At 41.7% G+C, this 104,021-nt stretch overlaps 2 protein-coding genes, 1 long non-coding RNA gene and 1 other non-coding gene across 13 annotated transcripts; 1 reads left to right on the forward strand and 3 right to left on the reverse strand.

Annotated features, from left to right (window-relative positions):
- Positions 1-11,986: 11,986 nt before the first annotated feature.
- Positions 11,987-12,092, reverse strand: LOC123577643. Its single transcript, XR_006701985.1, has one exon. It is a non-coding gene; the product is annotated as a U6 spliceosomal RNA (small nuclear RNA).
- Positions 12,093-24,008: 11,916 nt separating this feature from the next.
- On the reverse strand, positions 24,009-65,135 carry ALDH18A1 (aldehyde dehydrogenase 18 family member A1). Of its 6 annotated transcripts, none has more exons than XM_045438344.1 (18): positions 64,901-65,135; positions 62,589-62,704; positions 53,660-53,874; positions 50,027-50,176; positions 49,834-49,938; positions 46,046-46,204; positions 45,542-45,632; positions 41,669-41,793; positions 40,118-40,262; positions 39,424-39,497; positions 38,178-38,271; positions 35,541-35,761; positions 33,015-33,152; positions 30,954-31,149; positions 30,727-30,848; positions 28,525-28,711; positions 27,404-27,499; positions 24,009-24,995 (listed from the first exon to the last, which is right to left on the reverse strand). In XM_045438344.1, exons 2-18 carry the CDS (start codon positions 62,674-62,676, stop codon positions 24,814-24,816), a joined length of 2,388 nt encoding a protein of 795 aa, XP_045294300.1. In that variant the 5' UTR covers positions 62,677-62,704; positions 64,901-65,135; the 3' UTR covers positions 24,009-24,813. The 6 variants fall into 6 exon arrangements, with proteins under 6 accessions (XP_045294300.1, XP_045294301.1, XP_045294302.1 ...); XM_045438345.1 differs by having other exon boundaries at positions 46,052-46,204; positions 53,660-53,880; positions 64,901-65,128; XM_045438346.1 differs by having other exon boundaries at positions 46,052-46,204; positions 64,901-65,123.
- LOC123576865 lies at positions 41,643-49,250 on the forward strand. Its single transcript, XR_006701615.1, has 3 exons — positions 41,643-41,810; positions 43,369-43,380; positions 49,241-49,250. It is a non-coding gene; the product is annotated as an uncharacterized LOC123576865 (long non-coding RNA).
- A 3,029-nt stretch (positions 65,136-68,164) lies between the features above and the next one.
- On the reverse strand, positions 68,165-94,198 carry TCTN3 (tectonic family member 3). 5 transcript variants are annotated; one of them, XM_045438349.1, is made up of 14 exons: positions 93,851-94,197; positions 93,564-93,687; positions 93,110-93,228; positions 91,782-91,909; positions 91,437-91,545; positions 90,917-91,032; positions 90,417-90,452; positions 89,769-89,843; positions 88,015-88,140; positions 86,752-86,859; positions 86,248-86,342; positions 85,374-85,527; positions 81,683-81,820; positions 68,165-69,069 (listed from the first exon to the last, which is right to left on the reverse strand). In XM_045438349.1, the coding sequence occupies exons 1-14, from the start codon at positions 94,098-94,100 to the stop codon at positions 68,833-68,835; spliced, it is 1,815 nt and encodes a 604-aa protein (XP_045294305.1). In that variant the 5' UTR covers positions 94,101-94,197; the 3' UTR covers positions 68,165-68,832. The 5 variants fall into 5 exon arrangements, 4 of the variants coding, with proteins under 4 accessions (XP_045294305.1, XP_045294304.1, XP_045294306.1 ...); XM_045438348.1 differs by having other exon boundaries at positions 89,769-89,849; XM_045438351.1 differs by having other exon boundaries at positions 69,035-69,151; positions 89,769-89,849.
- Between the last annotated feature and the right edge of the window lie 9,823 nt (positions 94,199-104,021).

Here is a 104,021-nt window from a genome sequence, read left to right on the forward strand (position 1 = left end):
GAGAAAGAACACTACAGACCTGGTAAAAAATCTGCTGCTTCTCTCCTGGGATTCCTGACACTATGGCCGCATCACACATGCTGAGGTGAGTTTTCAGAAGTCGATTATTTAAAGCCTCCAATTGGACTCCTGTTTCACCTCTGGTTTGAATAGTGTTCTTTCCCCTCCTGGCTAGAAAAGGGTGTGCTGCAGCCAGATGGTAAACTGTGAACAGAAATAAACTCTTCACATGTAGCAAGTATATTTATATCCAATCCTATAATATCACTGCAGGCATAATTATAGCCAATCCTATAATTGCGTTGCGGGTATCAGCACCAAAAACCAACCAAATGTGCTGCGGAGGCCAGGAAGACAGGGCTATTCGGAGGGGGTTTGCTAGATCAGCTGCTGCCCCATGAGATGAATGGATAAAAACAGGGCAGGGCTGTTTACAGATCACCAGGGGCTCTGCCAACAGAGGTGGGAGGGAGGTAATAGCTCCATGGGACACACAGCTCACATTTCTCTCAGTAATACAGTATGTTTTTAGTCTTATTTCTTACAACACACACACACACACACACACACACACACACACACACACACACACAATGCTTATTCACTGTATAAGGTTTAGGAAAGTGACAAATTATCCATAATCTCACAATCCCAAAGTAGCGGTGTTAATTCTTTTAGATTTGTCATTGCAGCATTTTATTTTTGTATGCATGTGTTTTGTGTTATACTATAAATAATGTTTTATATCTTGTATTTCTCACTTAAATCATGAGTACTTTCCTGTAGCATTAAGGTATATTCCAAAGCATTATTTTAAAACTTCTTATTGTGACATATTCATATGATGGAATAGTATACAGCTATTAAAATGGGTAAACTTGACCTTCATATATAAACAAATAATTCTTAATACAAGATTAATAAGGTTATTTTCAGATTCAGATATACAGTTCAATTTTTGAGAAGTAAAAGATCAACAACAATATTAATGTTGATAATAATGTTTATCAACATGTTAAAGTTGATAAACAGGTAAGAAGTATAGAAAAATAAATGGAAGGAATTTTCTCAGGACAGGGAGGATAGAGGTTGAAATTAGGACAGATATAAAGAGGCTTTGTTTCTATAATTTGTCATTTCTTTGAAAAATGATCTAAAAACAAACATGGCAAAATCTTAAGACATTAAGTCTATGTGGTGATTGAATGTGCTCATTATCATCTCTGTATTTTTCTGCATGTGTAGAATAGGGTTTTTTAAATTAACAGACTTTATTTTTTTTCTAAAAATTTTTTAATGTTTTTATTTATTTTTGAGACAGAGAGAGACAGAGCATGACCAGGGGAGGGGCAGAGAGAGAGGGAGACACAGAATCGGAAGCAGGCTCCAGGCTCTGAGCTGTCAGCACAGAGCCCAACGCGGGGCCCGAACTCATGGACTGTGAGATCATGACCTGAGCTGAAGTCGGACGCCCAACCGACTGAGCCACCCAGGCGCCCCAGACTTTATTTTTTTTAATGCTTATTTATTTTGAGAGAGAGAGAGTGCACGCACACACATGAGTGAGGGAGGGGCAGAGAGACAGGGAGAGAGAGAATCCCAAGAAGTCTCTGTGCTGTCAGTGTAGAGCCTGACATGGGGTTTCGATCCCACGAACCGTGAGATCATGACCTGAGCCAGAATCAAGAGTCAGACAGTTAACTGGCTGAGCCACCCAGGAGCCCCAACAGACTTTATTTTTTAGAGTAGTTTTAGGTTCACAGAGAAATGGAGCAGAAAGGATGGGGAGTTCTTCTGTACAATCTCACCTTTCTCCCAACAAGCACACAGTCTCCCCCATTAGGAACATCTTGCCTGAGTGTGGTGCTTTTGTTACAGCTGAACCGGTATTGGTATGTTATTATTAACTAAAATCCATAGTTTACATAAGGGTCCATTCTTTGTGTTGTATATTTCACAGGTTTTAACAAATGTATAATGACACTTATCCATCTTACGATAGCATACAGAATAGTTTCACTGCCCTAAAAATCCTGTGCTCCACCCATTCATTCCTCACTCTTCTCTCCCTCCACCCAAGGCCCTGACAACCACTGATCTTTTCCCCATAATTTTGCCTTTTCCAGAATGCCATATAGTTGGAATCAGTATGTATGGCCTTTGCAGATAGGGTTCTGAATAAACTATTTTTATTTATTTTTTTAACACTTATTCATTTTTTTTTAAATTTTTTTTCCCAACGTTTATTTATTTTTGGGACAGAGAGAGACAGAGCATGAACAGGGGAGGGGCAGAGAGAGAGGGAGACACAGAATCGGAAACAGGCTCCAGGCTCTGAGCCATCAGCCCAGAGCCTGACGCAGGGCTCGAACTCACGGACCGCGAGATCATGACCTGGCTGAAGTCGGACGCTTAACCGACTGCGCCACCCAGGCGCCCCAACACTTATTCATTTTTGAGACACAGAGTGAGACAGAGCACAAGCAGGGGAGGGGCAGAGAAACAGGGAGACATAGAATCTGAAGCAGGCTCCAGGCTCTGAGCTGTCAGCACAGAGCCTGACGCGGAGTTCTAACTCACAAATTGTGAGATCATGACCTGAGCCGATGTTGGACACTTAACCGACTGAGCAACCCAGGTGCCCCTGAATGAATTATTTTTAAATCAAACATTTAAAGCCAACCACAGTAAAGAAAACAAAAACCACCAGGAATTTCACTATTTTGAAGTAATCACCATTAGCCAGGAACACCATGTATCTCCTTTTCATGTAAATGGTTGCATAGTATCCAATCGATACATTATGAAACCCATGTAATTCAGAATTCTTTTTAAGCTTTCAGGAATGTTTCCTGGCATGGAATATTTTATCAGTGAGCTAACCAATCCTTTACTGTTTTCATTTGTGGCAAGAAGTGTTTCTGGCCTTGGAGAGCCCCTCAAACTAGAAAAGGTCCTTGAAGTCTCTCCAGAGAATTAGGAATAGTCAGCCTTCTAGATATGTGTCACCTGGCAACGTGCTTGGCATTAACTGTGAGTTCCCTGCCGTCAAGGACCATGTTTACCAATGTTCCTCAACTCACTGCAAACTCAGATTCTAGCACAAAGCAAGACTTGGTGAACACGGGTTGAATGGATCTGAAGTGTCCCTAATTAAATTATTTTGGCTTCATCTTTAAGGAAATTCCTAAACCACCGAGAGAGCAAACTTCTTCAAGAGCTTGCATTGTTCTCTAGGAACCTAAGAATGGGATCAGGGAGCCCTGCTCTGTGGAGCAGAGCTAGACAGGTGCCATGAGGAACTGGGTCGCTGGGGTTGGGTGGGAACAGAGGGTAGTGGGTGCGTCTTCTGCAAGGCTCTGGCAGGTGTGGGTGAGAACCAGCCCTGCTGCTCTGGGGCTCAACACCACTGGGAGGGATTGTGGTTCTGTATAGGCAGAGGAAGCACTCAGGCTCCAACTTCTCTTCAGTTGGTTCCATCATACCAGTGGAGAACTTGGGGCATGGCATGGGACTTCTAGTTCCTATCTCATCTCAGCCACTTTTGGATTAGTTGGTTCTGCACAAGTGGCTAAGTTGTGATGGCTTCAGCCCCCAAAGAGGCTACAAGAGCACCGCCTGGAAGAGCTGTTAGATGAGGTTATACATGCAAAGGACTAACCAAACCGCCTGGCACTTAGCAAGAGCTCAGTTAATCAGCAGAATGACAACAGCTTAGCATCTGTTCTTTAAAAAAGCAAGGTTATCAGTCAGCAAGAGCATGAGAGAGCCAAGCCAGAAGGCCAGCAAACACTTTCCTCCTAGACAAAGGCCCAGCACACTTCACAAGGCCAAGTATGGTCTGGATTCAAGCGGTAGGGACCACCGAAGCAGAACGTGGAAACACTCTATTAGATGACTCAAAAGGAATTTGGGGTGCTTTGATGATTTCTGCAAGCTACATGCCAGTCTGTGTGTGTTCCCTGTGTTTTTATGTCTACTCTCAGGTGTACCTGTCCTCAGCTGCTATCTTTTGATGCTAAATCTCGCCATCGTGGATGTATTTTCAAGTGGATACATGGCTTTTGGAGTCACCTAATTCTACTTCCCATTCAATAAGTGGATTTCTATCCATAATATTCCTACATATCTCTAGGAGACACTCTGGATTCCCTCCTTTCTCTCAGTCATTTCCAAGCAAACCTTGTCAATTCCATCTTCAAAACTGATCTTAGATCCCTCCTCTTCCTGCTATTGCCATTGCCACGCTTCTAGACCAAGCTTCCTCCAGCCCTTGCCTAGACTACTAGCCCCAACTGGCCTCCTTACACCCACACTTCCATCTCTTCTCCCTCAGGAACCAGGATACTTCTTATTTATTTTTATTAATTTTTAAATTTTATTTATTTTTATTTTGAGACAGAGAGAGAGCACGAGCTGGAGAGGGGCAGAGAGAGAGGCAGAGAGAGAGGGAGGAGAGAGAATCCCAAGCAGGCTCTGCACTGTCAGCACGGAGCCCAATGCAGGGCTTGAACTCACGGAGTACGAGATCATGAGCTAAGCTGACATCAAGAGTCAGTTGCTTAACCAACTGAGCCCCCAGGAGCCCCCAGGATACTTTTTAAAAGTGTAAATCTGATCATGAGTCTCTCCCTACTCGAAGTTGAGTTCCCAGAAGCACTCCCTGAGACAAGGATTCACGAGCAAGTATTTTCATTAAGAAGTGCTCCAGGAGGAACCAGTAAGGGAGTGGGGGGAAGCTGAACAGGGAAGCACAAGACACCAAGCAAAAAAGAAGCCTGGAAGCCTGCATTGCACCCAGAACTTTGTTTCTGCTGAAGACAAGGGCCGGGCTTTCACACTCCTATTCTGCTAGCTGAGTCTGGAGCCAAGGAGGGTTAGGAGCTCTCTGTGTATGTGGGCCAAGAGCTCCAGCGACCCAAGGGTTACCTTTGGAACTAAGTTGCAAGAACTGGTCCTTTTAGCAAAAGTGCATAGAAGCTGGGAGACAGGAACACAGAAAGCATGACAGGGACCCTTGGCAGAACACTGACTGGGTCCACTCCAGTTCCTTCCTTTAGTTCCTATCTCAGGTCCTCCTCGTTCATTTCCTTCGTAACACACACCCTGCTTTGTAAGTAGTTTATATAATTATTGGTCTCTCTCTACTTATTTATTGTCTGTTCTCCCCACTAAAGTGAAATCCCTGGAGTGTAGTGTGTATGTTTGTCTTGTTGCCCTTTGTGCTCCAGTCTCTGGAAAAGAGATGGCACATTGTGGATCCTCCACAAGAATTTGTACGAGTGGACGAATGAACAACGGGAACTTGGTTTGGACATCTGCAGGAATGGGGAGCTTCTACAGGATAAAGTGGCTATAGAAAACCTCAACGGAAAGCCTGTTCCAAGACTGAACTCTACTCTGCTTCCCTGTCACAGCAACCGGTCTCCTCCCTGGAACAACTCAAGAGATCATTGCCTCTGCCATGTCAGTCCCTTAAATATCCAATGACCCACCTTTCTCACTTTCTCACTTCTAGACTAATCAACCCAGCTCCTCCAAAGTTTCCTCGTATAACATGGGTTTTACAGGGTTGGCATCCATAATTTTACTAGTCTGAGAAAATTCTCTTTACATATCTACACAACGCATAGCCATCTGTCCCCTACCACACTGAATACACCCAATCTTGGAAGGCAAATTGGGTCAAGCCAGATAAGAATTTGGAGGAGTGAAACTGAAGATTACCCAGCCAGGGCTCCAGAATCAGCAGACTCAGGTTTGAATCCCAGATCCACTTATTGTTAAAAGACTGCTCTTGAGCAAAATACTTAATTTCTCTAAACCAGTTTCTTCATCCATACAATGGGAAGAATAAAAGCACCTACATAAGAGTGGGAGCAAGGATTAAATTAATACAACAACAGATGTTAACCACTTAGCAGAGCACCTGGCACGTGTTTCAGGCCTGCAAGCTTCCCCAGACTTTACCTCTGATCCAAGAGCTCTCCTTTTTCCCAATTAAATCCTCCTGCTAACCCAGCTCCATCTCAGACACCTCTGTGCTCCTTCAGTCATGATGAGGCTTGCAGGTCCTGCATTCAGATGTTTTTCCGGCTATTTTCTCCTCCTCGCTCTCCACTTCTGGATTCTACTTCTCCTACTCCTTGCTGCTCACCCATATCTACCACATAGCCATTGTCCCTTTCCTTCTTATTTGTCCTTCTTGCTCCCTTAATTCTTTCTTGCTTTTTGTATTTCCCCCCCATGTTTATGTCATGGAAACCTAACCAGAAAGTCATTGTTTTTCCCCTCCTCCTCTTTCTTCTCTTTTCCATTTTCTATTCTGCCTCCTACCTGGGTTCCAGAGAGCCAAGAGGAAATGATCAACCTGGTGACAATAAAATCAGTACATGCCACTTCTCTCACCACATAGTTATTTTAAACTACAGGCCATTTTCTATCTGCTTCGGCACAGACTGAGTGGTAAAAACCAAGGTTGAATGAGGAGCCAGCAGCAACGAGGGCAGAAGAAAAACAGGAAGCCCTCTTTCCCCCTCACTTAGGCATATGCTTCTCATTCTTTTGTTTGCCCTCTGCATTGGTACACTACAGTGATAGTTGTCTGTCTTGTTTTTTACTTTAATGGAAATGCCTTTAATGTTTTGCCATTAATTATGATCCCCACCTCCCCATAGGCTTTGGACTAAATAGCCTTTAGCTAATGGGGAGAGTTCTCTTCTATGTCTAATTTGCTAAGCTTACGTGATATGTCATTGTGGTTACGAGGCTTGAGTTTCTAGGTTGGAAGTGGAGCACTGAAAACCAGGGAAGCAGGGTGATAAGTAGGTTGGCTTGGGAGGTATCCCAGGCATATCAGAAGAAAGAATTGAGGCCGAGTGGGCAGGCTGGGGGACGACGCAGCATCCTGTCCTGAGGGACTGTCATGGTACTGCGAGTGCTCCTCACACTTGCTCTCAAACTAACTGTGATACTGCGATTCAAAGACTCTACCGGACCCTTGAGAGTAGCAATGACAGAACTTGGCTCCAGTTATAGTTCTCATTTCTTCTTTTATTAACTTAAATAAGCAATTCTGGATTTTCAAGAAGCCTTTGGAGCTTCTTGAATTGGAACAGATAACTGAAACTTCATCCCTTTCCACGTGAAAGCTTTTCGGAGGTGGATCTGATTCTGGTTTTCCATTCCAATCAGTTGCGGTGAAAGCCGCTTTTTGTTCTTGCTGTGGGCAGATCAAGCCTCTTTGTTCCCCGTGATGGAAATTCAGGAAGGAAACCAAATAATTCCCAACAGAGACAAGAGCTGACCACAGTACCATCCAAAAGGGCTTTTAAAGATTTCAATCTTGCATGTGAGAACATTGGCAACCAAGGTTGGTTGCTCACTCTACATTGTCAGCTTGACAGAGATGTGGTCCCGCCATTTTGAACAGGAAAATCTTATTTGACAGCGAAGACGTTGCAATCGAAACATTGCTGAGGTGCACTTTAACACGGAAAAGCTTCAGTGAAAGTGTTTGTGACAAACATCCAAAATAAAGTACTAAACATTCATAGATATTTCTCAATAAACCAACCTTAACATTCTGAGGAATCAATGTAAGGAAGGGATGTTCTAAGCCAAATCACACAGTGTGGTATTTACCAATAGTTATTCTCTTCCTATTATATGGTGGCTTTGTGATTTTTTTTGCTTTGTTTTTGCCATGATGGATGGAAAATTTGCCAGTCTGCTCCTGGATCACCAAGAGTTGACTGTGGTTGACTTCTTTAATTAGTTCCACTCTTAACTGAAGAGGGGTGAGGAAAGTCAGTGCTTAGCAACCTGTCATAAAGGGAAAATTTAAACCAACTGGTAATGTGTCCGACAGTTTTAGAATAGTCGCAGAGGGTGACAAGTAAATAAAATCTATGAGGAAAAGTTGAAGGAACTGGCATACCTCAGCCTTAAAAAGAGAAGGTGACAGGCTAATACAGTGACTGTTTCTACTCTAGTAAACTAGATCATTGACACACTCCCAAAACACCTTCTGTGCTCAGCTGACAAGCTGCACCTTCTGTGCAGTGGAAAAAGCAACAGACTTAGCTTAGAAGAACGAGGCTTCAGTCCCACTTCCGCTGAAAGGTGACCTTGGCAGTTTCCTTGTCTACCTCAGTTTCCACCTCTGTCAAATTAAAAAGTTGGACCACTTTGGGGTTCCCAGCCATGCCTTCCTTTAATGCTCTCCAAAAGAAAAATGCTTGAACATTTCTAATCATTCCAAAGAAACAGTACTTTTAAATTATTACATAATAAATGCATTTATTTAGTGATCAGAATCATTCAAACATGAATCTCACTAGGAAAAAGAATAATAAAAGAGGTGATGGTGGTAAGAGTTTGGGAACCAGGCTGTAAGATACTCTAGTGGAGGGACCACACCTGCTTCATCTTAGAGACCTTAGCAGACAGCCCAGCACCCCCTAAAGTGATCATTAAGTTTCAATCATATGCAAGTACAGAGAGACGCACAGTAAACTACTGTGTACCCATCACCCAACTCCAAGAATCTTTCCTCATGGCCAAACTGGCTTTTCTGTGATCCTATCCAAGTGACTCCTTCCTCTTTTTTTTTTTTTTTTTTTTTTTTTTTTTTGAGAGAGAGACAGAGAGAGACAGAGAAAGGGAGGTGGGAGGTGAGAGATAGAGGGTGAGAGAATCCTAAGCAGGCTCCATGCTCAGGCAGAGCCCACGGTGGGGCTCAATCTCATGACTGTGAGATCATGACCTGAGATGAAATCAAGAGTTGCTTAACCAACTGAGCCAACCAGGCACCCACCCCTGCAAGTGATTTCTAAACCTCCTCACAGATTTTTTTGATGTAAGTTCCAGACATCATATAATTTCACCCACAAACATTTCAATGTGTCACTCAAAAGGTAAGTATGTTGTAAACACAGTATCATCATACCTAAAACAAATAGCATCGATGTCAATTCTGTGTTCAAATTTCCCTGATTGTGTCCTAAAAATTTTTTTTAATGTTTATTTATTTTTGAGAGAGCACAGCAGGGGAGGGGAAGACAGAGAGGGACAGAGGATGAAGTGGGCTCTGTACTGACAGCAGCAAGCCCGATGTGGGGCTCGAACTCACAAACTGTGAGATCACGACCTGAACCGAAGTCAGACGCCGAAGTCAGACGCTTAACAGACTGAGCCACCCGGGCACCCCCTACAAAAAATTTTTTGTAAAGATTTAAGCTCTAAAGATTGCAATGGGATGAAATGTATATTAACTTCTATTTAACCTAGAATCATACATATTCCTTGTGATTTACTTGTTGAAGGAACCAGGTCTCTTGTCCTAGAATTTCCCAAAGTCTGGATATTGCTGGTTGCCTCTCCATAGTATCATTTAACGTTTATCTTGTATTTCCTACAAACTGGTAGTTAGATCAAAAGACTTAATCTGGTTCAGGTTCTCCTTCTCCTCCTTCTCCTCCTCCTCTCCCTTCTCTTCCTCCTTCTTTTTTCTCTTCTTCTCTAGAATGCTTTTTGCATTTACACCAGGAAGGCATATAATGTCCTGTTATCTTTCTTTTTCTGATGTTAGCAGGCATTGATGATCACTGCATCGATAGATCCATTATTTCATTAAGATTGCAAAATGTTGGGGTGCCGGGTGGCTCAGTCAGTTAAGCATCCAACATTGGCTCAGGTCATGATCTCATGGTTCATGAGTTCAAGCCCCACATTGGGCTCTGTGCTGACAGCTCAGAGTCTGGAGCCTGCTTCCAATTCTGTGTCTCCCTCTCTCTCTGCTCCTCCCCAACTAGTTCTCTCTCTCTCTCACTCTCAAATATAAAAAAAAAAAAATTAAAAAACAAAAAAAGAGTTGCAAAATATTAATATGCTAACTTCATGTCTTAGCTTCATTTCTTCATTTACTTCTAAAAAGAAAAACTTTTTATCTGGCATATTTCTATACAGAAAAACTTCCCAATATCAACTATTTCATTATCCTGGCACACAGCTAGAAAAAGAACAGCAAAATAAATGCTATTTCTTTCTTTATTTACTAGTTTCAAAATAATAGGCTGCATGCCCTAGCATCCTTCAAAAGATGACAAAAGAGAGTTTGTTTTTTAAGCACTACTATGAAGTCATGGGTTTAAATATATTTAAGGAGTTTGAGTTTGATGGTTATGATTGTTATGGATTATCCCATCACTGGCCAGTGGCATGGTGGGAGCCTCCAATCTGCTCCTGAGTCCCGTGGACCAACTGTGGTAATTTGGTAGATTCATAGTTTCTGTAGACTCAATTTTGGAGATAATCTCCAAGGTCCTCCTTAGTTAGCATTAGCCTCAGACCAGGAAAATAGGAGCCCTTGCCCTTGGCCACACATATTGTATACATTGAAACAAAAAGTATATTTTCTTCTTTTCAGGTCTCATAGGAAAGTTTTCTAAAAGGTAGGTAACAAATTGAATCAGGAAGGGAGGGGACATGTGTGGGCCCAACTGGTCCCCTCAGGGCAGAGGATGAGGGCTGAGGCTGCCAATGAGTGGGAGGGATGGGAGACAAAAGTCACAGCTTCTGCCCTGGGAAATCAAGGAAAGAGTGCCTACTTCAGTTTAAGTTGGAGCCCCAAGTCAACCTAAATGGGTTTCGAGACAGAACTTATTCCTCTCTAACTACCCTCCTGCCCTTCCCCCTTCCCCACTCTCTCCTGGGTTGGGTTGCTGTAGACTTGGGAGGCACTTAGAACTGCCTGGAACTCTTGAATTGAATTGGAAAAGTAAGGTGTGCAGGAGGATAATCTGCCTGCCCTAACTTTTGGGGAGCTTGACTGAGTCAGTCTATATCCTGGGATTGGATGCATCCAGCCACCACCCAGGGGCCTGGGACCAGCTCCTGCCCTGCTCTGGCATGTCTGTGGTACCTACAGCTCAGAGGGCATGAACAACCCAGGGAGAACCTTATTACTTTAGTTTCCACATCTCAAAGCAGTGGGCTGGGGGAGAGAGAAAAGCTTGATTGGAGCCCAGGACATGAGTGGGCATAGCTTAATTTATAGCTTTTAAACATTTAGACATTTGGGCACATGGGACTGTTTGCATTTTTGCAAATGTTAGGGCAGCATTGGTCCTTCTGGCTGGACATTCCAAGTCAGTGTTTGGATGCCCTGAGAAAGGACCTCTAGAGTCTCCTGTCCAGTCTAGTCCCTTGCCCCATTCTTCCTCTTCCTTTCTGAGACATCCTGAAAAAAGACTGTCTTTGGCATTATTGAATTATGAGCATGTTTAGAATTTGGCCTGGGGCTGCTGCTTTTCATTTAAGGTTGGTGGAAACCTGCAGTTTTGGAAGGGCATGGTGGCAGCACAAGGCACATTTTGGGCTCACCATAGTTTTGTCTTGTTTCAGAAGGGTCCTGATAACCAAGTGTGACCTCCCTCAATTGTCACATCTGTGTGACTCTGCCCCTAGGCCATAGCTGATTACTCTTGGTGCAGACACCTCACCCAAACTCTCTCATCTGAGAAATCCTGAAGGAGAGATGCAGAGACATACATTTCTGAAGCAGTCACATCAATGGCATGAAGTGCATGGATGCTAGCTGCTGAGGTGTCTGGAGTTGTCCTAATTCCTTCCTTGCCTAGATCTTCTTTGTTAATCTCTTCCTTTAATTGAGTGACACACTCAACAGTCTTTGAAAAGATTATTTTTTTGCTTATTAGTTTGCGCTAACCCAAGTTAGTTCCTATTGCCTGCGAGTGCATGCGTGCGCGCGCGCGTACACACACACACACACACACACACACACACACACACACACACAGAATCCTTAATTAAAACCATTGTTAGAAGGAGCACTGGGCAAGGAGCCAAAGCACCTGGATTCATTCCTTTACCTCTGACACTCCCATCCCTATCATCACATCTCTATCTATCTATCTATCTATCTATCTATCTATCTATCTATCTACCTCTCTATCTATCTGTTTAAAATATGGAACGCTCACGAGTTTGGGTGTCATTCTTGCACAGGGGCCATGCTAGTCTTCTCTGTATTGTTCCAATTTTAGTGTAAGTGCTGCCACAGTGAACACTATCATCACATCTTTAAATGTCAGACTTATTATCCTCCCCTATAACCAGAGCTGAAACTCTAAGTGAAATAGAAATAATAATGATAAAAAGTTCTTTTAGGAACTGTGCTAGGTGCTTTACTTAAATTATTTTATGAACCGAATCCTCAAAAACAATATTGGCTCAAAGTAGCTTAAACATAAGGAAATGAGTTATTTTATTTGTAATGAGCAGTTCCTAGCAAGGGCAGCTTGAAGCTTGGTTAACTTAGAGGCTCACGATGTTATCAGGGACCCAGGTTCTTTCCACCTTTTTGCTCATTTGGCCCTGGTCTCCAGGGTAGTACCCCTCATGACTGCAGAATAGCTGTTGAATTTCCAGGAGCCACGTGAAACAAGACAAAGTTTAGCAGAGGGATAGTGTCTTCCTTGCATCTCTTTTTTAAGTACAAGAAAAGCTTTCCAAGAAGCTTCCCCTGGATCATCCCTCTCATCTCAATGGCCAGAACTGCACCATACACACATACCTAATCCAATCATTGACACGAGTAAGATCACTGCAATGGGCTTAGATGAAGCACAATTCAACCCAAGTTGAGAGGGAAAGAAGTGAAACACTCTGAGAAAAAAAAAATGAGGCCTCTCCCAGCAGAGAAGGGAAGAAACTGCTAGTTAACCAGCAGTGCTTGCTACAAACTTTGTGAGATGCACAGGGGAGATAAAGTGACTTGCACAAGGTCAGACAACCAGTTAATGGCAGATGTGGGATTTGAACCTAGAGCTGTCTCTAAAACCTGCTCTCTTAACCTATGCTGTGGGAGGCAGTTGTTCTCGCCAGATTCTTTTGCCTTTGAGGAACTTAAGTCACTAAAGCTATCCTGGCTGCTTCTGGAGAAGAACTGGTGTGGGGACTACCAGTCAGTCAGATACAAGAGACTTAGCAACAGAGCAAACTTACCCAGCTACGCGGACACCTCATTCAACCCCTTCTCTCATGGCTTGCTCAATTCTCTTTAGCCACGGTGGGGAGCAAACATAAAACAATGCCAACTAGCAAACAGCAGGCTTCAGTCTCAGATTTCTGGCTTTCTGAGTATCATAAGTGAACAAATATCCCTTTCCATGTCCTTCCATTTTTCCTCTTATGCTGGTATTGCCTCCTTCAGGGAATTCTTCCTGAACTTCAATCATTTGGTTCTGGTAGGGACTTTCAATGACAGTGCCAAGAAGTGACATCAAAATACAGCAAAACCTTGGTTTGTGAGCATAATTAGTTCTGGAAACATGCTTGTAATCCAAAGCACTTGTATATCAAAGCGAATTTTAAGAACCATTGGCTCAGTTATGATCACGTGACATTTGGCATACCATACTACTCATATTGCAAGACATCGCTCATTTATCAAGTTAAAATTTATCAGAAATGTTTGCTTGTCTTGCGGAATACTCACAGAACAAGTTACTCGAAACCCAAGGTTTTACTGTAGTTGACGACGGGAAAGTACAGACGCCAACCAATCAGAAGGGACATTTGCATCAGTGGTGTAGCAGGTCCTGGAGGCCCCTGGCTGGATCAGCCCTAAACTCTGGAGTTGCTGGATCATGAGGAAGTCCAGGCTGTCCAGGGAGGGGCACATGGCCATGGAGGGGGAGGATAGGAAACTCAAGAGGCTTAGGCCAGTAGGTATTAATTAACAGGTATGGAAATATTTCTTTTAATCAGTTCTTAATTTCAGATACTGCATTTATCAGTTATAGGGGCGCCTGGGTGGCGCAGTCGGTTGGGCGTCCGACTTCAGCCAGGTCACGATCTTGCGGTCCGTGAGTTTGAGCCCCGCATGGGGCTCTGGGCTGATGGCTCAGAGCCTGGAGCCTGCTTCCGATTCTGTGTCTCCCTCTCTCTCTGCCCCTCCCCCGTTCATGCTCTGTCTCTCTCTGTCCCAAAAATAAATAAAAGTTGAAAAAAAAAATTTAAAAAAAAAAATAAATAAATAAACATCAAAAAAAAATTTTTTTAATTTAGCAAATATCTTGAAGGGGACACCCATCTTATGTTTGATGCAGCCCTCCTCCTTCTAATAGGACTTTGTTTCCTATGTACTGAAAGTCTGGGAAATTTCCCTGTGCTATTAGATACTTCTAGTGCAGTGTCTCCCACTCCATCTCAGAATTCAGCAAATGTCCCCCGTGGGGAAAACTAAGCATGTGTTTAGAGCTACTCTAGATTCCACTATTAGGCTCCTCCAGATCACACCGTCCAACAAAAGCTCTACTGACTTCTTTGTCCCAGTAAAAACCTTATGCCTGGGTCAACCTCTATCCTTGGCCTGTGCCCAGTTTTGGCAATTTCCCCAAGGGAAGAAAGTGGTCAGAGATTATCAATTCATTCAGAAAAGGCTCTTTTCTCTCCAGAATTTTAGCTCATCAGTCCTTGTTGCTACCAAAACTCTCTAATATCTTTTAAAATAGTATTTCTGTAACTTATCCAGCTTTTTTTCTAGTTGTTTCAGCAGGAACATTGAATTGTTGCTACCTACTGCATTCTATCCAGAAAAATAAGTCCTATTAAATCATTTCAAAATTTAGCCATGGCATGGTCATAACGGCATATGTGGCTGAATTAGCCCAGATCATGCCATGGCCCCTCTTCTGCATCTCTACTACAGCAAGGACAGGTGACCCAAGTAGACCAACTAAAGTTCTGCACTGGAAGGGGGAGCCAGAACATTTTTATTTTTGCAGTAGGTGGGAGGTGTGGGACTAAGGCATGAGAATAAGTCTGGAATATTCCACTGGCTCAGTCTTTCATGCTCATGGAAGAAGCCAGTCTCCAGTAGGAGGAAATGAAGTCTTCACGCAGAAAGGAGAAGCATAGGAGCGCCCAGACGATGTTGGAGTCCCTGGTTACCTGAGCCACAAATTTCTTTTTCGCCTGAGCTAGTTCCAGTCTCTTGAGAGGCTGGGCCAGCTTTATGTTTTTGCCCTTGGCTTTATGAGACACCCTAGGTCAATCCTTTTCTTCTTAAGCAAGGTAAATGTGGATTATGTTACCTGTAACTCAGTCTTAGCTAAGACTGCTCCTTTAATGATGGGCGGGTGTAGAAGGGCCGAGTGAAAGGGGTCTCCCTCACTGCACAGAAGGAAGAAATGGAGGATGGGTGGTGATAGTGCTGAGACCTCAGTTTGAAATCATGAATCCTTACCCCAAGGACAGATGGTGCTTCTGGACTCTGGACACCCAGCCCACTGTGGGAGGAACATCAGACTTGCCCAAGTTATCTGAGTCTGTCTGCCAAAGCCACGCTGTTTTATGCTAACCAAACTGGGAAGCTGTTTCCCACTCTCAACAATATTCAACAATGGGAAGGAATGGAAACAGGAAGATTCCTGTGTTTGCACATTTTACCTACTCCTAGGGCTCCTGACTTGCAGATGAGCCTGAAGTTTACACCAGAGGGTAAACAAGATAGCTATTTGGACATCACACACCACTTTGCCAGTTTCCGTTCTCTTGAATTATTTACCATCTAATTGTCTGCATTGAAACAGAATCTGGAAACACAGAGTCAGAGATGTAGCCTTATTTGTGAGTCAGAGAAGGAAAACTAGAGTCCAGAGAAGTACCTGGAGCAGGAAAACTTCATGGCTTATTGAAGTTCTCTTGCTTTGGGAGGGCTGTGAGTACAAAAAGGTAGGGGAACCAGAGCATTAGCTGATAGAACCACAGGCTGGAATTGTCCTAGAACTAACTGGTTCGGTCTCTCCTGTGGGGCCACAATCCCTGAGCACCAGTCTGGACGTACCCTCTGAGCCTTGATTTCTTGTCTGCAAAAGACAGACTGCAAAGGGGGGTGGGATGGAAAAATAAGCCTCTCTTATTTGTTTGTTTGTTTATTTGTAATATTTATTTATTATTTCTGAGAGACACAGAAAGAGAGAGAGAGAGAGAAACAGAGCATGAGCAGGGGAAGGGCAGAGAGAGAGGAAAACACAGAATTGGAAGCAGGCTCCAGGCTCTGAGCTGTCAGCACAGAGCCTGATGCGGGGCTCGAACCCACAAACCACAAGATCATGACCTGAGCCAAAGTTGGACGCTTAACTGACTGAGCCACCCAAGTGCACCCCTCTTTAGATTTAAAAGATGTTATAAAAAACTTTATTTTCACCATTGTACCAATTATTTCCCATAGGAATAGATACTAGTAGCTGTGAAAAAAAAGAGAAAAATATTCTAAAAATAATTCAAGCAGTAACACAGAAATTTAGAAAAGCTTAGAAAAGTATAATAATAAAACTCATTAGTAGTCTCATTGCTTGATAAGAATCAATCACTCATTATATTTTGATTTATTTTCTTCCAGTCTTTTTTTCTAACCAAATATCTATAATATAATTGGAAAATATTAATTATATTATTTAAATATTATTTAAAAATCTTTTAATTTTAGAAAGAGAGGGGAGAGGGGCAGAGGGAAAGAGAATCTCAAGCAGGCTCCACATTCAGTGTAGAGCTGGTTGCAGGGCTCGATCCCATGACCCTGGGATCACGACTGGAGCCAAAATCAAGAGTTGGATGCTCAACTGATTGAGCCACCCAGGCGCCCTAATATAATTATACTATTTAAAAAATTTATACTGTTATATTGCCTAGTTTTTTCTATTCAACATTTTGTAGTGAACCTCCCCCCCCCCCCAGGTCAATAAATATTCTTTAAACACAAGATTTTTAATGGCTAATTGTTTCAAATAGTTGGTTGTAAAGAGATCTATGATTAAAATATTATTAGCTAGGATTCAATGGATTCAGTTTGACTTCACATAAAATCTAATTGGGGTACTGTGAAGGATACTGATAATAATACGGAGTCACAGACTGGATACAGAGGATCAGGAGCAGAGGTGGAAATGACTCTTCACTACCAGGGCAATTGCCCTGGTGAGAGAGAGAACGTGATGGATGGATGGTCAAGGCAAGGGGTGGATGTGAGCAGCCAGGTGAGTGGGGAGCAGATCCTAGAAAACCCGTGACCCTAATCATTGGATTTAGTAATAACTGCTATTGTGCTATTTCATATGCTATTATGGGCTAAAATCTAGAGTCCAAGTGCCACCTTTATATTCGTATTTCCTTCCAGTCTTTTTTCTAAGCATAATTTTTTTTTACATAGGTGTAACCTATACTGTGAACATTTTTATTAGTTGCTGTTTTTTTTTATTTATACATATGCAGTCTTCTAGTTTGACTTGTATAAGCTTAGGATAGGGGAAAAGATACTGTATATCAATAGAAAAAGACAATTTATCCATTTACTAGTTAGGGTCTTAGTTACACCAGTTTCCACTCAAATCAACATGATTTTGAAATTTGCAAAGGAAACGGTCCACAATTTTTGGGAGGAGAGAGACGTACACATTGTGGAGAAGGCTGATAGTTCCTTTTCTCATAGGCAAGTATGTGGAGGGAAAAGGGGTAAGTAAAGGCATGTCAGGGAAAGTCAGAGAAGCATCCACACCTGCTCATTATATCAAATGTCTAGAGACTCTCTAAATAATTCAGGTGCAGCCAGCTCCCTCCAGGGGCAGGTGCTGCGGAGAGTTTCCAGACAAGCATCTCCTCTTGCAAAACTGGAGCAGACCTAGGATCTGATTACTTGAAAAGGGGTCTAGTTAGTAGCCATGGCAACCCCCTTCTTCAGCCTTACTACTTACCTTGGGTTAAGGTACAAGAAACTACTACTGCTACAGCCCGCTGTGATGGGGAAGAGCTCTGAAGCCCAGCTGCCTGGATTCTAATCTAGGTTCTACTACTTCCTCACTGTGTGACCCTGGGCAATTTACTCAACCTCTCTTATCCTCGGTTTCTGTACTTGTAAACTAGGGATAACAATTCCTTCATTCACATTGTGTGACATCGTATGCAAGGCTCCTACTATAGTGCTGATACGCAATAGCTATCTCCTTAGCGGGTCCCCAACCACATTTCCTAGGAAGAGATGTATGGACTTTAAATAAAAGAGGAGTATCCAGAATTAAGAGAAAGATATTCCTTAGAACAAAATAAATATAACAGCTAACAGTTATTGAAGGTTTACCATAGGTTGGACACTGTGCTGTTTTACATATAATCTCACAAAACCCATTTATGGGGAAGCATTATCAACGTTCCAAGAAGTCAAGACACTTACCCCAGGTCAAACAGCTAGAAGGTGGTAGAATCAAGGCCCAAACCCTGTTCTGTCTCTTACCTGAAAAACAGCCTGCATTCTTACCTTTTAGGTAAATTGGTTTCTGGAAGTTATTTTACTGTGCCAGCACTTATCTCCAGGTGAATCATTTGAGGATGGCAGTGGGGTATAGGGGAGACCTCCTTAGGTCCATGGGGCCAGACTGCCCTCTAGTGTTAGAGGGATCTTAGGGCTAGACAGAAAAAGGAGTGAATTGCTTTTCTTCTGAGATGGCAGTGCACAGTCCTCCCTTCCAGCCTGCAGTGGGTCTGTCTAGTTAAGTGCCTTCCTATTAGCCAAAGAGTTCTCCTAGGAACGGGAGTCAAATAGGTTATAAACACTGGGAGTTAAGGAGAAGAGCTATCTTGGGGTAGGGCAGCAATTCCCTAGACAGCTTAAGCTTTGAACCATTGGACAGAAGGAGTGTCTCCTATTCTCAGCACATGGCACATAATAGGTGCTCAGTGAGTATTCAGTGATGTTTTAAACATCATTCTCACTAAAGAGGGAGTTCTACCAGCAAGAGCAGTTATAAAGTTGTTCCTTGACTTTTGGCAGAAGCACTAGCAGAAAAGACACTGTAACATGTAACCCACCTTCCACTCCAATAATTGGACTCCAAGAGCATGTTCACATTCATGACTAGATGAGAATGATGGCACTCCTCAGTTGTTTAGAAGTGAGTTGGGGTCAGCAAAGATGTATGATCATTTTAGGCTGCCACTCTCATACCAAGACCCTAATGGTCCAAGGGTCTCAGAGAGCACCCTCCCTCCCTTCCATAACTCTGCCAAAGTAGTCTGTTTCACTGGGTGGTCAGGGAGCACCTATAGGCATTGGTCCCAGCTGGGCTACTGGGGAATACAAAGACAGATACACCAGGAAGGGCCCTATTGCTAATTTTGTGGATAATGTTGATGGAGCCTCTTCCCTGAGCTGTGTGTTCAATCCATTGCCGGAATCTCTCCTGACAGGTAGGTGTTAGTCCTCTACTTGTTCCAAATAAGGAAACTGAAGGCCATTTTGGTAAAAGTAACTCTGCTAAGTTCACACAATTTAAAGGTGACAATACAGGTCAGTAGGACTCCCAAAGGCAAGTTCTTTCCAATATGTCACTGGACTACTTCTGTGGAATAACTGGACTCCTGTTACTGTTGCCTTTCTCTAAAATTTGAGAACCTCCAAGAGAATTACCCCCATGGAGCCATCAGTTTACAAACAGATGGCTTTTTTAATACTTTGGTGGTCTAGCTCTCTCTAGTCTAATCTCCTGCAGATCCTCAGTCTGTACTCTCTGCCTGGGGCAAGTCTTAACTCCCTTGCTACTCTCCAGGAGTGCCCAGGAATTTCGTCCTTTCTCCATCTCCTACAGGGCAATTAGGCTTTTCCACATCCTACCACAAAACGTGATTTACAAAACTCATCAATGAGCTCAAGGAAACAAAGGAGGCTTCTAGAAAAATCCACTCCTTAGAGGGGGTTTAAGGTAATTGTGACAAACAGTGCTAGTAGCTTACCCAATGGTTACCATTTTCTCTTCCTTGTGAAGAGGATCCTGATTTTTGTTCAGGTAGGAGTGTGCTCAACTGTAAAGCTGTATTTCCCAACCTCCCCTACAGCTAGAGTTGCCCACATGGCTGCATGAAACAGTTCCTCCATATCAGCCATGTTGTTTAGGTGAATGGATCCCCCTTCCAGTTCCCTGAATCAGGATAATTTTCCTCCCCTACCTAATTTCCCTTCTTCCTTATCAATAGACTCTTACTTCTTGGTGCTACAATACAGCCAGGTAAAAAAGTCACTTCCCAGCTCCCTTGTAGAAGTGAGGAGGGGTGTCACGAACCAGTTCTGGACAAGCAATTGGATGGGTCTTCCTGGAAAGTCACTTAGATGAGGCAGCTGGCACATACTCCTTTGCCTGAGGTTCCTCCTCCTTCCTGCTATCTGGAACACAGTACCGAGTGTAGGGATACCACTATCATATGCAAGAGGGCCTTGCCCTAGGATGGAAGAGCAGAAAGCAAAAGGAGCCCGAGTGCCTGATGACATCACGGAGCCTTCACCTCAGACTCAGCCCTGGGATGCCTACCTCCAGACTTCTTACATGAGACAAAGAATGAACTATCAAGTTCAAGTCCCAGTTGTTTGGATTTCCTGTGACAATGCAACTCAATTCCTACATTTACTACAGTGATGGATTCAGGCCAGTTTAATAAGAGTGGAGCTTAGGACTTTTGTTGGATTGTAGTTTTATTTGATGCCCCCTCCCACCTCCCAATCCCCCAACCCACAACACAGCCAGCTTGCTGCTGGCAGATGTCTGGAACTGTGGTTCTCAAAGTGTGGTTCTTGGATTGGTGGTGGCAGCAGGAGCTGGAAATTTATTAGACATGCAAATTCTCAGCCCTTACCCCCGACCTACTGAATCAGTGATCTAATAACACTGCAGGTGATTCTGAGATTCTCAAGTGTGAGAACCACTGACTTATAGAGATCTATAGAGAAACAGAGCCAAACCCTGATCAAATCCTATCTGAACTACGTGTCGACTTCCTCAGTCATATAACCCAATAAATACACTTTCTTTTGTTAAACTAGTTTGAACTGAGGTACTTGTACCTGAAAACACTCCCACAGTTGCTGCCTCATGGGCACTATCCACACAGGGCCCAAAATACTACCCAGAAATGTCTGTTCCAGGTGCATTGGAGAGACAGAACTGAGTAGTAATCCTATCAACAACTGCCCCGAGTCAAAAAAGAGACCTGATTGAAGTCTTAGGCAAGACTGCCAGAGGATTCATCTGAATATGCAAAATCTTCGTGTTTGCTTGGAGATCTGGGAATGGATTTCTAGTTCAGAAGCACACACGCTGCACGTATTCTACTTTGTACTGCAGCACTCACGTGTTAAGTGTCTAGAGACCCATGGTCCCTTGCTTTGCTCTCACCCCCTGCATAGAGCAGGCCTGCTCCTCTCGGACAAACAAGGACCACCTCTTCTTTCAGGCAGGGCATGACATTCACCTTCTCTTTCCCAGACCCCAAATCAGGTCTCTGTTGCTCACACTGTTCTCAGTAGCATCTGCCCATGTGCTCTACATACTGAAAGGTTTGATCTCAGGCTCAGTGCTGTTCCTCCTTACTCACGTGGAGGGCAAGCTGGGCTTCTAGTGACCAGATAAAGCGGGGATGGGAAAGTCTGGCTTCTGAAAACTGCTTCATGAGTAACATGAGAAAATTCTGGTTTCTTGTGGAGTACAGAGCCAAGCCCATAGCTGGGCACCCCAAAAAAATCACAAGTGATCAACTCGCGCCTATTGAGCGCTTGCTAAGTGTCCATGCTGTGCCAAACTTACGCTACCACCTATGACATAGGAGGTGTTATAGTCCCAGAAAACCGAGGCTCCCAGAACCGAAGTAGCTTGTCCAAAGTCACTTGTTTAATAAGTGGCAAAGCAGGGATTTGAACACAGGTATATATATATTCTTAAAGTGTTTATTTACTTTTGAGAGGGGGCGGGCAGAGAGAGGGAGAGAACCCCAAGCAGGCTCTGAGCTGTCAGCACAGAGCCCAACATGGGGCTCGATCCCACGAACCTGCGAGATCATGACTTGAGCCAAAAATCAAGAGTTGGATGCTTAACTGACTGAGCCACCCGGGCGCCCCTGAACACAGGGATATTTATCCAGAGTCTTCTAAGATAAAGGGATAGAACTCAAACTCAAACTCAACCCAATTCAAACTAGCTTGAGCAAAAGAAAAGGAAATCATTGAGTCCAGTGGTGGATTTCAGGCACTGATGAAACCAGGTGGGCAAAGTCTCTATTTATCCCCTGGTTCCCTTTCCTGTGTTGGATACTTTCCTCTACATGGAAGGATGAGGACAATTTGTTTTTCCTAATAAGTGCAGTAAAAATTTAGTTCTACTAGCATGCCATTTGGCCAAGTTTAAATCATCATATGCCCAGTCCCGAAGCAATCAGTATAAGCAGGGAAACAGAGTACTCTGACTTATCAGAACCATGTGACTGCCACTAAAAATAGTGAGGTTGGGGGGGGGGGGAGGGGCAGATCAGCATTAACCTCCCCTGAATCACAGAGACTGAGTGGGATTACTGCAAAATGCAGGAGATGATTCCACAAAATAAGGGATACACAGCAGACAAATAACACTTACTATAATCTAGTCCTTGGCTGCCCACCTATCTCTCCATCTACTTTTCTAAATGCCACATAATCTATGTATATACTGTATCACTGACATACTTTTGGCTGTAACAGAAACCCTAAACTCAAGTAAACTTGGCTTGAAGAACATTTGTTATCCCAGAGGGCTTTTTTTCCCCATTGGTGGGGGAGGTGGGAGCTTCAGAACTGGTTGTTTCAACAGCCTGTTTGTTGTCAGGAGTTGGTAGCCAGGAAAAGGGAAGGCCCACAGGAGGGATTTCAGAATAAAAGCCAAACAAGTAAGTACTGAAGACTGCCTAGATAGGGGTACTTGCGAGGCTCTGGCTGCCTCCCAATCCTCCTTTGGCGATCTCTTCACTTTGGGTTGAAAATGGGAGAATGCAGTCTGCTCATGGCTTCTGTAGAAAAAGACCAAGCCTGAGGTTGCTCCACAGGGGAAATGGCCTTGTTGGATGACTGGGCTTTACCAGTGTTTTCCAGCCCAAACCCCATTCCCATGCCCTGCCCTAAGAAGGGCAGCTCCCCTCGGGATTGTACCCATCTCAGCAGTCTGGGACAGAACACCTTTCTGTACACCGCACGAACTTCTGCCCCACGTCAGCGTATTCGCTGCTCCAGACTTGTGTTCCATCCCTAGCTCTGGACTTCTGCCTGCACCAGTCCCCTGCCTGAATGCCCTGCCCACTCCTTACTCCTGTGATTCATCTTGCGCATGGCCCAGATCCAGGCCTGCCTCCTCAGTGGAGTCTTCCCCAAGGGCCCTGGCCTTCTTGGGTCACTTTCTATTTTTGACTCCAGGGGTATTTGTTGTCTGGATGGGAGCTGATTGTGGTATTTGCCATACAGTTAAGCAGGACTTTGTTTATTGCCTTTTCAGGCAAGCTATGCCAGAATTCCCCATTCAGAGGGCAGGGCAGGCAGGGTGGCTTGCCAGACCATCTAAGGGTCTGGATGTGAAGTAGAGTTTGGAACGAGTCTGGGAACATGTTCCACACGACACTGTAATTCCTGTGCTCCTAAGACATCCTCAGAGGATAAGAAGCATAGAAGTGAGTGCGTATTTCTTTGGGAGGACCCCCACGAGACAAGAAAGCTTTCAACTGCAGACCGTCAGGCACCAGGGACCCTAATAAAACAGGAGCTAGATGGAGGGAGGGAGGGTCATCCAAAGTGAACTAAGGATGTCAGCTGGGGCTGTGGCCAAGTGGATGCTGTGTGGACCTTGGCACAATGGCAGCACATCTGTAGCTGCTCTTCACATCGTAGCCGCTCTTCAGTCCTTCCCGTTTTCAGTCCTTACGCTCCTGGGCTCCATCTCCTGTTTTCCTTCCCCCTCTCTCAGTCTGGGTCCGTCCTGAGATCTGCCTGTACCGCCTCCATTGACACATGTAGCAGATGGACTCTCCCCAACCAACTTCCAGAGAAGAGCCAGTGCATAACAGCGGGGTGTGAGGACCACGGGGAGGGCAGAGGAAGAAGAGGGCAACGGCAAGTAAGGACGAGAATGTTAACCATGCACACAGGCTTTTCATAAGAACTTTATTTCTCAAAAAGGGGGAGGAATCCAAAGTATTAAAATAACCCTTTAATTTTTGTTTTGGAGGGAAAGGGCAGGAGACAAAGTAATTCATATAAAAATTTCAAGCATGATTGCTATAGGTACTTCTTCCTGGGACTCGCAGCTCCAGGTTCCAACTGCATTCTGGGTAACGCCGGGTCCTCTGGGTCCGGACAGGGGTGAGCATCTGGAATGCTTCCGTAGATTTACTCCACAATAAATACAAAAAGTCAATCTTCCTGGTAGAAATGATTCAGTCCATTTTTGCAACTGTTTCTGATGAGAATGCCAAAAAGGAGAGCTGCCCCTCTTCTAAATTCCAAATCTTTCCTTTCTGAAACTGACTGTAAGCGTGAAGAAATGAAATGTGGAAAGACATATGAGGTGTGATGGGCTCTAGCGCCAACCAAACGCCAGGGGAGACATTACCTCATTGAGGCGATAAAAAGGTAAAAGTGGCCATGATTTTCCATTGCCTTTTATGGGGGGAAGCTGCACCTTTCTGCTTCTATCCTTGCAGGGAACTGGACTGTGAGAAGCAAAGTCCCCGTCCACGGTGGTTATCTTCTAACGTAGAGAAGGGTGAATTGGAATACGCGCGTTAGCCAAGGGCGGTGTTGTCACACTGAGCCCAAAAGCTTCGTGGTACACTTTCCCAGAGGCAGACCCTTCTAGGAAGTGGGAGATGGCACCTGGCTCATCCAGGACACGACGAGATGCTGAAGACCATCTTAACTGTGAAGACCTCTTGAATCCTTCCCAGCTCTTCTCAGTTGGTGTTTCTCTGAGGCACAGGGAGGTTCTCGTGAAGATATTTCAAACTTCCGTGCTCAGAGAAATCGGAGACCACATGGTCCTGCCCCCGCAGTAGCCACTTTGTAGTGAGCAGTCCCTCCAATCCTACTGGTCCCCGTGCGTGGATCCGTGACGTACTGATGCCCACTTCAGCTCCTGAGAAAAAGCACGGATGAGGCTGCGGCTTCCCCAGCCTCCGCTTCCTGTCCGTCCACCAGACCCACAGCTCTCTCTTCTCCCGACCTGGCACCCTCTCACCCTGCCCACTCCATCCTCCCCAGACCCACCTGAGTTCCATGGTCCCTGTCAATGTGCTCTCTGGTTACTATGAATCACAATGGAGTCCCCTCCTAAGGAAACACACTGTGTGGGCCTCTTTCGTGCACTTTTATCCCAAATGCATTTTGACAAGACTAGGAGTGCTGGCTCTGATATCTGCTTAGGGTCTGGACTATGTATCACAATTTGACATTTGGGCATTTTTTGAGGTATACAACAATGTCCAGTATAAAGATGAAGAACATTTCCCCCAAACTTTAAGTTCCAGAATGTAAGGGACATGTTCTCAGTATCCCCCAGAATTCTTAGCACATGTACTCATTTGACAGTTACTGAATACACAAGAGGTGACTGCTCATTTTCCTTCTCTCTTGCTCTAGGCCTAGACTTCGGGCATTAAGGGTCTTCCTGAGTCTAGGTGGGCGTTCTGCATGGTACACAGTGGAGGCAGGGTTCCCTTGTGTGTCACAACTTTACTGAGCAAGTACTATGTACAAGGCACCGTGCTGGGCCTGGGGGAGGCAGTGGTGAATAAATGACGTGAGGTGGTGTTTTCATGGAGCTTATACTTTTGTGGGTAAGGCAGCCAAAGAACGGTTCAGCAAATGATTTCATGTGGTGATGGGAGTGCAGGGAAGGGTGCTGTGACAGACCGTGTGGGCAGGGTGGCCTTCACACAGGTGGAGTGGTTAGGGAGAGCCTCCAAAAGCTGAACAGTGACAAGGAGATGGGCAGGGGAGGGGCAGGTGGAGAGGTGGTGCAGGCAGAGACCAGCAGGGGCAGAGACACCTGAGTGGGGATGTGCTTGGGGGTGGTAGCTGGCATGGACCATGTGACCACTGGATTCAAATTCTGCTTTAATAGCGTAGAGACCTCATGACGTCGGGCATGTTGCCAGTCTCTCGTGCTTCAATTCACTTGGAAAATGAGGAAAATAATAGAATCTGTTATGTAGAACTAAGTGAGACAATGCATGTGATATACTTAGCACAGTGCAAGGAATATGTAAATGCTCAATAAACATCACCTGTCACTGTTATCAACGCGCTTCATAAGAATTTAACTCAACCAGTGTTTAAGTGTTTGCTCTACGTAGGTGATGGAAAGACAATGGACTTTTGCTCTCCGCTATCGTGGGCTTTCAGTTGAAACCTGGGCACCTCAGTCCTTGAAAGTATGCTGCTATTTCTTCTTCCAATAACAGGGAATACAAAAATCAGTGCAACTGATATAATTAAATCAAAAGCCCAACATAACAGAAACAGGCAACTAACGATAAAGGGTCTAATGATTAAGAATAACTGAGTAAAATTCTCTTTAACTACCTTCTGTAATTCAATGAGAAGTACTTCTCTAGGCAGATCATCTATTTAAGAGTTCAGAAAGATTAAAATGTTTTATTTTCAGTGTTGAAATAATGCTCAGATGTGTCATAAATGCCTTACTGGAGCTCTGTATAATGGCACCCCTGAAAACCAGACACTGAAAAATCCTTATACTGGGGAATAGAGATTTTCTTTCTTTTTATTAAAAAAAAATTTTTTTTAAGATTTTAATTTTAAGTAATCTCTATACCAATGTGGGGCTTGAACTGCCAACCCGGGAATCAAGAGTCGCATGCTCCACTGACTAAGCCAGCCAGGTGCCCCTGGAGGTTTTATTTCTAAACAGAAGGGGAGAGGGTGTCTTTCTGAAGCTTTTTATTTCAGAGGTCTGTTTTAGAAGTCACCCTTGCACCTCTGGGCTCACCTGTTTATTTCCAATGCCCAGCATACGTATTAACCCTTTTTATGTCCTGTCCTCATGGGGAACTCCTCACTCTCAGGCAACCTGGCTACGTCTCTTTGAAGCAGTCTGCCACAGCAGTGCTCTTGAGAGACCTTGGCATGTACACCTGTCACAACCTGTGCATGTGGACATGCTGTGGTCTGCCATACAGTAGTGGGAGCAACCCAGGCTTTGGACTTGTACAAGTTTGGGTCTAAAAGACAGCTGGGTGACTTTGGGCAAGTTACTTCACTTCTCTGAATCTCAAAGAACTATGAAAAAGAAAAGACAAGTACCTACCTTCTTAGCATGCAAAATGTTTACAGACAGGACTTCTCCTGGCTCATTGTTGTTACTATTCTTTCTCATCAACCTCCCTCCCACAATTCTGTCCCTATCATCTTGATCAAGCATGTGACTGTAAAGCAGAGGTGTCTCCTCCACCCTCACTATGCTCTTTGTACCACATAGTGATTCACAAAGGGTCTCCTTTCTCTTATGACCAGAATCTTTCTTACCCAGTCCAAAGCGGTAGCCATCAGAGAAGCGAGTGCTGGCATTCCAGAACACACAGGCACTATCTACGTGCTGGAGGAAGAACTCTGCTGTTTTCTCTGCAGCATAAAGAGAAGAAACCGAGTTAAGGTGACCAACCCATGGAGAACATCCCTCCTTCCAGTCATGCACTGGTGACTGATTGGGGCTGGGCCCAGGCCCCTGAAGAGCTTCTCCACACATTAAACACGCAGACTTGTAAAAAGTCTAAAGAGGAAGAAGGTTAACCAGCTTCATCAGTCCCTGTTATGGAAAGAGTAGCTGCCTGGGAAAGACTGGGTTGGAGTCCAGATCTCCCCCTGTAGACATACCCTTGATGCTGCAATGGCCTGACTATATTATTTATAGGCTCCAGTGTGAGAATGCCTAAGTCTGAATTCCAATTCCACACTCAATAGCTGGGTGACCTTGGGCAGGTTTCTGAAGCTCTCTGTGCCAGAGCAAAATGCAGACTGGCAATATTACCTAGCTCATAGGGTTGTATAGAGAATAAAATGACTTGGCATCCACAAAGCACTCATCCCAGAGCCTAGCACACGTAAGTGCTCAGTAAACGTCAGCTATTCAAACTGGTAGTGTTGTGATTCCCCAATAAACCGTCTGTAGATCCTCGGAGGAGGCCATTTACCACTGGCTGCCTTTACTGCTGGGCCTCCAGTGCCTGACACCTACGTGTATCTCTCAGTACTTATCTGTGGAGTGAATGAGTGTGGTGAGCTGCTTCTGCCCTTAACCTCCCGAGCGTAGGTTTCCTCAGCTGTAAATGGGTTTATTCCCATAACCCGGAAAGACTGCTGTAGAAGTTCAAAGGTAATACCTGTGACACAGAGGGAGTCATCTTCAGAGTGGAGCTAACCATCTCTTCCCCACCTCCTCCCCTGGGGCTGCTGTGACAATATAATGTGGCAGATGTGAGAGCACGCAGCAGACCCGTGAATCCAACCAACGCCAGGTATTATCATTAGTGTATTCAGACTATGCTTTCCTGCAGCCAGAAGGGCTGAGAGGTGCTGGACCCCACGGAGACCAAAGCAGAAAAAGCAGGTGCTGCACACTTGAAGCACGTGCGCACACGCACACTGACCATTCTCCGTGACGATGACATCTGTGTGCGAGCTGCCATACTTGTGGATGTGGTCGATGGCCTCCTGGACGCTGTCCACCACTTCAATGCACAATTCCAGGTCCCCATACTCAGTTCGGAGGGACTTAACTTCGGAGGGGCTGAAGGTCAGATAGGAGGCGAACTTGGGGCCCGCATGAATTTTCACCTGGAACAGAGGAAGTCGAGGGGTAACAATATAAACCCAAGAGCAGTCAGTCAGTTCACTCTTCTTTGTCTAGAATCAAACAGCCAGATGAGCCTGCAGGGGAAGAGCCCGTGGCTGCCGTGGCCTGGACAACTAAACCAGCCTTCGACTTCCTTTTAGGAGCTGCCCACCACCCTCCAGGATGCTCTGCTTTCGAAAATGCTGACTGGCCACTTGCCAGCAATGGGCCTTCAGTAAAACTGGAGCAGGGATTTAAGCAGGAAGCCTTTGAATGTTAAGAATGTGCAAGGCATTTAACAGGCTACTGACATAAGCCTTGACTGCTGGCATCTTACTAAAATGAACACTTGGCTATAAAAATCCCATTCCCTGCATACGGGACACGTAGTCTTGGACTCACATGGAAAGGAGGAGATGGCCTGTATATATTTCTACTCCCTTCTCTCTGGATAAGTCCTAAGTGTGCTTCAGAGGAAAAGAGCACTTGGTAACCAACCGCCTCAAACCATGGTTACCTGTCAGATTTCCAACTTTGTCAGTCAGGCCCCAGCTCTAGGCTCAGCTCAGCACCATCCTGCTCCTGGCTGGAGGAATTTAAGAACTGGAGGCTGGTCACTGAAGGCCCCAGTCATAAGTCTGATCCCACTTAGGCTTCACTCTCTGAGACCTCCCATGGCTTGGTTCTTTGGGACCAAGCTTTTGCCTTTGCTCAAGTTACAACAAGCAGAGCATGTCCTGTTCTTGTTGCTCCTGAGGCCCTTCTACCTGCAACCCCACTTTCTCTGGGCCTAGGGTCCAACCACCTTCTTCGTGGACAGGAAACCCATCCCTGAGCCCTCACTCTGGGCAAGTCACCCTGCTGGTTTACCTCCCGCAACACAAAGATGAGGTACACACATTGACTGATGTTGATCTGAGGAATTTCAAGGCAATCTTGACCTTGAATGACTAAGAATATCATAGGTTTGTGTCTGAATCAGGACTGGAGGGGTTTATTCCTGGCTAAAGGAGAGTTTCCTCCTGTCTAGTCCAGCCCAGTCCAGTGTGGTATTTGGCATACATAGGTGCCAGTAATGTCAAGTAAGGCTCCAAACATGAGTGATCACGTGATCTGACCCCATTTTAATTTGTGGTGTATTTTCATTTTCAAAACAATCCTTTCAGGTTCTCACAGGGAGCATGTCCATTTACAAGCTGACTAGAGCCTTCTCTTCCAGCTAAAGGATGAAAGGGAAGTGATACACACTCAGGGTCAAAGCAACCAAGGCCAGCAGCCACTTTATCCAGATACTGTGTTTATTTACATAATTCTGAAAGGGTGCCATGGCATCAGATATTAAAGCTTACAATGTGTTCTGCCAGAAAGCTTAAGACTATCCATTTTTGCCTGGAGAGCATCTTTTTTTTTTTTTTTTTTGTGCAATTAGGAATTTAAGATGGAACATACACTTGTGTGAAACTTACTGGCACTGGTTTTTATAACCTCAATGGAATGGTAATAAAATATTCCAGAGAGAACATCATACAAATTGTGGACTCCCAAATACCACTGTATTAAGTACATTAATATTGGTTAATTGAAGGCCCTAGTGGCAAGGTGGACACATATAAATTTCTGGTTTGAAAACTTTTCTGTGCGATCTTTTCAAACCAAATCCAACAGAAGCGTGTTCAGAAACATAAACTTTAAACTATGCCGCCTGAATAAATGGTTCCAGAAACAGTCCTTTTAGTGGGCTGCCACGTGATCTGTCTTATCTTTGACCTCTCTTAGCACTTACCACGTTCCACTTTGTAATACAGCTATGTGAGCATGGGTTTCTTCTGTGCTAGACTGTGAGAAGGCAGGGATAGGTTTTACTCCTCTCTGTGTACTTAGCATAGAACTCTGTACACAGCAGATGCTCAAAAGTATTGCTTCTTAAATTGCCTTAAATGGTAAAGCAGCTACCCACAGGCTTCTAAATCTCAAAATGGAAGACAGGAAGGGACACAGGAGTCCTGTGGACTTGTACCTGTTCCACTCTCAGCATGTCAATGATCTGGTCAAATAATGGTGTTCTCAGCAGATCTCGGTGAATTAACAGAGTCTCCAAAGCATTACAGGCAGCTGGATATTCACATTTAGAGTCTCGGACTGAAAGAAGGAAGACAAATAATTGTTTCTATTAACATGCTCCCAAGTCACAGAGGATCTGCTAAATATTCTGCCTGCACACAGCAGAGGCCCCATCTAGCTCACCCAGTCTAGTGGCTTTATCGACGCTGGCCTCTGAATCCACATACATGTGGCAGATCCCCTCACTGTGTCCCATCACCGGGATCCCCTTAGCAGCTTTCTGGATATCTCTGACCAGCTGGGAAGAGCCACGTGGAATAATCAGATCTATCATTTTATCTAGGCGACAAAGATCTTCCACTTCTTCTCTGGTATTCACCTGAAGAGGTAGAGAATAAAAACAGAAAAATGACATCTGACCTCATGAAATACAAAGTAGCAGCACCCCTTTTACGGATAAAAGTCTGTACCTCGGGAGAAGTAAATCAGGTGCTGTGAAAACTTATTCCAAAAATAAGAGTCCTGATCATCTACCAAATACTTAACCAAACACTACACATTAGGTGCTGTGCTCTGCATTACAAAACAGGAGGACATGTCCCAGTTGTCTAAGAGCTCAGAGTCTAGCAGGAAAGATACGACTAGGACACAACGCACTGCAACTCAGGGCAGATAATTTTCAAAATGGTACCAAGGTACCAAGTGCTACCTCTGGAAGTCAGAGGAGCTACAGATTATGGCTGGCCAGGAGGATCAAAACGGAGGTGCTGCCCTGTGGCTTCTCCAACCACAGCCTTCAGGGCTGGCTGGGTCTTGCTAAGGAGTCCTGGTTCTCCACGGGTGCCGCTGACAAGCTCTCCCCTGGGGTGAAGCCCTGGTTTCAGGACACTGAGATGATGATGGCCTTTTCTCTTCCTCTTGATTTTTAATTCACCCATATGGTCATGTTATTTACAGGAGAAACACAAATACATACGTATGAGAATGTTTGTAAAATTTTTTTCTGCATAACCCCAAACTGGAAACAACCCAAAAGTTAGCCAACAAAAGAAAGGATAACTGCAGTATACACACATACATGGAATACCACATGGTGATAAAGAGAGAAAACTACTGCTGGATGTAACAATATGGATGGTTCTCACAGACACAAAGATACACAAAAGAAACATAACACAGAAGAGTGTATTTTGTATGATTCCATTTATAATGAAGTTCAAGAATACGCAAAAGAATGTGAAAGAAGTAAATAAGGGGCTACTTGGTGGTGGTGGGGCATACTGATCAGGAAGGGCACAAGGGAGCCTTCTGGGGTGCTAGAAGTGTTCCACAGTTGGATATGGCTGGTGGCTATGTATGTGTGTACGCGGATATTTGGATAAAGTCACAGAGTTTTTCAGGTAAGATTTGTACACTTTACTGTATGGATGTTATACATCAATAAGAAGAGGGGTGGGGGTGGGAGGAAACCCATCTGATTAAGGTAGGATGTGGTAGAGCTGGGATCTGAATCCCTAAAATCTGTGCCCTTTCCACCCCCTGTGGTGACATAAAACAAAAAAAAAAAAAACAAAAAAACCCAATTCCTGTTATGGGGCACGTAATGCAGTGGGTTTATAGACACTGCCCCAGCAACCAGCAGAATCCTGGAATGTCAGAGTAAGTAGGCCTTGATGGAGAAAGAGAAGGATCTTGATGGAGAAAGAGAAGGATGGAGAAAGAGAAGGCTAATTCCAGGTTCAAATGTAAACTTTACAACAGACTGCGTGATTTTAGGTGAGTTACTTTCACCACTGAGCCTGTTTTTCCCCCTCATTCTGATGGCACATTCCTGTTATGGTTTATGTGAAGACTAAACGAGACAACGGATGGGAATTGCCTTGCCCACAGCAAGTTTTCAGTAAGCTATACCTACTACTGTCTAGTTCAAAAACTCCACCTGATGACTGAGGAGAGTGAGACAGTGGTTAAAATAATGAGCATAACAATAATGATAATAGCATGACTTCATTCTTACATGCTGCACGATGGTTTATGACAACCTTTCATAAAATCTGTCTCATCTGACTTGCCCTAAATCACTAAGCCACTGAAGACCCATGTGGACCAGGAAGCCCCTGTTCCGGTCAAGCTTGCCTATAAAAATGGCTTCGCCTTACATGACCTAAGTAAGCTTTGCTTCAAACACCCAAACGCCAAACGCAACCCCTCTGGGTCTGATGTGGCTCATTCCCAGGGACCTACCAGCTGTATGGCCTCCTTGACTCCATGGATTGAGAGGGCCTCTTGGGCCAAAAGATGAAGAATCCGGTTGCTGTGTGTGGCCTCCTTCCCTCCTTTGAGTAATAAGCCATTACCACTTGCTATAGCCAAGGCTGCCACCTGCAGATCAAAGGGGAGAGAGCAGTGAACCAAAGAGAAAATGCAGTAATAATAACAGCATTCACCGAGCACTTTATATACTATAGTGATTATTATATAATATATTAACAGTGTTTGCTGAGCACTTTTATAAGGCCTGTCATTAGGCCCTTATAAGGCCTAATCTGTTCAAACTTCATGATATTCCAGTGAATTAAATACTTGTTTTATCTCCTGCTTTACAGATAAGGACACTGAAGCCCAGAGAAGTTGGTGACTCCTCAAAGTCTCATAGCTTATAACTGGCAGGGCCAGAAGTCTTGACTCCAGAGCCAAAGCACCCAATCTCAGGAACTAAACTATACAGCTTCCTTAGCACCATTAGCAAAGTAACCTAAGTGGCCAGCGTCACATGGCCCCCTCCCCACTTGGGCCCTGGTGGAGGACAGGGAGCTTAGCTGCCTCTGGTCGAGGCTGGGTGGCCTCTCTGGCCACATCTTCCTCTGGCCCTGTAACTATTCTGAGAGCTCTAAATGTTGGTGCTGAGAACCTGGAGCAGACTAGAGACCCGTCAGACCCTGGACAAGCTGTGGTGATTTCTGGGAAAGGAGCACAAGCAGGGAGCACAGGGTGAGCACAGGAGCCTGAAATGCTTTGCGGTGAATACTCCCTGACATGACCTAAAACCAGCTTGTTCACCAAGGACTCCCATACCACGGGATCTGTCCTCAGCCCCTGGCTGGTGCAGGCACACTGCCCCCTCTGGGCACACACCTGTTTGCAGAAATACTCCAGTGAAAAAGCAGACCACCTAGGAGGAGGGTTAGTTACCCTCTTAAAGCAAAGAGTTAATGACTCTGACCTGATCATCTAAGGCCTAAAGCTTAACTTTTTTTTTAAAGTTTATATACTTATTTTGAGAGAGAGAGAGAGGGAAAGCATGCATGCACTCACACGTGGGGGAAAGGCAGAAAGAGAGGGACAGAGAGAATCCCAAGCAGGTTCTGCACTGTCTGCATGGAGCCCAATGTGGGGCTCGAACTCACGAACTGTGAGATCATGACCTGAGGCGAAACCAAGAGTCTAGGATGCTTAACTGACAGAGCCACCCAGGAGTCCCCTGAAGTTTAACTTTCTGAATGTTCTTGGGATGAATGAAAATCTTCCCATTTTTATAATGTAATAAAAGGAACTTTACTAAAAAACCTTGCCTGAGCATGTTAATCTCAATTAGTGGCTCTTAATCCTTTATTGGTTTTGTTGCTCATGGACCCCTTATAAAAAGTAATGTAAATCTTCTCTATACAAATGCACTAGCACACAGAACTGCATACAATTTTTTACAATGCATGGATTCTGTGATGCCATCCAGAGTTAAGATCCCAGGTGAGGATCCCAGCACCCACCAGGGGCTGAGGACAGACCCCGTGGTATGGGGTGAACAATCTGGTTTTAGGTCATGTCAGGGAATATTTACCACAAAGCATTTCAGGCTCCTGTGCTCACCCTGTGCCCTATGGCAAAGAGGTGCTGTTTTTGTTTTGTTTTTCTTTAGATATTTATTTGTTTATTTTAAGTAGGCTCCATGCCCAACATGGGGCTTGAACCCACAACCCCGAGATCAAGAGCTGCACACTCTACTGACTGAGCTGGCCAGGCACCCCTATTTTATGTTTTTAAATAGATATTCTCTTTGAGATTTTGCGGCTAGTGAAAAGAAAAAGCTGGTATCATCCTACTGGTCAGTCTGGTGGGAAAATTATCCCCAAATTTTAAAGTGTTTAGGGTAACCAGTGGAACAACCCTCTAATGCCACCCTGTATCAAGGCATGGCTTCTTGGAAAAAATCTTTTAAACACATGATTTCTCAACATTAGCCTGTAATATGTCAAATTCCTTAAAGAGGGTTGCATTCTAGTTTTCATTAACTACTGGAAGTTCTTCTTCCTGAGAGATTTACCTACAGGAGGCCATCTGTGACAGTGAGAACAAAGGGGTCTTTTTCACATGGGTAAAACCAGCTACAAGATGAATGACCTTGCAGTAAGCTAGCAGGGTTTCTGTGGTCAGGGAACACAGTGCCCCAGTGAGCGAAGACATACAGAAATGTGCTCCTGCATTGTGCTAGGGAAGATGCATCTGTTATAAGTGTGACAGGAATAGTAACTTCTATAAGCTTCAGTTTCTTCAACTGTAAAATGGACATATGAATACCTACTTTAGAATCGCTGGAAGGATCAATAACATAAATTACTTTAAGAACCACCTGAGAAGTCTCAAAAACTTATCTCTGGGGGAGAAAAAAAGATAAGAACTTCTCACCAAAAAAAGAAAAAAAAGAAAACCATCTTTGGAAGATTTTGGGTCCTGAAAATATATTCTTTCCCTACCCCAATAGCAGGCACATACCTGGGGTAGACAGTCTGGGCGAGACTCAAAGATGACCAGCAGGACTCCAATTGGGACAGTCACTTGTTCTAGCTCCAAGTTTTTGGCAATTCGGGTTCGACGCAAAACACGCCCCACGCTGTCCTGTGAGGAGGCTGCGATCTGCCGTAGACCGATGGCCAGGCTGTTCAATTTAGATGTGGAGAGGCTCAAACGTTTCAGCAGAGGAGCTGCGAGTCTCCCTGAAGAGGTGTGAGGAACACATGATAAAGGAGTGGCTCTGGACAGGCTGCAGCTGCTTTACCGAACACACGGCACTGTGTTAGGAACAGACACGAATTTAGCGGGTCTTGAGAAGACAATGACATGCCACTTAGTTTTTCTAGGGGGCTTTTGGCAGTATATTTCACACGTAAAGGTATGTACACCAATACCCTCTGTGCCAGCAAATTCAATTCCAGAAATTTGTCATTCGCATGAGCAAACTTGCATGTAATGAGGATACTTGTCACAGTATTTATATAATAAAATCAAATTCTGCTTAAACATTTAGACAATGAACTACCAGGCAGTTATTACAAATATCTATATGTACTGACATGGAAAGCTGTCCAGGACATAGTTTTTGAAGAAGATAAACTACAAAAGAGCATGTATGATAATATCCTATTTATCAAATATTGCATATATGCATGTGGAGATGTCTGGAAGCCATCAAGAACAGTGATGATCTCTTTCTGCATTATTTTAATTTTTTATAATGACTGCCTTATTTTTATAATCAGAAGCAATAAAGATGTTTCCTTTTGAAATAAAAACTTAAATAGAATTATAGTAAGTTCACTTTTTTCTTCTTTTTTTAAGTAGGCTTCATGGCCACTGCAAAACCCAACACGGGGCTTAAACTCATGACCCTGAGATCAAGACATGAGCTGAGATTAAGAGTTGGATGCTTAACCAACGGAGCCACCAAGGTGCTCCTAATAATGGTAAGTTCATATTCAGAATTTTCTTTAAATTTAAATACAACTGTTTGCATGGTGTGATTCTCTCTGCACACACACACACATATTCATATATACACATGTATATGTACCAGGGAAAATCGTGTGGAATCACATATCACAAATCATTACTATGGTTAATGCTGAAATGAGATGATGAAAAATTTCTTTCTTTTTTATAGTCACACCCACCAAGATAAAAAAATACAAAGTTTTCTACTTAGGAAAGGAGGAACCTACCTTATATTAAGAAAAAAGCTGAATCATCATTTTACCAACCAATTATATCAACCCGTTTTCTTCACTTTTCCCTATGTGTTAATATCAAGTTTCAAACACAGTGCATGTTAAATGTTACATTCTAGTTTTCCACCTCACAATGCATATTTGCTTTCCATGTTGCCAAAACTGTTATAATTACTACTACATACTCCACTGAGTTGACAGCTTAACACATTTAACCAGACCTATGTTGTTAAACACTGAGGTTGTTTCTAATTTTCAGTGTGATAAATAACCCTGCTCCAAGAATCTTTACATACAGAGCAGTTTTCTCTTCTTGAAATAGTTTCTTATGATAAATTTCCTAAAAAGGGCTTAGCAAGTCAAAGGGGACCACCATGCTCATGTATAGCCAGGACTTTGTTTGTAAGCCATTATGCGTCCTTATGAATTTCCAGAGAGACAGAACTGAGGTCAGAAGTCAGACTTCTGCCAATAACTAATTGTGTGACCTTGAGCAACAGCTTTAACCTCAGTGGGTCTTAATTCTTTTACTTTTTTTTTTAAAAAAAAAAATTTTTTTTTTTTGACGTTTATTTATTTTTGAGACAGAGAGAGACACAGCATGAACGGGGGAGGGGCAGAGAGGGAGGGAGACACAGAATCGGAAGCAGGCTCCAGGCTCTGAGCCATCAGCCCAGAGCCCGACGCAGGGCTCGAACTCGCGGACCGCGAGATCGTGACCTGAGCTGAAGTCGGATGCCTAACCGACTGAGCCACCCAGGCGCCCTTAATTCTTTTACTTTAAAGAACTGTATAAGATTATCATCAAAGATTTCTTCACACAGAAAGGCCTTACTTAGTAGGTGTTGGCTGCTATTAGTGAAATGTCTAAAATAGTCCTCAGTATTTTTCTTTTTTGTCCTGAAACTGCCATAGTATCCATGGCTCATGACCTGTGGGTACAGAAAAAGCTCCTTTGGAGGGCTGTACTAGAGTATCTGGGAAAGGAGCTGGAGATTGTATGCATAATTTGAATACTAGCAAGCTGCCTTTAATAAAAATGATGCATAATATAAAATTTCTTCTATAACAATCTTTTTTTTTTTTACATTCCTAAAAGTTTTTATTTATTTATTAAGAGAGAGAGAGAGAGAAAGAGCATGAGAAGGGGAGGGGCAGAGAAAGAGTAAGAGAGAGAATCCGTAGCAGGCTCCACACAGCGCAGAGCTTAATGTGGGGCTCAAACCCACGAACCATGAGATCATGACCTGAGCTAAAGACAGACGCTTAGCCAACTGAGTCACCCAGGTGCCCCATATAACAATCTTGTCTTTAGGCAGACTACACTATAAGAATTATTAGTAAAACAAAGAACAAAAACCAAAACCAAACCCTCCATAACACTGACTCCAAATCACGTGGTCCTTACCCTCTGCCTCCTCCAAGTCTTTCTTGTTGGCTAACAGGATCTCATCACGCTGGTCCGTCAACAGATCAGCCAGATGATGGATAATCTCTGCTCTCTAGGAAGAAAGGTAAAACAAACAAGCAAATACATTAATCTGAGAAGAACCCATATCATTAAACCTACTCCTCTGAATGAGCCAGGCCTTGCTCCTAAATCCAAAGTCATCATCGACTGAAATCTCCTTACATCCTATCAACCATTACACACCTCAGCTCCCCTCATTTTTTCCTTCCTCTCTCACTACAAATCTCCTTCTACTTCTTGTATTTCTTCCTCTTTTACCATTCCTGATTATTATGATTAGCAGACCACGGCCCAGTAGTGGGGGAAAAGGCACAATGAATTATACAATCAGTCCCCAAACCCAAGATGGGGGCTAGCATTTTGAATTGGCATGATACATACATCTCTGCATACTCAGTTTCACTGGCTATATAATTTATTAAGTAAATTTTGACAATTACTTATTTTGACAATTTTGACAATTACTTATTTAATGAATTCACTCAAAGGGGAAAACCCAGTCCTGGATGCTTGAAGGGACCTCAATCCTTACCCACCTAGGTTAAAAAGTGTGGCAAATCAGTGTGATCACTGAAGAAGCCAAGGGAAGTGGTTTAGAGAGACAGGCTAGGCTCTTCCTTTGCTTTCCTTTCTCTACTTGTAGTTATTTAAAATTTTCTTTTTTCTCAGGCCAAAGTGCTCCCTAGAAAAAATCTAAACACAACATCCTTAACAACACAGGCTTTGAGAAGCCAATCCCCAGCTTCCGTGACTGCCTTGTTTCCAGACCTGCAGTGTCTGCCACTTCACTGTGGGCAGGCCTCTGACTAGAGGGCAGGCTCTGGAGCTTCCATCTAATGGGTAAGTCAGGGGACTCAGATGTGTTAGAATAAGCAGTTTTCCTACATTTCCATGTCCAGTATGTGGCAGGCTTAGGAAACCTCCTTGGTCTCACCATGTTCATGATGTTTTTGATCAAAACATAGTGATAAAAAGCTACCTTAGGCCACAGACTACAAAAGACAAAAGGGAAAATAAAATTTAGAGAGAGAAAAGGCAGAACAAATCTGAATCTCACTTGTAACTAGAATAACTCTGTGGGGACAAGAGGAATGGAGGGGGACATGGCAGCCTTGACTGTGCACTAAGCCTCACAGCATGACTCAGTCTGAAAACCAACTGAACTATTGGCTAAGGTTATTACCTGCTCAGGTTCCAAAGTGGCCAACATCCTTCCTCCTGCTCGAGCCATTTCTCCCTGCTGTTCAACGGTAGGACCTGTAAGAATATTTGCAAACATCAGATCATGGACAGCAACCCAGCACGTGCACAGACTCATAACGTACACAGAATGAACGCTCAGTGTCTTGGTGTGCTTGCTTCCTAGAGGTCACTCAGGCAAATAAAATGGCAAAAGAATACACTAGATTAACTCGGGCATAAACACAAGAAACGTGTCTGTATTTCCGGGGTAAGTTACATCTCGTAGAGTTCTTTTCAATTCCACTTTAGCTTATATTCTCTAATGTGTTTGCATTTCTGAATGTAGGTTATGAGGCAATATCTTTGCGAACAATTGAGAGTACATACCATGTCTTACTGTCTTAAGTGTCTTTGCATTTCTAGGCCTCTAGCATAGGCCTAGCAAATGTTTCTTAAGAGAATGGATGCTCATATTCTTTAACATAGTGGTTTTAGAGAGAATGGGAAGCCTAGTTGGGCAGGTTCGCTAAACTTTACAAAAGCAAAGCAAAGTCCAATTTTTCAAAGAGTGTCTGAAACAATACCGTACTTCAGAATATCAACACGTCAATTTTGTGATCTCTATTCCTAGAGGAGAGCTCAATCTTCGGTCTCATTTAGGCCATGGTGTGACTACTCAATAAGGAACTACTTACCTGCAGGCTTTACTTCAGAAAAGAAGGTGCCAACTTTCTTTCCCTCCACGATGTCTGTGATGACATGTCCAGACACCTTTGGGTGGGTTCCGTTGGCAATAACCACAGAAGTGCCACCTTGCAAAGCCCAGAGGGCCGCTTTCACCTAATAGGAGAGGTTAGATCCCAACATAACATTCAGACTTTTGCAGGGTCTAGTCATCCATACTTTAAACTCGCAAAAAGAGAATACAATGTGATAGTGAGCAATTGAAGTATATGCAGGAATGTTTTGAACAACTCAGAAGCTCTGAAAACACACTCAGCCCTTGCTCTCTCTCTCTCCAGCCCGACTCTGGTACGTGCTGAAGATGAGCCAATCTGCCTTTTGTGCTCAGTGTTCAAAGACTCTCTAGTACTAGGACTCATAACTTCTACATTTGACTTACTGTGCCTCGACATAGTGTCCAGCCTGGTGTTTGACCAGAATCTGATCCTGAGTTCTTTTAACTTTTGTAGATCTCTTTTGTAGGTCTTTGCCATTCCTACAATTGATGCTGTATCTTAAGAGTATTACTTTTTAGAACAATTAATGGGAGAGAAAAATTTTTGGAAGATTTCGTAAGAAATAGTTGAGCGGGGGCACCTGGCTGGCTTCCTCAATAGAGCATGTGACTCTTGATCTCAGGGTTGTGAGTTCGAGCCCCATGTTGGGTGTAAAGATTACTTAAAAAAATAAAAAATCTTGGGGTCCCTGGGTGGCTCAGTCCATTAAGCACCTGACTTATGATCTCAGCTCAGGTCATGATCTCACAGTTTGTGAGTTCCAAGCCCCGCATCAGGCTTTCTGCACTGACAGTGCGGAGCCTGCTTGGGATGCTCTCTCTCCCTTCTCTCTGCCACTACCCCACTCACACTCTCAGTCTCAAAATAAATAAACTTAAAAAAATTTAAGAAAATCTTTAAAGTAGGGGGTGCCTGGGTGGCTCAGTCAGCTAAGCGTCCAACTTTGGCTCAGGTCATGATCCCACAGCTCAGGGTTGAAGCCCCACGTTGGGCTCTGTGCTGACAGCTCAGAGCCTGAAGTCTGCTTCAGATTCTGTGTTTCCCTCCCTCTCTGCCCCTCCCCTACTCGTGCTGTCACTCTCTCAGAATAAACTTAAAAAAATATTATATATAGAGGGAGAGGGAGAGAGGGAGCCTGCCCTTGACGACTTTATAACATGAACACACTATGTAATATTAATGAAGAGAATACATATACAGACATGACAAAATATAGGTACACAATATGCATTATACCTGTATTTAGACATGTGCACATTTAAGTGTGTATGTGCCTAGTATTTTAGCCATTAGCCCCCAAACAATCACAAAAGTCAAAAGGGTAGGGGCACCTGGCTGGCTCAGTCGGAGAAGTGTGCAGCTTTTGATCTTAGGGTCGTGGGTTCTAGCCCCATGTTGGGTGTAGAGATTACTTAAATAAATAAAACTTTAAAAAAAAAGCAAAAAGGGTAAAATATTGTTTGGTTTTTTTAGCTGTTATAGGCAGTAACAGCATCAGACCCTTACCTTGGCTTCCATGCCACCCATGCCTACTCTTGACTTGGTTCCAAAGGTCACAGACTGCTGATCTCCGGGATAAAATATATCAATGAGCTTTGCGTCATCTGACCCTGGGGGGCTGTCAAAGAGACCTAAAAAGTAGACAAGAGTTGGCAGTATTGCTTTAATGGAAGGCATGCCCCCCAAGACAGACATCCCCCTGGGCACTTGCCAACCACTCTGTACGTGACTGATCCAGATGAAGTCTGTGTTCTACCAGCTCTAACCAGAAAAGAGAACAAGTGATCTGTATAGTCCACCCATGCTGAAAAGCAGCAACAGGACTTTCCATACATACTTTTATATTCTGTTTGCCAGCATCACAGCATGTCCATATCCTTGGTGCAACACTTATCAGCCCTGCCCACTCCACTGTCTACTGGGAAGCTGTCCTCACCTCTGCCACTGCTACTTAAGATGCTGAATTAAGGAAGTAACTGAAAAAGATGAGTGGCTACTGCAGAAACAGTGTAGTAGCCATATACTATAATGTGACTATTTCCAAGTGGGATGAAATGCGAGACAGGTTTTCATGAACTCTCACAGCATCCTTTGAAACAGTCATTAATTATAATCCCTGTGTTATGGGGAAGTCATTGTGAAGGTTATGCTGAGTCAGCAGAAGAGCATACAACTCTCGGCATTCAGTCTGGACTTATCACCATAAAGCCTATGTCCCTTTTATAGCTGAGTAGAGTAACATAAAATATGAGTTACATGAAATGTTATATGCATACAATCCAAGATTAAAAATCTTCACCATTTCACTTGTAAACACAGCCAGTCGGAGCCTTGGAAAGAAAAATGAAGGGCCTGTGAAAATGGAGTCACATCAAGGCCTAAGTACAGGGAGGAACTGCCTGGGGTTGGGGACTGGCTCAAGGACATGTGGGCAGGGATGTTTTTGGTTTAAGTTACTACTTTTCCTATGTGAAAATACAGCCCTCTCTGCTTCACATTCTAAATCTCTAATGCAATACTGCTATATGCATCCCCTCCAGGAAAAGGGGAGTCAGAGGAGTGAGGGAATCAGGGTCCGGTATAGAATGCAGCAGTGCTAACCATGGGCAGCAATTACAGGGAGAGAAAAACTACCTCTCCAACCCCTGTCCATTGCAACCCAGCACTCCATGGCTCCTGGACTCAGGGATGGAATTTTCTCAGAAGGCACTACGATATGAGATCACAGGCTTGGATTCTGACGCTATTTTGGTTTCATACAAAAATAACACAGGCAAGGTTATACAATCCTAAGCCAAAGTTTCTCCAGAGATGCTGAGGAGTGCCTAGAGTTCTAATAGTCTGCCTACTCCTCTTTTTCCCTTATAGCAGCTTCTTAAAGCCACCAAGAGCATATTCAAAATTCTATTATTGTGCTAAAAATCAACATTCAATGGATAACTAATTAAAAGTTAATAGCACAAGCCTGTTTTTTGTACATTCATGTACATTTGCACACAAATGTGGATAGCAGCATTAGTTATAAATGCTCACATGTCTATCAACTGATGAATGGGTAAATAAAATGTGGTGTATCTACATGGTGGAGTATTGTTTGGCAATAACAAGAAAGTACTGACTGACATATGCTATCAACACTGATGACCAATTTTGGTGTTCAAGGCTGTATTAAAAATGTTTACTAGAGGGGCACCTGGCTGGCTCAGTCGGAAGAGCACGTGACTCTTGATCTCAGGGTCATGAGTTTGAGCCCTTGTTCAGTGCAGAGACTACTTAAAAAAAAAAAAAAGTTTACTAGACTCTAGTTGAAATTGGGTTTTATGTATTAATCTCTCAAACTCATGTCCTTTACCTTACAATGTAGTATAGAAGAGAGGAAGAGTGTAGATTTTTAAACTGAACAGATTTAGTTGTGAAACCAGCCTCTGGTACTATGTGAATCTGGATACACCATTTAACTGGTGTGAATGTAATTTTTAATTTCTTCATCTGAGTAACTAAGCTAAGCTACCTGCTTTGCAGGATTGCTATAAGGATTCAATAAATTGACATTTATAAAACACCTAACACAGTATTTAAGCATAGTAGAAATTCAATATAAATCTGTTGAGGGGCGCCTGGATGGCTCAGTCAGTTGGGCGTCCGACTTCAGCTCAGGTCATGATCTCATGGTCCGTGGGTTCGAGCCCTGCATTGGGCTCTGTGCTGTCAGTTCAGAGCCTGGAGCTTGCTTCGGATTCTGTGTCTCCCTCTCTCTCTGCCCCTCCCCCACTCATGCTCTGTCTCTATCAAAAAATGAATAAACGTTAAAAAAATTTTTTTTTTTAAAAATGTGTTAACTGAAAAGCCTTCATCTCCAGAGTGGCTCATTCTTACCCCAACCTAGCTGTTCCTGTCCTGAGATTTCAAACTTACAGTGGATAAACATGGTACCAAGATTTCTTATAGGTAAAAATACTGACATGCAAGTATGATATATCGAACTTCCCACATGGGCAGAAGACAGATCAACCCATCTATATCTGCCTCTGCTTCCGCTAGGCAGGCCCCCGCCCTTAATCTTGCACCACTAGAGTATAAACTGGAAAACAAGTCCTGCCAAAGAAACCTGCCTTGGGTATGGGTTGGAAACTAAATAGGTTTTCCTGATCTCCTGGGAATGTAATGGTGGACTTTTGGGATCCTGTAGGTTTGGCCTATTTTTAGACACAGCTACCATATTCCATATGGGTCAAAATGTAAAATGGACATAGCTTAGGAAAGTGAGAATAGTGAATGGAGAGTCAAATTGGAGCCAAGAGGGACCCTTCTTTGAGGAAGGGGAAAGCAGAGAAAAACAGATTAACACATGAGACCACGGTGGCCCCATAGCTTGGAATTCTGCAGTGGCTCCCATTTAACGTGTCTCATGATTTATATTACAAACTGAAAGTGATTAAAACCACAATGAAATAGCATTTCACACCCACTAGGATGGCTATAATGAAAAGGCAGATTATAAGGGTAAGTGTTGGCAAGGATGTGGAGAGACTAGAGCCCTCATATGGAGCTGGCAGGAATGTAAAATAATGCAGCTGCTTTGGAAACCAGTCTGGCACTTCTTCAAAAGGCTAAACGCATACAGAATTACCAAATGATCAATTCTGCTCCTAGGTAAACAAAAAACATGTTCACACAAAAATGTGTACATGAATGTTCACAGCAGCATAATGTCTATCAACCAATGAATGGGTAAATACAATGTGGTGCATATACACAATGGAGTATTCTTTGAGAATAAAAAGAAAAGGAATACTGACAGATGCTGTAACATTGACGAACCTTGAAAACATTATGCTAAGTGAAGAAAACCAGTCACCAAGGATCACATACTGAAGATTCCACTAATGTAAAACGTCCAGGATAGGCAAATCCACAGAGACAGAAAGTAGATGAGAGGCTGCCTAGGGCTGGAGAATTTGGGGGGAAGTGAGGAGTGATCACTGATGGGTATGGGGTGATACAATGTGGTGATAAAAATGTTCTAAACCTATTGTTAGGGTTGAGCCACTGTATGAATACACTAAAAATCAATGAACTAAGTCTTAAATAGGTGAACTATTGGTTCACTATGGTATGTGAATTATACCTGTATAAAGCTGTTCTAAAAAAACAAAAGTGCCTGGAAATGACAACATTTCAGCATTCAAACTGCATCTCCCAGACTCCCCCACCTTCTTTTGAGCCATAAAAACCCTCTGTCAGACCATATGGCTCAGAAAATAAGGGTCTATATTTTTAAAAAATCAGAAGGACTCAAACAAAGACGGGAATTCATGTGCTCACGCATTTAGTATTTAAAACAAAAGTTGGATAAAAGGAAAAGGCATTACTTTGTACCTTCTACATCTGAAAGAACAATCAAGAGGTCAGTTTTCATTTCCACAGCCAGACGGGCAGCCAGGCTATCATTATCTTTAACACTAATAACCTGGAATGCAGGTAAAAAGTCATTAAGTGAGTGAACTACACAGTTCAAAAAGACATTCACAGAAGCACTCTGCTAGGTTCTGGCAGGCAAAGTTAATGATGGAATGCACAGATGACAGCTCTTGTAGGCCCCCCCTGTCTGCAAAACACTGCGCCTCCTGGCCACCCCACTTCCAAACATGCACCTGGCACACACAAGCCACGCTCATAGCACCATACGAAATCACTACTGCACCTCACCCTGTTGAATGAGACCCCCTGACTTCAGACGAGCTTATGCAGCCCCCGCTCCATGAGGCCAGCTTCTCTCCCAATCTTTCCATCTTGTTTATGCCAAACTTCCAGTGTTAGTACATGCAGCATAGCGTGGCATTAGTCTCCAGCATGCTCAACCCTTAGGAATATTTTACCCACATTTACCCCCTGGAGATCACTATTGGGCTCAGCTGGGGGCACGACAGCATCATTTGTGTTGACAATGGGAACGATGTTCATTCGGAGGAGCTCATGAAGTGTCCCATTAAGGTTCCGGCGCTTCTGCTCATCATGGAAATCCAAGTTGGTCACCAAAATCTGAAAGTAATTAAATGCATCCAAAAATGCAGGAAGGAGGAAAATTACGAACTTCCTAGCAGCGACATACAAAAAATGCTAAGAGGAGAGGAGTTAAACTCTAGATTTCTGGATCCCATACACATCGGAATGGAGCACACATCTTTGGATGCTCATCCAATTCTTTTAGAGATGGGAAAAATTAATCACTTGGGATATTAAAGGATGCTCAAGACTTCTTGTAAAAGTACTTCAATTCTCAGAGAGCTACTAAATCTTTTCCATTTACAGGATTAAGAAAATTAACCTATAAGGGGCACCTGGGTGGCTCGAGTCGGTTAAGCATCTGACTTCAGCTCAGGTCATGATCTCATGGTTTGTGAGTTCGAACCCCACATGGGGCTCTGTGCTGACAGCTCAGAGCCTGGAGCCTGCTTTGGATTCTATGTCTCCCTCTCCCTCTCTGCCCGACTCCTGCTTGTACTCTGTCTCCCTCTGTCTCTCAAAAATGAATAAACATTAAAAACAAATTAAAAAAAATTAACCTGTGAACTTTATGGGGCACCTGGGAAGCTCAGTTAAGCATCTGAACTCTTGATTTCAGCTCAGGTCACAATGTCATGGTTTGTGAGTTTGACTCCCACATCAGACTTTGTGCTGACAGCATGGAGCCCGCTTGGGATTCTCTTGCTAGCCCTCTCTGCCTCTCCCCTGCTTGCACATGTGCATACTCTCTCTCAAAATAAATAAATAAACATTATAATTAATGTATGAATTCTAGAGAGATACACTTTGGGGGAAGTGATTAATTGCTAAAATATCTCTGTATCTAGCATCTGATTCAGGGGCTGGCCTCAGAAGGCACTGAAATATTTCGTGAGTGAGTCAAAGAATGGTTTGCTCTGTTCGGAGAAGTGTATGAGACAAAATGGAATAGGCCTGTGTGGCCACTGTTGCTCGGCAACTGACCACTGGTGCCGTTAACACAGACTGTGTTTGAGCATGTGGGATTGGTCAGAGAGATTTATAGAGGTGAGTCTTCAGTCACAAACTGAAAGAAGAGCTGGATGTAACTTAGTTCAGCACAGGGGATGAGCATAAGGTGTTCAAAGGTACAGTGGCGAGCTGGGTATGGGGGTGGGCAGACAGCTCTGCTTCCTTGCTTACCTCAGAGTATTAGGCAATAGTTAGCAGGAGAGAAGGTAACTGAGAACAACAGCAAGAAACTAATGGCAATAAGCCCTGAAACTCATAAATCAATGTTTCAATGAAATCCGTCAAATGTTTAAGAAAGAAGGGTTCTTGCAATGTAGGGTAGGTTGAAGAAGGAAAGGCTGCAGGCAGACTGTCAAGAGGTAAGGTACCCAAACAGTAACAGTGGGAATGGTTAAGCCCTGAGCTAGGGTCTGGCTATGGGAACTGAGAAGATAACAGCAGCCTTAATGACATATAAAATGTAGGTGAGGAAGATAAAATGGTAACATGACTAAAGGAAATAATTCACTCACTCAAAATTTGTTCAGTCCTTTAGAAATGTCAGGCCCTTCATGAGCTGCTGAGCTAGAGAATAAAACTGTTGACGGTTTGGGGAAAGTGGAATGGGGCACATCTTTTGTAAGAATAGATCATGAACTCCTTTTCAGGAAAGTCCAGTCCTGCAGGAAAAACAGGACTGGGTCAAACAGAACATATAGATTCTAGCCATGCAGGTGAAAGGTCAAATGATAAAGTAAATGTGTGTAGGAGAGGCAAATAGGAGGTATAAAAGTCCAGTGAAAATACTTGTTGCTCAAATAGTTTAACAAAAAAGGGATAGAAGACGAGAGCCCTAAAGAGAGAAAAGTATGTCTGTGGAGAAGGGCAGTCTGTTAAGATGCACATTAATTTCATTTCTATGAAGAAAAAATAAGCTGCTGTACTTAAGTCTTTAACATGACAAACAACTTAGTAGAGATTTCCAAAAGCCACTGATAATGGTCTTTACAACAGGATTACTAAAGACAACAAGAAACCATAGGAGAAAGTACAAAGGGCAAAGATTTGTTGCAGTAAGATCCCCAGGGAAGGCAAACATGTGACAGAGAAGGGCCCATGGATGGATGCCTGCTGGAATGGAGGGGACAGAACTCTTCCACATCAATGTTAATGGAAGCCATGGCTGACATGCAGTGACTTTTAAAGCTACTTTCATTACAACAAACCAAAAAACCTGAAAAACCATCATACATGGGAAAAACAAAAGCACAGATCCTAGACCTAAGTTTCCTCATCTGGCTCCAGGCACTTATAAAAAACATTAAAGACTGAAACTATCATTGGATTGTGGAAAAGAGAGCTGACAATAATGGGTGACAGAAATGAAGATTTCTATTGTATTCATACTAACAGGAAAAAAAAAATCTAAGACAGTGGGGTCCTCAGCTATAGGCAACAGGTGGACAAGTCCATGACTTTCTGTTTCAGCTCACTTCACTCAAGGACATTCTGGCACAATACCACAACATCACTGTGGATAACACTGTGAAGATTATGGAGAAAGAGAAGAGCAGCAGGAAATGAAAGAGCAAAACCTGACAGGATATATACATATAACATCACCTATGTCAAATAACATCTGTGTAAATGTGGGATCAGAGGCAGCAAAGGTGTCTGAAGATAGTAACTTGGGGAGTTCAATTTTTTCAGTTGTTTTGTGAAGTGACTATTAGCTGCTTTGTAACATTTACATGTTTCTAGTGTGTAGTTGTATGGATGATTAAAAATACAATTGAAAAAGTACAATGTGGAAAGAAGGCTCTAGAACATTTGGAGCAACCACTAAAAATGTAGAAGTTCCATAAGGACTGGAACCATGGTTGATTTGTTCACCACAGTATCCCCAATGCCTAGCATACTTCTTGGTACACTGTAAGTGCTCAATAAATATTTGCTGAATGAATGAAAAGCCACCAAAAGCATCTTTCTTTCCTTCAGTGCTTATTAGAAATTTATTGTAGAAGGCAACCAGGTGCAAAGAGAGGCAAGCCACCTGAAGTCAAAGAAGCCCATGAAATAAAGACGTCTAACTTTTCTGTCTTCAGGAAAAGTATAAGCACTTAGAGTAGTAGCTAGAAGAATTATCAGTATAGGGGTGCCTGGGAAGCTCAGTCGGTTAGGCATCTGACTTCGGTTCAGGTCATGATCTTGCGGTTAGGGAGTTTGAGTCCCATGATGGGCTCTGTGCTGACAGCTTGGAGCCTGGAGCCTGCTTCCGATTGATTCTGTCTCCCTCTCTCTCTGCCCTTCCCCTGCTCACTCTCTCTCAAAAATGAATAAAAAACATTAAAAAAAAAGAATTATTAGTACCATAACAAGTACTAACAATTACTGAGAATGACACTACGTTAAATGTTTTCCATGTGATTTTCTCATTGACTTTTTCCAAAAACCCTCTCAAGTAGGCACTGATATTATCTTCTTTTTTCATATGAGGAGACTGAAGCACAAAAAAGTTAGACCAAAAGACTTTCTCCAGGTTTCCCAACTAACAAGTGATGGAGTTAAGACTGTATCTTGGCAGTCTGGCTCTAGAGCCCCCGCTCATCACCCTCTTGCTCCACGGCAATCACTCTCACGGGCCCCACACCTCTCTAAAAAGGTGAGTCTCTCACCTGGGCGGCACAGATGCTGTACTGGGTAAACATGGCCTCATACAAGGCCATCAGCCCACTCTGTCCGGCGGCTGCACAGGCTCGTGCTTCTAAGACTGGAATTGCCTGTAACACACAAATAGATATGGTGTGACTGGGAGTGAGGGAAGGAGGCCTGCGGACCCGTTACAGGGTGTGGGGAAGCACCACTCACCATCTCTTTCAACTGGTTCTGCCCTGAGTGCAGGGCCTGCCGCACGCTCTGAGACAGAAGGATCTCATGGCGCAAGCGTTGCTTGCCAAAGGCCACGGCTCCACTGGTCACCAGCATCATCTCTCGGCCTTGATTCTGTAGCACTGACACCTGACATCAACGAAGGAAAAGGCACCACAAATCACTGTTATCATCTCCTTCCTCTCTTCAGAGAGGTAGAGTCTACCTTACCGGCACAAGAGACTCAGGTAGGGTAGACAGACAATTGGGTGGATCCCAGATGCTGGCTTATGGACCAGCTGGGCTGGCTGCGAAGAATCACCCAGGTTGTTTGGTAAAAATACAGATTCCTACATGCTGCCTCAAATCTGATGAGGAGGTAGCAGAGATCAGAAATTTTTAATAAGGAGATTCTGGTGTGCAGGCAGATTTGACATCCACAGAACTTGATGGTATCTGTTGGAATCTATAATGCAGAAGGCCTAGTTGTTCCAGAAAAAGAAGTCTAAGAATTGCAGTGTAAACTTAGCAAATGGCTTCTTAGGTTCTAAGGTATAACCTGGGAGATTGAGGCTCTTTCTGTGGTATGTTGATCCCTATGAGTCCCCTTGGGCTAAAGCAGGGACAGATGCTGACCTTGCCCTGCTTTGTCTACCTAGAACTAGCTGTGGTCACTTTGTTCCCTACTTTGGACAGATCTACATTGAAAGAATCAAAGATTCAAGCTGCAAATAGAGTCCATATTCCTAACATGTCCATTCTTCCTGATGTTTGAGCCCTATAAGCTGGCTCAGAAACTCACAAACACCTGTGATAAACCATGATTATAAAAAATAACTTTTTACAGTAGAAAATTTCATATTTAACCATAGTGGTAAAAACAGTTTTATAAATCCCCATGTACCCATCACCTAGCTTCAACAACTATCTCTCAGGGCAATTTCCCACTCTGTAGTACTGCCTTTACAGCTAGCCTCCCCATTATTTTAATACAAACAAATCCCAGGCCCTAGATATATTATTTCATCTATAAATATTTCAGCAGTACTGTAATTGCTAAAAGACAGGGAATATATATGCATAGCCCCCCCCCCCCCCAAAGAAAAACCACTGTCACCAGAACATTTCAATTAACTCTCTAATATAAAAGATCCAGGGGTGCCTGGGTGGCTCAGTCGGTTAAGCGTCCAACTCTTGGTTTTAGCTCAGGTCATGATCTCACAGTTTGTAAGTTTGAGCTCCACATTGGGCTCTGTGCTGACAGCATGGAGCCTGCTTGGGATTCTATCTCCCTCTCTCTCTGTCCCTCCCCTCTGCCTCTCTATCCCTGTTTCTCAAAAATAAATAAACATTAAGGAAATACATATATATAAAAGATCTGATCAGTGTTCACATTGACCCAATTTTTTTAGCTTGTCAAATGACTGAGGGGACCAGAGATGGGAAGTTCAAACGAGAGTATAGTTATTCTTGAGGCCTCCTAGGAGAGTTGGTACTAAGCCTGAGCCTTCATGAGTGGTAGGATTTGCAGCAACAGAGGGGAAATGTTCCCTGCTGCTAAGTGCACAGTGTGAGTGGTGCCCATGGAGTTGTGTGATTCTAAGGAAGGGGAGGCTCTATGAGTGAATTCCAGGTGGGGGACAAGGACAGAAATGAGTACGTCATGTTGGTGGGCCAGAGAGGAAGTAAGCCTGAAAGTGGTGGTGGTCTCACCAGAGAGAATGGGAAATGAAGTGGATCATTTCATTAGGCAAGAAGCCATGTAGAGAAATTGTGGTGGTCTCCAAAGCAGACTGAAGATATTGTGCAGAGGAGAAACTTGATGAAAACAGTGGGAAGACTCCAGTAATGATTTGCTTAGGTCGCCAGATACCCACAGACCTCATGGAAGGGCTTTCTAGATCAGGGCACTACTAATATGCAGAGTCAACTGTCTTATCCAAGGCATCTGACCATGATAGACAGACTCAGGAGCCAACAAAGTGGCCTCCACTGGCTGGCCAAAGATTGCAAGATACGAACATCAATAAAGGTTTGGGCCCACTTGCTTGATTACTTACTGCCTTGAACAATCACCTAAGTGCTTTGGAAGTCCTGATTCTGGCTCCCCAAGGGCAGAGATAACAGTTACACGTCTGTGAAGTCTCTCACAATGTAGCCTTTTTATACATATCTGTTCAACTGAATTGATCTGATGGACGAAATCTGAGAGGCTGACTTGATAAAACTGCTTAATACAAAAAATATTGAAAAGAAAATTCCATCAAGTTTTAGTTAGCAGTCACCAACTCATCAGAGAAATTGTTTTTTAAAAACTAAAAATATGGTCATGGAGGACACAGTTGAGTTACAGATAGAATGAAAAAGTTCTAGTTTTATCTCTGTAATGCCTGGATGTCTGGTTTTTGACTCTCGGTCAGGAGCTGGCAAACTATACGCAGCAAGTCAAATCTCACCTGCACCTGGTTTTGTAAATAAACTTTTTACTAGAACACAGCTATGTCCATTCATTTACATATTGTCTATGGTTGCTTTTGTGCTACAATGGTAGAGACATGTATTTGAGACAGAGACCATCTGGCCTACAAAGCCTAAAATGTTTACTATCTGGCCTTCTGTAGAAAAAGTTTCCTATAGAAAAGTTTACTGATACCTGCTCTTGGCAAAGATAGGTAGTGGATCTGCAATGTGATGTTTAAAGTCTAAAAGTCCCATGTCGACCCCTAAGGTCAGTTTCTTTACTGATAGTCTACAGTCAGCCTGGCTTGTTGGCATAGTCAGTGGGACATAAAATCCCCAATGGAAACTTCTGCTTGGAGCCCTTCCAAAGGTTAAGTAAGATTCCCTGTATAAAGATCTCTTTGTGATTCGATGTGAAACAGACTGTGCAAATAAATACCTTGGGGGGCTTGTGCACAGATGTCTCTCGGACACCCGATGCTTGCTTGTACTCTCTCTCTCTTGCTGCCTTATATCCTTTGCCTTTAAATGAAAGTCTTACATGGGTATCTCTGTGGAGTTTGATAAGTCTTTTCAAATATCTGAACTTGGAAAATCTTTGCAATGATAGCTCATATTTATTTCAATATTATTGGCCTAATTAAAAAATAAAAGGCTTAGCAAAACAGGAACAAAAAAAAAGCTTAGCAAAACAGGAACAAAAAAAAGCTCAACATCCATCTGGATACTCAACCCTGACTACGTGTTAGTCACCCAGGGAACTTTAAAAATCCAGGTGCTTGAGCCCCACCCCAGAGACTGAGCGTGAAGCCAGGCCCCTTAGACAATTTTAATGTGCAGGCAGAATTAAGAATTACTGACATGTACAGCTCCTTATCACTAAGAAGCCTGAGGCCATGAAATGCATGAAATCAACTTTACTCCTTGACATCCCCCTTTGCTTGCCCTGGGATGTTGGGTCCACTGGTATCTTCACTAGCAAAGGGAGTTTTCAGATTGTGTTAAATCTATTACACTCAGAGTACTTTTACAAGCTGATAAACCTGAACTGATGGTTAGGGTGGGTTGGGAATAAAGTCAGGGCTGAAAAAGACAAACAAACAAAACTGAACTGAGAGCTTAAAAACTCCATTATTATTTTTGTTCACGAGAATTTTCCATCTTGGCAATTACCTGCTCAACAATAGATGCCAGGCGCCCCAGTGCAAGGCCACACTCATCCCCCCGGGTTACTACGGCACTTCCAAGTTTCACCACGATTCTCTTGGCATGCTTCAGCTCACTGCGGTGGGCAAAAGACTTGCCATGTGTACGACTGAGGGGGACAGTGATAAAAGGGATGTTGCTCCAAGAACGAACATGTCTGATGGCTGAAGGCTGGACACGGTCTGTAGCTCCCAAAGTCAAATGCGAGCAAAAAGAGAAATGTATAACTTCTCATTAAAAAGATAAATATACAATATTAATCAGTTTAGCCAAAAAAATAGCTTTATCATTCTTGATGGAGTAAAATCAGTATATCAAAAGGCAGTATATCCAGCATGTTCTTATTCCAGTATTGTGTGGAGTTTATACCCAGTACAGGTCCCAGATACACTCAAACACTGTGAGGAGTTTAAACAAAACAATCTTTCCTGAAGACATGTTGGCAAAATATATCAAAAGTCTTAAAAATGTTCACATCTTTTGATGCAGTAATTCTAAGTTCAAAAATTTATTCTGGGGTGCTTGGGTGGCTTAGTTGAGCGTCTGACTTCGGCTCAGGTCATGATCTCACCACTTGTGAGATCGAGCCCCGTGTCGGGCTCTGTGCTGACAGCTCAGAGACCGGAGCCTGCTTCGGATTCTGCGTCCCGCTCTCTCTCTGCCCCTCCTTCACTCATGCTCTCTCTCTCTCTCTCTCTCTCAAGAATAAATAAAACATTAAAAAAAAATTTTTTTAATTTATTCTAAGAGACCAACTGGAGATGGAGACAGATTAATCACAAGCCTGTTCATCAGTGTTATACATAATAGGAAAAATCACAAGTGGAGTAAACACCAAAAAAAGTCAGAAGGATTAATGAACTTTGTAAGAATTTTTAATAACATAGGAAAACGCTCATGATACGTTAGTTCCCCCTATGTGTCTAAATGCATGGAAAAAAGATGAAAATAAATCAAAACGTTAATGTTTTTATTTTTTATTGAATTACAGGTGATTTTAATTTTCTTCCTAATTCTTATCTTTCAAATTTAAGCAACAAAACACATTGCTTTCATCATCAGGAAAAAAAAAAAGCGTGCTTTTAAAGAAATCACACCATTATAAAAAAGAGAGTGAGCCTGACTAGCAAAGACATTAAAGAACAAAGTAATTGGTACTGGCACAAAAACAGACACTCAGATCAATGGAACAGAATAGAGAACCCAGAAATGGACCCACAAATGTATGGCCAACTAATCTTTGACAATGCAGGAAAGAATATCCAGTGGAATAAAGACAGTCACTTCAGCAAGTGGTGCTGGGAAAACTGGACAGCGACAGGCAGAAGAATGAACCTGGACCACTTTCTTACACCACAGACAAAATGTGATGGAAGACCTAAACATAAGACAGGAAGTCATCAAAATCCTCGAGGGGAAAGCAGGCAAAAACCTCTTTGACCTTGGCCGCAGCAACTTGTTACTCAACACGTCTCTGGAGGCAAGGGAAACAAAAGGAAAAATGAACTATTGGGACCTCATTAAAATAAAAAGCTTCTGCACAGCAAAGGAAACAATCAGTAAAACTAAATGGCAACCGACAGAATGGGAGAAGATATTTACAGATGACACATCAGATAAAGGGTTAGTATCCAAAATCTATAAAGAACTTATCAAAGTCAATACCCAAAAAAACAAATAATCCAGTGAAGAAATCGGCAAAAGACATGAATAGACACTTCTCCAAAGAACACATCCAGATGGCCAACCGACACATGAAAAATGCTCAACATCACTCATCATCAGGGAAATACAAAGCAAAACCACAATGAGATACCAACTCACACCTGTCAGAATGGCTAAAATGAACAACTCAGGAAACAACAGATGTTGGTGAGGATGTGGAGAAAGGGGAACCCTCTTGCATTGTTGGTGGGAATGCAAACTAGTGCTACCACTCTGGAAAAGAGTGTGGAGGTTTCTCAAAAAGTTGAAAACAGAACACTACAACCCAGCAATTGCACTACTAGGTATTTATCCAAGGGATACAGGTATGCTGTTTGAAAGGGGCACATGCACCCCAATGTTTAGAGCAGCACTATCAAGAATAGCCAAAGTACGGAAAGAGCCCAAATGTCCATCGATGGATGAATGGGTAAAGAAGAAATGGTGTGTGTGTGTATGTGTGTGTGTGTGTATATATATATATATATATATATATATATATATATATACACACACACATATATATATATACACACACACATATATATATATATACATATATATATATACACACATACATACACACACACATACACAATGGAGTATTACTTGGCAATCAAAAAGAATGAAATCTTGCCATTTATAACTGCATGGCTGGAACTAGAGGGTATTATGCTAAGCAAAATTAGTCAGAGAAAGACAAATATCATATGGCTTCACTCATATGAGGACTTTAAGATATGAAACAGGGAAGGGAAACAAAAATAATACAAAAACAGGGAGGGGGACAAAACATAAGAGACTCTTAAATATGGAGAACAAAGAGGGTTACTGGAGGGGTTGTGGAAGGGGGGACGGGTTAAATGGGTAAGGGGCATCAAGGAATCTACTCCTGAAATCACTGCTGCACTATATGCTAATTACTTGGATGTAAATTAAAGAATAAACAAATAAAAAAAAAACAAAGTAATTGGTATGAGTGGTAAAAAATCATAACCAATCCACCTATAAATTTTCTCTCCAACATGGTAACCTGATTTTAGGTGTCTATAACAATGATTAAAAAACCTGACAGCTTTCTAAAGGACAAGGAGTGTTGGAGTCAGACACTTTCAATCCCTTTGGATATCTGCTTCTAAGCAATCCTTTCCTGATTCTTTCTTCCTGCAACACTACACAGGATTTCTAAGGAAGCAAATATTGCACACACACACATACACACAAACATACACACACACACTCACATATATTGCATAAAGTCAAAAAAGTAAAGCAGTAAGAGCTGAATGGCAAGCACTGAATCCCTTCCCCACTTCTCACAGATGTAACTCCTCCTCCTGGCTGCTTAATAATTACTCATTAGCCCTTTCTCTCACAAATTAAGAGACTTTGAGCAGAGCACCGCCACCAGTCAAAAAACTGTTTCCCAAACTTTCTTGTACAGCTAGACATTGCCATGTGACTAAGTTCTGGTTAATGAGATACATATGAAAATGTTACGGGGATTTCTAGAAATTTCCTTCAAAAGAGAAGTGCTTCCTTCTTCCCTTCATCCATCCAGCTGCTTAGAACACGGGTATGAGGCTGGAGCTCCAACATAATTTTAGACTGTAAGGAAAACATCAAGAACTTTGGAGTAACTAAAAAGGAGGAGTGTGGATGCCTAATGATTTCACAGAGCTATTCTGAAAGCCCTGGACTGCTTCCCTTCTTAGAGAACCTCAGGTTCCTTTCAAAAGAGAGAGGGATGCCTGGCTGGCACAGTTGGTAGAGCATATGACTCTTGATCTCGAGGTTCCAAGCTTGAGCCCCACGTTGGGTGTAGACATTACTTAAAAATAAAAATCTTTAGGGGTGCCTGGGTGGGTCAGTTGGTTAAGCATCTGGCTCTTGACTTCAGCTCAGGTCATGATCTCATGGTTCATGAGTCTGAGGTCCACATTGGGCTCCGTGCTGGCATGCAGAGCCTACTTGGGATTCTCGCTCTCCTCTTTCTGCACCCCGCCCCCCCAAATAAATAAATACACTTAAAAAAAACCTTTAAAAAAAAAAGAGTGAGAAACAGACTTCTATCCTGTTTGAGCCATTTTAATTTTGGATTTTCTATTATGTACACCTGACCTAACTGTAACTGATACAGAAGAATGAGTGCACAGGCAGAAAGGCAAATGAAGCCTTGCTGATGGATGGTCTTACTCACAGCAAATGGACATTCTCTTGGTGGGACTCCTTGATTACAAGAAGGAAGTCAAGATGAGTAATAGAGGTCCTCAACAGGACTAAACTTTACGCACTTCCTCCTCAAAGAGTTCTCTATGTGTCATTACATGCAATTCATAAAAATTTGAATGAATTACTATAGAAATCATTCCAAGCCACTTTTTGGACCATTCTAAAATGGTACTATTGCAAAGTAACTTACTCCACTTGAATCAACCATTATCGCCCTCCTTTACATTGACAGATTTCCCAGATATCTCTAGACCCACTACCTCTAACTCCTGACCACTAACTTCTCTAACTATAATGCGACTTCTATCATTTTCTCTATGCTGTAACAATGGTGGGTAAAGTGCGCAGAATCTTATTCTCGTGGACCAGAAGATCATGTGTGTTCTCCTCCCCTCTGCTTCCTTCACACACAAATCTTAGAATGAACATTTTTAATGAAGCAGTAAAGAGTCCTTTTTTGTGTCTCTTAAATTACCATTTTTAAAAGTGATTATGCTTCAGCTTTGTGGAGATACAAGATGATATGGTCTTTTTTTTTTTTTTAAAGAACTTTTTTTTAACGTTTATTTATTTTTGAGACAGAGAGAGACAGAGCATGAACAGAGGAGGGTCAGAGAGAGAGGGAGACACAGAATCTGAAACAGGCTCCAGGCTGAGCAGTCAGCACAGAGCCCGACGCGGGGCTCGAACTCACGGACCGCGAGTTCGTGACCTGAGCCAAAGTCGGACGCTTAACCGACTGAGCCACCCAGGCGCCCCAATATGTTTTTTCACAACAGCTTGCAGTCTAGTTCCTGGCACAAAGCTGCTCACTAGGTCCATCCTCTGGGATAGAACTGGGACTCGGCACTTTACTGGACTCACAGGTGAGTTGTCTCTTCCTGCTGTGGGAGTCCCAGGGACTGCAGGGCTGGTTTGTGTTGGGGCTAAGTTCTGTGGAGAGTTCCCTTTTTTCACTGAGTTCACCAATACAGGAACTGTGGCTCAGTTTCCAGGGATATTATCACAAGCAACATATACATCTAGGTTTAAGCTTAAAAGCTGTACACATAATAATTCTGGCCTCAATGACTTATAGACAGGGGGTGGCAGAGGGAGAGACTTACTCCTCTTCGGTGTGGATCTGGGATCATTAGCGACTATTTACAAAGCTCTGGGCTACACCCAAGTATCATGCAACCCTTTGATAGCTATCAGGACTAGGACTGATAGCCATTTTTCTTTCCTGTCCCTGAAGAGCTTATCGGGTCCTGGAGAGTGCTGAGCATGGGTGGGGCAGCGTAAGAGGGTACCTTAGGGACACAGGTAGTGACAAACTTGTCAGTCCAGGTGATCAAATGGCAGAAACCAATCACTATCTAGCAGACCAGGTTAGCATGAAAAAGGTTCCTGACCCACAATCTTTATCAGCAGAGATACCAGCACACCTTGGTGCCAGGCGGTCAAGGGTCATTCTGGCTGCGGCCAAGGGTCATTCTGGCTGCGGCTACAGCCGATCAGAGCTGACAAGGTTCAACAAGAGGAAACAACTATGAATAAGGTTTCAAGCACATCCAGACAAGCTCAGTCACATCCAGTGGATTCTAGCACCAGGGACAGTTCTGTGGGATCCAGGGCTTTTTGGGTTTCCTGTTCAGCAATGCTTGTACCCTGCCAGATTGACCCTACCCTTCCTGGGGGCATTTTTTATGTTCTAGAGTATCACACTTTTTAGGATCCATACTGAGGACCACGAAGGCCTTGATTAGTTAGAAAAAAATCTAAGATTACCCTGGATGGGTAATCTCTTCCCATCTTCTAAGGAACCTTTAGGGCTCTAGGTTCCTCAGAAAAGCCATCTCCTCCTGGTTAGAATGAGGGGATACTGAGTGTGTGTGTGTGTGTGTGTGTGTGTGTGTGTGTGTGTGTGTGTACATGTGTCTGGAGTGGGGTGAGAAGAAAGTTGTCCATATTCCTCAAAAGTGCCACACACCATACACCAAGGGAAGAGAAGTAAGCTACCCTTTCAGCATTATGCACTGATGCTCAGCAATCAATGAGCCTGTGTTCCAGGCCTGAACAAGAGGGGACTCTGATAGGATTTCTATCTCCCTTCCTGGCCTTCCATTTCCTTCTGTGTTTACATGTACATACTTTCTAACTTTGCTTTTCTTATTTCTTTTCTGCTCTTCTGCTTATCATGTCAGTGAATACCGGGCTCCAGAATCCAGAAAAATCTGGACACAAAATTGAAAAATCTAGGGAAAAGATCAGAAAGTGCCTCTTTCTGTGAATGAGACCAATGAGAATAAGCAATAGTAAAAACTATAAAAATACTGAATATTTAGTATATACAGAGAATTGTGTTAGGTATTCACACACCTTTTACAGAGGCAGAGGATATATAAAAGGACGAGTATAGGTTCTGGAGCTAGACTGACTGGATTGGAATCTCAACCCTTGTGCTTATTTGCCATTACCTTACCTGTTGTAGGGGATAAAACAACTTGATGCATGAACAAAAACTGGCACAAAATAAAGACTCCATAAATATTAGCTGGTATTATAAAAAAAAAAGGTGTCAGCTATTGTTATCAGCATCACACTGAATTCTCGTGAGTTCAGTATTATTACGAGTTAGTTGTTAGTATTATCACTCATTTTATAAGTAAGGAAACTAAGGCCCAGAGAAGCCGAGTAACTTGTTAACATTACCAGACTGCAAAAATGGCCACAATACCTTAAAGCTTCTCCCATCAACAGATGGATTCTGTTTTCCCATCCTCTGACTCTGGGCCAGCACTATGACTTGTGTTGACTACTACAATGTAGCAGAAGTAACACTGCATAAATTTTGAACTTAGGCCTCAAGAGGTCTTGTGGCTTCCCTGCATGTTCTACTTGGGAACCCTGAAAGCATCATATGAAGAAGCCGTATTTAGCCTGCTGGAGGATGAGAGGCCTCATGGAACAGAGATGATTCATCATCCCAGCAGAGGCCACCCAGATCTCAACAATCAGACCTGAGCCAGTGAGTTCTGACACAGACACAGAACCACCCTACAGCCGAGCCAGGCCCAACACAAAATTGTGACCTAAATCTACAGTTGTTTTATGTAACTAAGTTACTTAGTAAGTAAGTAGCACAGCTAGTTTTAAAACTCAGGGAACCTGGCTCTAGACCCTGATCCTTTATCCCTTATATTCTTCTTTATGTGAATGGGAAATAGAGGGTTTTTTCCTCTGGATAGTGATAAGTTTGATTAGTTGATAAGTATGACCTCTTACAATAAGATCTAGAGACAGATTACTGATAAGATTTACTTGATATCAGGGAAAACAGCCCCGCAAAACACGACAAATAGCTTTCCAACAAACGCTGCTGGAATCACTAGATGTCCACAGGCAAAACCATGAACCTTGACCTAAACCTTACACCTTCTACAAAAATTAACTCAAAATGGATCACACTCCTAAATGTAAAATGTAAAGCTATAGAACTTCTAGAAAAAACACAGGAGAAAATCTTCAGGATCCAGGGCTACACAAAGCTTAGACTTGACCCCAGACACACAATCAGTGAAAGAAAATACTGATAAATGGGACGTCATCAAAACAAAAAGACCTTTCCTTTGTGAAAGATCCTGTTGAAGGACTGAAACAACAAGCTATGTGTAAACTGGGAGAAAATCCTTCAAACCAAGGGTCTGCCAAGGACTAGTATCTAGAAGGTAAAGGACTCCAAAACCTCAACAATAAAAAAACAATCTATTTAAAAATGAGAAAGAAACATTTCACTAGAGAGGATACAAAGACAGCCAACTAGCACAAGAGAAGATGTTCAACATCATTAGCCATTAGGGAAAAGCAAGTTAAAACCACACTGAAGGTATCCTTTCACACCTATCATGATGGCTAAAATCAAAGAATGACAACATCAAATGTTGGGGAAGATGGAGAGAAAGGGCACTGCTCATACGCTGCTGGGGTGAATGTAGACTGGTACAGCCATTCTGCAAAAAGTGTTTGGTAGCTTCTTATAAAACTAAACATGCAACTACCATATGACCCAGCAATTGAACTCTTGGGCATTTATCTCAGAGAAATGCAAACTCTGTCCACACAAAATCCTGTACACAAATGCTCACAGCAGCCTTATTCATAACAGTCAAAACTGAAAACAACCAGATGCCCTTCAATGGATGAATAGTTACACTAACTGTGGTATACTCATATCATTAAATACTATTAAGTAATAAAAAAGAACCAACGTGGATGGCTCTCCAGAGAATTATGCGGAGTAAAAAAATCCATCTCCAAAGATCGCATACTGTATGACTTCACTTACATAACATTTTTTGAAATGACAAATTATAGAAATGGAGAATAATTAGTGATTGCCAGAGGTCAGGGATGGGGAGGAGGGGCATAGCTATAAAGAGAAACGTGAAGGATGTTGTGGTGGAAACATTCTTATATTGACTATATCAATGCCAATATCTGGGTTGAGATATTGGAAAAACATGTAAAGGGCATCAGGATCTCTCTGTATTAGTTCTTACAACAGCACATGAATCTATAATGGTCTGACAATTCAAAACTTAGTTACAAAAAAAAAAAGTAATGAACAAAAATAGCCTGTAGAAATTTTTGGGAGAACAACTACAGGTAACACCTTACTTGAAAAACTTTTAATTACTTAATCAGGCGGAAAAAACTACATAAAATTAATGTGTATAACTTAATGATTCTGTAGATAAGTATATACCGGTGAAACGATCACCACAATTAATGCCATAGAGCTATCACCTCCAAAAGTTTCACTTTATTGATAAGTACAAACACTTTCACCAGTAGGCTGCTTCCTTGCTTACTCTTTGCCCAATTCTGCCAAGTTACTTTTTTTTTTTCTCCTTTAAAACCTTGCTTGAAACACACTTCCAAACTTCCCATATATGTCTAAGTTTTCTATGGTACATACGAGATCTGGAGAGGGCTGTGGACTGGACCCAGGGCAGGAGACGCTGGCGGAAGGCCTGGAACCCAGAGCAGTAGACTTGACTCAACATGATGCGATGTGGTCACTGATCAAAGTATCTGCCGAAAGCAGTTTTAAAAAACATGAAAACGAAAAGACACAATTAATTTTATTTTCTTCCACTTCTTCATACTCTCAGAGCAAGAACTGGACTCTTCTCCTCCAACTCCTCTGTATCAGGAACACTCCCACCTGCTCTGTATGTAGAAAAGAGACAACAAATGGCTCCTTCCCAGGTCCCAACTCTATCCTTCCTTTCCTAGGACCTTAGTTTTTATGTAAGCAAATGAAAACTAAGGATTATAAATGTTCGGAGTGACAAAAAGGTACAATGTTGCTGTATGGATACTTAATCTTCACTACAATTCCTACACGACTAGGGAGTCTTAAACAAACAAAAAACAGATCTAACATCCAATCAGTGGACTTCTTTACCTTCCTGCTATCGCCTCCCAAAAGAACTCTGTAAACCACATATTTCAAATGTCTGCTTGACCCTAGCTGGCACAAGAAGAGGCTGGAAAGGCCAGAGGCTACTGCCATCTTTCTCCCTCCTGCCTACAGAAATCTAAAGCACACTCTTGCATCCCTGGGAGGGGGTGCCATGCCTGTGAATGACTGGCATTTCAAAAGACTTTTGAAATTATTTACATACAAATTCTCTAAGAGGAACACCAAACGAGTAAAATAATCAAATTGTGACACTAAAATTCTAGTTCCATCTCCTTCATGAAAACTTCCTTGGCAACCCTAGCATCTGAGGTTGGATATAATTCTACAGATCGGCTTGTAACTGCTTCATGTATTACTGTTGCTTTTCCCAACAGGATCATAAAGTTCCCACTGACAGCATGGTAAACTGTACAGGGAACATAGATTTTGGAGTCAGACAGATTTGGGTTCCAGCTCTGCACTTGCTAGCTGTGTGCCTTTTGGAAGGTTACTCACCTAGATTTCTAAGCCTCAGTTTCCTCTTTTGTAAATCAGGAACGGTAACAGTAAGGACCTGGTGGGATTACTGCGAGAATTAAATGAGACAATACGTGGAATGCGTGGGAGCAGCATATGCTCAACAAACGTCAGCTTTGCTCCTTCTTTTAGGCACTAAGGATGGCCTACCACTTCCTCTTTATTTCCTTCAGGATGTGTCACGGGCACAAGAATTCAATAAATATTCTGACAGACATAATCACTAATTATACTGACTGTTTACCTCTCTCTTATCTAAGAGCAACTGAGAGCTCTGAATGTTCAAGGTCACTAACTTACTAGGTTCAGCGCTGACCTAAAACCAAGCCTTCCTGGCCTCTCCCCTGTAACACACGGCCTCTGACTGCAATGGATGCTCTCAATAAGCAGGCAGCTGATTCCAGGGAGCAAAGGGTACGTGTGTCTGTGTGTCTAGACTCCACGTCATCCATTGGAAAAAGTTTCCATGTTTTGACTCAGGACATTTCTCAAGTACCTCTTTTACTCGTTTGAAACAGAATGCCCTTATCTTACTGACTTAGAGAACCGAACTTTAGTCCCAACAAACTTCACCCAGGAACACGGGCTTGGTGTAAGGCTCACCACTTCAAGACAAAGACCCGGTGAAACATCTCGCCCCCCCAGAGAGCAGGGACGAATGATGGGGGGTGGGGGGGGGAAGGGGGCGGGGAGTCTGGCGCGCCCTGGTGTGCCACACTGCAAAGGGCGGTCGTGAGCGAACTCCCCCGCTGCTGGGGGCCTGGTTTTGAAAGGGAGGAGGTGACGAAAGCCCAGGCGGGCCGCGGGGGACCGCACACGGAGGCCGCCGACAGTCGGCGTGTGGCCAATTACAAACCAGGGCACATCACCAGCAGCGAGGCAGGTGCACTGGAAGCTGGCTCCGGACTCGCGGAGCGAGAGGTGTCCGCCGAGCCTTCGGGCCTCCACTGAAGGAGCCCTCAGCTCCTCCGTGTGGCTGTACTCAAGGGCGGCCGCGGAGGTCGGGTGTCCCAAGATCCTAAGACCCTAAGGCCTCCCCGCCCGGCCACCTGGGAGCGCCCCGGCGGCCAGCGCGCCCCGGGCTGCTCAACCAGCCGCCATCGGTCGGCGCACGCCCACACCCACACCCACTCGCCGGGTCGGCCTCCCGCCCGGCAGGAGCACTCGCAGCCCCCGCGGGCCGGCGCGCACCCCTTTCCCCGCAGCGGGCCAGGCGCCGCATCAGCCCCCGCGGAGGCGCCGGCGTCGCGCCATCCCCGCCGCCATCCCCGCCGCCGAGTGCCTACCTCACAGCCAGCACCCGACCGCGCCGCACGGCCGGCACTGCACGCCGGGCCGATTCTGGCGCCGGCTTACTCCCCTTTTGCTTCCGTCCACGTCCCGCAAGATGACGTTACGTCAGCGGCGGTGGAGTAAACGCAGGCCGCGGGGCCTCCGCTGCTGACGTGGGGCGAAGGGCCAAGCCGGAGCTACGCCGCGGCAATCGCGTAGGCGCCTTGGAGAATACGGTCTGCGCTCCACGTGGCGCGTCCCGCCCCGCCCCAAGGCCTCGGCAGACGCCGGGAGGCGGGGCTCCACAGCTCCGGTGCACGTCCACGTCCTTTAGGGAACGGGGGAAGGGGCGGGGGGCCCACGGGGCTTCCCAGGGAGGCGGGAAAGGAGCTTGACTCAGGTAGCTGCTGGTAGGTACCCGTAAGGAGTGTTTGTCAGAGTTGACCTCATCTCCCACGCGCACCTTAAATAGGTTGGATCAACTCGCACATACCTGTATTTACAGAACCCACGCTCTTTTGCTGTTTAAATGCGAAAATGTTGTCACTGTGATAAAATGACTTGCCCCCTAGTCGTTGGGGGTTTACCCAAGGGTCCCAGCCCAATTCTTGTTCAGCAAGGGCACTGGTGAAGTATTGCATTTAAAAAGTAGTAGTTAATCCCTGATAATTGGAACTATTCCAAAGGCGAATGAGGATCTACCCTTAAAATTAGAGTTCAGCGTCTTCCTCCTTCCTACTTGCTGTGTTTTCGTCACAGGGTACGTTTTGTATAGACAAAGGTGTAGGGGCGGGGGGGGGGGCGGGTAGGGGCTGCACAGCACTTGACGCGGGGCCAGTGACAAGGAAGGCGTCTACCCCTTCTCCAGAACATTGCTGGGCCTCCTTATTCATTTCCTCATTTATTAAACATTACTTACTTTAGGTGCGGCTGGGTAGTTCACTCAGTCCGTTAAGGATCGGATTTTGGCTCAAGTCACGATCTCCCTGTTGGTGGGTTTGAGCCCCGCTTCAGGCTCTGTGCTGACAGCTTAGATTCTGGGGCCTGCTTCAGATTCTATGTCTCCCTCTATCTCTGCCCCATCCCTGCTCATGTGTGCTCTCTCTCTCTCAAAAATAAACATTAAAAAAAATTTAAAACAAAACAAAAAAACATTGCCTACTTTATGTGCTAGGCATTAGCTAGACGTGGAGGCAGACATCCTCCCTTCTTTAGATGAGTTCAGTCTTTTTTTAAAATTTCTTTTTAAGTTTTAGTTTTTATATTTGAGAGAAAGAGAGAGAGCACGAGCAGGGGAGGGGCAGAGAGATGGAGACAGAATATGAAGCAGGCTCCAGGCTCTGAGCTGTCAGCACAGAGCCTGTCGCGGGACTCTAACTCACGAGCAGTGATACCATGACCAGAGCTGAAGTCAGACGTGCAACGGACTGAGCCACCCAGGCGCCCTGATGAGTTTACAGCCTTATAGGAGAGACACATATGTTACCAAATGATTACAACACTGTGATTTGTGCTAGAGGAGGAGGTGCCCAGGGATTTTAGGCAAGGCTTTTAAAAGAGAGTGGACATTCAAATTATGCTTTGAAGGCTAAAAATGAAGTCGTTCACCTAGAAATGGGAAGCAGGATCATATGAGGAAGAGGGAATGCAATAAGCAAAGGCATGAGATGTCCTATGACAAGAGGCTGCAGGTGGGACATGACAGGAGAGGTGTTTGGTAGGGGCCACCTTGCAAAGGGATTTCTGTGCCATGCTAAAGAGCTTGAAATTTATCATCCCCAAAGATAGAGACCCATGACTTTTAAAGTACTGTATCAGCTGGGGCGCCCGGGTGGCTCAGTTGGTTAAGCATCCGACCCCGGCTCAGGTCTGATCTCACGGTTTATGAGTTCGAGCCCCATGTCGGGCTCTATGCTGGAAGCTCAGAGCCTGGAGCCTGCTTCAGATTCTGTGTCTACTTCTCTCTCTGACCCTCCCCCACTCACACTCTGTGTGTGTGTGTCTCTCTCTCTCAAAAATAAACATTAAAAAAATTAAAAAAAAAATAAAGTACTGGAATGGCACAATGATGAGATCCGTGCGTCAGAAATCAGTAAAGAGGGGTAGAAGCAGAGAGGCTGGTTAGCTAGTGCAAAGGTCCAAGTAAGAAATGATGGCTGGCAAAAAGACTTCAGCAGTGGGCATGGGGAGCACAAATCGGGGAGAGCTGACAGCACTTACTGCTTTAAAGTGGGGGGTGGTGTGAGAAGAGGAGGGATTCTTGCAAATCTAGTGGTGCTGCAATATAGCGAGTTGGGAAATAGATGAGGGGAGTTCTTTGAGGTGAACAATGAGAACACTGAACATGGGTTAGTTTGTCAGCTCTTTGGGTTTGAAGTTGGGTGGAGGATACAAAAATAATAAAAGTGCTTTCTAGTAAGTTTCATCTGGCACTTCGGGTTTTAAGATTCTCACCATGAGCTTAGAACAAATTAGGTAACTGTGGGTATAGCTATAAGCCATTAAAAACAGTGGCCTTCTCCACTTGGGAAATCCTATTCTAGTTCTTTTAAACCACACATCACCTTATGGTAATTGCTTGTCTGCCTTCCCTGCTAGAATATAAGCTTTTGAGAGTAGAGAAGTGTTGCCGGCACATAGACAATAAATATTTGATAAATGGATGAATGAATTTCTTTGGGCTTAGTTTTCTAAGTGTACAGATGCACTTCCTCCTACATTGGTAGTAACTGCTATGGGAACCTTGCCACTTTTCTCCAGGGAGGTAGGTTCCTTTCAGGGTACTTTGGAATGGGGCAAAATGATTAACCCATCAGAGATGGTGTTTACAATGAGCATTTTCTGCTCATGAAGTGGGACTTATTATATCTAAGTACATGCCTTATTAAAAGGCAGTTTTAGATTCAGATCATTAATATGTTGCGGAAAAAAATAAACTCCCCCAGTTCTCTCTGCCTGGCTTTCAAGTCCCCATATAATGAGTTCCCATCTTTCTTATCCCATCACAGCACCTATTTTGCCCATTCAGTGTTCCTACTACAGTCATGTTAGTCTCCCCACCCTCTGGCTCCTGGCATCGCCTCCACCCTCCCACACTCCCTCCCCCCTATCCTGCTATGTTTAGCTCCAACCCCAGGAAAAGAACCACGTTCTTTGATTTGAATGCTATTCTGCCATGTATGAAAGGTTCCCCCCCCCCCCCCCCCCCGTTTTTAAAACTCACACACAGATAAACTATCACGAGGTGATCACATGTCAGCTTCTGTGTGCTGCTGGAATTAGTACAACAAAGCTCTCAATCAGTTTTATTTCCTCTCACCACAGTGGAAGGAAAAATGCAGAAATGAGTGGTAGGGTCATTTGCTAGTGAAAAAAGGGGGACTAGGATTCCACATTCATTTTGGAAACTGACTAGAAACAATCGCTCTCCCCACTCATGCCCAGGCAAAGTGTGTGGCCCAAGGGAGTAGGGAGGGGCCGGATGAAATCTATAGACAGCAGTTTTCTGTGCTGAACAGTGAGCTGCTCTCAAGTCCAGAGGGCATCTATTCCCAAGTTCATCCAGGGGACAGCAGGAGCATGTTCCTTTTTATGCTGGGCCCATGTGTGGCTGTGAGCAGGTGGATGAAGATCTTGCAAAACTTCACTCACCTACAACACAACCTGAAGGGCTGGAGGAAGGGCTCTTGATGTTCTCAGCTTGAGAAGTAGAGAACCTTATGTGTACTTGGTGGTCTGCACAGTCCTAAGCAGAGAGCCAAGACAAAGATATTTGTATTGCTTTTGAAAAATCCCTTCTTTCATATACAAACATTCCTTCAGTTAGGTCCTCTGTCATCCTCAATGCTCTCCTCTGGTCATGAGCAGGTAAGGGCCTATTTTGCCAAGATAAGTAGGCTGTCTCAGAACTTCCCATAGGGAAAACTAAAATCAGATACTTCTTGTTTCACTTGGTCTCTAGCTTGAGAACTCCAAGTACTAAGAGACACAGGATAAGGATGAGAGAGGCTGAACCTTTTTGAGAGTCTACTCCTCTGCTGAATGCTATTTTCAAGGGAAAAAAGAAGTCGAATGGTAGTTTCCAGTCTATTCTGGGTTGGCCCCTTGGAGGCTCTGGCTTCTGGGTAATGTCCACAAAAGTCACAACAGTTGTCAAAGCTACTTCTGTTTCTTGTTGGGAATCCTGCAGGAAGAAAATCCAGGACAGGTGAGTGCTTGGTATCCATTCATGTAGCTCTCTAACTTGAGTGTTATTATCACTTTCCCTGAAAAAAGACCAAAACCAAATTGCTCTAAGCAAGATATACCTTTTTCTCATATTGGTGCTACATAGTTCTTGTTCTATAATATACAAGGAAATTAATTTCTTAGCAGCAGTCCATGACACCAGAACTGTGAACAGTTACACCTACTTAAAGTCTGAAAGACTGATTCTATAGTTTCCCCCAACTGGGGAGCTGGCTGATATCAGAGAGGCCACATGGCAAAACTGCTGCTGTTACGCTCTTAGCAGCTTCACCTTATCAAGTCCCAGAAGGCTCTAGGCTCTGAAGCAGAACACATGTGGAAGGAGTAGTGGCAATTCTATTCCGTCTTCAATTGCAGAAAGAAACGTGAGACTTCAGGAAAAAACAAAGAACTCCGTAATGTAGATAAAAAGCCCATTAGAGTCACAGAATCCCAGGGTCAGAAAGGATCCTCTAAACCACCCATCAATTCAAGTCAAATGAAACAGATGCTCCCAGAAGGGACCATGTCAAGCTGATTCAAGTATCTGGTCTAATACACATAGCTTTTGGTAGATGTCGTCGTAGCCTGATGACTGGAACATGTTTATCTAAAAAGAATTCCTTTTGTTCTAAGTCTGTGCTTACCAAACTTCTAATTATAATTGGACAGTAAATAAATACCTTGTTGAACCAGAAAGGAGTATTTTCTCCACTTACCTTTGTTTACTCCAATGCTACATATTCTCTACTGTGGTCTTTGGCAACAGTAAATACTAGCTGTGAGAACACAACTTGGCTTAGAATAACCTTTCTAGGTACTTAAAAAAATGGGTATGGGGCCAGTGCTGTGATAATCTTGCAGGCCATATTAATTCTTTGGAATCTTTTTTTAAACAGTGAAGTTCATGAGGGACTTGTCACAGAAATAATGTTACTTCTGAGGCACTGAGAGAACCATATATATTCCAGAACAGTCAGTGTAGGCTAAAGCTGACGAGGGAATCCTGATTCCAGCCAGGCATGGAAGACTGGCTGAAAGTAACCAGACAAAGAAAATGGGGAGGATAGGATATAACATGGAGGCACGGATGAGGTAAGGATAGAAAGTGATTCCAGAATGACACCCCCCTCAGTGTGATCATGCAACTACTCCTTCCCCACCTCAACAAGACATTGGACAATTACACAAGAGAAATTCTGGATTTAGGGACAGTGGGCATAAAGAAGGACAGAGTGATGTACGGAACTAAAAATGGGGAAATTCTTCTGTATAATGAAATCCCTTCCCTCATCTAGTTCCAAGATGCTGACAGATGGGTCTTACATCCATACCCTTCAGTCAGGAATCAAGAGGCTCTTTTATGAAGAAAATGATCAGTTCCAGCAACAAGACAGAAAGATAATGACATCTGGCAGTTCTATAACCCCAAAAGCAACTGCACCAAACTGCTCTACTGTGAAGGTCACCAGTCAGCAAATCTCACTCATGATGATCACAGAGCTTTCAATGAGCTTAACAGCTTACTTTTATGTTAGACAGCTAGAGATTGCCAGATGTATGGGGGAAGCTTCTCACATTAAAGAGAAAAACTGTACATGGGCGCCTGGGTGGTTCAGTTGGGTGAGTGTCCGACTTTGGCTCAGGTCACAATCTCGCAGTTTTTGAGTTCAAGCCCTGAGTTGGGCTCTGCGCTGACAGCTCAGAGCCTGGAGCCTGCTTCAGATTCTGTGTCCTCCTCTCTCCCTACCCCTCCCCTGCTCACACTGTCTCTCTTTCTCTAAATAAATAAAATAAATAAGTAAACATTAAAAAAAATATTAAAAAAAAGAAAAACTGTACCAAATGAGAATAAACAAACTCAGAGGAAACAAAGAAAGATGAAGATGAGAAGTTGTTAAGATCTTTACTTTTATTTTTTTAAAAGTTTTATTTAAGTAATCTCTACAACCCAGCGTGGGTCTTGAACTCATGACCCTGAGATCAAGAGTTGCAAGCTCTTCCAACTCAGATAGCCAGGTGCCCCAGATGTTTAAATATATAGAAGAAAAGGATATTATGAAATGAAACAGAAAATAAGCGCTCCTAGATATTAAAAATGTGAGAGCCAAAAAAAAAAAAAATCAGTAAAAAGGTTAAAAAATAAAGTTGAGGAACTCTTCTAGAAAGAATAAAAAAGTAAAGAGATAGATAAAAGAAAAAAAATCAGAGAACCAATCTAGTGACTCTGTAACAGATTAACAGGAGTTACAAAAAGAGAGAACAGAGAAAATAGTTGGGGGGGGGGGCCTGATTATTAAAAAAATTGTGAAAATTGAAAATTCTCAGAGTAAAAAAACCCAAAATTGTTTGGTATAATTAAAAATGAATGAAGAAAAAAAACCTGTCCAAGGGCATAATATTATAGAAGCTTCAGACTACTAGGAGCAAAAAGATCTTAAAATGGCTTCTTAACAGTATTGGAAACTAGAAGACAATGGAAGAATGCCTTCAAATTGTGAGTGAAAATCTAGAATGCCTGGTCAGGTGACCAATCATAATTGATATGATAATGATGATGGTTGAATAAAGCTATCCTTAGACATGTGAACTAAAGAAAAAATGTACATGTGCATTTTTTTTCCAGAGGTTATGAGATTTTGAGCTCCACAACACAAGAGTAAACCAAGAAGAAAAAAGTAGTGTCTAGTAAATAGTGAATCTTAACATAAGAAGCAAGAGGAATTCTAGGATGACAGGAAAGGAAAGTTCCATAACAACTGCTGGGCAGTAACTCGTTTACACTACCTCAGGTAATAGAGGTCGCCATGAGGAAAACACATAGGAAAAAGTAGAACTGATAACATCATATGGCAAGTTCAACTGTTTAGAAAACTGCATTGAGAGAGATTTTATGGAGATGTTGGAGAGCGTGAGACGTTTTAGCCTTTAGCTCAAAGAAAACTAAAACAATGATAATAATTTCAGAATGAATAAAAAATTTTACAAAAATTTAATGAGTTGGCTCAGCATATTTATAAAATCAAAATAATGAGACACTGAATATTGATTTAATAAAGTATTTTATTTTTAGAGAAATATAGTCTTTTTAAATGTTTTTTTTTTTTTAATGTTTATTTTTGAGGGAGAGGGAGTACAGGTGGGGGAGGAGCTGAGAGAGACAGAGACTGGGGATCCAAAGCAGGCTCTGTGCTGACAGTAGTAGAGAGCCCTATGTGGGGCTCAAACCCATGAACCATGAGATCATGACCTGAGCCCAAGTCAGATGCTTAACTGGCTGAGCCACTGAGGTGCCTCTGATTTAATAAAATATTTTGATGTAATAAAATATTTTGATGTAAATAATAAAATATTTAATAAAATATTTTGATGTAAATAAAATAATAAAATTTGATGCCCAATAATAAAATATATTGGGAGAATGGTGGGAGGAGAAAAACAGAGCTAAACTCATCTACCAAAACAAGAATTCAATAGATAACCTATAAACTCATGATCCAGGAGGTAATTATTCAATATTGCTTAGAATCAAGGCTAGAGGGGATATAACATTTTAGTTTTTGTTAAGATATCCTCTTTTCTGGCATTTTTTGACTTTAAAAACATGTATTATTTTGATAAATTACACAATTACTAATTAATTTGATAATTTATACCATTATCCAGCATTAACCCAATCTGCAGGGGAACTCTGAAACATAAGGTAGGCTTCACGGTCCCAACAAGTTGTGTTGTCTCAACCCAAACAAAGTAAGGAAGCAAGGGAGGTGAGTTTTTCTTTTCTTTTCTTTCCCTTTCTTTCTTTTTAATTTTAGAGAGAGACAGAGTGCCGGTGGGGTAGAGAGGCACGGGGCGGGGGTGGGGGGGGCGGGGGGGAGGGAGAGGGAGAGAGAGAGAGAGAGAGAGAGAGAGAGAGAGAGAGAGAGAGAGAATCTTAAGCAGGCTCCATTCTTTGTATGAAGCCCATTACGGGACTCCATCCCATGAACCATGAGATCATGACCTGGGCCAAAATTGAGTCAGACTCAATGGACTGAGCCACCCAGGCGCTCCATGAGCTGGGATTTTCTATTCCTGTATCCTTCAGTCATTGGTTAAGGGCCATTTGGGAGATGTGTATTTCAAGGCACTTTACAGGTAAAGTGGGTCTAGTAGCATGAGGGCAGTCTTTCACAACAGACATAACAAAACACAACAGAAAGGGGAAGAAAACCTTAGGCATACCCACCAAATTAAAAAAAGGAGAGGGTGAAAAATAGAAAGGTAAGTGCAGAAAGCCAAATTACATTTGGTAGTCAACAGGGTATCACATATAAAATAGAAAAGAAATGAACGGGATGCCCAAACTGAAAACAGATCCATTATCCTTGACTCATTCTCCCTCAACCTCTGTATCCAAGCAATCAAGTCCTATGTGTGACACCCCTAAATCTCCTGAACTCTACTTCCTGCAGCCCTCACAGCCTCCACCTGGGCCCAGCTATCAGTGTCTCCTGATGAATTTCCATAACAGTATTCTAAATTTCGCCTCAGTATTGTCCTTCACTTTCCATAAGCAGGGATGATGTTTATCTTGTTTACCACACTTTACCTAGAGCAGCAACCATGGTATTTGGCACAAAATAGGCACTCAATGAAGATTTTTTTTTTTTTTTTTTGACAAATGAGTAGAGGTATTTTGGATAGGACACTAACATAAAGTAACAAGAGATAATAAATCATAAGGAAAAAATTATGCCATAGCTATTTAATAGTAAGTACAAATCACTTTGACCCCTTATCCCTCCCACAACACCCTAATTAGGATCCTTAAAGTTTGTGCTTCCTTCATTCCTTATTTGTTTATAAACTAATATTTCAAATTAAATGCTTACTCTTCATATATTAAGAATATTGCCTCCATAATTGTGTGGAAGTTTGGAACAAACACAATCTAATGGTCCAATACTTAAAAGGAATTTGAATGCACTTATCAGGTCATTGAATAATATTGAACGTTACCGACTCATTTTAGAATTTGTGTTTTAGTACCACATGAAGAACAAGGTTTTTAAGTTCAGTGTGTTATACATAAGTTTTGAAGACTAAAGTTTTTCTATTTGCATTTTACTTTTTTTTTTTTGTTTATTTATTTATTTTGAGAGAGAGAGTGTGAGCAGGGGAAGGGTAGAGAGAGAGGAGAGAGAGAATCCCAAGCAGGCTCCACACTGTCAGTGCAGAGCCCCACACAGGGCTCAAACTCAGGAACCATGAGATCAGGACCTGAGCCGAGATCAAGAGTTGGATGTTTAACTCCGGGTGGACTGAGCCACCTAGGCGCCCTCTATTTGCATTTTAAAAGTGATGTATAAGCAAAATTAGAGAATTCAGTGTTTAGTGAATGTGTAGCAAGGACACTGGGGAAAAAAGACAATACTCAAAGTCTAGTCATCCCCTTTCTCTTATCAAAACAAACAAAAGACACATAGCCAAGTTAGCACAGTTCTTTTACTGTGGATCCAGTTCTGTTAGGTATGGTTAATTTATTTCTGCCTTAAACTATCATATTTTATGATATTTACTTCAGAAATTACCATCAACAATTCTGTTTTAACACTTTGGGAGGTTTAGGAGCTTTATTTGTTTCAATCCAGTTTATATTGAGCGAAATCCTTTGTCCCCAAATAAGATTTACTTTGTAACAATATGAAAAGTTCAGATTAGGTTTTGTTTGGCTTTGGTGATAAGAAGTACACCTGATATATTACTGTATTACATCTTTATAATCACAAATTATATATATATATATATATATATAATTTTTTTTTATCTTTATTTTTGAGAGAGAGACAGAGTGCGAGCAGGGAAGGAACAGAGAGAGATGGAGACACAGAATCTGAAGCAGGCTCTAGGCTCTGAGCTGTCAGCACAGAACCTGATGCGCGGCTTGAATTTACAAACGGCAAGATCAAGACCTGAGGCGAAGTCAGATGCTTAACTGACTGAGCTACCCAGGTGCCCCTAAACCATTGTATGTTAATCCTCTATGTCAAATCATTACAAATGAAAAGAAACTATCATTATTAGAAATAGAGCCATGAATACCATCCCTTAGATTTATGTTTTTGTAACTACACATTTCATCAGCTAGAACTATGAACTAGAACAAATTCATCTTTGCTCAAGTGTGTGATTCATAACTGAGCTCTGAGAGCTCTTTATTCTACATACAAGAACATTGTCAGAAGCATTTATTGCAAATATTTCCCCCTGATCAGTGGCTTTTATTTTCAGCTTTCCTGTGTCTTTTTAACTTTTTATTGTGGTATAATTTGTGTACAATAAAATGTACACATCTTAAGTGTTTGGTTCAATGAGTTTTGACAACTGTATATGCTGTATAGCCCACACCCAAAACAAGATCTGCAATATATCCATCATTACAGAGGGTTCCCTTGTGTCTCTTTCCAGTCTGTCTCCCAGAAGCAACCACTTTCTTTTATCACTAAAGATTATTTTTGCCTGTTCTTATACTTTGTATAAATGGAACCTTAAAATATTATTTTTGTGTGTGTTTAGATTCTTTCATTCAAGACAAATGTTTCTGAGACTCATGTATACTATTTTGTGTACAAGTAATTCATTGTTTTATTGTAAGAATTCCATTGTGTGAATATATCACAATTTTCCCATTCTCCTGATGATGGATATTTGGATTATTTTCAGTTTTGCGCTATTATGAATAAGGCTGCTATGATCATTCTTTATAGGTCTTGTTTTGGACATATGTTTCAATTTCCTTTGGGTAAATACCAAGGAGTAAAATTGCTGAGTCACAGGGAAGATGAATATGTAAAAGACTAAATGGTTTTACCATTTTCATCCCCATTAGCAATGTGTGAAAACTGAGATTTCATGTTATGTCTTATTGATTTTAGTTATTCTAGTAAGTATTATACTTCATTTCCTAGTGAATGCTATCTCATGGTTATAATTTGCATCTCTCTAATGACTAATGACTTTGAGCAGCTTTTCAAGTTTACTGGCCATTTGTTTATTTCCTTTTGTGTAGTATCTGTTCAATGTTTCCATTTTTAGTTAATTAATTTATTTATTTTGGTCCTTGATTTATTTGTAGGCATTCTTTTTATATTTTGGATTTTAATCTTTGGTCAGAAAATGCACTGAAAAATATTTTCTACCAAACTATAGCATGCATTTTCATAGAGGTGTCTTTGATTAGCAGTTATTTTAAAGTTTGATAAAGACCTATTTATCAAATTTTTAGTTTTATGGTTTGATATTTGTTTCTTATTCAAGAAATAATTGCCTAATTTAAATGTGCAAAAATATCCTTCTATGTTTCCTTTAAAGCTTTGTGACTCTGGGTTTTATATATAGGTTTACGATGCAAGCATAAGTACTTTTTGTGTATGGAGTCAATTCATTTTTTCCCCATGTTTATTCAGTAGTTTCAGTTTTATCCAGTTGTTTCAGTACCAACTATTTTTTAAAAAAGTCCTTTTCTCGGGGCGCCTGGGTGGCTCAGTCGGTTAAGCGTCCGACTTCAGCTCAGGTCACGATCTCGCGGTCCGTGAGTTCGAGCCCCGCGTCAGGCTCTGGGCTGATGGCTCAGAGCCTGGAGCCTGCTTCCGATTCTGTGTCTCCCTCTCTCTCTGTCCCTCCCCCATTCATAGTCTGTCTCTCTCTGTCTCAAAAATAAATAAACGTTAAAAAAAAATTAAAAAAAAAAAAAAGTCCTTTTCTCATTGAATTGATTTGATTTGTGGATCTATTTTTGGACTCTATTTTGTCTCATTGGTCTATTTGTCTTTCCTTAAAAAATTTTTTTTTAATGTTTGTTTATTTTTTGAGAGAGAGAGAAAGACAGTGTGAGTGGGGGAGGGGCAGAGAGAGAAGGAGACACAGAATCCAAAGCAGGCTCCAGGCTCCAAGCTATCAGTCAGCACAGAGCTGAACGCAGGGCTTGAACTCACGAACGGCGAGATCATGACCTGAACTGAAGTTGAACGCTTAACCAACTGAGCCACCCATCCACCCCTATCTTTTTTTAAAAAAAAAAATTTTTTTTAAATGTTTATTTTTGAAGGAGAGACAGAGCATGAGAGGGGGAGGGGCAGAGAAAGAGAGACACAGAATCCTTAGCAGGCTCCGGGCTGTGAGCTGTCAGCCCAGAATTCAGGAACTTCGAGATCATGACCTGAGCCGAAATCAGACACTCAATTTACTGAGCTACTTAGGTGCCCCCATTTGTCTATCCTTATACCAGTACCACACTGAGACTTAGAGTATATCCTGAAATCAATAGTTAAGTCCTCCAACTTTGTTCTTCTTTTTCAAAATTGTTTTGGTTATTCTCTTTGCATTTTCATATAAATTTTAGAATCAGGTTGTCCATTTCCACAAAAATGCCTGCTAGGATTTTTGGGGGTTTGCATTCATTCTGTTAGATTCATTTGGGAACAGATTATCTCAATGCTGAGTCATCTTCTCCATGAACATGGTATATTGCTTCATTTCTTTAGGTCTCCTGAAATTTCTCCCTATAATGTTTTATAGTGAATAGGTCTTTTGCTCTTTTGCTAAATTGGTTCCTAAGTATTTTATATGTTTTCCATGTTATTGTAAATGAAACTGAATAAATTCATCTTTAAAATAACATCTAGTTATTTCTAGGTGTTTTCCTAGTGACTTTAAGGAAGTTTAATTACAGGGGCTCCTGGGTGGCTCAGTTGGTTAAGCGACCGACTTCGGCTCAGGTCATGATCTCGCAGTTTGTGAGTTCGAGCCCTGTGTCGGGCTCTGTGCTGACAGCTCAGAGCCTGGAACCTACTTCGGATTCTGTGTCTCCCCCTCTCTCTGCCCCTCCCCTGCTCACGCTCTGTGTCTCTCTGTCTCTCAATAATAAATAAATGTTAAAAAAAATTTTTTTAAAAAGGAAGTTTAATTACAAAAGCAGTAAATTATAAAAAGTTAAGACTATTGGTAAGTAATAATGAGAAATAAAAACACCATATTTCCATCTCTAAGAATACCAGTATTAACATTTATATCTTGACCTATACATACCTAGATCCATATATATGTTTTTAACCATGTGAAATCACATTGTTCAGGCTGCTTAGAAGTTTCTTTAAAAAAAAGAAAAAGAACCTCTACCTTTTCCTGTTAGTATTTCTTTCTAAAATGTAGTCCATACTCAAGTTTCCCAACTATTACAAAATGTGATTTACAATTGTCAAAATCAGAATCCAATGCAAAAAAATGAACTGTATCTGATTGTTTATTCATGAGTTTCTTTTAATCTAACACAATCAGATATGGTGATTTCTATTATGATGATTAGAACTTATTTAACTATAAAGCATATTGTAAATATCCATGTAAAGGTAATTTTTCCTCATATAAGTACATGATCTTTAAGAAGTTAGCTGGTATCTGATATTAATATTATGATTTTGGGGGTGGGGGAGAGGGGAAAGTGGGTGATGGGCATTAAGGAGGGCACTTGTTGGGATGAGCAATGGGTGTTGTATGTAAGCCAATTTGACAATAAATTATATTTAGAAAAACATGATTTTAGGAGAACTAATGATTTAAATAAAGTGAAGTTAAGGAAATAATTTCTAAAAAAAATAATGAATTATTTATGTACAATACTCTGCTAGATAATGTACACATTAGTTCTCCATGTTTTTTGGGGCCAAATATATATTTGAGGGAGAAGCCAATGAAAAATTTTAAATTCCCTCAGTATTTTAAAGATGTCAGTGAAATTATCAAGATTTTCAAATGAGTCAAACAGAACTAATACGTTAAAGAATAAATGTGGTTAAACATTATGTATCAGGGAGACACCTCAAGTGGGTATACATTTTAACATATGGAACAATGAGCATAACTTTCAAAAGTTCTTAAAAAAAGGTAAAAAGAAAACAACCCAGTCAACTAAGTAAGGTTCTTCTATAAAGCCTATTAAGAAGTACAGAAAGGGGTCGAGTACTTCTATAGTCTTATCATTCGTTAAGAGATAAAGGCAAATGGTGGTTGATTGATCCCTGAAAAGGAAAGACTCTGGTGATAAAAACTTTACAGACTGTCACAGTGATCCAATGGTGGTGATATTCTCTAAGACCTCAATAGGTAAGAGAAATCCCAATCCAGCCACTTCCTAGCCCTTTCCTTTAAAGCAATTGTTTCTAAAATCAAGTATATTTCATTTTTATTTAATTTAGTGTTCTTTACCTTTCCTAGTATAGATCTTGGCTTGGCTTCAAGAAATCAATAAATCCCTTGAAACTATATAAAGAATATTGCATGTCTGTGCATTTTTCTAGTAAGTGAATAGCTTTCAACAGATTCTTAGTGGGGTCCATAAGATTAAAAACCACTAAAACAGATTGGGAGCTCGACTGGCAGTTATTCTAGTATATGCTATTTGACTGAGATATAAAACACTGCCAACTTTCAGTTATAATGAATAAAATAAATTAGTAAATAAAACAATATAATTAGCTTTAAAATGTAGTCAGAGATGTATTTTCTAAAAGTGTTTTTCAAATTGCAAATTATGACTCATTAGTGTCTAGCATTAAGAAAAGAACAGAACAGGGCGCCTGGGTGGCTCAGTCAGTTGAGCATCTGACTTTGGCTCAGGTCATGATCTTGCAGTTTGTGAGTTCAAGCCCCGTGTTGGGCTCTGTGCTGACAGCTCAGAGCCTGGAGCCTGCTTCGGATTCTGTGTCTCCCCCTCTCTTTGCCCCTAACCCACTCGCATTCTGTTTCTGTCTCTGTCTCTCTCAATAATAAAAAATAAATAAACATTAAAAAAAAAAAGAATAGAATAAACTACAACAGAATAGACATCACATTGTGCATTGCATAAAAACATTGTTTTATATTTCATTTTTATATATGTGTGTGCTAAAAGGTAGGTTGTTGTAAAATACATAGAGACTAGTAATTTCAGTTGCTTCTGTGGAAGGGGCAAGTTTCTCAAGTCAGCCCTCAAGGTGAAAATTTTTGTATAGTCACAATTCCCTTTGCAAATCCTTTAAATCATCCTAAGTAAAGGTACATGATTTGGTATAACCCATACCACTTCCAGTAAGTTCAACACAGTTAATTTTTGCACTGTCTTCAGTTATACATGAATGAAGCACAACTGAAGTTTTCAATTGTCAACCAATTAGACCAGTTAGATGTGACTGACTGCAAAGTGTGATTTTGTAGAGGGGGCAAACTAACCCAAAAAGCCAACTTCTACTAAATACTAGAAAAAAGATAATGATTAAAATATCTAGATAAGAGATAAGCCACTGGGTAGCTTCCATGCCTAGGAGAACGAGAGATTCAGAGAGAAAAGAACAGTCCTGTGAATATCTTCCCAAACTTGCAAATAAATAGTTTAGAAAAACAAAACCATATGTTCAGTGCAGGATCTCTAACTGATTAAATGAAGCTTATAGAAGTAGTGCTATGTTATTCAGTAATACAGAGAAAAAATGGAGTGTCTTCACTAACAGTTTCTGGTAACCTGAGTTTTTAACCCCATTTATAGGCATAGAGAGCTAAGGTACTCAACTCTGTCGTAAGAAGGAGCTACAGATATTTTACTTCTGGCCTACATGCAGTCTCTAGTTCATTTCTTTTCTGGGATGTAAATGCAATGACATATAGATAATAATTTCAGTTAGTTTTAAGTATCATTAAAAGTTGATACACTGGCATGCCAATTTATATGTGAATCAGTTCACCAGATCTTAATCATTTCTCTGTTTTTGCAATTTTAAAGCTAAGGATTATATACTAAAACCAAGGCAGATGTTAAAGTGGCTTAACACATATCATAAACAATAGGTATATGTTTACTGCACTACTAAAATTATTTATCTTAATGGAATGCAATCAACTAAGAACTGATGACTACAAACTAGCCACAGCAATATCTCTTTAAGCAATCAACAGGCTCACAGACTCTGATAAATGTGTGACTATCATACTGAATGCACAGTTATGGAAAATGTTCTCTGTGGTTAAATCAACTGGTATAGTAACACTGGTATGATAATTTTTTTTAAAAGTTTATTTATTTATTTTGAGACAGAGACAGCATGAGTAACGGAGGGTCAAAGAGAGAGGAGAGAGAAACCTAAGCAGGCTCTTTGCTGCCAGTGCAGAGCCCAACATTGGGCTCGAACTCACAAAACCATGAGATCATGATCTGAGCCGAAACCAAGAACGGGATGCTTAACCAACTGAGCCACCCAGGTGCCCCACACTGGTATGATAATTGCAATGAAATTAACCTATAAGATAGTCTGCGTTCAGGAAATTAAAAAAGAAAACAAACTGGGGAAAAATATATACACTATTTATCATGACAACATGCTAATTTCAATAATCAGGCAAGGAGGTTGACTTGAAAGTTGTATCAGCTCTCTCTAACCAAATGTTGGCTGGTAGCATAAATTGGCTCTCAATGTTAAAAAGTGACCTGCTTCTCATATAGCTGGTAAGACCATCTAGGCATTTCAAGGCTTAGCAGTACTTTATGAGCCATAACTTACCTTTATAGACTGGCACTGATATAGGAATCGGGCTCCTGACACATGAGCTTGTGGGTTGGACTGGAGGCCTGTATATGCCCACAACACCTGGATCTCCAAGGAAACTGGTATGACACAGCAGGAAGTACAATGCATAGCCTGTAGAAGGGTAAAGAAGCATCTGCTTGAATTGCTGATGGTTGTCTACAGTCAGTTACCATGCATTAAGTAGCCATTGTTTCTTAAAAGTTATACACAACAAAGGAGGTAATAGGACTTAGAGAAAGAACACAAAAGTTCACAATAGACCATACTATTGTCCTTGATCTTAAAAAAATTAATATTCTAAAATGGAAATGACTAATATAGAGATTAATAAAATGTGAACCCACGTACAAGGGTTATAAGAAGTGCTCAGTAGCGGTGCATAGTCAGTGCTGTGGACTGCCAAAAAAAAGCCATTTCTGGCTGAGGATGGCTTCACAGGACTGGGATGAGTAATGTGTGACTGGAAGAAATGGTGATTAAAGGAAAATTCAGGTAGAGAGATGGCACATAAAGAGGTGTGGAACTAGGGGTGCCTGGGTGGCTCAGTCGGTTGAGTGTCCGACTTTGGCTCAGGTCATGATCTCACGGTTCATGGGTTCGAGCCCCACATCAGGCTCTGTGCTGACAGCTCTGAGCCTGGAGTCTGTTTCAGATTCCGTGTCTCCCTCTCTCTCTGCCCCTCCACCACTCATGCTCTGTCTCCTTCTGTCTCAAAAATAAACATAAAAAAAATAAAAAAAAAAAAAGAGGTGTGGAACTAGACCAGCACATGATGTCATGGAGGGATATTCACTGATTAATTTGAATAATAGTTACTGAGTGTCTTCTATGTGCCAGGCATGATGGAGGCACTGGCCTTGAGCAGACCACTTGACTAAAGCAAAGGATTTGTACCCAGACCAGTGAAAGGTAAAGGAAGACATTTCAGGGTTAGATTATGAAGTCCAACTCCAGGAAGATTAATTCCAAGAGGTAAGAAGGATTGCCGGAAGTGAGGACATCAATCAGGAGGTTACTATAACCTAGCAGACACAAGGCACTATCCTCAAATATGCCTTGTGCTTTCCTAGCTTCATACCTTTTTAGAGTAAGGCTCAGACACTGGCAATAATAATATAGGAATGGGGGGAGACAGACAGACCATATTTAAGCTTACTTTATTCAGGAACTAACAAACTGTTTCCCAAAGTGACTGCATCATTTGCAGTCCCATCAATAATGTCCGAGGGTTCCAGTTTCCACACACCCTTGCCAACACTCATTAGTGTCTCTTTTTTAAGAATAGCCATCCTCATGGGTGTGAAGTGGTATCTCGTTGTAATTTTGCATTTTCTTAATGGCTAACAATGTTGAGTCTTTCATGTGTTTGTCCCAAATATTTTAAAACATCTTTCTTTTCATTTATTCTACGTTAGGAATACTTTCCTATGTTGTCAAATGTTCTTCAAAAATGTGATTTAAAAATACAAATTGTAGGCTTAAGGCAAAAAAAAATAATAAAGAGTAGTTCCAGTATAATCTGAACCTTGTCACTAACCATCCTCTTCCTGTTCTCAGCTACAATCACCCCAAACCACACTTCCTCTGTAGAGCTCTGTGGGAGATTTACAAGAACTCGATTGGACTTCAGTTGCCCAAAGCCTGGATCAAGTATACGTGTTTACTTACCCCAAGACTTTTTAAAAGGAAAGAAGTATATAAGGAATAAAGTCATAATAGTGCTGCAGAAGAGAAAAGGGAACTTTCAAAATAATCTCTAAAGAGAAAGGCATTTCAAAGTCTGAACCAAAACTGAAAGGTTAAATAAAAAAAGTAAATCGATATCTTTCACAATATAAAAAAAAAACACCAGAAAACAAAGTCAAAAGACAAATGACAAACTGGGAAAAAATATCTGCAAATCATACCAAAAGAGTTCATTTCTCAAATTTGCAAAGATTTCCTATAAGCCATAACACAGTAATTCAATAAAAATGGACAAGGAATATAGATAGATAATAGTGAATAAAATACAAATTGTTCAACCATATATCAAAATACTCAACCTTACTCACAGTGAGAGAAAAATAAAACCGCACTGAGATACTAATTTTCACTTATGAAAAAAGATTAAAAATTTTTATGACATAGTATTAAAGAGGGTTAGGGGAAAAAAAGCAGTGTCACAGATGAATGATGGGACTGTAAATTTGTGCAACCTGTATGGGGAATAAATTGATAATATTTATTAAAATTTTAAATGCACATACCTTTGATCTAGCAATTCTACTTCTAGAAGTTATCATATAGGTTTATTCTCTCATGTATGAAATGTTGCCTGAACCAGGATACAAAATGCTGCATTGTGTATGACAGCAAAAGACTGAAAACAACTTGAATGTCTACCAAAAACTCTGCATAAATAAATTATGGTTCATCCATGTAATGGAATATTATGCAGCCATACTGTGCAAAGAATGAGGAAGCACATTATGTACTGATATGGAACACACTCTATGATCAAGTGAGAAAAGCAAGGTGTAGGACAGTGTCTACAATGCTATATCATGTGGATAAAAAAAGTACAAGAGTATATACTTTTGTGAGCATGCAGTATCTGTGGAAGGAAAGAAACTAGTAATTTCAGTTGCTTCTGTGGAAGGGAAGAGCTGTCTGAGACACAGATTTTTATTTTGTACTTTTTGAATTTTTAGCCAAGTATATGTATTACTTATACAGAAAAATAAACAAAATTTTAATATATATATTTTAATACTTATTCATTTTTTTTGAGAGAGAGAAAGAGACAGAGCATGAGTGGGGGAGGGGGAGAGACAGGATGGAGACACAGAATCTGAAGCAGGCTCCAGGCTCTGAGCTGTCAGCACAGAGCCCATTGTGGGGCTTGAACTCACAGACCGTGAGATCATGCCCTGAGCCGAAGTCGGAGACTTAACTGACTGAGCCACTTGGGTGCCCCAACAATTTAAAATTTTAAAAGAAAAGAAAAGAAAATTAAAGGTACAGCTGAGACTAAAGTGAGAAGATAGGGGGTTAGGCAAAAGAGGAAGAAGACAGAATACTATAGCAGATTTACTTATGTCACTTGAGCTGGAGTCCAGTAACACACTTGCTGGCACTGATCTAGTGGGCCACCAGGAAAAGTGCAAACAGAAACAGCTAAGTGAGTTTCCTTCTAGGGAAGGGGGTGTTGGGGTTTTCACTCTTCATTGAATACCATTTATACATGGTTTGAATTTTTAACCTATTAATGTATTTTTATTAAATATAAATATGTAAACTTTTGTAACAGAAAGAAAACACAATTTCAACCTCAAAGAATGTGTGTTGATCAAACATTCAAGAATATAAGAGAATATCTGAAATATATACTTTCTCTTACCATAAGTAAGGTTGATTTTGAACCACAGAACAATCTCTAGATTTTCTACCTTCAAATTTTTTTTCCAAGTAAGGAAAGTAAGTTAGGTATAAACCTAACCTGAAATAATAACTTCAAATGGCATGATTTTTTGTAGTCTTCCTTTTGTGACAACCGCATTATCTTCCTTCTATGAGGGTCACATCATCTATGGAAACAGGGCTGGTTTTAATTTTAATATCCACAATTTTCAAACAAAAGGGGAAAGTGAGTTTCTGTGAGAACGTGTATTTCTCTCCTTACTGAAACACTGCAGTTCCTGCTGAGAATCCTTGTCCACTCTCTCTTTTTGGCTGGGTCAGCATTACCAAAGATGGCAACATGTTCTGGGCTGGTTTTTCCATGAAGAGTCTGATAAATTTCCTGCTGTAAGTGGCTGCAGTCCATCTTTTTCAGCCTGAAATGAAACACCATGGAGGCTGGAGTTCAATGCTAACATATCGATCCAAACGTTAAAAATAATATTATAGGGGGACGCCTGGGTGGCGCAGTCGGTTAAGCGTCCGACTTCAGCCAGGTCACGATCTCGCGGTCCGTGAGTTCGAGCCCCGCGTCAGGCTCTGGGCTGATGGCTCAGAGCCTGGAGCCTGTTTCCGATTCTGTGTCTCCCTCTCTCTCTGCCCCTCCCCCGTTCATGCTCTGTCTCTCTCTGTCCCAAAAATAAATAAACGTTGAAAAAAAAAATAATTAAAAAAAAAAATAATAATATTATAGGAGCACCTGGGTGGCTCAGTTAAGTGTCCTACTTCAGCTCAGGTCATGATCTCACAGTTCATGGGTTCAAGCGCCACATCTGTTGTGAGCTGACAGCTCAGAGCCTGGAGCCTGCTTAGGATTCTGTGTCTCCCTCTCTCTCTGCCCCTCCCCCGCTTACACTCTGTCTCTTAAAAATAAATAAATGTTAAAAAAATTTTTTAAATATTACAAAATAAATTGGAAGAAATAATCCTTATTAGTAGGTATAAGAGACTGTCAGAAAAGCAATATTACTATTATATAGATTATAAAACTACTCCTAACTAGCATTGTCATTCAAAATATAAAAGTTGTCCTTATCAACATATTCCCTACAGAGAGAGGCAAAATTGTGGGAAATGATGTGGAAGCAAAGAATTACCTGAGCTTGCATCCAGATATTGCATTCACTCCAAATTGCACTTCACGTTTCTTAACAGAGCAGATTCCATCACCCTGGCTCTGCAAGAGGGTCATCTGAGGTGGAAAGTGATGGTCAAGGAGAGTTAACAGAAGAAAAAGAAGGCAGGTTGGAAAATTTATGCTCTTATTATTCCTTTAACACTATATTTTACTATTATCATAACATTCTTCGAGTTACAAATTTGTTTTTTCCCTCTAGTAGTTAAAAAACACAAGAGACAATTACTATTTTCCCCCAAATGTCTACCCACACACCAGTATATAACTATTTCCTTAAAACAAACACCTTCAGCTTTTGGTAGCAACGACTTTGAGAATATAATGTATTAATGGTTGGTATTAATGGTTTGGTAAAGGAAGTCCTGAATACCTAAAAAAATCAGGGGACCTCAGAATTGGCAAACCCAAAAGATCAGCAGCTGCAGCTTTTCTGCAAGAACTACCCAAGTCCCAAAAAGGATACAGAGTGACTTTTATCACCAGTTAGGGCCAAAAGTGGCTTCCCAACAATATAGCCAGGATTTCCACTTCTAGGACCAGTAAGAGAAGCAGCTGTGCTCTGTTGAAAAGCCTGCACAAAGAGCGAAGAAAAGTCACTTGCACAGAAAAGCACGCTCCACTGTGTGGCTTCATACCCTTCTCTATGGCATTGCAGTAACTTAGCAGCACTGAACAATCTGGCTCCCTCACACAGCGGAGCATTTTGCAGAAATTTCTACTCCCCAACATCTTTTACTTTTTCATTCACTAAAATAGGTCCCAAGTGATCTGCATATTGGAATTCACTGTATGCTACTCCTACCAAGGATTACAACCAAGGATCTACCAACCTTTTGTTTCTCAAAAACTTCTATCAGTTAAGGAATTTAAATTTAATTTAGAAATATCTTTTAATTAATATAGACGTTCCAGTGATAAACTGTGAGAGACATGAGACTTGGTTGATCATTTGAGGGCAGAGTTGAGAAGAAACCAGATTCTGCTGGGGTCAAAAGAAAGTAGAAAAAGGCAAAAGAGTGGGTGATGGGCATTGAGGAGGGCACCTGTTGGGATGAGCACTGGGTGTTGTATGGAAACCAATTTGACAATAAATTATATTTAATATATATATTTTTTATATTTATATTTATTTATATAAATATATATTTATATATATATATTAAATATATATTTATATTTATATTTATATATATATATATAAAGAAGAAAGCCAAAAGATCGTGATCAAGATTGGAAAATTAGATTAAGTGGGAAATGAATAAAATGCTAAATGCCATCACATAATAATTTGACATGTTTATAAATACATACAGGCAAAAATTCATAAGCACCTAAATAGTACAGAAATATAAAGAGTAAAAGTAAAAAACAAACAAAAACTTGCCAAATGCCCAGATATATAAGAAAAGCTAGTTAAAGAATTTCTGTGGGAGGTTGGCTGAGTTTATGATTCAAAGTGACTATTTAAAAAAAGAGTTTGGATTTGAGACTAAAGTCCTGCTTCATTGGGGCCAGATAGAGAGTCACAGAAACTTTACTGGATAAATGTTGAATCTCTATCACTTGTAGTTAAATTATGGAATAGCAAATGTTGAGGCCTCAGTTGACAGACTGAACTAGGCCTTCATATTCTTAATCTATTTTGCATGCATCAGAGAAGCCCAGGAACTATTTCTAACCCACTATTTCTTGCCGTCTCAATCCACTATAGAAGAAGGGCCCTAACCCTGAAGCGAATGAGGAAATGTTGCTGTAAGGAAGTGTCTGGCTCCACAGTCAGGTTGGTTTGTCCAAAACTGACAGAGACTTTCTGGATTCCAAAAGTCCCATTGGTCTCTATCTCATAGATGACCTGAAATACAAAAGTAAAATCAATTAATAAAATTTATTTATTCACTCATTTATTCATCTATTTAGAGAGTGCATATGTGAGAGGGGGAGGGGTAGAGGAAGGAGAGGAAATCTCAAGCAGGCTCCATACCCAGTGTGGAGCCTGATGTGGGGCTCAATCTCATGACCATGAGATCATGACCTGAGCCAAGAGTTGATCGCTTAACCAACTGAGCCAACCAGGTACCCCTAAAAATTATTTAATGGGCCAATTATACAGAAGATTTTCTGTCTTTAAGAGTTTTATTATAACTAAATGAGTGTACAGCATAGTGAATACAGTTAACAGTAGTATATTTATATTTGAATGTTGCTGAGAGTAGATCTTAAGTTCTCACTGCAGGAAAAAAATGTGTAACTGTGGTAATGAATATCAACTAAACTCAACTGGTGATCATTTCACTATGTGTGTGTGTGTGTGTGTGTGTGTGTGTGTGTGTGTATGAAATTATCATGTGGTGTACTTAAATATGTATGTGTGTGTATATATATATATATATATATATATATATATATATATGAAATTACCACCTTGTGTACCTAAAACTAATACAGTGTAACATATGAAATTATCATGTGGTATACCTAAAACTAATACAATGTAATATGTCAATTATATCTCAATAAAAGGAATAACTGAACGAGGGAAACTAAACAAGTAATCTTAAAAATGCTAAACACGAATACCATGAAAAGATAGGGGCGCCTGGGTGGCGCAGTCGGTTAAGTGTCCGACTTCAGCCAGGTCACGATCTCGCGGTCCGTGAGTTCGAGCCCCGCGTCGGGCTCTGGGCTGATGGCTCAGAGCCTGGAGCCTGTTTCCGATTCTGTGTCTCCCTCTCTCTCTGCCCCTCCCCCGTTCATGCTCTGTCTCTCTCTGTCCCCAAAATAAATAAACGTTGAAAAAAAAGATAAAGTAGTAGACTTCATATTATATCTACACATGCAAAAAGATACTGGATCTTTGAAAGGGTTTTGAAAGGGTTTGAAAACTCTTTGACAGGGTTCATGGGAGAAGTGAGTTTATGGTAAGGATCGAAAGGGAAGAAAAATGAGTTCTGATTGTGTGCAGAGAAGATGAGTAGAGAGGGGAGCATGGAATGGACACCAGGTTTACTTGATTCTCCCAATGTCTGAGGATGAGTGAAGATAGTAGCTGGAAATGGAAGTCATAAGCAATTGAAGGTAACCTTAGATTTCTGAGAAGACTTTAAAATGATGCTTAAGACAATTCTTCCTTCTGTAGCTTGATTAAAAGGGAGAATAGAGGAAAAGAAGTGGACTCCTCTATTTCAGATTTTCAGATGATACTAGTTTTTTTCAGGAGAAGAAAATGTGGTATGAACTATAATAAACCGCCAATAGGTAAAGATAGAAAAGTCAGAAGTAACCTTAGTCTTTTGGGTGTGAAATATGGGAGAAAGGCAGCAATGGAAACTGAAACATGGTAGGAGGAAGGTGATGGGCTCAGCTTTTGACATGTTAAGTTCCATGCACAAAAATTCCTGTGGGGTTGGTCTGGTACTTAATGGAAGATGAGGCACATCAACAACCAACAAACAGTCCAGAATCTGAGATCAGCATCCTTACCTGGGAAACCACATTCTGACAAATGTTTCCAGACAAGAGAGGAGAACCAGCCTGTGAGACAAGGGTTACAGGAACCTGGAACTAGCAAGGAGAAGAAGTGAATCAACTGAGATTGAAAGCAGTATTTTCTCTTCTAGCTACATATAATATTGAAATGAGTATTTTTCATTTTTGATCACCACCTTCCTCTCTCCTTCCCATTGCCAGCCTACAACTTAAGATAAAAAAAAAAAATCATTTAAAATCAGCACTTCTCAAAACATATTTCTCAGGTCCTTAATTTTACTGGATATAAAATAAAGGTTCTATGGTCAAATAAATTTTAGGAATACTATATCTGGTATTCCCCTTAGAGAGTACCAGGGTCCTATAGCACATTAAAGACTCCAAGAAGACCCCTCTAAATATAATGTTTAACTTTACTTAACCCAATGTTTCTGAAACTTATCTAACACCTTGTGAATTTTTATTTCATGTGATGCTTATTAATCATAAAGAACTTACATGGGAAAATGTTTTACGTCCACACCTAACAGTTTGATATTCACACACAGATTTCCTTTCACAACTACAATCTAGACTGAAACTGCCTCAGATGCAAATGGACCAAATAGTCTCCTTATTTTTTCCTGATAAACAACGTCGTACCTTCGTATTCTGCAGATCAGTCATACCTCTTGGAACCTAGAATAAGAGAACAGCAAGAACCATGAGTGTGCATAGACCTCAGAGAAAATTTCCAGGAGCTTGTGGTTTCACATGTGGGGAGGAAAAACTAACATATTAGAATGATTCTTCTCTTCCACCTGACTCTTCTTAATACTAAAATGCCATGAGTAAAGCTGAGGGGAGATTGGACTGTGACACGCCTGCTCTGAGCAGAGCTCTACAGAATGGCAAAAGCAAGAGGTTTCGGTGAAATAGTGAAATGATATCCCCTCCCACCGTCCAAGCCAATCCCATTAGCCAGGAGGGTAGAATCTCTTATCCTGGATGTATATCCTCTATTCTTCCATCTTTCTTTAGATGACAGGGTTTTTGGGCCCTCTGCCTTTTTTGTAGCTCTTAGGCATTCTGACTTTCAGTTCAGTGCTTTTCCCACAACCCAATGGTGGGAAGCATGTTGACTTGGAGGGTAGGGACACCACCTTTAAGACTGTGAAGTTATAATAAGAGGCAGCATTGAGGGCTGGATCCAAGGTGCAGCTATTGGTCAGGTTCTTGAAGAAACGAGCACAGGTTGTACTTTTACTCTCCAGGAAACCTTAGAACACAAAGAATTAAGGGAGTGATAAAAAAGAAAGTCTATTTTCTTTTTATTTAAAACAACTTTTTTTAGGGTTTTTTTTTAAAAACGATTTCTAAGAAAGTCTATTTTTCATTTTTATTTTCTGTAATTTTTTTTTTAATGTTTATTTATTTTTGAGACAGAGAGAGAGACAGAGCGTGAGTGGGGTAGGGGCAGAGAGGGAGGGAGACACAGAATCCGAAGCAGGCTCCAGGCTCCGAGCTGTCAGTACAGAGCCCAAAGCGGGGCTCGAACCCACGAACCATGAGATCGTGACCTGAGTCGAAGCTGGATGCTTAGCTGACTAAGCCACCAAGGCACCCCCAAGAAAGCCTATTTTAAATTGAACAAAAAGGTTGGCACTTTTGTTTTGGACTCACCCGCAGGATTGCTCTCAGCACAGAGCCCCCCAGCACCAACTCCGGCAGGCTGCCTCAGCAAGCTGATTACAGACCACTTGGGGAAATATGTCAAAATGGGGTCCCCAGCCTGAATAAAGTACAGTAGAAATTTATCCACAGTGAGATTGGACAGAACTCTACCAGAAAAGAAAAAGTAGAAACAAAAATTAACTCAATGACTTGTTAATATGGACAATACTGCCTTCTAAAAGAGTTGACAATGGTTTACCTAGTTGCAGCGGGGTACCTCAAAGATACCCCGTCAATTGTCAGCTACGAGGGAAAAACCACACCAAACAATCCCATCCCTATCCCCAGGCTCACCCTGTAAAAAGGTGGTGGCGACTGGGTTTGGAATGTTGAAGTGAATGATTCGCCTCCAAACTCTGTAGCCAAGGTCTGGAAGTTGGTTGCATTGACCTTTTGGAGCTTCTGGAAATAGTTTAATCTTGCTAGAATTTTTTTTTTTTTTTTTTAAATGAAAAGGGGTTTAGATAAAAGAAAAACATTTATTTTAAAATATCTGGCATGCCAAGTAACTACTTAAAAAAATATTATTGGGGCATAATATATACATAGCAAAGTATGCAAATGCACTCATCTTAAGTATAAACTCAAAAGATTTTTTTACATATTTATATACTTTTATTCCCGCTACTCAGTGTAAGTTATAGAACATTTTCCCAGAGAACTCCCAATCAATAACACTCCACTTTCAAAGAGAACAAGTGTGATTTTTATCGCCTTCTATTTTATGTGTAATCTGTTAAAGGAATTATTGTTTTACTATTGACATCTAAGATAAGAATACGGCCAATGAATACCAGTCAGTTCCATGTCCTTAATGCCAGGAATGTGAGTGATTAGCAGACTGCGATGAAGACAGGAGGTTCAATAATGTTCACATTTGCCCCATACCAGATGAGTCTCTAGTACAACAAAAAGGTACTGTTTCCGTCAGAACATGGCAAAGCTAGAGACAACATTCAATTTGTCCTCTCCTTCCGGTTTCTTCTTCTTCTTCTTCTTTTTAATGTTTATTTATTGTCGAGACAGAGAGAGCATGAGTGGAGGAGGGTAGAGAGAAGGAGACACAGAATCTGAGGCAGACTCCAGGCTCTGAGCTGTCAGCACAGAGCCCGACGCGGGCCTCGAACCCACGGACTGAGAGATCATGACCTGAGCCAAAGTCAGAGGCTCAACCGACTGAGGCGCCCAGGCGCCCCATCCTTCCTGTTTCTTCTAAACCTCAACTAATCAGTCCTGATAATAATGTTTCCACCTCTCAAGTAATTGGCTTTATGTTTCCCTCCTTTCACTTCATAATGTCTACATTTAAAATTTCAGACACTCCAAAGGGGTATATTTTGTAACAATTCTATAACTTATATTAAACAAACATGTAAATGTATCTAAGTTCCTGTAGCCAGCTCCTTATGTCTAACACGGATGACTGAAATTAAAGGTTTGTACAGGTTTTCTGATCCACAGCCAATAGGGCATAAGAAATTGCAAACGTTCACTACTAAGAGAAAGAGAGGGAGCAGGTGAAGAGGTAGAAGAGGGCAGATGATGGAAATTCAACAGAAAAAAAAAGTTAAAAAAAAAAAGTCACGTTAGGTAACATGAACAGCCAATACATTTCTACTCACAGTTGTTCACAAGGACACAAAACTGCCTTACTCCACCTGAATCCATGAAAACTCTCGAAGGAAATGGGGAATTACTCCTGAAGATAAGAGAGTTGTCCACACACATCCAACTCGAAGACCTGAGAGGAAATAGGACGAAGAAGAGATACATTTAGAAGTGGAGGGTTTGGTCCAAAGGATGTGCCCCATGGATGTCAGTCAATGCCTGAGAGAGACCTCCTTGGGCATCCATAGGACAACACAAAGGTCCTATTCTATCGGAGGGTCCTGCTCTAGAGAATCCGAGGAGTAACTTCACTCCTGGGAAAAACCAAGGTAATTCTCCTTACAGAAGTGGAAGTGGGGGTGGAAGGCAGGAAGGATAACTCCTCCTACTTCCAAACATGACTTATTACAATTAGACCCTACAGGGTCTCAATCTCCTTTAGGATTCTACCGGCACACGGCAGCTCACCTCACGCTGCCCGGAAGGCAGAAGGAGAAAACTGTCCTCGGATGGAGAAGGTAGCAGTCCCTGTCGCAACAGCAATTTATGTCGCAGGTACCAGGAGTCAAGTCACAGACACAAACCGGTAAGGCTATGAAGGTAAAGCAGAGGGAATGGGGTGAGGATTCCCAAACTTCCGAGCGCGAATTCCCATCTTGCGACAGTCCCACTCCTCACTTAGTGGCAATCCACTTTTTCCACAGAATTTTAGATCTAAGGCAGTGGTTTTCCATCCCCGCATCTCCTCCCCTCACCTGGGAAGAGGTCTACGGTCCCATTCTCAGGTGCAGAGGGGGTCACAACCGTAGGGCCCACCGTAGAGATTCCAGGCACAGGCCAGGGAGTTTCAGATCCCTCCGAGGATTGAAGGGTCCCTCCAGGCGACGCTGGCCCCACGTCCGAAGGGGTGGGTGCAGCCCCTGACGGAGAGGAAGGCTGAAGCCAGACGCCCTCGGGAACCATCAGGAAGAACACCTGCAGTAGCATGAGCTGCGGGATGCACATGGGGGAAGTCAAGACCCCCACGAGTTTAAAGTGGGTTTCAGCGGTCCCGAGGCGCGTCGGGGGAGGATGGTGGAAGGAGTCGCATCGCGTCTGACGTCTTCCGCATGCACCTGCTCATTGGTTCACGGCTATGGCCGAGAGTTTTTCAGCCAATAGAAAGCGGCGTTGTTACAGCTCTTTTAACAGCTTTTAGCGTGCGCCCTCCTCCTTAGGCCGGCCGCGCCCCGCCTCCGTCGCTTGGTAACGGCCAAACTCTCGGAGGAGCCCTTGCCCCTTCTCTCCGCTAGGTGACAGTAGAAGGTCAGCGGAAAGACAGGTGGCTCGGAGTGTGGCGCCGGCGTCGCGGCCCACAGGACTGGGGCCTTCCTCGATAGAGGGAAACCCTAGAGGCTGGAGCGAGAATTGTACATCTCTTCCACCCGGGGTTCTGAAGGTGAGAAACTCTTTCTAAGGAAAAATAATGATCTCGGGGAAGAAAATACACTGAAGTTCATATATACCTTAAAAAAAAGTCACCTCTAAATATTGTATTTTTTGGAAACGGAAAGATTCGGCTTCTTAAATTTTAACATTGAGAAATATTAAAAAAGTTAAACCTCAATAAATGTTGTAATCGTTACCTGTGGACTGTGTAGCTGTTATTAGAAAAAATAAAGAAGGGGGTGAGAAATGGGGTAGCAAAAAATGTGAGAAGCGAGGGAGAGAAAGAGTAGAGAAAGGAGAGACAGATTTTCTAGAAGAAGCAGGGATGGAAATAGCCAAGGGAGAGAGAAGAAAAATTAGTTTTTGCTATTATAGTCGCCACTTTTTGTAGCCCTCTTGGGAAAGTTTTGGTCTTTCCCAGGAGTGGCAGTGTTTTCTTCTCATTCTCTGAAACACCATCTGATAGAACGTTCTGCAATGTTGGAAATGTTCTCTATCTGCATGTTCAGTGCTATATATGTGGCTATATATAATCAGGCTATATGTGGCTGCTGTTCCCTGGAAATGTGGCTACTTTGACTTAGGAGCTTAATTTAAAAATTTTCATTAATTCAAAGTTAAATAACTACATGTGATTAGCAGCTACCATTTGGACAGTGCAACTCTGGATGATCAAAATCTTGCTCCGGCTAAGACCCGATGTTTTCCTCAGTCTGCACAGGTCTGACATCTGTATTATTTCAGTTGCTTATTTTGGAGGTAGAAACTGAGATCTGGTAGGAGTTACTTAAAATCTGGTGTATTTACCTAACCTCTAGCCACTACCTCCTTTTCCAAGTGAAAAACATAGGCAGATAAATTTTAGGATCCCCGACCTTTCTCACATTCTCTGGCAAGGTATTGATATTCTAATGTTTTGAAATCAGTAGCTAAATGTATGTCTGTGGTATAAATGTTCTCAAACGTATTTTTATTTAGTTATTTACTTAGTTTTTATTGAAGTGTGATTAACATAAATGTTACGTTGGTTTCAGGTGTACCACATATTAATTCAACAATTCTATACATTATCCTGTGCTCACAATGGTAAGTGTAATCACCGTCTGTCACCCAACAACATTACGATATTACTGATATACCCTATGCTGTACTTTTCATCTCTGTGACTTATTTATTTTATAGCTGTAAGTCAAATATATTTTCATGTGATTGTGTGATGGACTGCTAGAAGAAACATGCATATTTGTGTTTGGGCATAAAGCATTTATCTACCTTATTAGTAATTTCTGGATGAAAGAGCAAAGTTTAGATCATTCAAATTATATGTATTTACTAGAACATAAACACAAACCAGGGGGTTTTGTCTCTTTTGTTCACTGATATATCCCAGGCCTAGAATGGCACCTAGGACATGTTAGATGTGCATTAAATATTTTTCTTTTCTTTTTTTAATGTTTATTTATTTTAGAGAGAAAGAGAAAGACAGAACATGAGCAGGGGAGGGGCAGCAAGAGGGGGAGACACAGAATCCGAAGCAGACTCCAGGCTCTGAGCTGTCAGCACAGAGCCTGATGTGGGGCTTGAACCCATCAACTGTGAGATCGTGACCTGAGCTGAAGTCGGACACTTAACCGACTGAGGCACCCTAGCGCCCCTAAGGTTTATTTATTTTTGAGAGAGGGAGAGAGAGAATGCAAGCTGGGGAGGACCAGTGAGAGGGAGACAGAGGATCCAAAGCAGGCTCTGTGCTGACAGCAGACAGCCTGATGCGTAGCTCGAACCCACGAACCATGAGATCATGACCTGAGCTGAAGTCGGACACTTAACTGACTGAGCCACCCAGGTACTCCTAAATATTTTTTAAAAGAGCGTTTTGTTGAACTCTTTAGATTTAGCTCTGAATATTTAGAGTTTATATTATTTTGGGATTGCATGTGTTTATATAAAATTTCTATTGTACAACCAATTGGAGATTATTTTAGATTTACAAATTTGGAATTTACACTGTAACATCAATGGTAAATCAGTGATAAATTATTCCTGAATTTATTAGTATTGGCAAAAGAGTCTGTTGATTGAGTAATTTTAGGGTGGAGTACAGAGAAATAACATCTCAGGATTTTTTTTTTTTTTTTTTCACCTCAGGATCTGAGTTGCTCTTTCTTATTATTTTTTTTTTATTTATTTTTTTTTTCAACGTTTATTTATTTTTGGGACAGAGAGAGACAGAGCATGAACGGGGGAGGGGCAGAGAGAGAGGGAGACACAGAATCGGAAACAAGCTCCAGGCTCTGAGCCATCAGCCCAGAGCCCGACGCGGGGCTCGAACTCACGGACCGCGAGATCGTGACCTGGCTGAAGCCGGACGCTCAACCGACTGCGCCACCCAGGTGCCCCATCTCTTTCTTATTTTTAATTTTAGCACTTAACAAAGTTTTTAAAATAGCTATTTTTTAAAAATACTGTTTTTTGTTATAGTTGAGCAAAAATATTATTTGTGTTGTTACTGTTATATGTTAGTAGGAATCTGTAATACAGAACTCTCAATTCTTTTGAGATCTAGTATTAATATCTAAAAGGTAATTTTCGGGGCGCCTGGGTAGCTTGGTCGGTTGAGCGTCCGACTTCAGCTCAGGTGAGCCCCGCGTCGGGCTCTGTGCTGACAGCTCAGAGCCTGGAGCCTGTTTCAGATTCTGTGTTTCCGTCTCTCTCTGCCCCTCCCCTGTTCATGCTCTGTCTCTCTCTGTCTCAAAAATAAATAAACGTTAAAAAAAATTTTTTTTAAGGTAATTTTCATGAAGGAAAATGAAATTTATTCACACGTGTCATGCAGATGCCAGTTTTAGCATGGAGACCATGCTGAATTGAAATAGCTTAATATGACATCACTTCAGAACCAGAGATTTCCACATTAGATCATATGATACTAGCAGCTGTCTGTGTTTGGTATTAAAAGAGTTCAATATGTGCTTAAAAATTTAGCTGAGATTGAATCAAGATGGCCAACTGAGAGCAAGTTCTTGCCTCTCCCAACTCGTCCCTTCTTTCCCAAGTCTAAGAATTACAAACAAGTTACATGGGTTCACAAACTCATGTGTATCCATGCACATACTTTGACATTGAAAAACATGAAGGAGTGCTATCAATGGACCAGACATTGTGAGAATCCTTGAAAAAATAGGAAACAGATGGGATTGGACTGAAGGTAGACAGCAAAAAGTTGCATAACATAGGCTTAATGCAGAAATGCAGATGGCTTTTGGGGATATTCTATGTACAGAGAAAAAAAAAACTATTGGTATCAGTAGGGTCCTTGAACAATGTGTGAGTTATTGATTGAGGTACGGCTATAGAAGAGACAGGTGGGGCAACCTCTCAACCTTACTCCCACTCATACATGCAGTGGATGGCAAAAGGACTTGTTCCTAAAGGGAACAGGGACAGTCCATGTAGGTACTTTTGCTGAAAAGCTGTGATGGCTTTTGATATCTGGGAGGAAGAGGGAGGCCTCACATCTTAAAGACTGATACTAGCTCACCTTGTCAAGCTGCACATGCAACATTCCTCCACAAATCCTTGAGGCAGAATGCAAAGAGAAAATCTATAAATAATATGCATTAAAAGACACATTACCTTCAAAAGAGAATAATAAGACACATGTCACTTTTTACAGAAATGTGGAAAGCTATAAAAGGTTAAATGTCTTAGAAGGAGCTAACCTAGTATTCTATACCCAGCAAAATATCCTTCAGACATGAAGTTAAGATAAAAATGTGTTTAGAAAACAAACATTGAGAAAGATCTCCACCAACAAACCCACACAAAAAATTGCTAAAGGGAATTGTTCAGGCTAAAGGAAAAATGATCCCAGATGGAAGCACAGATGCAGGAATAAATTAAGAGCAAGGAAAAAGATAAACACAAGGTCAATATATAAAACTCAATTGTATTCCTTTATTACAAATATCATCTAAAATTTTTAGATGATAGAGTTTATAATAACAAAATTAAATACTTAGGAATAAATCTAAAATAGTGCAAGATCTCTGCATATCAAACTGTATACTATTTCTGAGAGGAATTAAAGCCTAAATAAATGGAGAGCTATACCAAATTGATGGCTAGGAAGACTTACTAATGCAAACATGTCGGTTCTTCCCAAATTGATGTGTAGATTCATTTCAGTCCCAGTAAAAATCCCAGCCTTTTTTGGGTAGAAATTGACTGGCTGATTTCAAATGTCATGTATAATTGCAAAAGGCAAGAATAGTCAAGAGAATTTTGAAGAACAAAGTTGGAAGGCCTACTCCTACTATGTATTACCTCTTATTATTAAGACAAATAATGTTTAGAACAAAATGGCATAGCTTTGGCTATAAGATAGACAAATAGACCAATGGAAAAGAATGGAGTCCAGAAACGGACCTACACATATGTGGTCACTTGATCTGTGACAAAAATGGTACTATAGTGCAGTGAGGAAAGGGTGATCATGTCAATATGTTGTATTGGGTCAATTGGATAGTCATACAGACAACAGTGTATCTTAACTAGCTATACATACCCAAACATTAATTTCACATAGACTGTAGACAGTTAACAATAAAGTTAATAAAAGGTAACATTGAAGAATATTCTCATGATCATAGGGTAGACAAATATTAAACTGGACAGAAAAATAACTGATCATAAAGAAAAAGATTGATTAAATTGTATCTTATTAAAATTGAGAACTTCTCTTAATGAAAAGACATCATTAAGAAAGCAAAAAGACAAGATTCTAAATTTGTTCCCTTTAAAAATATTAGCTATGAACATGTATTGAATCATTTTCATCAATTTGTACTTTAATTTTGGGAAAAGTGTAGATTCACATGAAGTTGTAGGACATAATACAGAGAGATCCTGTGTACTCTCTAAAGGTAACACCTTGCAAGACTACAGTACACATCACCAGAATATTAGCATTGATATAATCCACTCATCTTCACTTTTTCCCAGTTTTACTTTTAAGCCTATATGTGTGTCGCAATTTTATTACGCACGTGGTTTCATGTTTCCAACACCACAGAGCAGTTCCGTCAGCACAAGGATCCCTCCCATTGTCCTTTCATAAACATTCCGTCTCCTCCCCTCCCACTTCCTGTCCTCAGGATCCTTTTTTTTAACCATTATTAATTTTTATAATAATCATGATTAAAATAACTATAATTTGAACAGCAGTTCACAGCATTAATCCAAGTAAATCAAATAAATAGTATCTACATTTCTAATAGAAAGTAAAAGTTTGGTAGCTCTGGAGGAACTAATTTCCTTGCTTACTAAGAGATTAATAAACAATGAAAACATTATAGAGGAAAGAAATATGTTTTCACTTTGAAATCTTTAAAAAAAAACGCTTCTTTAGTTGTTTGTATTAATTGCAAGCACTGTACTAATTAGACAGATTACCATTCCTAAATGAAACTCATTTGTGATAACCATCTTTTTCTTTACATTAAAGAAACAGAATTACATGCTATCTTTTTCTTCATATTAAAAGAAAAAGGTCGTGATCTCATGACTTAACAATTTGAGAAATACCACCAAAAAGACGATACTAACTTAGTAAGTCCCATCAGTCGAGTGCCTGCTTGCCTACACTCCCACCAACCCTGAATCCTTAATAATTTTGTCACTCAGACAAAATTTATCTTTCTTTTCTTTGATTATTGATGAGGAGGAACATCTTTTCATATGCTTACTGGCCATTTGCATTTCTTGTTGGGATTTGCGTTTGCCTCTTTTTCTTTTTTTAATTACGAAAGTATAAATAACTACCATCTCATTGTACAAAACTTAAATGATCCACAAGTATAAGAGTAAAGAGTGACACTTTTCTCCATTGCATCCCATCATGTTCCATTGCCCACAGTTTTGTGTACATCCAGGTAGTCCCCTTCCAGACATCTCCATATGAATATACATATAATACAAATTCTATTTTTAAATAAATCGGATCATATATATGTACTGTTCCACAACTTGTTTTTCTTTTTTTGTCTCAAAAACAGATCCTGAGATCTTTAAATTTCTTTAATGGTTGAATAGGATTCAATACTACAAAAACCCCATTATTTAATTATTCCTTTATTTTTTCTCTTGCTATTACATTGCCAAAGCAAATATCTTTTTCATATATTTGTGTGCATGTGTGTGAATTTCTTTGGATGGAGTTGTATAAGGCAGATTGTTGGGTCAAAGGATGTGCTTTCTGATAGCCTTCCCAAAGGTCTGTATGACTTACTACTTCTACCAAATGTATGGAAAGTTCTCATTTTCCCATATAGCCTTACCTACACTTGATAACTTTTATCTGATGGGCAAAAAAGAATAAAAGAATTATTTTGCATTTCCCTGGTTAATAGTGAGGTTGAAGTTATTTTCATGTTTATTGGCCATATAGTTTTATCATGAATTGTTTCTTCATATCCTTTACCTGTGGAAGCTTTTCCATTGGGTTATGTGTGGATATATGTTGTTTTTTGTTGAACATCTCCTTCCCCATCCCCTGGTAACAATTCTTATTTATTGTGGGAACCCATTTCCTGTGGCTTAGATGATGAGTACGTGACCAGGTCTGGCCTTCCAGAGTCCTGCAGCTCCTTAGTCACAGTGATTAAAGAACGGGCATGTGACTCAATGTAGGCTAAAAAGAGCTCTCAACAGAACTTGTGCTGGGACTGTTGAAAGAAGTCTCTGCAGAGATCCCATGAACTAAGGACTATGGAAGCCTGAATTTGTACCATGTGGAGAGAGTCTGAGAAGAAACCAGAGGCTAGCAGTAATGAACAAGAACTAAGTTCTGTTGTCATTTTTCTGGAGGCCCTAGATCCCACTGGGCCAAAAACCTGCCCTGCTTCTGAACTTTAAAGTTTTGTGAGCAAATAAAGTCCCTTAAGATTATTGAATTTTTCTGTCCTGATTAACATAGGTTATTTGTATTTTCTTATTGGTTTCTGGAAAAGCTTGTGATTTAAAATTCTAGACTTATACTTTACACATTGTATAGGTTTTTTAAAGAATGTTTATTTATTTTTGAGAGAGAGACAGAGGAGGGGAGGGGCAGAGAGAGAGAGGGACACAGAATCCGAAGCAGATTCCAGGCTCTGAGCTGTCAGCACAGAGCCCGACATGGGGCTCGAACTTACAAAGTGTGAGATATGACCTGAGCTGAAGTTGGCCACTTAACCAACTTAGCCACCCGGGTGCCCCTACACAGTGTATAGGTTAATAAAATTAGCATGGCGTTCCAAAAAAAAAAACAAAAAAGGGCACCAGTTATTTAAATCATAACATATTTTAGTGGCTTACCTATACTTACATACTAATTGAAACTCTCAAAGACCAATTCACGTGACTATTTTAAATATATTAGTAAATCGGGGTGCCTGGGTGGCGCAGTCGGTTAAGCGTCCGACTTCAGCCAGGTCACCATCTCGCGGTCCGTGAATTCGAGCCCCGCGTCAGGCTCTGGGCTGATGGCTCAGAGCCTGGAGCCTGTTTCCGATTCTGTGTCTCCCTCTCTCTCTGCCCCTCCCCCGTTCATGCTCTGTCTCTCTCTGTCCCCAAAAAAATAAATAAACGTTGAAAAAAAAAAATAAATAAATATATTAGTAAATATTTAAACTAGAATTTCTATTTGAAAATAAACTAGAAATTAAACAAGCATTTAAACTAGAATTAAACTAAAATCTCTGTTCTAGCATCTACTGATTATCTTTTTTCATTCAGTTTGTGGTCTTTTTGGTTATTGGCATAATGAATGATTTTTTGTCAAAACCTGGACATTTTTTAATGTTTATTCATTTACCTGGAGAGGGAGAGAGTGCATGTGCAGGGGAGGCGCCGAGAGAGAGGGAGGGAGAGAATCCCAAGCAGGTTCCACACTGTCAACACAGAGCCCATCGTGGGGCTTAATCTCATGAACTGAGAGATCATGACCTGAGCCAAAATCAAGAGTTAGATGCTTAACCGACGGAGTCACCCGGGCACCCCCAAACCTGGATATTTTGGGTGTTTATGAGACTGTCTTATTTAAACCTTCTGTTTTAGCTAGTTCACTCTGACACTGATCTGGCAGTGGAAGTGGGGCTCTGCCCCATTATTGACAAATGACAATAGAAATCTGGTTCCTCACTTGGCTTCCATTAACACTGGAGGGGGTGAGGGAACAGCATTGCTTGCTATTTCTGGCGTGGTGGTGGGTCAGAGCTAGCTTCCTCCAAATTTGGGATATATAAAGCAAAAAGAAAACTCAGGGAGTTCACCACTATGTCATTTCTAGGGACCCAAGGTCCCTAGCCAGTCTGCCTTCTCTCCACCTTTTAGAGTTTTCTTCCTCATATACATATAATGTCCAGGGTTTTTAGTTGTACTTACTGACAGGAATATGGTAAAATATATCTATCTTCTCTAAAGTACGGGTATAACTTATTATAGAAAGGAATTGCCAGCTCCTTCATGCTGTTGTAACTAGAAGGCCCTCTTTCTTCTTTTGTTTCTGAAATTGTTTTTCCTTCTCTCTACTTTTATATTTTCTATCACTGGTTTAATTAATAATCATTCTCAATGATATAAGTTAAAAAAATGTAACTCTATTCAAAGCATTCAAGTTATCTGTCGGTGTGTAACAAACCATCCCCAAATTGGATGGTACAAAATTACAACTATTTTATATTGTTATGGATTCTCTGGGTCAGGAATTTGAACAGGGTACAGCAGAAATGGCTTTTCTCTGCTTCATGATGTCTGGAGTCTGAGCTGGCATGACTCAGATAGTTGGGGGAGACTTTCATGACGGGGGTGCAGAATCATCTGTAGGTTTCTTCACTCACTTGTCTGGTATTTGGGATGGGAATATTTGAAAGCTTGGCTTAGTTGGGACTATTAACAGCAATGCCTGCATGTGGTCTATTTTTTTTTTTTTTAATGTTTATTACTTTTTGAGGGAGAGACAGAGTGTGAGCCGGGGAAGGGCCGAGAGAGAGGGAGACACGGCATCTGAAGCAGGCTCCATGCTGTCAGCACAGAGCCCCTGCACAGGACTTGAATTTGTGAATCATGAGATCATGACGCTTAACTAGCTGTGCCACCCAGGCACCCCATGCCTGTGATCTATTCTTATGGCTTACACTTCCTCCCAGTATGGCAGCCCCAGGATGGTTGGACTTTTTAAATGGAGACTCAGGGCTTCAGGAATGACTGTGCTGGTGAGGAAGGCAGAAGCTGCAGAACCTAGTCCGAATTCACCTCAAAAGCCATATAGTGTCCCTTTCACTGTACTCTGTTGGTTGAAGCAGTTATAAGCCCATCCAGAGGGTATATGAACCCCCTACCTCTGTATGGGAGGTGTGTCAAAAACTTTGAGTCCAATTTTTACAATTGCCACAAAAAGGATATGAAACTTAAATATCTTGTTATACAAAGCATATATATTTAAGAACATGTAAAAATTTT

Source organism: Leopardus geoffroyi, chromosome D2 (assembly GCF_018350155.1).
Source record: "Leopardus geoffroyi isolate Oge1 chromosome D2, O.geoffroyi_Oge1_pat1.0, whole genome shotgun sequence".
Classification (NCBI taxonomy): domain Eukaryota; kingdom Metazoa; phylum Chordata; class Mammalia; order Carnivora; family Felidae; genus Leopardus; species Leopardus geoffroyi.

Coding starts and splice junctions, on each gene's coding strand:
- ALDH18A1 (XM_045438341.1), bottom strand. CDS start 62,676: ATGTTGAGTCAAGTCTACTGCTCTGGGTTCCAGGCCTTCCGCCAGCGT. Junction 35,762..38,177: donor AGACTTGGAGGAGGCAGAGG/GTAAGGACCACG, acceptor ACACCTCTTCAG/GGAGACTCGCAGCTCCTCTG. Junction 24,996..27,403: donor TGGCTACCGCTTTGGACTGG/GTAAGAAAGATT, acceptor GCTTTTTCTCAG/GAGCTGAAGTGGGCATCAGT.
- TCTN3 (XM_045438348.1), bottom strand. CDS start 94,100: ATGTGCATCCCGCAGCTCATGCTACTGCAGGTGTTCTTCCTGATGGTT. Junction 93,229..93,563: donor TGCCTTCCGGGCAGCGTGAG/GTGAGCTGCCGT, acceptor ATTTCCTCTCAG/GTCTTCGAGTTGGATGTGTG. Junction 89,850..90,416: donor CTGATCTGCAGAATACGAAG/GTACGACGTTGT, acceptor TCTCCTTGCTAG/TTCCAGGTTCCTGTAACCCT.